Source organism: Papio anubis, chromosome 3 (assembly GCF_008728515.1).
Source record: "Papio anubis isolate 15944 chromosome 3, Panubis1.0, whole genome shotgun sequence".
Lineage (NCBI taxonomy): Eukaryota > Metazoa > Chordata > Mammalia > Primates > Cercopithecidae > Papio > Papio anubis.
This window is the reverse complement of record NC_044978.1, coordinates 15324322-15468500: the sequence shown is the minus strand read 5'-3', so window position 1 is coordinate 15468500 and position 144179 is coordinate 15324322. Positions and strand designations below refer to the sequence as shown.

The 144179-nt window shown below is 35.5% G+C and overlaps 2 protein-coding genes across 9 annotated transcripts; one reads left to right on the top strand and one right to left on the bottom strand.

Annotated features, from left to right (window-relative positions):
• Positions 1-40708: 40708 nt before the first annotated feature.
• On the bottom strand, positions 40709-95720 carry FBXO8 (F-box protein 8). 2 transcript variants are annotated; one of them, XM_009207887.3, is made up of 7 exons: positions 94868-95120; positions 79662-79775; positions 67165-67501; positions 64096-64222; positions 45442-45560; positions 43303-43499; positions 40709-41339 (listed from the first exon to the last, which is right to left on the bottom strand). In XM_009207887.3, the coding sequence occupies exons 3-7, from the start codon at positions 67491-67493 to the stop codon at positions 41152-41154; spliced, it is 960 nt and encodes a 319-aa protein (XP_009206151.1). In that variant the 5' UTR covers positions 67494-67501; positions 79662-79775; positions 94868-95120; the 3' UTR covers positions 40709-41151. The 2 variants fall into 2 exon arrangements, with proteins under 2 accessions (XP_009206151.1, XP_009206150.1); XM_009207886.3 differs by lacking the exon at positions 79662-79775 and having other exon boundaries at positions 94868-95720.
• Positions 95291-132424, top strand: CEP44 (centrosomal protein 44). 7 transcript variants are annotated; one of them, XM_003899372.5, is made up of 12 exons: positions 95487-95601; positions 107963-108056; positions 108732-108870; positions 111736-111883; positions 113391-113537; positions 113934-114056; positions 118399-118569; positions 124932-125138; positions 125874-125940; positions 131034-131158; positions 131398-131435; positions 132203-132424. In XM_003899372.5, the coding sequence occupies exons 3-12, from the start codon at positions 108782-108784 to the stop codon at positions 132249-132251; spliced, it is 1164 nt and encodes a 387-aa protein (XP_003899421.2). In that variant the 5' UTR covers positions 95487-95601; positions 107963-108056; positions 108732-108781; the 3' UTR covers positions 132252-132424. The 7 variants fall into 7 exon arrangements, 6 of the variants coding, with proteins under 6 accessions (XP_017814704.2, XP_003899421.2, XP_009206149.2 ...); XR_002522310.2 differs by having other exon boundaries at positions 131034-131435; XM_009207885.4 differs by lacking the exon at positions 131398-131435.
• The last annotated feature ends 11755 nt before the right edge of the window (positions 132425-144179 follow it).

Below are 144179 nucleotides of genomic sequence, written 5' to 3'. Positions count from 1 at the left end.
TCCATAAGTTAACTCCCTGAAGCACCCTCATACCATTTCTTTAAATTATCAGCCCTAATAACCATGTTTCCATTCTCATATTAAGGGGATTCACAGCCTGACCCATGCCACCACTGCAACCTCAAGTTGTGTTACTCTCACATGGGCCGTTTACACTCCAGAAAGATCAACTTTCTTATACTTTCCTAAGCATGTCATTTTCTTTCACACTTACACTTCTTCTCACATGATTTCTTTCTATGTGGAGTGTTCTTTCTCATTTTTTCTGATGGCTTAAATCTATTTATTCTTTTAACTAAGCTCAAATTTCATGTACTCAGTAAACTTTCACTAAATGATTTTTGAAATTCACTTAAAAACATTTTTAGTCGAGTCTGTGAAAAACAGGAAAATCTTGTGATTTAATCTAGAATCATTTCAAAGATCTTGTTAATAATTATTCAAATGTAATGAGCTTGTAAAAGCCTAGACTATAAAACAAACACACACACATACATACATAAGTAAATGTACTTTCCTAATTCCCCTCAGAAAGTAACATAAGGAATTCTATATACATCCATGTACGTAAATATATGCACATACTGTATATTTATGTTAAACAAAAATATAATGTTTTGCCACTACATTTGTTAATGTTTTCGAAACAAGTAGTAACTGGAGATGTATCCGGTATTATTTTGTCCTTAGAATATTTTCTCACTAAAATGACTGAAAATGTTAGCTTATGATGCAAAAACAAACTACATTATATGAAAAAGGATACAAATGAAAATCTCAACTTCCATCATGACAACAAAACATATTTATCTTTAAATTTAATTTCCATGAGAAACTATTCTAAATTAAAACCTTCCAGTGCAGTGTCTTTCATTTTTTGCATTTTTACTACCTAGAGATCAAACAGTTTGACACAGCAAAAATTCTGGTGAGTTAGGAAGAAATGCTGATTGGTTTGTTGGCTGGTGGCCGGGGGAATGTTATGACCGAGTAATTATGTGTTCTGGACAGATGCATTAACCAGGCTTGGGGCTGGAGCCACTGGATATTATTTTAGTCATAAGGCTAGAGGAACTGAATCATTTTCAAAGCATCGGCTGGCTGACATTGCCTTACTGATGCCTGTTCCAATGACTCTTTGGCAGTAACTTCCAACGCTGCACTTATGACATGGTAAACAAAAACTACATTAAAGGTTTGCTTTTTAATCATGAAGGAGTTCAACATTTCCACTAAGCTCTCTTGCTATTTATCAAGTCACATTGAAGGCTATTGCAGATTTTCACAGTCCTGTCTTCTGATAGAAGAACTGTAGCAATGTAGCAAGCAGAGAGCTTTAGGTTTTTCACAGCGGTAAAAAAGCACATGATCAAAATTCAAAAGGATAATACATTTTTGCAACTGTTCTCACTGTAAGAGACTGAAAATGGACAGTCTTCTACCTTTATCACTAATTTATTTCAATTCATAAAATGTCATTATTTATAAAGCATCTGTTTAATGATTAGAGAAATATATAATAAAATAGCACAGTCAACATGATAGCATTTGGCTTCTAGGAAAAGACAATACATTCCATAATAATCAATCAATTGGTTAGGTTCAGGTAACTTTTCCTTTTGTGCCATTTAAACCCGAAATTTTACTTTGACAGCAGGTACTAATTACAAACTTCACAAAAGCTTAATTTTAGCCATGCTTAGTTATCTCAAATATCTTTGTACTGATTACTAAAAAGCTTAAGTAACATAATTTTAATATGATTTAAAATAGTCATTTTTGCTTTTTTTGAGTGGTTTTTGAATTATGAAGGCATAGTGATGTTTCTCCCAACTATAGCACTACTAAAGTAAAATGCAAATAACAGCTTTTCAGGACATTTGGAAGTCTTAAATTTTTTTTCATATTAGCAAATGATTGTTGATATTCAATTGCTAATATGAAGGCAAGGTAGGTAATGGATGAATGGATAGACAGACATTGATAGATGAGAGACAAAGATAGATAAAGATGGGAGTGTTTCCTTGCTTCTTATTTCTTTTAAAATATAATAACTACAAGCTTTAAAGCTATGAAACAGAAGTATTGGAAGATATTCTTCAGAATCAAAGAGATTTTAAAACATTTTTGAAGAGGCATCATTTTGCTTCAGTTTTGTAATATTATTTTATAATTTTTTACTTTTGGTTATTCACAAAGTATCCATTAACATAAAATGAAAATCACTTTGCTAATGAAATTTTTTAAAGTTAATTAACTCTCAGAAATAGGTCTATCAGAGTTATTGTAGTATCAGTACATATGTCATAACTAAGTTATATGTCTCTTAAATAACTGCAACTGAAATTTCTTTAAAAATACCCCAACAGAAGATTATAAACTAATAATGAAATATATTAATGCGATCAATAAAATAACTGTAATCACCCTATTATTTTTATTTACAAAATTACTATTTAAAAGGAAGTGTTATTCTCTCGTACCGAAGAGTTTTATCAGAAAGCTGTAGGGGTAAGTTCATTGGAAGACACTTACTGAACTTGTGAGGGAAAATTTAGAAAAACTCCCTCCTAAACTGCGAAGCACCTCCAGAAACAGAATATAAATTGACACTTTATGTAATATCTGAAAAGGATTTACTGAGAGAACATTTTTTAATGTCTCTAAAAAGCAAATGCTTATAAATGAAGCCACAATGATAAAACAGATACAAAAATTTTTCCTAGAAAAAACGGAGAAAAGAAAAAGAAAGGAGGAAACTGGGTTGGCAAAGAAAAGGGCAGATCTAAAAACACCAGCTGAATTGTCTGAAATCAAATTGCATCATGTTTTAAGAAATGATCATTTGCTTATGATTCTGAAATATAGGTTATGTTAAATTTTACTATGTAAAGAATAATCTAGTTGGATTAAAATATTGAAATATAAATAACATAATTACACTATAATGAAATATTATAGTTCATATTAGAACTTCACACATAATCAATAAAACTAACAGAAAAGCTTTTCCAGGCAAAGACTATGCTGTCTGTCACAACAGTAAAATCACAGTATAGAAACCTCTCACTTTTTATTCCTGTCCCTTTCGTTGCTGTAGGAACTCAAACATTCTTACAAAATAAATTTTCTTAAACTATTTTAATCATTTTAATAAACTCATTTTGCTCTGAATTGCTACTAATCCCACTAATAGAGTTAACTGGTGCAAATTGTTACTAAGTGCCACTTAAATCAATCATTGGATAAATAAGTGGAATATTAATTAGCACAATTTTATTATATGGGGTATATTCAATTCTTTTCTCAAAAACAAGAAATCAAACTAGTCAATAGTGTTGTTTAGGTTGTACAATTAAATTATTTAGTGCAATGTTTGTCGCATAATAGATATTTAAGAAATATCAGGATTAATAAATTAATTATCTCAATAGATGGATTTTTTTGTTTACAAAGTATAATATTTAGCATATTTTTAGTACTTACTCCACACTTCTAGATTGTTTATATTCAATATATATGCTAGGTACTTAAATAAATTATAATTGCTTTATTTTAAAATATAAAAAATTCTGGAACTCATTTTTTTCAAGTTTTTATAAGATAATTTTTTTTTATTTTAAAACCTCTATTCAGTAAGATGTTCATCTTGCTAAAATACAAAAAAGTGGGCCAGGGGGTGGGTCCAGGCAAAGAGACTTTGGAAAAAAAAGGTCTTTGAAATAGCAAATATAAAATATGGTGAAAATGATGTTTAAAGGTATTTTATTACCATAAGCTGCAGTAAATGTGAACTTAGCATGGAGTGACCTAAATTAAATACAGAAACTTATATTTCCTCTGATAGACCTAATGAAAATACAGTATTTAGGCAACCTTAAAAAAAAAATACTACGAACAAAAGAATGTATATTAATGTGAAACAATCCTCCACTAATGATTTTCTTGAAAAAAAAAAAAAACTTTTCATAAAGTCTAAACAAGGCAGAAAAGACACACAGACACACATCTGTCATATGTTTGCTGCTTTATGGTCACTGCTTTAAGAAAGGACGTGAGTTATGAAGTGAGTCCTTTTGTAAACATTGTAATAAAGCCTGGGTAAGATATACAAGGCATCAGAACCCTTCAAGCTGCTGTTCTCTAAATAATACTAAGAATTATATGAGCGTCCAAGTTCCTTGTATAAATTGCTACACCAGCTCAAAACACTAGGCTGCTTTATCATTTTTGAATCCTTTTCAGAAAACCTGTGTTCTTCCTCCACTTCACAGAGAGGTGAGAATGCAGCAGTGAAGAATCTGTATTTTATCAGATGTCCATACTTTTGGAGACAGAGATCAGTACATTTAATTTATGAGCACTAATTATTTTTCTTCCCTTTCTAAAATCTCAAATCATTAACCCTATTGAGGATACCGAAGATGACATGAGCAAGAACACATTCTAAGCATTTTATCCTTCCAAAAGAGATTGGTAAAGGGGACACAGTAGATCTAATTAACCTCTGATTACTTTACTAGCTGTGGTCTTTAAGAGTCAAAAGAGAGAATAACTTTTGAAATCTATTTTGAAATGTAATTGAGTGTAGAACCAGCAGTAGAGTCTCTCCTCTTGGTCTCACCTATCTTTTCTACTATTTTTGAATTAAATGATTTAAATTCTTTGGGATTGATTTCTGCAGACTATTTAAAGAATTTAAATTCCTTCCTGTCTTCGGACTGTGTAGTATAGTTGTTCAACTCTATTTCTAATAACTCTAATAACTCTTTTTAATAGCTTATTTTTATCATTCAATTCTAAACTAAAACCAACTCCTGAAAAAGGAAACGTTATACATTATAAAATAATTCCACCCATTCCAATAATTGAAGGAAAAGATTTTCTTTGGTTTCTAAAAACACTTAAAGAGGAGGCAATGTTAACATAGTGAGAAAATCTCAAGCTGAAGAAAGAAAATAAACTGAACTCAAATTAACAAATTTTTATCAAAGTATTGATTGACCAGTTTTAATTATTTTATGACTATTTACAGTGCTATCAATTGAAAACAACAAAAAGTATATAATGACAGAAAAAAAATAAGTGAAAACACAAAACTAACCATACAGTTTAAGCATATGGCTTATATAGGATGTGGAACTATACTCAGCTTCCTAAGACATTCTAATTAGTGTCTCCTATTATCTCATAAGGATTTATGTCTTTTAAATTTATTGATAAATTTAGTCTATAAATCTAATATCATTAATTTCTTTTTATTTTCTACAACAGAAATTATGTATGGAAAAGAATGACTACTACAAAATTAGATGTTAAAAGAAGAACACTAAGTGAAGCAAAGTTTAAGATTACAGAAGTTTCAGGGATCTTTAAATTCTTATTTTTCTGTTAAAACACCCAGAAACTCTTGCACACTCACTCTCTTTGACTGATACTAGATAATATTTATGCATGCATGACAACAAAATATGTTTCAATAAAAATATATTTGAACTAGCGAAGCAAAATTGCTTTAAGCTTTTGATCTATCTCATAGCTCACATCTCTGAAAGTCTTTTCCTTTCAACAGTTGCATTCAAAAAGTCAAAGATATACAGCTGACGATTCAAGCCGAATGACTCCACGATAAACTATGGTTTCTCCTGCAGATAAAATACATCATAAATCGGTGCAACACTTACCTCATTTTAAATATTACTGTCTCCTTTTATCAGGTAACACTATATGACCTCCTTTTGCCTCCCTTCTTCCCATATTTTACATGAGATTTTAATTCTATACAATGATCACAACCAGAATTTCTTTAATTAAAATAGGATATATGGCTTTAAAAGGTTAGGTTATCTGACAAACAGATTTAATTTTAAAACATAATAATGAGGACAGTCTGACTTCTAATGTCCCGCAAAATGTGGCAATAACAGAATTATATTTATTTTTAAATTGCAATAACTCTTTATATTTAACTGCAATTTATCACATGATCTGAAATGATAGGCAATTCTGTTTAAGAAAATAGAAATGCATATCCAACTAAATGACAAAGATATATCTGCAGGGAGTGTATGACAACATAATATGTAGCTTTTCTCATTAAAATATCTATTCCTGAATTACAACTGCCCTATCAACATTGCGTCTCCAGCTAACGGCTTGATTTAATCCTGTTCAGTCTCCAGCCAGAAATTATTCTTTTTCTGAATACTTAACTTTGGATTACATTCCCCAAGCTATTAAATGCATTAAACGTACCAGGATAAATCCTGATTATCATCTACACAACTTTGGATTCTTATCCTTCATCCTCCCAGGCCTGCTGAGAGGCAGGCTTTCTCATTTGGCTGAAGTAAGGAGGAAGGAGGGCTCCCCCTGGTCAGGAGAGAGTAGCTGTGAATGAGGTCCCGCGGTCATCAGACACCCCATAGTCGGCAACTTGTTCGTCCTTTTCCCTCTGTGGCCGCCCCCGAGCAGACATTAGTGCTGGCCTTCCAGATGCATCAATCTTATCTGCCACCGAGGAAGATCAGTCACAAAAAGGCTTGTTCCCATTTCCAGTTGCTTTTCATCTGAAACCAACATTGGGAAAAGATACCTGCGGACTCAATCCCATCAGTTCTTATCCTTCCAAAACATCTCGGACCAAAGCCACGGAATAAACTCTCAACCGTATCTTTTCATCAGAAGGTCCGTGGCCACCCCAATCTGGTGATTATTTCACACAGTTTCAGAGAGATTCCCAAACTAGCTGAAAATCTCTACTGTTTCAATTGATCCTTCTTAAAATTATTATCTTTTACCACATAGGGGCTACTTACTCTGTGAGATCATTATATATGTAAGTAAAAAATATATCTTATTTTCATATAGTATGCAAAAATAATAAAATGCTTTTTACACAGTCCTACCGGTTTTAAAGATTTCTGTTTAGGTCTTGCATTATGAGAGTTTTCAAATTAGCAGTGATGGATTTTTGTTTATATGCAACAAGTTCTACTTCAGCACTTCAGGCTCTATGTAACCATACCCCACGCGTCTGCCACACCACTGCCTTGAGTTGACCTGGCACTAAAGGTGCAGTCTGTAACCCTGAAACAGAAAGAAGCCAATCAGTTTCAGCATACACCCCCACTGGCTATACCAAACCCATATTCCTCAAGCCCCAACTTTACACTCAGGGTAAAGCACTCTGACTTGAATATTCTCAGCTTTCCTTCTTTCAATCTCTAAACAGGATTACCTTTATGCTGTAGTTTTCTTTTCTTCCTTTCTGACTCAAAAAATCAGTGTCTTCTTTTCCATGTGTAAACCTCTGCACCTGTGCTTAATTTAATCTCCTCCCACCTCCCCAAGGAGTTTGCATCACTAATTATCTGTTCTTGTCCTTGCCATAAACTACTTCCAATATGCCTTCAAAGACTTGTCTCTAATTGGGAAAAAAAAAAATTATTTTGTGTGTCCCCATCGCATTCCTACAACTATTTTTCCATTTCTATCATTCTTTTCATTGCTATAAACTTCGTGAGCACCTATTTTTCTTCTTGTATGATGGAACATCATCCATTCATTATTAACTACTTGTTTAATGTCTGTCTTCTCATAACATCAACTCCATAAAAGCAAAGATTAAGTCTGTCTTGTTCCAGTTTATACAAGTGCCTAATACAGTTTGTAGCACATGTTAGACATTCAAAAAGTATTGATTCTGCTGGATTATTTAATCCTTTTTTTTTTTTTTTTTTTTTTTAGATGGAGTCTCGCTCTGTCGCCCAGGCTGGAGTGCAGTGGCACAAGATCTCGGCTCACTGCAACCTTTGCCTCCCGGGTTCAAGTCATTCTCCTGCCTCAGCCTCCCGAGTAGCTGGAATTACAGGCGCCCGCCACCACGCCCAGCTAATCTTTGTATTTTTTTCATAGAGATGGGGTTTCATCATGTTGGCCAGGCTGGTCTCGAACTCCTGACCTCAACTGATCCGCCCACCTCAGCCTCCTAAAGTGCTGGGATTACAGGCATGAGCCACTGCACCTGGCCTGGATTACATAATCTTGACAATGCTACTTTTTTTGTTGTTGTTTCTCATCACCTCCACTAAAACTCCTGAAAATCGTGTTTCTACCCCCTCCACTCTCAAGGAAATGTACATTCACCAAAAACATATACTATATTCTTTTTCTCAACACCGTTACTTACAAATCGATAAATAAAATAACATGTTCTCAGTTTCTACTCCTTTTCACGCTTAAAAATTTGATGCTGATGTTTGCCCTGTCTTTACGGACCCTCTGGCATACTGGTTCTGCTGATCCCTCCTATCACTTTGTCTCAGTTCATGCCTCCAACCTTTACAAACTAACCCCAGCACCTACGCCCAGCCTGCTTGCTTAGACGATTGTATTAGACTCCAATCTCTCCCACTCCAATTCACACTGAGTGAGACTGAGGAGACTAATTCCCTCCTATTCAAAAATCTCAAAAGTTTTTCACTGCCGGTATTATTTAAAGTCTAAGCTCCTTACCCTGATATTCAAGACCCCCTTGATAATCTGTACCCTAATCTCTCCAGCCATACTCCCCAAATTACTTACACCCAGTCCTTTCTACTTATTGAAACCACAAATGTCTTATTTTCCTACTTCATACTTTTGCTTAGTATCAGTTGCCCTGACTAGAATGCTTCAGGCTACTATCAGTGTATACAAATATTCTTTATCTTTTCTTTCTTTTATTGTTGTTGTTGTTGTTATTATTATTATTATTATTATTATTATTGGAGACAAGGTATCTCCCAGGCTGGAGTGCAGTGGCATGATCATAGCTGACTGCAGCCTCAAACTTCTGGGCTCAAGTGATCCTCCCACCTCAGCCTCCAGACTAGCTGGGACTACAGGCGTGCATGCACCACCACACTGGGCTAATTTTTTTTTTTTTTTTTTTTTTTGTAGACAGTGTCTCACTATGTTGCCCAGGCTGTTCTCAAACTCCTGGGCTTGAGGAATCTTCCTGCCTCAGCCTCCCAAAGTGCTGGAATTGCAGACGTGAGCCATCGCACCCAGCCTTATCCATCTTTTAATATTCAGTCCAGACCACTGTTTCTTCATTAAGATCAGCACAGAATTCCGAAGTATCTTGGTGTCTATTTGAACCATTATTTTGGAAGCCAACCATGTACTTAATTATTTTATTTTGTTAGTTTTAGAATAGTTGTATAATACATTCTCAGTGTTTAAATTTCAAGGTGTACAAAAGTGTTTAACTGTCTTCCCCACAACCTTGTCCTTCAGCCAGCAAGGTTCCCTCCTGGAAGCAACCAATATTATCAGCTTCTTGTGTATCTTTCCAGAGATAATTCATTAGAAAGAAATAAAAGTTACTGTCTTTTTACTATGTTTAGCACTTTGTACCAAACAAATATGTATCTATTTATTTTTTCTACAGATATTTAACATTTTATGTACATACAAGTTATCCTCCCATTTATGGAGTCTATGTGCCTTGGCTTCTTTATATTAATGTCCGTCAAACAAATATTCATTGACTGATTGTGCACTTCTTTTTTTCAAGTTTGGGAGAGACTATTTCATGGTAAACTCGACTCTCTACCCCTTTCCTCCTCAATTAAGCAGGATAATAAAGTAAGCAGTCGGTTTTTTCAAACACTTCCTCCCCATACACAGTCTTTAAGAGGAAACTGAAACATGACTAATCACATATGCAGATGTGCATTGTTTTACTGTGATAGTTTAATACGTTCCAGATACAAGCACACATTACCATGTTTCCTTTGGTTCTGATGCATATGCTGATACAAAGATTAGCCAAATTGCTGATTTGTAATGGATGATTTTGTTTCATTTTAGAACCTCCCATCCCTGCAGCATTCCAAGTTCACTAAAGGTGTGTTTGCACTGAAACTTTTTTCGTAATTACATCTATATCCATTTCACATTGCACCTATTAGAAATGACATTACGGCCCACCCACCTTGTTGCTGCTTCCTAAATACCCTACAGTTTCTTCTTGTTTTAACCATATATATCAATTTGTGCAGTGATAAACCCCAAAATGATGTTTTATATAAAGAAATAAAATAATGCCTAAGTCAAGCATTGGAAGCAAAGTCAGTTTCATTCATAGTTAAACACTGTACCTAGCATTACTAATTTAAACTATCATACCGAATATAATAAAGTAGATATTTGGAATCAAATGGTTTATTTAACCAAAAGAGCGTCAAACCAGATAAGCTAGAATGCCTCAAAACCCATTTGTTAAAAGAGCCTTTAACTATCAAATTGGCTGCTTTTAATGCATCAAACTAACTGGGCATGTGTCAGATATTCCCTTGATTTCACAAAATAGAACCTTAATGTATATCCCAGACATGTACCTTAAATTGGAATTATTTCTTTTTTATTAATCTTGTATTTAAATCAGTGCCCAAGACTTAAATATCATCTACAAAGACACAATTTTTCTTAGAAAAAATGTATCTTGAACCAATAAATACAATTTTAGTATGTATGTATGTATGCATGTATTTGCATACATAGTGAGATGGGACCTCACTATGTTGCCCATGCTGGTCTTGAATGTCTGGCCTCAATCATTACTCCTGCCTTGACCTCTCATAGTGCTGGGATTACAGGTATAAACAACGACACTTGGCGTAGTTTTTCAAAATTAATGTAGATTATTTTTATCTATACCAGCATTGATGCTTTTAAAAACTTGAAACTATTTTTTTTAATCAGAACTCCATGGAAAATGTCAGTGTTTTAGGCTTACAATTTTAGTAGCTCAATTTTTCTTAGTGACTATTTCCTTCCCCACTAAACACACACACATACATTTTCACAAACTCACTTACAAGCTCACTCACCTAGAAGTCTCATAAATATAAAAATTATGTTACAAAATATTCAGGTGTGAGTAAGATTAAGTAGGAATCAATAATTCTGATCTGTCATAACGAATGCATTTATTTTTGTCCTCAATTTTAATAAATTCTGTTCTGGGTTTTAGTTCAGATTATGAGTATATATGATCATAAATGGTTTGAATATTTACCGACACAGAATGTAGTAACATTTAATAGTTAAACATACTGCTCAAGTGAGATAAATGCTAAGACACTGTTAAGGTAGGTTGGAAGCACTTAGTTTTGATAGGCATGATATATAGCTAGGGGAGTAAGTGTATGCAAATAATTATGCTGTCTTTGAAAGAGTGGCTTATTTAGACGTAGCATAGCCAATGAGGCTGAGGTAGTACTTGTCAAACTTACAGGAAGTAATTAAAGAGGCAGAGATTCTCTTCTTTTACTGGCTGTTTCTGGATTACATAGAGATTATGAAGAGAGACAAGAAAAATGACAGAGAAGCCTGAACAGCTGTCACATTTTCAACTAAGAAAATTGTTTTTCTCCATAGGCAAACTTTCGGGTTAACAAACACTTATTGTTTTTATTTTATTCTCTATTACTTGAAAGTTTGGGAAACATTCTGATTTCTACATTTTAACAAAGATACAGACATGTTTATTCTCCAAAGGATTTGTTCTCTATTTCCCCAGCATTTTGCAATCCTCTTCATCCTCAGTTCCTCTGGTTGGTTGCCATCTGGCAGTTTGCCTTTGATTTCAGGAATAAGGTCCCCAATTGTTTTTGCAGCTGTTATCAGTGCAGGCTGATCTATTTTGAATGGGGATAACAGAAAATATATCTCCACAATGTTCTCCTCATTTTATTCCTGTGGCTCTCTTCCCAGACCTTGAATTGTGATTTTTCTAATGTACATTCCTCAGCGCAGATGGTGACAACCCATATGGTGACTAGACACTTGGTTTAAAGAAGATATAAAAGTGAACACTTTCCAGTAATCATTGTTTATAAACATATTTATGAATCTGTGACTATGGGATCTATTAATTGTATGCATATTTTATACCTATGTACTGTTATTCTCATCATGGCCACTGAAAATGCTTCTAATTATACAATTTCTTTCTACCTCCAATTAATTGTTTCTTATTTTTATAAATGATGTTTATATCTTCCATGCTGACCCCATGAAAAAATAATAATGTTAAAACTGTATTCCCGGGAGCGCTCCGGGGAAGAAGTGAAAAAGATGGGGGTGATTGACTACTATTAATGTTATCCTAGTTTTCAAGGTAATAGGTCCATCAGTCTCCTTTCAACCAAGGTAGTTATTTTGAACTGATTTCACGTGTTAGACTTCCAGGTAACCTTCCGTTTGAAGAAAAGATTTCACTACTAATTCAGAGGATAAGTGAATTCACTCACTGCTAGAGATGGTCTCTGGCCAGTTCACCATATAGATAAGTAAGATATTCCTTACAAGCAGCCTCCCCCTGAGTATCTCCCCTTGTAGCAATGCTGCCTACAATTTCGACTTCTAGTCCCATCTTTTTAAAGGCATTGAAAACATGAGTTTTAGGGCAGCTATAACAGGTTGGACCAGAGAACACATTAAACCATCCATTAGCACCTCCATATGAATAAGCTTATCTATTAGCTCTTGGGACCTCGAGAGGCCTGGAGAAAAATCTAGTAAGTTTTGGTGGGCCAGGGGATTTAAAAAAAAAAAAAAAATGTGCCCTAGGTCATCACTTTAGGGAACTGTAAAGTACTCTGAAGCTCAGGGCTGTAGAGGGGTGAAGAAGAGGAATGCAACCCTGAGCAGTAGGGGGCAGTGATAGGAAACCCAGGCTCTGACAGTTGAGGCTTGCCACCAAGAGAGTGGAGGGCTGACCCCTAGCAAAGGGGAAGACACTCCACCACCCCTCCCCTTGGTCAGCTAAGCTTCTACTTCCAGATCAACATAGATTTTTTTCTTTTCTGTTATAAGTATTTTATTTTTCTGATCCTTTCAACTATCCTTTCATTTTAACTGAATCTTACTCTAAAAGCCTTCTGTTGTCACCAACACCAATAATAATTTCTAACATAATCATCCTGAGTTGTCTGTTTTATAAAATATTGCCATCTGTCCCAAATCCAGGCAAGAAAGTTTTCAAAGGTCTGCACAAAATTTGTTATACACATTGATGTTTAATGTCTCTATTTTTGCTTAGGAAATTACTGATAAATGATCATCTAAGGTGCTAAAGTGAAATGTGCCATGATCTCTCAAATTATATTCTCCCTGCAGCAAGATATCGGCAGAGTATTTATTTAACTTTTGCAATTTTTCAAATGAGAGAAAAGCCTACTGTGGCTAGTTTTTACATTATATTAACGTGAGAAGTAAAATTGAGTCATAGCTGTGACTCACTGTGTTTGAATTATTATTCCACATTTCCAGGCCTACACTAGAGGAAGTTTCCTTTAAACATACCTCTGTACAAATGGTAATTTTGTGCCTCTGAATGGAGGGTGATCCCTGGTTAATTCTGAAGCCAAATTTATGAGCAGCTTAACTTTACAAAAGAAGAAGAAAGCAGAAACACTGGATTTTATAAGTAAAGTTTCAGTAAACGTCAACTTCAGATGACAGTGGGAGCTAAAGGACAGGGGACAGAGACAATGAAACGAAACCAGAACTCTACCTACTGTTTTCTTACCAATTGTCCCTGCCTTTATATACGAAATTTTCAGAGGCACATGGTAATCTTGCCATCTAATCCTCTACAGTTGACAAAGTGCTTTCATATGCATTTTCTCCCTTTTCTTTCTGCAGGCTGTGATCCCTGAGCACTCTCAGACTTGTCGGAGAGACTTCCAGGATGCTACTTGAGGCTGAAGAGTAGCGTTCTGGGTCCCCAACTCAGCAGGCACCACCTCTCAGGGAAGTGACCACCACTGCGCTCTCGGCTCCGCACGTCGCTGGACAGTCGATTGCGCTCACACGGTGTCTGCCGGATCTGGCACGGTCAAGACACAGGAACAGCCATACTTTCCTGCGGGTAAGAGGCTTTTCTTCTGTCCATCACGTTCAGAAGAAGCCACTCCGAAGTGCGAACACCTTTCTAAAGTTTTCAGTGCTTCCTGAGATGCAGACATCGACGCCTTGCAGAGTTATCCGATCCTTTGATGATCAAATAAAATGAAGACCAACTCCCCGCCGTGTGATCGTGGCTCAGTTTCTCTAATGGCTGCCGCGGCGTCAGCGAAGACTCACTCCAGGCTTCCCAGCTCCCTCGCGTCAGCGAATGTCCCGCTGGTCCAGGCAGCCTTTTCCTGCGCGTTCTTCAGTTCCTTGTTCTAAAGCTCTAAATAGAGTGTAAATACACAAGTTACTTCTTTCTTCCTTTCATTAAGCAATCAGGATTTATTTTCCTTTCTCTCTGTATCAGCCATGGACACATTCACTGATGAAGAACCAATCAACTTTTTGTGTTCTTATTTATTTTTATTTCTGATGAGGCAGGTTCCAATCAAACAGCAAAGTCAGAGAAAATAACCAAACAGCTTGCGGTGGCCGCGTTGTCTTTGTTTTCACTCGAGTTTTCTTTTGTGGGTCATTTTTAATTCTCTTCTTTGTTAAGGGATAGTTAAATCTGTATCTTCTGGCTCTGCAAGAGTGGCCAGGGTAGTAAGAAGGCCCAGAAAGCTTCCTTGCCCCGGTGTGCAATCGGCAGCTTCCATTCCCACTGAGGAGGAGACTTTCAGGGGAGAAAGAGAGATGGAAAAACTTTCCAGCAAAATCAGTCAATGCATGGAGAAGCCTGCCATTCAAGAGCTGCTAATTCTTTCCCAGGCAACTCCTTCTCCCCTAGAGAGGAGGAGGAGAATGAGATCTCAGGTAAGTAAAGGATCCAAGCTCAGCGCTGATGGAAGAAAAAAATCCCTCTCTCCGTGAGGGACAGAACCTGCTTTTTGTCTTGAAGTTGGCTTGGTGTTACTGAAGATGTGGGGGCCAAGATTCTTTTCAGGACACTAAAAATCTGAAATTGTTGACTTCATGGGTTGAACAATGACCAACACCAGTTGAGAGTGGCCTGGAGTACCTTTCACCTCACCCCCCACCCAGCAATGAAAATAGCCTCTGTGGGCACAAAGGGGTGGAGAGTGCTATCTGCTATTAAATATCAATTACGTTGTGGAAAGGCTATGACTTAAACTACACATAATGAAGACACCTCTTAGGTGACACAGAGAAAGGTTGTGACCAGATGGCTGGCGTTGTTCCTTACGCTTCTGTTAAAAATCACATCCTCTCAGCTCCCAGTCCAAAGTGAGTCCTAATGTTAACCTGACCCTCCTTCTAGAGTGGAAGCTCTAGGAGAGGGTGTGTGTGTGTGTGTGTGTGTGTGTGTGCGCGCGCGCGCACATGTGTGTCTTTAAACTGTTGTGTGCATGTGGTGTCTTTAAACTGTGTCCCCAATGCCTAAAACAGTAGGCACTAAGTAAATATTTGTGAATTGAATGACAGAACATTAGAAGCACCACTACCACCCCCACTGCACCCCACCCACCCACCCGGTGAAAAATGAAATTTCCCAGCCAAGATTAGTGAAAGAAGGAAAAGACAGGGATTGAAGTGCTCATTACCAGAGTTTTGGGAAGAACTGGCCACCTGGTAAAATAAATACCGACCCAACGACATCTTCGCCTACTCTTTATAATGAAGGGAAGCAAAATCACAGGTAAATGAGGTGGGGACGTTGCCGCGGAGAGGGCTTCTGAGGGTCCTTCCCTGGGATCTTGAAAGAAGATATCCTGGAACAGTGGGCTCAGTTGGAAGGTGGCATACATATTAGCTTTCTAAAATTAAATTTATAAACACAAAACTGCAGAACTTTCAAACTACTGTGTAAGGAAAGGAAGTTTCTCCATTGAAAGCTCAGCCGGCTGTTAAGTGAGTTTTAGAAACAGCTCTAGTAAGCGAACCTATCTGGAACTTTCGGGTTTCCATTCCTATTCAACTTCCCTCTTCTAGGTCCTTACCGAAAGGGAAGGTCCCAGAGGACCACCAGCGCGCTCTCTGAGGCTCCAGGACCAGACATTGGACTCCCACAGCGCAACACCATAGGGACTCCGGTGTTCGGTTCCCGTGGCCCTCTCCTTGGCTCCAGGTCACCGTCCTCACACCCCCTGGCCCCAGCTACTGACGGAGGCCATGTGCAGCTGCCATAATGTGTATAAAAGAATCTCTCCCTGGCGTTGGTTTCTTCTCTTCTTGGAATGCTTTTGGCAGATCCTCCTGCTTTTCCGGGTCTCTTGGGAGTCTGAACATGCATTTTTCTTTATTTCAGACGGGATTCCGAAGTGTTAACTAGATTGTGCCCTCCCCACCACCTATCCTGCCTATCTTCCTTCTCAGCCGTCGGGTGCGGGAACGAACGCCCTTGCCAACCTCAGCCTTTTTGATCTTCCGCGGGCAGAGGCTCATCAGAGCCAGGAGGATTGTAACTACCCCCGGGGCGTGTCAGCCTGAAGAGGCTGGTTGGGCCAAAAGAGCAGGCGCTGCAGACACCAGTTTCAGCCCGTCACCAGAGGGCCGGCTCCTGTGGGCGCCCCAGTCTCGCGGGCAGCACGCCCAAGCTCGCGGATCGCCCTCTCACGTTTTTAGAAGCTAAGAAAGGCACTTTTGAAATTCACTCCTTCGACCGTGGGCAGAGGAGCAGGTGGGCGCAGAGCCCTAGCTGAGGGTGGGGGGTCGCGGAGGAGAGGAACTGGAAAATGGGAAATAGGTGTCTGCTGACCTAGGGTTCTTTGGCTTTGATTTTAAGCGGCAGTGAGGCTGGGTGGTTTCTCCCCTCCTCACCCCCTCGGTCGCTGGCGCAGATTGATCCTGGAGCTAGTTACGGGTGTTAAACTGGTACGCGGGTGGAGCAATTCATTAGGCAAGAAATGGATTAGTTGTTTATTATCTATAAACATTCCAACCACAGCAACCAATCATAAAACCGCGGAAGGGCCTGTAAAGTAAAGCAGCAGCGAAGCCTCCATGTGGGCAGCTCAAGCTTAGCGATTGTTCCTGGGCGATAAAGGGTCGATTAGGGAAGTAGAGCTAGGAAGGCGGGGGCGGGGGAGGGCGTGATAATTAAGCGAGTCGTCAGGAAATTGTTTTCTAGATGGGGATCATGATGCCTCTAACTTGAACGGTGCAGGAGAAATATTGGGGTGATTTGGATGAGGGTGGTAAGAGAAAGCACAAAATAAGCATTGGAGGGCCGCAGTGAGGTCATTAGTGAGGTTGATGTCGGTGATAAAAGCTGTTGATTAAATAAGGGGAGCAATTTAGTCTTTGGTTTCTTGGTGAAATGCTTAGTCACTAACCATGAAAGCGGCCTAATAATATTTTATGGGGGTGGGGAGGAGTTTAAAACTGGCAGCTTTCTAGCAGCAGAAATTCACCTTTGAGTATGGCTTTTTAAAATTCCTCTTTAGAATAAAACGTTTTCTAATAAGAGTTAATCTCAAGAAAATTAATATTAGGTTGGTGCAAAAGTAATTGCGGTTTCTGCCATTACTTTCAAATGACACAAACGCATTTACTTTTGCCCCAACCTAATGCTTTTTCTTTTTTAAGTATAAAGCTTTTGTTTTTAACAAAATAGCTATTTGGTTTCTTTGCGGTTTCTTAAAACAAACTTTAAACTCATTGCGTATTTGACATTTTACTATATTAGAAACAGTGGTGAAATAATTGTGCTGGTTTTCGAATAACTAATCCAAGTATACTGTTTTCACTTTGATTCAGAACCTATTACTCAGAAAACAAGTTAATGGCAAAGTTCTTAATACAGTTTAATAAATATATTGGCTTGGAAATTTATTAGGACTAAGATGTAGAATATAGTAATATACACACATTAGAGGTTTCCTTTCTCAAATCTTTTAAAAAAATCTGTTAATTTAAGTGTAACCGTCCAAAAAGGGGCATAAGTCATAAATGAAAAGTTTGATAAATTATTTTTTAAAACCTTCTTATGGAATTTCTTAGATCAAGATAAAGAGCGTTACCTGCATCCCCGAAATCCCTCTCCTGCAAGATTTTTTAAAAAATCAATTTATTAGATTTTGTTTGGGGGATGTTTATGTTTAAATAATTGCTCATCAGTGCTTGGATTTCTTTCTAGGACCAGTGTTGTAGATTTTCCCCCCTTTAGGGACTACCTTCCTAAAAATAAAATGATTCGAGCATTTTGAAGAAGGAACAAAAACAGCCTCCACATCCATTTTTTGTTTTTTTCCTGCCTCTGGCAGCACACACTCCTTCCCTCAGCTTTCTTTATTCCATACTGAGAGACATAACAAACAAACGATTACATGTTGAAAAACACATCTGAAAACAGAAAGGTCACGTTACTACCGAGTCCTGGGGAACATTAATCTGATGTTTGGAACACAGTTGACAGTTGAAGGTTGGAGTTTCTCTTCAACTCTTGGACAGAGAGAGAGAGAGAGACAGAGGGAGAGTTGAATAAAAAAAAAGAAGAGAAGAGACCACTTTGTGGCCTTTTCATTTCACAAATAATTGAGGGACTACCAAATTTCTAACCCAGATTTTAAAATGCAAACACATTCACAAAGAGGATTAACAATTTGAAATGGCTCAAGTTGGCATTGACTTTAAGTGAGAAGGGGTGTGTGTGTGTGTGTGTGTGTGTGTGTGTTGTCTTCAAATAATTAATGTGAATACTGAAAAGTACTCACGATAACATCAAGCCCTGCATGCCTGAGGGGAGAGTTTGCTGGACAAAAAACAGCCCCTTTACTAATAGCTTGTGAGAAGGTGAAAGTTGATTGCCTGACCACTCGCCTCTCTCCAGCATTTCTCTAAGTCCGAGCCCCCATCTCTCCCATTCCTCCCGGCTCAGCGAGGAATTCCTTTCTTTGACTTGGTTAGGTGCTGGTAACCCAGGGCTCAGCGGCTGAAGCAGCTGGGTGTCTAAAACCCTGATATCTGGCTGCCACTGGGGTTCCTCCTATGTGAATTGTGAAGTAGAATGAGGAAGAAGATCTGAAGTACATTCCGGGGACTTTGGAAATGATCATATTGAAAATTATACTAGTAAATTGCAACAGCAACAAATAATGAGTCCTTCTTTACAGGCATTCTCAGATCCTGGTATCTCTACCACACAGTGGATATTTGAGGCAGGACAATGGATGGGGCCAGGTGTGAGAGCGAGAATCAAGAGACCTAGGATAAAGCAGTTTTACCAGATCTTTGTGTGACCTCGTGCATGGTCACTTTAACCTGGATAAGGTCAGGTTTCCCCACGCATAAAATAAGATCAAATGATGCCCTCTTGGATTCTTTGACTGCTGGACAATCATTAGGCCGTAGTGAACAGATGTGCTTGGTTGCCAGACCCAGAGCCCTTTGCGGGTCTATTAAAAGGGCCAGCGCATATTCTGGAGCTGTCTCGGAGACTTGGACGGAAAGATTCGAGGCAAATATTCTAGGCTGGGAAATTCCGTGCCGAGCCCCCTGTAGTTAGCCTGCCTAAAGGCTGGTGTGGCCAGAGCGAGCCAGAGAGCTCTGCACCTACTGTCTGGGCTGACAATGATTTATGCGCATATGACCCAATCATAAACCTGGTTTGCTAGACTTACAGGGAGCTGCGCTGCAGTTAATGCAGAGGATTTATCCTCTGACCCGCACGGTATCCCCACCTGGTGCTCTGCAGCTCCAGAGCGCAGGGATTCAGCTCTTCCTTTCTCGTTGGATCCAAGTTCAATCCCCTCGATTAACTGAAAGCGTGTTCATTTCCACCCGGCCCGCAGGACCCTAAGGGCTCCTGGAGGAGTCTGGTGTGGGTCCTGGCTGCAGCATGCCCAGCAGAGCTCCGGGTGCAGGAGGCTGCAAAGCCACCGCCGCGCCCAGGCCCCGTGAGCAGAGGTGGGAACGATCCACCCTAGAGCTCAACGTGAATTGCTGTGACAGTGGCGGGTGGGGGAGGGGAGTTTGAGCCGTTCGCCTAGGGGAAGAATTATCCCAGATCATTTATTTTTAGATCTGAATTCCTCCAGAACCCAGCAGAGGCTGTGGCCAGAGCTCCAGCGCCAGGCAAGCGGCCAAGCTGCGCTCTCGATAAAGGAGCCAGAATGGTTCCATCTGGTTACAAATATATCTTTTTATAAAAAAGCAATTAGATCCTGAAGCGCTTCCCTTGCGGTTCACCGCTCTCCCGCAGGCTGCTTCTCTGAAGCCAGCTGTGGTAGCGCCCACTCGGTGGAGCCCACTCCTCCCCCAGGCAGACCTCCTGTGGGGCATGTTGCGGCGGGGGGGCGGGGTTCCTGCCCAGGGAACTCTAATAGGGTCGGGGGAAGCTGATTTGAATCTTCCCAATTCCTTCCCTGTTTATTTCTCAACCCAGTAGTTCAAAAATTCACTTTATTACTGTCCCCTAACAAAAACACGAGTAAGAAAGATCGCAAAGAGTTAAACTGGACAGGCACTCATGTTGCGAAAAAGGTTTTGCTTGGAGACTGGAGGAGGGGGCTATCCCTCTTTACAATTCACGACGTTACTACCAACTTTGTCATCGAGTGTTCCTCTCCCTGCCCGAATTCCTGGTCAACTTCGGTCCAGAGAGCGATGCGATCATGGCCCTTGAAACTGAACGGGGCGTAACGTGCCATTCCTCTCCAGCCCCTGAGCCCCACTCCCACCTTTGCCGCTGAAACTGTGAAAAAGCCACCGAAGTCTGGGCACCCAGCCTGGCAGTCGGAAGACAGTGAGATAAAGAACGCGATAGTAAGTTCTTAAGTGCTTCCTAGAGATAAGGTCCCGGAATCCTGGAAAAATGCAGCCCGGCCTCCCTACTTCAGCAAGTGGCCTCCTGCTTCTGTCAGCCCCCTCCTCACACACACCTGGAGGGAGAGGTGGCCATAGGGGTAGCTGGGGCAGACCCTCCGCTCCTCCACTCCCGGTGGCCAGGGGTCCTGAGGCCGCGCGACTGGCATCCTTCTCTGGGAATCAGAAGATGAGAATGAGAAAATTCCTCAACCATTGGCGCGACCAAGCTCAAAAATCGACAGTCCTCCATTATTCATAAATATTACTTCAAATATGTTAAAGACGTTAAGTAATTTTTACTCTCTTTAGAATTTCCAACTCTATACTTTATTATGACAGATAAGGTATGATTTGTGCCAGTCGCGTGCCAGGACACTGAAGGTGAAAAGAAGGAAAACAAGGAAAAGAGTTTCTAAAAGGATTCACATAACATTTAAGATAACTACATACAAAGCGCTCCCTTAATTTCTCTTAAAACAGATACGATGAAGAAATTACATTTCCAACTTAATAAAATTTAATTCTCTTAGTCGTTTGTACAATTGACGGCCTTTGGTTGTAAAATTTTACTTTTTGGAAAAACTTTGCTCCTCTGTCAAATTATAGCACATGACAAATAATATAGCAAATAATATGTTTGACTTTTAAACATACACAGTTATTTGAAACAAAATGTTTTTAACTTCCTGGCAGCATACACAAAACAGTAAAAACACAGTTATATTTTAGGAATGATCTTAATACATTCCCCTCTATGATATCAAAACTCACGTCCGATTGAACCAAGGAAGAACAGCTAACTCTTCGGATAAAATAACTTTTTCTCCTTCACTCCCAGGCATGGTTTGGAAAGCAATAAATGCCTATTTGCAAGAAGTCATGAAAAATCAAGATTAAAAATGCTGTATAATCTTCCTGGTAAAACATAACTTATATACATTTTATATCTGACCATATGAAACTGTCATCTATTACATTTTAATGAAACATAATTCTTTATGATATATGTATTTCATAACAAATGGCAAAGGTAATATTATTTACCTTGATGTATTTTTTCTTTTGAAAGCTCCTTCCACCAAATGAGACCTCTATTTAAACAGCAACTTATATTGAAATATATAATCTGAAGGAATTAGCTATTTGAAAGTCTTTTGACAACTTTACAGATTATATCTGTTGAGTTTTTTCTCTCTCTCTCTTATTTCCACAATTTACATGTGTGAATATTTGGGTAACTCTCATTATCTTTTCCACATCAGTCATGCACATTAGGTAGAAATTATTTTTGAAACTCTTCTTTGTTTTTAAATTGATATATGTCATTACTGTTAGGTGAGTAAGCTAAGTGTGTTTTTTTTGGAGGGAGAAAGGAGGTTAATCACAATGATAGAGCAAATATAAATAGTATTATGTTGTTGGTGTTAAAAGGCAAAAACCTCTTAGTCTGTGAAAATCACCTACTTACCTTCTCTCGATTGAAAAAAAGACTTGAACTTTTTGGCTCCCTATATAACATGTGTTCTCCATAGATTTTATACTAAATATTAATATTAAGATTATAGAGCTAACCTTTTTCCAATGTCAAAGAGCTTTTGAACAATACAGGCATAGGAGTGAAAAGACACCTACCTCACACATTCACACCCCAAATTTCCTATCTCCAATGCAACAGGAATAATCTTTTTATTCCATTAAAATTGTCACTAACCTTATAATAATAAAGGCATGTTTTAATCTCTTACCTGAAGGAGTCTTATCAATGTAACAAGAACTGAAATTGTGACTGGTCCATGTTGTCGATTGCAGTACAGAGATCTGTACTGTATTGCCTTTGAGGAGGACTGAAGTAACAACATATGACTACTGCCTCCTGAGACCCTTATGAAAATGAGATATATAGCTGGTTCCAATAAATGCTTTAGACCTTGACCCAGGAATATAATTGACACAAATTATTTCACATACACTAAAACATAATTAAAATGTTATTCTAAGCTTTGCTTTTGTGTGTTATGTTGTATGTGCATACTAATGTTATCCTCAACCATAAAGCTATGGAAGAAATGATTGTACTTTTAAAAATGTTACATAAACATCTTTTTTCCTAAAAGTGTCAAAAATTACCTTAGAAGGCAGTTACACTGCAACTTTAACTTTTAAAGCCTTTCAAGATTCAATATTTTAATGCATAACATATTTCTCATTGTTAAAATTTTTTGACTTCCTCAAATCTGGCATTTTATATTTTTCAGTTGTTTTGTAGACTATGTATAGAAGGTTGCATTTTTCACTGACTGTCAAAATAAAATCATTGTTTGCTTTGGATTTAATATGCATTTGGATATGTACGCATACTTGTTTAAAACTATGAACTCTGGGGAGGGTTTTAATTCTATGCAACGTAAGCCAGTTTTATATAATGAATATATACAACTTCAGCTAATAAAAAGTAAGATTTTAATCTTGACAATATATTCCTAAAAATGCGTTAAGATATTGTCAATCTAAAATGAACTTGATTTGAAAACAAAAAGAGTAAGTTATTTTAATGAACTAGTGGCATATTGTTATATGTATATATGTTTTGCTGATTTTAGCAATAAAATGGAAAATAATCCATTTTGCAAAAGAAACTTGAAGTAGATTACCTAATAAATTGTTTTCAGCCTGAATTTTAAGGTACTAAGACATAGTCATACGTTTGTTTTTTAAAATATCATTTTCAAAAATCAAAGACATTAGTGGTATTCCCTATTTCAAAACCATGATCATTATTCTGCTTTTTACCACCAATATTTATGCTAGGAGAAACATGTTTAAGAGTCATCAACACACTGGGCTCATTGGCCGTATGAATGAGTCATATGGTCAAAATAAATATTATTTTGAAAAAGGAAAATATATATATATTTATACATATGCATATGTATTCTTTTTAAATGAATAAAAGGGCTTCATAATTTGGGACAGCAGAAAAAGGGAGTAGCTAGCATCACAGCCCAAAGCAAGAATGAAACTAACAATGGTCTCTAGACAAAGGAGCAAGGATATTTGCTTTTAGAGTTAGTTTTATTTGGGACAACTTGGAAGAAAGAAGGGTAGGCTCTCAATAGCTAAATTAAGTTATCTGGATGATTTGTCTTCACAGAGCAATAATGACATCTCTTTTTGTTGTTTCATTTTGTTTTGTTTTTTTGTTTGTTTGTTTGTTTGAAGACAGAGTCTCACTCTGTCGACCAGACTGGAGTTCCCCAGGCTGGAGTGCAGTGGCGTGATCTCAGCTCACTGCAGCCTCCGCCTCTTGGGTTCAAAAGATTCTCCTGCCTCAGCCTTCCGAGTAGCTGGGATTAAAGCTGCCTCATCACCATGCCAGCTAATTTTTGTGTTTTTAGTAGAGATGGAGGTTTCACCATTTTGGCCAGGCTGGTCTTGAACTCCTGACTTCAAGTGATCCCCTTGCCTCGGCCTCCCAAAATGCTGGGATTAGAGGCCTGAGCAACTGCACCTGGCTCCTCTTCCTAATGTGCTACGTAGATACATCTCTAACAGGAAACTAAAGATCCCTCAGCATTTGCTTTTGAAATAATTCAAAACTTCCATTTCAGTTAGGAAACACATTTTGCCAACATCATATTGTCTATTATTTCCATTACATTCCCCATAACAATAGTTTTTAAATGAAGCATGCCTCAACTTAATGTTTATTAGTAATTTAACAACTATTTGTTGACTGTTTGCTACAATTCTTGGAGCACCAATGACTAAAACAAACAAAATAACCTACCCTTGATAAAGTTGGGGAACTTTTCTGCAGAGTATAGAAATTAAGGGCAAAAATCTTGTAGGTTTCAGGTTATCCACTAGGTGGTAAGGTGTGCAAAACTGACTGCTTATTGTAGAGCAAAATTTGGTGCAAAGAATAGTGGCTTTCTATGAAAATTTCCACCATATTTTGTTTGTAATGATATTTGTAAAATCTCTTTTCACGCTCTACTGTTAATATCTAACGGTCAGGATACAATTTGTGTTCAGTTTTACAAAGCATTCTTTGCTAGGGGCTCATCTCTTCAAGAAGAGAGCCAGCTGTGTTCCCCAGAGGCCCATCTACAAGATCCCCAAGCTTACCTTAAGAAATTTTTCTCTTTTCCTTCTTGTATTTCTCTCTGCCCCCAGATGTGTGGATTATGAAATCTGCCTAAGGGTCTGAACATCTGGCTTTGCAGAAGGACCACAAAGTGTTGATTCAATTTTATTCAAATTTAACTAGATCAATTTAGGCATCACATTTTGATTTGGTGATTTGGGGGGTTAGTGTCCAAAACACTAACGTCTTACAATAACATCCATGCTGATAAGTAGTCAAACACATATGCTTATACGTACATACATGCAATCATGAATGTATTTTGTTTTCAGAGACCACTTAAGTGAGATCCCACATTTATAGCAAATAAATGAAATTATTTCATTTAATCAGGCCTCTTCTTTGGAAAAGAAGTGTGATATTTTTCTCAGTGAAATCGGGCCTTTATGCATATCTTTTGTTTTCAGAGACCATTTAAGTGAGATCTCACATTTATAGCAAAGAAATAAAATTACTTCATTTAATCAGACCTCTTCTTTGGTAAAGGATTGTGATATTTTTATCAATGAAATTGAATCTTTATGCATCTTTAGATCTCCCAAAGAGATTAAAGAAAAAAAATCTTTCCTTCTTTGAAAAATGGTTTATACAGGATGTAGAACACTTGTAGAGTTGTTTAAATATAGAGTTTGAGATTTTTCTATGCTTATCTACCATGTGAAATCTGTATCTTTGTTTTCAGATGAGTAGCCTCTAAATCCAAAAGTGAGATGTTAGCTAGGCATGGTAGCACTCAACCAGTAGTCCCAGCTACTCGAGAGGCCAAGGTAGGAGGATTGCTTGAGCCCTGGAGGTCAAGAGCAGCCTGGGAAGCAAGCAAAGCAAGACCCCAATCTCTAAAAATACATAAATAAAGTGAGATTTTAGAGATAAATATTTTTCTATGTGAAAATGTTCTCCCCAACAAGACTGTGTGCCTAAGAACATAATTATTAGTAAAACATTAACATTTTAATGTATATAGATGAAATTTTTCTCCTTACATATTCACTTTGGCTGTGATAATTCTCAACACATTCAAAATGTGTGCCTCATAGCAGAATTTATAAATTTGGCCATGAGTTTTGATAACAGTTGTGAATAAGCAAAGGAAAGATTATTTTATACATAAATTGGAAATGTGGGTTGCTTCTGATAGATGTGGTTGTTTTCCATTTATCGGAGTTGTAGGGAAGCTATTTTTTGAAGTTAGGGAAAAACGTTTATGTCAGGCTCAATTCCTCTCAATACGCAATCAAGCACCAATTTATATCTGTTCTGCTTAGCTCAGGGGCCTCTACACAGTTCAATTAACAAATTTACTGATCGATAACTGTGATTTGTTTCATGGAGAAGTTATTTGTATAAAATGTATTTATAGATCATAATGTAATCAAGCCAAGGTATTACTAGTAAAAGAAAATATCCATTCTTAATACAATTTTAAATGTAAAGGGATTTTACCTTCAGTTAGTCTAAACAAAATAATAAATCTCATCCTTCCTCCCCTCAATCCTCACTGCATTAATTCTGCTTTGGGTTTTAGGACCTGGAAATAGAGCTTTTAGTGTTTTTATTTTTAATTCTCATTACAAAATATGTCAACTTTTTAAAGACTTTACTATGATGAAATTCTATTCTGGATTACAAACATTTTAGGCTTTTCTCATAGACTTACTGTCTTTTACAAGAATTTTACTTTTTAGTTCACAATAGTATAAAAAGCAGAGAACTCAATAAAATTTTTTAAAACCATAAATTTCTCAATAACTCCTCAATACATCAAAGTTTTCAAGTAACCATATTTTCTACTCAAAAATTTTAATATACATTTTCTTCACTAATTATAATTATTATATACATTTTATTTAGGGTTTTTACTACATATGTTGTTATAAACAGTTCTCTTATCCTTAACTAGTTTTTATATTTATCTAGATTAATGGCTAAACTTCCTTGCATTTCTTTCTAAACATTCTCCTCCCAATGTTCCTCATTTCAGTAAAGGACACTAGCAGCTGTCTGGTTTTTAAAGCCAAAAGTCCAGGAGCTCTCAGTCCCTCCCCTCTCCTCTCCTTTCCCTTTTTTCTCTCTCTGTTTCTTTTTTTTTGAGACGGGATCTCCCTTCGTCGCCCAGGCTGGAGTGCAGTGGCGAGATCTCAGCTCACTGCACCCTTAATGTCCCGGGCTCAAGCGATCCTCCCGCCTCAACCTCCCAAGTAGCTGGGACTGTGGGTGTGCACTACCACAACCAGCTCATTTTTATATTTTTATTTTTTGTAGAGATGGGGATCTCACTATGTTGCCCAGGCTGGTCTTGAACTCCTGGGCTCAAGCAATTCTCCCACCTCAGCCTCCCAAAGGCTTGGGATTACAGGCATGAGCCAAGGCACCATCTCAGTTCTCTGTATCTCCACTGCCACCACCCAGTTCTAAGCCTCCGTGACCTTCCATCTGAACAGCCTCAGATGCCTACTAACTGGACTCCGGGCTTTCCCTCTTGCTCCAGCCTATTACCCTCTCTTCACACAGCAGTCAGGAGTGATTATTTTAAAAAACATACATCACATCGCATGACTCCTCTTTTAAAATCTTTCTGTACTGTTTTATTGCCCTTGAAACAGAATTCAGATTCTTTGCTACTACCTACCAGGCCCTGTCAGATACGGCTTCTGTCTTTTTTTTTTTTCCCCCAAACCCATCTCCTCTATGAGTTCCTTCCTTCCTCACATATTTCCTGACCTTTATCATGTTTTAACGTGGCTTTTTTAGGTGCTGGGAATGGAGAAGTGTATGTAACAGTGTCTTCTTTCACGGCGCTTACATTTTATGGTGCATGGACCAATGTTGTTTCTGCCTCCCGGCCTTGGCCTTTACTACTCTTCTGCTTTGGAAAGCCCTTATCCTCCCAGGGTTGCAAAGAGAGAGTGCGATTAATCAGTAGATCCAGGACTCGCTAGCCTGTGACCTCTATAAATGGTCATGTTTATCTCCTCAGAGCATACTTGTGAAGGCTAAATGAATTAAATAATACAAAGCCCTTAGCACAATAAATGTAAGATAAATGTGATCTATAATTTGGATGTTTATTATCATTTTTGTCAAGAAATATTTCTACAACTTTTTCAGAGATTTCTAAGACATGCTTCCTTATGGCATTGACCAAACTGCAAAATGAGCTCCCATGCAGGAATTTTGAGCTACAAAATACATTCCCAAGTATTTCCTCCCAGAGCCAGGGCTCTGCTGTGCAGCATGACACAAATATCTCAAGCTTAGCACCATGGTTTTTATCATGGATGCTGATTAGAACATAATTTAGTGATGTTTTTGATTGGAAACAAATTTGGACCCCGTGCTGCATTACATTCAAAATGTCTCCATTGCAAAGTGTTTAAACTTTTATTATTGCATTTATCACATTGTATTATAGTCATGGGTAAGGTAACCACACATCCTAAGTTTATGCCTTTTGTCCTGAAGTACCATCTGGTTTAGCATTTTAGCACTCTCAAAAGTGTCCTGGTTTAGACAATAAATTCTATAGTCCCCCAATTATGAGGCAGGTGCCTGGCTGCAGAGGCTGAGGAGCACTGGGGTGGTCCTAAGCTAAGTGTGGGCCTGTTTGAGAAACTGGTGATGCTGGTGACCCAGAGATGTCTGGCTGCTCTGCATACAGAGAAGGGCTTTGAGGAGAAACTTAGGCACAAAGGGCCAAAGGCAGAATCAGTGGAGGAGAGTAAGGAGGGACTCCAAGGCTACATTGAAACTCTGTAAGGAGAGAGCTCCTCTTCTCATTTCTGCTAAGAACACAACACATTCTAAGGAAGTGAGGATGGAAGAGAACAGCTTTGCTCTGGTTCTTTTGAGGCTTGTAGTTGTATTACAAGATAGCAAGGAATCAAGGGCAATGAGACAAAACTCAGAAGATGCCTTGCAATCCTAAACCTCAGTGAAGTGTGAAAACAACTAAACCTGGGTTTCTGAGGACTCGAAGAAACATTTGGGGCTGGGTGAGGATTGGGTTTGCATGCATCTTAATCACCGGTGTAAGATTTAATTTGGTTTGGTTTCATGCTAAAGTTTTAGTTTTCAGTACTTCCAATTAAAGGGTCAAATACAGTCTATCAACTAAAAAAGAATATTTAAGTGGAATACTTCATATCCTGGCAGGAGGAAACCTTTCTGAACAGAGTGCACCTTGGTTATTTAGTTTAAAATTTTTTTCTGGAAGATTGTTTAAATTGAGACGGGATGGTGACTTTTTATATACAAGGAATGTTATTAAGGTACTTTGAGATTTTTGGATGCTTGATTTGAGAGCACTTGTCAAAATCAATTTGTTCATACAACACTTATTTAGATCCCACAGCTTGCCATGCACTATGCCAAGTGCTCACAACAATGTCACAATGCATATCAACTCCTCTAGTTTCTTCTGCTATGTCTATGCTGAGAACTCTCCCAAAATATTATCTTAGCCTTTATCTCCTGTCTTAACACTATACAACTAACAGCTGAATACTTTCACATAATTGTCTTATACATACTTCAAATTGACCACAATGAACTCATTCTTGACTGCTTACATCCTTCCCGTCATTACCACTTTCCTCCTAATCCAAGAAGACGTGTCCTTCACTTACATTCCCTCCATCTAGAATAGTAACTCCTTCTTCAGAGTATTTGGAGTAGTTTTTAACTTCTTCATCTTCATGTCCAACAGCCAGTAGTTCACCAAGATGATTTACTTCAAAAGTTTCTCTCAAATCTTGCTCCTATTACTTCCACTCCCAATGACAGTGCTAAAGTTCAGATTTCCATCATATTTAACTTGCATAATAATTATAGTAGCCTCTTCAATAATTTCCTTACACTACAGTCTGTTGCATTTTTACTTCATATTTTAGATTGGCATTAGAGAGATCTTTCTAAAACGCAGATCAGAAATGATACCTTTCTTCTTGAAACATATCCAATTGCCTACAAAATAAAGTACTGACTCTCTATTTTAGTTTACTGTCTGTTCAAACTGTAATTTCCAGGCTTTTCTTCCACATCGTTCCCACTTTGCCCTCCAACTCCAGCAGATTATTCACTATTTCATGACCCTTATATGCTTTTGGTTCCATGTCTTTGATCATGTTATTAACTCAGCCGGTAATACACCTACTGAAATAGCATTCATTCTTTCACAGAGTATTAATTGCTTACTCTTCTCTTTCTAAAACACTATTCGGTTTTTCTTAAAAAATCTTTTGGCCGGGTGCGGTGGCTCACGCCTGTAATCCCAGCACTTTGGGAGGCCGAGGCGGGCGGATCACAAGGTCAGGAGATCGAGACCACGGTGAAACCCCGTCTCTACTAAAAATACAAAAAATTAGCCGGGCGCGGTTGCGGGCGCCTGTAGTCCCAGATACTCGGGAGGCTGAGGCAGGAGAATGGCGTGAACCCAGGAGGCGGAGCTTGCGGTGAGCCGAGATCCAGCCACTGCCCTCCAGCGAGGGGGACAGAGCGAGACACCGTCTCAAAAAAAAAAAAAAAAAAAAAAAATTAACATTGCTTCTTCTGCTTTTCATTAAGGTTAGTAATAAACAAAAGGTACTTGGGAGTCAGTTTGTCTTGGTCCCTATAAATGGTCATGTGATCCTCCAAAAGTCACATAACTCCTCCAGACCTCTGAAAAATTGTGGTGATATATATGAAGTATTATAGAACTGTATGTGATTCATTATGGTTGCCTTCCTCACACTGAAGTCCTTAATAATGAGGGGTAGTTTTCTTCATTTTTGTCTCTTTCACAGCACCTATTAAGTTCCTTTCTTGCACAAAATGAGCCATATTTAAATGCTTATTTAAATAATAAAAATTAAAATGTCATTGTAATGTAAAATAATGCTCTTAATTTATCGTTGTATCGTAGGTACTTAGGGGTTATGGTAAATTTGAACTTGAATATGTGAGAAATGATAGTTCCCTTAAACAGTGAGAAAAGCACAAAGTACATCAGAATGATGTTGGAACAGCAGGCCTTGCCTGTAATGTGATTGGCTACATTAAGGCTTTAATAAATTGATGTAATAATAAGTGGAAGTATTAGAAACATTCTGAGTCAAAGAAATGGGAAACTGATGAAAGAAAGGTCAAAACACCATGCTACTTAGTATAAAATTAAAAGCAATACGGGAGCAATTGTTGGCAGTTTCTAGTAGAAAGTGATTTCAGCTATCAAATTTTAAATGTGCAAAATGATCTCTATTGAGGAGTGCATTTGGCTATTTAAGTCTGATGCAAAACATAAAGCATTTGATTCAGGTAACTCCCCTTGACTGGACTCCATGACCGTCAATCAACTTACAGTAGGCTGGTAAACAGAGAGAGAGAAGGTGCTGATCACGTTTAGTAGGTTATCACTGTAACATTTCCTTTAGTTCTGGATTTAAAATCATGTCATGAAAAACACACATGCTTGAGGGGTGCTGACAAAACCAGATTTCTGAGGCTAAGAACCAGACCCAGAACCAATACAAATCCATCATGGTAATAAATGCCACTCTGGAAGAGCTGTTACAAGGCATTGAATTTCACCTAATCCAATACACGCTTGGTCTCAATCAAGTTTTTCACTTCTCTGGCTTATTATTGACAATAGTCATAATCTTTTTTGGATGGCATCCAGGAAAATACCATATATTATAATACCAAGATTAATTAAAGGAAGGAAAGAAATACATATTTTTAAAATTTACGCTGTAAGAACAAAAATCTCCAAAGGGAAAGAAAATGAATAACTATCAACTCCTTTGCAAACACAGTTGCCTGAATTAGACTTCGCAATCCTTTTTTAGGGAAAAATATGTATTTCTCTCCTTCCCTTAATTTCACAAACATTGAGAAAATAAAATATATAATTGTTGAGAATTATAGAGATACAATAAACTATTCAATGGCATGGGCTTTGGAAGAAACTCACTGGAGGGCAATGTGATGGGTGTAATTATGCTGGTATACACACAGAACCACTTTACTTAGCTCCTTTCTTTGTCCTCTCTAAAAGGGCAGCAGCTTTGATAAACTTTTCTGGGCCGCCCCACTTTTCTCAGACTGCCTACTACAGAAGCGCAGGCAGATATTCACTGGAACTCTGTCCCTGGCAAAAGGTAATTTCCCTTTGGGAACATACATTCATGCAGCTCAGAGGAGACAACTACCCTGAAATTGTTCAAGATGAGGGCGCTCTTTGTTCATTTTTTGTTTAGATAAAAATTGGCAAACATACATTAAGTTTCTGTAAAAGGAGCCCTTGGATGTCTGTTATATCCAGACCTTTTCTATGAGGATTTTTTTGGAAGAATTTTCTCTAGCTTGAATTCTTTTGGACAAGTTTTGAAATAAAATGATAAACACTGGTATTGGTAATTGCTACAAACACCAATAACAATTTGTACAATTGTTATTGTAATTTGGTATTGGTATTGTTTTTGGAATTAGTAATTGGCATTTGGTGTTTAATTGGTATTAACATTTACTTAACTTTCAGTTAAACACAAATGTCAAATACAATAATTTGTACAATACTAAATACAATATCAGTATTGAACCAAAAATTGCCACCTAGTAACTAGCTATATTCAGCAATTTGAGTTTAGCTAATGTCATCATTTTTAAACCATACATACATAAATAAGGGTGTATTAAGTCATATTGCAACCTTATACCTTAATTTAAAAACTTGATTATAAAATTAGTCATGCTGTTTTTTAAAAGTGTTTTCAAAAATGAAAAATGATTTTACTTTTAAAAAAATGCTTCACTTTAATTCTTTAAGTTAAAAAAACAGAATGTAACCTGAGATCCTAAAATTCCTTGTTTGTTTATTTTAATTTTTAAAACAAATTAAGGAGAGGGGACATTAGTACAGATTTTGTCTTCAAAGTTTCCTTTAGAAAATGCCAACAACTTAAATATTTAAAAAGTGATTAACTACTTGCAAAGAGACTAAAAACAATATCTTAAGTATGTGGGTCCCCAAACATACATATTTCTGATTTAGACTTTTAAACTGTCAATACCAGAGAGACAACGCCATTGATGGGGACCTGGCACTAGTCTTTCCAGTTAATTTTTTCCTTGGAGAATGGTTTTGGGCGACAGAGTGGCGTCCGGCTTCCCAGGTTGTTGCACTGACAAACTGCAGTGGTGGCAAAGTCAAGGAGTCTGACAAAATCTCATTAATCATTTTAAATTAAATCCAACCTTCCTGTCCAACCATGCCAGGAAGAAAGCCTTTAAATTTTTTTTTAACAAATAAAAATTTCCTAAGTAAAGATTTGGTATCTTTCTCTTGTTGGTCTTTAATTCGATAAGACAAAAATAAAATAAAACAATGTATTTTTTTTAAGCTTGAAAACAAAACATTTGTCCAGATAATGATTTAACAGGTCAACTAAGTGTCTTTTTAAAATAAATTTTGAATAAAAATACATGGAAACATTCTGAAGGGAAACCCTACAAGGTAAATTAGGAACATTGTTTACGTTCTGAATAGTTTGATGAATTTATTTTCTTCTATCTAAAATATATGACCCTTAATAAGATTTTAAAGAGGAAATAGACAAAAAATCCACTATCTATAATATTTTGGTATATTTTATGCCAGTCTCTTCTTTCTATTCACAGATTTTTGCTTTTATATAGTAATTGTAATTTGTGTGTATATATATGTACAATATACACACATGTACAATTTTATATACTTTATAATATCTATAAGTATTTCCCCATATTATTCATAAATATCATTGCATCATAGTAATACATCATGAGGATGTATTTTGGTCTTCTCAACCAGTGCTTAGCGCAGTGTCTGGTACATAGAATGTACTCAAATATTTGTTGGGTATTTGTTAGAATTTCAGTGTTTTCATCTCTTTTATCTTTTAAAAACAATGATGTAATTAAAGTTGTGCATATTGCCTTTTCCCAATTTGGAATTATTTCCTTAAGATGACTTCCTAGAAGAAGACACATTCATTCATGAATACTTGACAAGAAACTGTAGGCAATAGTGTTATTAATAGCAATATTTAGGAAAAAGTTCACTTTTGACACAGGAAAGCAGGTTTTAATTTGAATAAACAAGTTGTTATTTTAAATATTCAAGCCTATGAATAAGCTTACTCTAATTGAGCACAATACTCATGATATTGTCAAAAACTTAGACCAATTAAAAGAAATAACAAGATCAATGACAAACTCAATGTTTTTCTTTTTTTTCTTTTTTTAAAGGTCACCAACACAAAATCTGCATGAAAAAAAGGAGGCAGGCAATCTTAAAGTAGCAGTAATTCATTCAGATAGTTCAAATTACTTCTGGAGAGGTGAATTTATGTCTAGAATACTACACAGTTGAATCTTAGTATTTTTAAAAAGTTAGCTAATATACTTTGATTCGTAAATTGTGAAAGGCCTGGATGTGTTTTTTAAAAATGGAAATAGTAAAGCCATCCTTCTATGTGATTATATAGAAACTAAACCAGAGCAAAAATGATTCAACTGGATTTATCGAGAAACTACTCTGGGCTAACATCCGTGTCAGGTACTGAGTGAGATACAAGAACAAAATTTCCACCTGCAAGAATGAAGAAAGTTGTCCTGAATGGAAAAAAATCTAACAGTACTTGGAAGGACAAATAACATTCAACAAGTAAATATGAAGAAAGGTTAATAGCTTTCTAGAAGAGAAACACAGTGCAAATGAATGGAAGTACGAAAATACAGATTTTTATGAAAATACAAATTCATCAAGATTAGAGAGTTCTAATTTTAAAAGAATGTATTCAGTAAAAACTCTATTGATGACAAATTTGGAGGGAATTCTAAAAGTTAAGCGTTTTTGTTCTTTCCTCTCTTCTTCCTTTACATTTTCTTTTTCCTTCCTTCTCTCTTCCTCCTTCCTTCCTCTTTCTTTCTCCTTCAAATTACAACCTGCATCTTAGAAAACATAATGAGTGACTGTGTATAGGAAGGATTCACCAGCAGCACCCAGTTGCTATGGTATGTTATGGGTTTGAAACAACAGTGCTTACTGGGGAAGAAAAGTATAGAAAGGCCTAAGTTGCAATGGACCATAGCACTTTTGTGAGTTTCAGCAGAGCTCAAATTACCATTGGGTAAAGGAGTATTTGTCTACTGAGAGTGTAAAGGCTATTAGCAATACTGTGATTTTCTAGCCTCACAGAACTCAGCCCCAGGTGGAAAAGGCGGACTCAAGAAGGTGAGTGTATATGGAAAAAAAAACACTTCCTTGGTCTGCAGCAATGTAAAGCTCAGCATCCTTCTTGAAACTCTTCTTCCTTAGCTCTTGGAATACCATTAGTCTCTGGTCCTTGTACAGTTTTGATGAATCTTGTTTTTCTGACTCTTCTCTACCCAAAGCTAAAATGCTGTGTTTCCCAATTGTTTTTCACTCGATACTGCCTTGAGAATTTATCTTTTCCTATGCCTCACTTTTATAACATATGTTAGATACTAATATAAGCCAGCCCCAATTTACATATCCAGCTCTCATTTTAAAAAAATTCTATTTCCTAGCTGTAGTCAATTAATGTTCTTTTAACACTTACAAGTTACAAAAATTGGGATCATTACCTTTTCCATTTTACTCCACTGGGTGCTTCTCCTAGTAGCTACCTTTGATAATAGGAAAACCAGACCCTTGTATTAGAAACCTTTCTCAAAAATCACCAAATCCTATCAATTTCTAGGGTTTAAAAAACCCATTCCTCCTTTCTAAGCCATCTGCCATTTCCCTAGTTCAGTTCTCACAGTAAGAACATAACAGGCTGGGAGCAATTGTTGACCCTAAGAAGATCACATTTGATGAAGAAGCTGGATATGTAGAAGATTACAGTATAATTATTATAATAAAGATATGCACAAAGTGCTATGCTTTGCAGAGAAAGAAACAATTAACATGACTGGTATGTCTGATAGGCAGTCTTTGAATGCTTTGATAAATTACATTTGACGTGGATCTTGGATGATTAGCAGGGGAACTTTAGCTACAGATGAGAAAAAAAGGGTATCAGAGAAAGAAAGCAAGCCTATAAAAGGCAAAGAAAGACCAGACCACAGTTGAGGAATGTGGTTGAACATGAAGCTTTAAAGGTGAGGTGAGGCAAGATTGTGAAAGGTTTTATATTCCATGCCAAGGAGGCTACACTTATTTTGCAGGATAGAAGGAGACACTGAAAGACTTTAAATAGATAAGTGTCACCAGGAGATTTGTGTTTAAGAACAATAACACTGACACATCTGAAAGAAAATGCAATCATTCTCAACTTCAGGTGATTTGTCTCCCCAGTAGGCACTTGGAAAAGTGGGAATATTATTTGCATGTCATAATGACTAGGGTATGCTACTGGCATTTAGTAGGCAAAATCTAGGCACGTTTATGTCATATACTGCATGGAACAGTCTCTCATGAAAGAATATCCTTCCCTCAAAGGCAGTAGGACACCGACTAGGAAACACTGAATTGCTAATTTGGTAAACATTTACTAACTGTTTCCATAGATGGAACATGTTAAAAATTTCTACTCACCTAGTTTTAAAAATAACCAGGAACAAATCCCTACTCAGTAATCATAGGAAGCAGTAAAAAGACTACTATCCAATTGGAGAGGGTTCCACTTCAAGTGATGGTCAAGAAGTTCTTTCAGACCACCTGCCAACATATGAAATTACAAACCTTGGACAAAATTTTTAAAAATGAACTAGTCGAAAGTAATAGAAAACAACCAAAAGCAGGCTGATCCTACAGAGGAGTGAATACTTAGAAGAAATAGCATTGGGTGAGTTTCCTATTTTTATAGCTCTTAGCCTGAGGGTACTCCTCACTCTGCATCATGTGGAGACTATAGTTGTACCGACTTGAAGAACCCTAGGACAGAGCTTGGGGTAATGGCAGCTGCTGGAAAATGCAGAGAGAAGTCCTGATAAGAAAAGGACCACAGAGAGAGCCCTAAATTCTGTGTATGACTGCCAAAACTGGCTGGTTTCCCAAGCATGCAAGTACAGAAGAGATTTCAACTACAATAGCCAGGTTAAAAAGCTGAACTAAAATTTGAGCTGCCACAAACTCTAGGGGAACCAGAGTTTGTGGCTGGGAGTTTGGCCAAGCTAACTAGCTGCTTTTTTTTTTTTTTTTTTTTTTTTTTAAAAAGAAGGTTTTGGAGAAACAAATAAAAATCCAGGGTTTCTGCAACATTTTACTTACCATGTCCCAGCCACAATCTAAATTATTCAACATATGAAGAAACAGGAAAATGTAACCCATTCTTGAAAGAAAAGAAAATTAGAGAAGACTGACAATGAAATGATCCAGAATATTGAAATGAATATTGGATATATTAATTCAATATATTAAAATAAGAATTTTGAAAATTGAACATAGAAATATTCAATACTGAAATATTTAATATTAAAATATTAAATGTTAAAATAGACAAGTATTTAATATTGAAATAGAATACTGAAATGAGCCATCAGGTATCTTAAAGTAGCTACTATAACTATGCTAAAGGGTGTAAGGAAAAATACACTTGCAATGAATGAAAAGATAATCTCAGCACAGAAATATAAATTATAAAAACTAAGTAGAATTTCTAGAACTAAAACACACAATAATTACAATAAAAGTTCATTGAATGGGTTTCAAAGAAAATGAATACAGAAGAATCAGTAAGTTGGACTATATAGATCAAGTGAAAAAATCCAATTGAAGAAAAAAGAGAAAAAAGGGAAGAAAAAACAAGAGCTTCAAAACCTGTGAGACAATATCAAAAGGTCTAGCATATTCGTAAATGCAGTCCCAGGAGGAGAAGAGAAAATGAGGTTGAAAAAAAATATTTGATGAAATAAAGCACTCAGAGGAAAATTACATTTCTTCACAGGGGAAAAACTATTTGAACATTCCTCTTCTCATTGGAAACAATGGAGGTCAGGAAACTGGAGCAACATCCTTAAAATGGCAAACGTGGGGTCGGGGGAAGTTAATCTAGAATTATGTATTCAGCAAAAATATTCCTCAGGAAGGAAAACAAAATAAAGACATTTTCAGATTTTAAAATTTGTCATACTTAATTTCCAGCAGATATGAACTATAGATGTTAAAGTTTTTCAGTTTGAAAGGAACGATGCTACAAGGAAACTTGGATTTTTCAGGAAGAAATAAGAGCATCAGAAATGATAATTTGGGTAAATATAAAAGAGCATTTTTTAAAAATTTAAAATATATATGTCTGTTCAAAGAAAATTATAACATATTGTGGAGTTTATAACATGTACTATATGTAATACATTTAATAAGATAATGGATGGGGTGATAGGGTAAAGAGGCTTACATGGTTGTAAGTTTTCTACATTTCATGTCATATAGTACAATATTATCTGTAAATAGGCTGTAAAGTTGTGTATTTTGAACAGGGTTGGGTATGCCCAGGTATACATGCATTTGTGGAGACTCATTGACTAGTATACATAAATTTTACCTCAAACAAAAAAGCTGACCCGGCACAGTGGCTCACGCCTGTAACCCCAGCCCTTTGGGAGGTTGAGGTGGGTGGAACACGAGGTCAGGAGATCAAGACCGTCCTGGCTAAGCAAGAAATGTGGTCTTGCTATGTTGCCCAGGGTGGTCTGAAACTCCCGGGCTCAAGCAATCTTCCCACCTTGGCCTCCCAAAGTGCTGGGATTACAGGCATGCGTCACTGTGCCTGGCCTGGTTAACAGTGAAACCCCATCTCTACTAATAATACAAAAAATTAGCTGGGTGTGATGTAGTCCTGTAGTCCTGCGCGTGCCTGTAGTCCCAGCTACTTGGGAGACTGAGGCAGAAGAATCACTTGAACCTGGGAGGCGGAGGTTGCAGTGAGCTAAGATCGCGCCACTGGACTCCAGCCTGGGCGGCAGAGGGAGACTGTTTCAAAAAAAAAAAAGAAAGAAAAGCTAAAAAAATGATCTCTAGCTAATGATATGCAAGTTTAAGTCTTTAGGAAGGAAGTTATATCTGAAACTTATTTTTAGCTGTATCAAAATGATTGATGGATAGAGGAATGAGAGGAATGGATAAACATGATTGAGTGAATACAGTAAAATTTTAATTGTAGAATCTAGGTGGTGAATATATAGGCATTCTTTGTAAAATATTTCCACTTTTCTATTTAAAAATTTTAAAACTTATTTTATTTTTAAGTTTCATTGACACAGAGTCTCACTCTGTTGCCTAGGCTGGAGTGCAGTGGCAATCACAGCTCACTGCAACCTCAAACTCTTGGGTTCAGGCCATCCTCCTGCCTCAGCCTTCTGAGTAGCTAGGACTACAGACAGGTGTGTATAACCACGCCCGGCTAATTTTTTAATTTGTGGTAGAAATGTGGTCTTGCTATGTCACCCAGGCTGGTCTGAAACTCCTGGGCTCAAGCAATCCTCCCACCTTGGCTTCCCAAAGTGCTGGGATTACAGGCATGAGCCACTGTGCCTGGCCCCACTTTTCTATGTATTTGGAATTTTCCTAAGAAAATGTTGGAAAAGCAAATATTGCCAATCCACATTTATAATCAGGTCAGGGTAGAAAAATAAAGTGGTTAAAAGAAAAAAAAGTTAGGAAAGGGAGGATACAAAAAAAGGAAAAGATAAAAGCTAAACCAGAAGCAGAGAGAACTGGATGGTAAGAGACAGGTATGAAGAAAAACAAAGAAGGAAAAATAAAAGGAGGTAGACAAAGGGAGAGGGCAAAGTGTTAATCAGCGGAAACTAGGCACGATATTAAATAATAGTTATCACCACCCTTTGTCTTTTGAAATGTAATAAAGCAGTTTTGAAGTTAAAAATTAGAATTGTCATGGAATTCAAAATTATGCACATGTAAAATGATTTGGATATTTGCTTCAGAATCTTAGAAATCATTTACTATCAGTCTAAAAGTCCCTTAGACATTCAAAATTTGATTATCGTATGCCTTGTCCTTGAAAAATCTGTTGTACAACATTCCAGTCGTAATACTGACAACCACTTTTGACTAAGGGTCAGATTTGGAAGGAAGCCAGGATTCAGTATCTCTAGTAAGGAGTTTCTAACTCTCTCAACTCCCTCCTCTAAACTAGTAGCTCAACCCATCACATACTATTTCATTCCTAAGGTTATGCGTTTTACTTGGAGGTCACTTTTAACTCACCATATAAATACACTGTTCTCTATCATTCTAATGCTGCATATTTTAACTATTTACTTCATATAGTTGCTCTCCACTAAGCAGATTTTTTTCTTCTCAGTACCCAGTTATGTATTATCTGTGAGAGCAGGGCCCATGTCTAGTACCTCACACAGTGTTAACACATGTAAAGCCCTGGATAGATACTCACTGAACCAATGAGTAAAGAGTGTTTACTGTTCTTCACAATATCTCTTCAATGGACTCTGAACAGGGATCATCAAGATTAGAAAAATAGTAAAGTTTGCATAATCACACCACATATAAACAAGCAAACATTTACCAGAATTCTAATAATATTTTACTTTATTCCTATGAATATAAATCATAAATTTTGATCTTTTAAAAAATCCTAAATGGTTTAAAGGACTGACTGAGACTTGATTAACCCAGTTTTTAAAATAAAAAATCAAATTATAAATTTATATTATAAAAATAACTGCCAGTTTTGCATAGTAATATAGTAACAAACCAACACTCTTCAAAGTTTAAAGGAAAAGGAAGCTGGTATTGGTTTCTATCTGAAGTCAGATCTAACTTTTAAGAAGACAATAGTCTCAGATCAGAATCAAATAAATTTCAGAACTCAGTTTGAGAGAAAAGGAAAAACTTTAGTTAAAATCTTTACAATAAAATAATTATGACTATAAATCTCTTTAGTTAAATATGTACACATTACATGGTATTTGTATAAAGAATGGAAATGGATAAAGTTTTTCAGGCAAATCTAATGCACAAATACACCATATTTTAGAGTATAATGTCAGTTTATCATTCTTTAACAGCTGTGTTAGACAATGGCTCTGCTTTGTGCAAAACATGATAAACAAAATTAGGAAAAATTCTGTAAAATTATTTAGTTCCCCAAGGAAATTACTAAAATAGAAAATGGCAAAAGAAAAAAAGGTTGCACACTGAAGCTTGATTGTATACTCAGGCTACAATGACCAGCACTGATGTAACCCCCATATCTGCTAAGTCCTTGGGTAGCTTTAGTCTGAAGTAAAAACTTGAAGTCCTAGCAACTGTGCTTTTACGCAGCCACATGGCCAATAAGGTAGATATTGTCATAAAGATGCCCTACAAAATCTTCACTAATATTTTGAGCAGCGCGACGGGTATTTCGAATAAATTCTCTTTTTGACATTTTATTCTTCACATGAGGGCTAGTGAGGTCAATGGAAAGTAGAATCAAAGAGTAGCACAGTACATAGACAGCATCTGGAAGGAAAAAGAAACAGTTCAAATTATTAGTTGGTTTACAAAATATGATTCCAAGGACATAATGTAAGGCAAAAATGTTGATAATTTCAAGAGATTAAGATTAGCTCATAAATACAGAGTGACCAGTCCATCCCAGTTTGTCTAGGCTCTTCCCAGTTTTGCATTGGAAGTCGTGTCATCCTGGGAAACTCAGTCCTGAGCAAACCAGGATGGTTATCATCCTATCTTAATACTAATTAAGCATGTATTTCCTTCATTTCAAAATAACTTTAGAACAGTTTAGGAGTGTACAGTAAAAATTCATTCTAGATTTAAAAAATTTAGAATTGCCTTTATTTTGTCTTTGCTTTCAAATGTGATATTTCTATTCAAACATTCATAAAATACATTTGTACTGTCAGTATTTAGCTCCTCTTTCTAAAAAAAATTTATATAGAATGCTTTTACAAAAACCCAATTTAATTGGAAAGCATCTTTAATGACAAGAAAACGTATTAATCTGGTACTAGAAAATAAAATGTAAATAACTCAAAAGATTATTAATATTCTCATTTAAGATACATGTTATAAAGGCCTGTGGAATTTACATGTTAATTTTTAAAGTAAATCTTTAGGGAAAAGACTGCTATACCTGAGCACCATGCAACAAGATTTTATATATGCTTAGGGTAATATTTGATGTTTAATATTAAAATAGTAACAAATGTCATGATAGTTCTACTACTATGGAGCTGATATTTTGGAATCCTGCAGTCTTAAGAAAGCCAAGTTGAACATTATGTCATGTAAAGCATGCTCAACAAATTTCACATGACAGGAACAGTTTTGTAATATCTGTTTAATAAGATAAGCACAATAAAATTTTTGATATGAAAAGATAAGCTATACCAATTGAAAAAATATGTAGGAGATTCAGGCTATATCATATGCACACAAACATACACATATAGAGAGAAGTACACACAAACAATGAAAACCAGTTGTATTAAAAACAAATTTTAGTGAAAAATGGTGCTACCTATATGATATGTAGATTATTAAAAGCTTTAAAAATAATTTCTCAAGTTTTCAATTAGACTAGTAGAAATACCTAACACCCAAACAAGAATAGTTTCTTAAAGAACTTATGTAGCTAAGTATAACTTTCTTCTTAAAACAGTATGTGTGTGTGAATATATATGTACATGTATGTATATATGTGTATAGTTGTGTGCATATATACACACACACATATATACACACACATATATTGTTTTAATGGAAAGTAGAATCAAAGAGTATCACAGTAGATAGCATCTGGAAGGAAAAAGACTGCTTATATTGCATACATATTTTATGTATATGCATTCTATGTAATATGTGTATTATATGTATTCTAATAAATTATATGTATATATACATATATACACATACACATAATGCATGATAGCTATGTCTATGCATATATGTATAAACATATATACAAATGTATATATATGTATTTACAAATTTAAGTATGTACAAATGTCTATATACATATGTACAAATATATATTACAAATTTATATATACAAATATCTATATATACATACATAGACATACAGACATATGTAACAAATGTATATATACAAATGCCTATATGTCTATATATATATGTCTATACGCATGTCCAATAGACATTTGAATATATATAAATTTGTAATATATAAATTTTTATGTAATATATAAAAAATATAAATGACTATGTATACATAGTTATGTGTATTTATATACACACAAACACACGCACACCATAGCTATGACAAACTGTTTTTTCTAAGCTCACATAAATGATGAAGTAGTCACTGCTACAAACAGTAAAACAAGTATTTGTAATTACTGAGAATATTTTTCCCCACAGTGAGACAAATGTCTCGTATGTCTCTGTTTTTACCTAAAAGTGGGCATGGGGTGATGTACTATTAATATATATATATTCTTACCAGGACTAAGGCCAAGTTCTCGCATTAAATCAGGGTTACAAGCACAGAATCTATGTGAGAACTTTGTTATAAGAGTTTCAAGATACTCTCCACGCTCTTCAGGGGCATGGATATGACGAAAAAATTCTCTCAGTGCATTTGGCAAGAACTGATTTCTAAAATTATGCAATGTTACAAGGTCATCCAAGACATCTCTCCTATAGAAAGAAAAAAAGGCACAGCTTTAACTTTTCTTCATTAAAAAAAGGGTAAGAAAAAAATAACAAATTTCCATTTTTTGGATAAAAATACCTTATTATTGATTACTAGATCAGTTAGTCCTACAGAAGTATGCATAATTCCCAATATTAAAAAAATCTAAGTATGATTATTTAAGAAGTTAACTTTGAAATCTCTCATGAGTAGTTTATAACAAAATCAAACAAGGTAAAACCTAATTTTACCTCTATAATGAAAAAAAAGGAATTCTCTAGTATTAAAACGAACAACTTATTTTTAAGTGTCTTCTTGGCTAAATCCAAATAGCAATAGAATTGTTTATTTTTCAAATTATGAAAGTAATGAAAGTCTCCACCTACACCAATTCACATCTTCAGAGGTAAAAACTATTTACACAGACTTTTAAGAATGCCTACATACGCTATATATTGTTTTAGAATTTTTTTTTGCTTTTTTCACATAGTATATTGTGGACAGCTTTGTATATCTTTATACCTAGATCCACCTAAGTTATTTTTAGTGGCTTCACAGTATCCTATCTAATGGACGCAACAATCCCATTGATATACATTTAGCTTATTTGCTCTAATATAAATATTTGTGTGTGTTATGTAATTTAAAAAAAAAAATCACTAGCATTCCAATATAGAGTGAAACTTTGTTACAATGGCCTTCAATTCTTATTGAACTCAGTCATGATTATATGATCATTATCTTCAACTTCTACCAATTGCATATAACAGGAATAGGCGAACTACAGCAACTAGGCCAAATCTGGCCTGCTGCCTGCTTTTGTAAATACAGCTTATTAGAACACATTCACACTAGTTTATGTATTGTCTATATCTGCTTTCACCACAGAATGGCAGAGTTTTAAGTAGCTGTGACAAAGATCATACGACCCACAAAACCTAAAATATTTACAAAAAGATCTGGTTCTTCACAAAAAAAAAAAAAAAAAAAAAAAAAGAAGAAGAAGAAGAAACAAGAAAGAAAGAAAGGGAAAAGAAAGAAAAAAACCCCTGCCTATCCTTAGGTACTTGGTACTTAAAGATTTAAAAAAAACTTAATGATGTCATCTTTACATGTTTCAATGACCAGTATGCTGGACTGTGAACTTCTTGATGACAGGGATTATATCTTAATCATCCATGTACTACTACTCTAGCAAAGTTTCTGGAATATTATGAACATTTACAGATTGTTCTTTAAAAATACTGAGATATACAAAAGTTTGAGAATTACAATGAAGGTAAACATATTTTGAAGCCATACATTAGATTCGCATGAGAGCTATAATTTTAAAAATGGTGGTTCAGTTATGTGGCATCAAAACGTTGTCCCAAAATTTAAGTTCATTAATAACCAAAAGTAAAGTGTACAAATGAATAACTATCAAATCAGAACAGCATACTAACCATCATCTCTGTGTAAAACACTGCTAAATGTTACATTTTCATAATTTTCTCACTTGAACATGACATTTCTGTATAGCGTCTACATGCAAATATATATACCTTATATCCCTAGGATTTGGGGTTTATGACTATAATCTGTCTTTGTACTAGCTTTTTTATATGGATAATTTCGTAATTCAGAATTTTTACCAATATAAACACTTAGATTATGGCTACTTTTAAAAAATCAGGGTTGCAGATTCCTGAAAAATATTTTGTTTTGGTTTGCTACTACAAAGACGTTGGGCTTCCATTTTGTGTCGACTTTTACTTTTAAAATGGTAACTTCCTCATCAACAAGTTAAAGCTCACAAAAGAAATGATGTATGAGATATAGGAATCTTTTCCCTGTCTTTACTCAATTTTGCAACCAGACGATTATTATGCAGTATTAAAGTAAAACTTAACTCATCAAAAACATTACTCAACTCATTTTGGATGAAAAGTTAATTTTTGTCTTTACCTTTCATCAAGATAGATTCTCAGTTTTTTCCAATTTAGTGTTCTTGTACAGAAGATAAACTTTGCTATTTCCTTTGGCGAATCATCTAGGATACCCTTGGACATAAAGTAGTTCACTCCCTAAAGCAGAAAGACAAGTCCACATAAATAAAATTGCTCTTTATTTATATATTTTAACAATTAAGCAATAGCAGAACAGTAGCTATAAATTGTTTCCAGTATTAATAGACTTTTTGTAGCTTTATCATGCAAAATACAAGCTAGAACTTGGACTGAAATTATTGTTTGTGGTTGATAGTTTACATGCAATGAAAAGCAGGAAATTCAAAGTTAAGACTGTTAAAGAAATCTTATTTAATTTTCTGGCTCATGTCAGGTAAAACTAACTATACAGAAATATGGCCTAACTTGGGGAAGGGGGCTGCAGATGAAACCACAATACAGACGTAAAACAAGCTTTGTAACAAACACTTCTGATGTCTAATAGAACACATGATTTCTTAAAGTTCACATATATATTGTAGTATGCCTTTCAAGGAAATAGTTTTTTGATTAAAAAAATACTCAAAATGAAAGACTAGTGATTTTATTCTGGAAGAAAAATATTAAATTATTTAACTTAAAGGAGGCCCAACTCCAGGCCAATTTATAGGTTGTACTACTTTGGCTTTAAACATTGCTACATTCTACAAGAACCTAGCTACAATACACACTGACGGAAAACATATTAAGACAAAACAATTCAGTGTTTTTCATAGAATTTATCTTTGAATTTCCTTTTCTCTGCATGCAAAGTTTTCCAGAGAAGCATTACCCATAAGTTTTTACCTACTTTAGATTTAAACCACCAACAACAAAACACCACCAACAACAAAAAAAATCAAATGCTGAAAACAGTATTCTCTCACATATACAGAGGTCACATTCAAATAAATGTCTTAGCTGGATTTGAATGTGCAGTTATTGAAATAAAAGGCAGGTGGGTTTATTTCAACTTGCAGTTATCCAGATACATGCATTCCCATGAATACTTATGTCTGGATACTAGCACACTATGTGCCGCTAATTGGTAGAGAAAATGACGTATTATATACACACAACATAATGTTTTCACACATAAATTCCTTTGGCATTTCTTCACTTTACAAACACTTACATAGTACTCAGAAATATTACACACATTAAGAATTTTAAAAGTTGGAAGAATATCTATAAAAACCTTTTCAAGATAAAAACGTTCTCATAAAACTTTTACGGCAAACTTTTTTTTAAGTAGTTAGGTACCACGAGGTAATGCTTTTGAAAGGTTATAATTATCTGTAAGTTGTAATTCAAAGATAAGGCTTTTTATATAAAACTAACTTTATGAGCCATCAACATAATAGCCTACTAGCAATTTGATCAAATTTTCATGTGAATTTTAATAATACAAAAGCAATGCTAAGGCACTGATTTTAAAAATGTACATGAAGAAAAGCACAATGTGGTAACGTGAAACTTTCTTGTCAACTCTGTTGTAACCTGTATTTCAGACTAAATCCTGAATACAAGGACTAGAAAATGTAATATGATAAGATGGAAAGCCAAAATACTTCTTTGGAATGAGGCTTTCATCAACTGTCCGAGGGGGCAGCAACTAGAAAATCATTAATGCTTGTTCTATCCTTTCCTTCATTAGTTTGAATAATCGAGAGTTGACTGTATACTCAATCTGCTTAGCAAAAGTCAGGTTTAATTGCTTCCAAAATTCCTCAGTGTAGAAGGGTAACAATATTTTAGAATTATTTCCGGTATTTAACTTTAATTGAAATGATTAAAAACAATGTCAATTAAGTATTATTTAATAGATTCTTTATTCATACCTAAATCAGTATCTGAGATGTAGAACTAATGCTAAGCTACTTTTTAAAAATTGTGCAAAATAAACAAACCTACTAATACTATACATTAATGATATCTAATTCTCTAGTTATGTAATCTATGCCACTTTAATATCATTTGGTGATACTTAGTTATAAATGAACATTGGTATTTGCCTCACGTAAACATCATAAAAATACACTGTTAGCCATATTCTGTTTTATAAAAAACACATTTTGAGAATTTTACATCTAATCTAACCTGAGTTCTCCCAAATCAATCAAATACATAGGAGCAGGCATGAGCACAAAGAATTGTTAAATTCAATCCTGGAAACTGGGAACACAGTTTGAAATAAGCCAACTCTATTGGTTTTATGAGGAAAAGAGGCATCAGCTTCAAGCTTGGGATTCCTTTGCAGAGGAAGGTTACTTTAGAAGGGCTACCAAAGTGAATGGTAAAGGAATAACAAATACAAAAAGACAAGAGACCAGATTATAACTGTCTCTAATAAGCAAGTTGGAAGTCATCCAAATTCTCATCTTCTTATATTTTAGGTTGGTGTGAAAGTGATTGCGGGTTTTTGCCATTAAAAGTAATGTCAAAAAACCGCAATCACTTTCACACCAACCTACAATTAAATACAAAAAAATACCACAGCATGAGGTCTGTTGAATAACTATACATTTGTTTAGTAAGTGGTATAAGCATTTTTAAAAGTAAAATTTTAGAAGAATGGTAGGGAAACTCCTAGACCACATAGCATATCAGTGATTAGTCAGGACTAGAACTCAGAGCAGTGTGTATGTGCATGGGCATCTGTGCAGTGTCTCACATGCAAAGGAAATCATGAGTCTAGATTAATATATATATATAGTATTCTAAAGAAGGAAGGTTGTAGCTCAGTATAGTCTACATAATTGACTATAAAAGTTTCCAATTTTGTGTGTCACCTTTTATGAGGCATACTGACAAATTAGGACTTATCTGGATAAAGGAAATCAAGACCCAGTGAGATTGTTGAAGGGTGTAGAATTCATGTTATGTAAGAAAGAGCTGAGGGACGCAGGAGTATTAGGTCAGAGAAGAAGACATACTTAGGAAAGAAGAAAAGATTAAGACTTTAGGATATCTAAAAGGCTGTGTCACAAGGACAAGGGAAAAGATGTGTGTAGTGGTAGTGAAGATATTAAGCTCTTTTGGGGGGGTTATGGACCCTTTTGAGTACTAGGAAAGTCACAGAACTTCTTCCCAGAATAATGCAAGTACACATTTTTTAAAACAGAAATTGAATTCCATCTAAGGAGCGCAGGTTACAAATCCCTATCCTAGATGAGTATAGAAGTAAAGTCAGGAAATGTCACTTATAGGCAGACAGGTTAGTACCACATAAGGAAGGGAATCCTTGTAATTTCAGTTGAGCTGTTCAAAGACCAATCATTTGTCTTTGCTTGATTCAATTTTTGTTGCTGTTGTTTTTACATTTTCAAAATAAGATTAAGCTTCAAACTAAGAACTACTTAAATTTGACTGTTTAATCTATACACATTTTAACTCCCATTTGCAACTCTGTTCAACTTTTAGAATTATCTAAATTGTTGCAGTCATAATGTAGTTCCTTTTTTTGCATGTGGGGAGAATTCTGAGACAGTTTTGTCAGATAACTCTGAGATGAATCATGATGGTGTCAGTACTATAATGGGCTGAAACTATCATGATTGATCTCAGTTATCTCCAAGCACAGAGATCAGCTCTTGTCAGGTGAAAGGAAACTATTAGCCAAAATATATTAAAAAAAAAAAAAAAGTTTTAAAGGATAGTTACAGTGGGGTAAATAAAATTCCTCTTATTAAAATAGATATTAGGCCTCATATTTCTTGGGAAAATAAACTGGTAAATAATGTTCATGCTACTAATTATAAATTTCATAGTCATTTGATTTTTTTAAAAAAAAGTATCCAGTTCACTTTACATTTAGATAGAAACATGAATGCCTAAAGACTAGCTTGTAAAATAGATATATGTATATCTGTGCATATTTACATATATACATCTGCTTTAAAATGTTTTTTAAAACATGAACTAATACATTAACATTGTCTACATTTTATTTTTGAAATATATTAAACACAAGGTGTGATAGGCAAGGTATTCAGTGATAGACACTGAGTAGTGTAACACAGTTTTGCCCTAAGAAAATTTAAGTTTATATGTGGCAATAAGACACGTACATAAACATCTAGAATACACACTTGTGCCAAGGTACATCAATAGTACATGGCAGTAGAAGAAAATCTAAATGAATGCTTATGAAAAGTGTTTCAGTAGTTCACTGAAAGGAAAAAAAGTCACTATGGGATAGGACATTTGGATAAGGTTTTCTGCTAGAGATTAGACTGAAGTAATGTAAGGGGTTTAGACAAGGAACGTAAGGGGTTTAGACAGCTCTGAATGACGAGAACACTGGAGAAGAATGCTCCAGTTAATACTATATTATATGAGCAAAAGTAATATAAAATTTTTAAAGACTATTTTTAGGAAGGAGGGGAAATATTTTGGGTTGGAGAGTAAGTCTACAACCAGACTATGACAGTGACAGAAATAGCGCTGTATTTTAGGGTAAGAAGTTTATTCTCTATCCTAAATCTAACTGGAAGCCTCTGAAGGCTTTTAAACCTGATGAAGCAATGGGCTACAATGTGAATTTGGCAGCAATATAAAGAGAAATAACGAAAGAAAAATTAGACAGTGGGCCATTCAGCAGAGCACTCAATAAATAGATAGTAGGCTGTACCACTGTCCAGGTTTGAACATATGAAAAAGCACTAGAAATATGCTACATATATGAAAATAACTTGATAAATATGCTGGCTATCAAGCCATGTGACAGTGAAAAGTGAAAGACAGCTGATGGCTCTGGCTTAGATGAAGAGGGAAATGACTGACAGAAAATAATAGGTAAAAAAAAGTCATAGAGCGCATTGATTTGAAGAAAACAGTGATGAGTTAGCTTTTAGAAATGTTGAATTTTAGGTGATGACAGATATAACTAGAAAGGCATAGTAGGTAGTTGGTAATGTAATAGGATATATTTTAAAAGTGAGGGTTGAAGATACAGATTCAGGATCCTGGATAAGAAATATCAGTAAGGGAGTAATGAAGAAAAGGATAGAATAATGTTCCAGAGGCCAAGAGCCTTTGAGTTAAAGAACAGGGTGTCTAGTGCAATTATGCAGTATGACGGAAAGAGCATCATTTTTAGGACAGGGACCAAGCCATGGTTCTGCAACTTAACGATGATATGAATATAAACAATCTACTCAATCTTCCTGAGCCTTAGTTTCCTAATCAGTAAAAATCTTAGTGGGCTAAGTGCATAGCAAAAGGAACACAGCTAGTTTTCTTTTTCTTTCAAATAGCTCAAGGATACTAGAATAGGAAGAGGGCACTGAGTTTGGTGACTGGGAGGAAAGAAGTGACTTTCAAGAGGTCTCTTTCCACACTGTAGCAGAGGCTGAAATCCAAGAAGAAAACGAAAGAACGAGCTCAAGGTAAGGAAACTGAGTACTGTCCACTCACTTGAAAAATATATTAGTACAAAGGAAGAAAAAATGGCAAAATTAAAGGGAAAAAAGAGAAAGTATTTTTTTTTTCAAGATAATTTCGACCTAATCATGTCAGAAGACAAAAAGAGAGGTCAATGGAGACGGGAAAAGACTGATGTGCAGGAGATTGTGCTGCAGGGGCAGCAAAGCTGATCAAGAGAGCAGGGGAGGGTTTGAAAATACTGCTGGAGTTAATAATGATGAGCCTGGGGGACAGCACAGTAACACTGGTTCGGAGACAGCTACAGTAAGAAAATGAAAAGCAGAAAACAAAGGACATGTTGGTTTCCTTCTTAGAGAGCACTCACTATCTGGGGAGCACTGGAAAGAGAGGGCGGATTTGGATTCCTGGGCAAAGTGTTGAAGATTTCAATCAACAACGATGCAGGATATGACTGGGAATTCACTAGGAATAAACTAAAGGAGAGCCAAGTAGCAGTGAGAATCTAGGTGAAGTTAATGTGAATTCAACCCATCTCTTGTTAAGGTTAAGCAAAATCTACCATACATATGTTCAGAATCCGTAAATATATATTTGGGAACACAGTGAATTCTGTCTAGAAAATTAGACGTGCAAAGCCAAATGAAAAAGTACTGACTATTGGTACTGAAAGTACTGTCTACTGGCACAGACACCTGGCACATATATTGTGTAACAGTTGGTGTCAATAAAAGTTATACGATGTTTTGTTTTGTTTTATTGGTGTCACTAATAAAACAAAACTGTCACATACTAGGGAGTACCCTTAATTTTTTTCCTAAAGAACAACTTAGTAAAGAAATGTAGAAAAAAATTTGATTTGCTAAGTTGCATTTAATTTTGTCCTAGTATACAATGTAAAATCTAGTACAATGGCTACTACTTTTCAGGTAATCAAACTGTCCTTAGACCATTATATAATAGAAAGCCAGATGCACACTGCATTTAATTTTCTTTAAAAAAAAAAACATTTTGAAGACTTAAAAAAAATAAAAATCCTGAAACAATATAGCTCAATCTAGATTTCTAACTTTTCTTTCAACATGATAACCAATATATTATTTTTCAAGTATACATTTTAACCAGTGAAATTAAATGAATATATTATTTGTCAAGTATACAGTTGACCACAATGAAATTTAAACTGAAATGTAACATTTTCAAGCTGAAGATAATGTAAAAATTAAGTGATATATGTTATTAACAGTAAAAATTAATTGGCACTTCTGTAGGTCAAATGGGAACATCCCCATTGTTTTGTTTGAAAATAACAGCAGCAATGGTTAAGATCACTGCTCTGATACTATTTCTTCTTTTCTACAGTGTTTTAAGAATTGCTAAGGTAAATGTAAAATCTGTTAATTTGTATCAGTACAGAAGTTCTCCCTCTCCCTATTTAATCAGAGAACATGTGCTCTACAGTCAAGGGAGGGCGGACCCCAGAGAATGTGGATAATTGAGAATAATTTATCTGAGGATATTTATTATGCAAATAAAAAATCAACACCTTGCTTTTTGGCTGCAGTAAAATAAGTGCAGATTTCTTAACTAGTATGTTTAAGACTAGATGTCTATGTTTTTATCCTGTCATTTCATTTCATTCTAGCCACTAAATTTTGTAATGTTTTCTACTTTCTGTAATTTTCCATGACCTTCAATGTTTAACGGCAACCTTGAGCACATACATAACAGAAATGTCATGCATTGCTTTTATCAAGCTGCCTATAAATATTACAACAGTTATTCCTAATACAATCACTAGATTCAAAGACTAAAGTAAAAACTATGCCCAGATTTTAAAAGTTGTCCTAGATAGAAAGATTATAAGAGTACTAAGTTTTCCTCTCACTGAGAAACCCGTAACTAGGCTATTCACCGGAAGGCTCTGCGTTACATAGAACTAAGAGGAAAGGGGGCAATGGAAATTGGGAAAGAAATGTAAAGATAGTTTTGATGTCAGTTTTAAGTCTGAATAGCAGATTTCAGTCTTCTTTCTTCCAGAGCAGGAACAGAGAGCACACACTGTCCACACTGAAGTGGGAGAATTAACAGTTGGGAAGAGAGAGTGCCAGTATCCTATAGCCAGTTCTCTCAGTTAGTTATGAAACATAATACCATATTTTGTCTGGAGGATAATGAAGAGTCATATTATTCAGTTTTGATTTTATAATTTCATATAATATGAAACCAGTTTATGTATAAACATTGTTTGAATTGGCAAGGATTTCAGCTAGAATGATTTATGGAAGACTTTTCAACATATTAAAGAGCAGAATGCTGAGGAACTGCTAAGGACAGAGATATATACACCTGAAATTGTTTGCAGTTAAAAGATGTCAACAGAAAATCTCACATAAAAGAATGATGGTTTAAGGAAAATCTAAATAAAAATAAATATTCCCTCCAATGGAGTCCAGAGAAAACACAAAGGACATATAGGACAGGCCTTTCTGCTTATTTTTCAAGAAAGAAAAAGCAATGGCAAACAAAATAACATGAACCTAATTTTCTGAAGTTTTAAATAATTAAAAGCCCCTTTTAATTAGTTCTAATAGCTTCAAACAGAAAAAGAACCACATCTGTGAATTCTAGTATTGCCGAAAAGAACCACATTAGTGACTGGGATGCATCAATATGATAGATAAGAAAGTACTTCTTAAATAGTAAATTACTACTATCAATTAAATGTAACAATCATTACTGTAATTATTATCAAAAAAGCTGCTGCTAGCTGAGTCAAGCTTCTTGGAAAAGCCCCCTTTATCTCTAACCTGTTTCTATATTAGAAAAATAAAGCATTCTAATCAAAATATGGAGATAAATCTCTATTAGGTTATGATTAATAACGGAAAGTGATGAGAAAGTGACACATTTAACAATGATGCTAGTTTAGAATTCTTGTTTTATAAGAATCACATACAAATACTGGATTTGCAATGTGCATATATACAACTGTTTAAATGACTAACCCACAAATACTAGTTTTATCATATTACCTAGATCTTAATATGTACATTTATAAATATATTTTAACAGCTCTGAAACAGTTTTAAAGTAAACAACATTTTTTAAAAAAAAGTCTTACTAGCAGACAAGCAGAGAAGCAAGTTGGGATATACATGGTACTTTCACTGCCAGCACAAGTATATACTTAATCATGTAATGTAAGTATCTATTCATCCTGCCAACATTATAGCCAAGACACATATTTCAATTTTAATGTAACTCTGGACCCCTAATTATTGCTTAAATGTCAATATTAAACTCAGCAGCACTACCCAAACAAAATGTTACTGTATATGCAAACGATTGCATATACATGTCAGAAAATACAATTAAAGACAAAGGGTATCATTTAAAGCTAGGAGATACTGATGTGACCAAAACATACTTCATGAAGGACCATTAGTCAGGTGTCACATAGTTGTCTACTAGAATCCAAAAGTTCCAGAAAAGGAAGAACCTCAAGGCCTAGAACAGTGCCTGGTTCTTGGTATTTTAAGTTGTTGTAGTTGTACCTTTAGTATAAACATATAGTTACAGTTTGGTGAACACTTAGAGGCATGTTTATCATATCTTATTTCATTTAATCTTCACAAGAACACTGTTATAAGTATTATTACTGTCCCCATTTTACAGATGCGGAAACTGAAGCACAGAGGTTAAATAACCTGCTCAGAGTCAACATTATATCAATTGTAAGTGGTAGAGATACTTAATAAATATTTGTCGAATCAATGTTTGAATCTACATGTACAAAGCTTCCAGCTGTCTTTCAAGAGATGCTGTAAACTTCTGAGGATTACATAATTCAATCTGGGGAAAAATACAAAAACAACTCCCTTCCAAAAAAAATGTATAAGTTGGATCAAACATTAAGGGCAGACAAAACCCCAGCACACTTTGAAATACCTCAAGTTATAAATTCTCAAAGGTCAGAGTCACCAATCCAAATAATCAAAAGTAGCATATCACTTTGATGCTATATTTAACTGCTAATGACCTAAAGAGATTTATAGAAATCTTAGGAATTTTGTTATAAAGAAGGCATCTCTCTAAAAACTTTATGATATAAAAGAAGAAAATGTTACATAGTTTTATGGATAAATGTACACTACAGTTACGTGGTTTAAAAAATGCACTTAAGGTAGTGTTTCCTTCATACTTCCATATTTGAAAAGCTGTAAGTAAGTTGACGGATGTCTTACAATTGATGACACCCAAGAATTGAGGAAATATATTCCTTTGGATTTCTGTTACAATACTCATATTTTGAAGTGACATCTACTGTGACACTGGTAACAACAATTGCTAAATTCATGAAAGACATGTAGAAGAGGCAAACACCTTGGACATTAAAGCTGAGAACTTAAATCTAGAAAGTAATACCAAGTTGCACTGAAACTGTGATCACAATGGATAAGGAAAAATATTTGGGAGGTATCAAGGGAGTCAGGTAGTGTATGGTAAGAAAATAAAAAGCAAGCAGATTTTTCATTAAAATGTACTTAAAATACTCAATGTACCACTGCAACGTCTCTAGTTACAATTATTTAAATTGCTAACAAAAGTAAAATTCAAATAAAAAATTGTTCATTATAGCAATTCATATTTTAATATTAAAAATTTAAAAATGTGTCCTAGGATGAAGACATTTTCCACTAATTTCAGCTTTTACCCTAGACAATTCACACTCAATGATACAGCAAATCAGTAGCTCCCATAGAACACTGAATAAAACAAGAGTAAAATACATCAGGTGATTTGACTGATGAATAAACTATGGAATATTCTAGGGCCTGAATCTGTTTTTCAACTAGACAATGATTAGAAGAGGGCCTGGGAAATTCGTCTTTCTTTCAAGTTTCTAAAAGGTTTATTCTGAATCCACAAACCTCCTCTGGGAACTGATTCTACACTGTGTGTTGGAGTGACTCTGGGAGAAAAGGGAAAAGGAGGGTGGCTGGGATAGAGTATGGTTAGGGTAAGGTGTAAACTAAAGTTGTCCTGAAAGGCAAAGGGTAAAGCTGCCTTCTTAACCGCAAAATCATCACGGATCAGATTCAAAAGAGATAGACACATATATACACACATGCATATCCATACATACGTCACATTACTCTCATAAAAAGAAAATGACCTCCAGTTTAGCACCATTTGACTAATTGTAGCTGGTCGCTTGAAGGTATTAACTTGTCTAGGCAGAGGAAGAGGGTATTTAGTGTCTGAGAGGCATAATTTTTCACTTTGACTCTAATGTTGATCAAGGGGAAGGGGCCTGACATAAATCCCAGCATTTTAGCTCCTATGGGTAAACAATTCTTATAGAGGAGGAAGCTAGTTAAGCCATATTTGGTGAGGGACTCCTCTCACTGTCACCTAGTTTCTTCTGCCCTGATTAAATTTCCCCCAGCAAATTTGGAGATAAATTGATCTGCTACTGAGAATTAGCAATGTTTGTTTGTTTATGAAACAGAGTCTTGCTTTGTCACCCAGGCTGGAGTGCAGTGGCATGATCATGGCTCAGTGAAGCCTCAACTTCCTTGACTCAAGTGATCCTCCCACCTCAGCCTCCTAAGTAGCTGCGACTCCAGACACATGCTATCATACCCGGTTAATTTCTGTATTTTTTGTAGAGACAGGGTTTTACCATGTTGCCCGGGCTGGTCTCAAACTCCTGAGCTCAAGTGATCCACCTGCCTTGGTCTCCCAAATTGCTAGGATTACAGGTATGAGCCACTGTACTCAGTTAGCAATGTTTATTTTTAAAAATTTGCATTGAGGATTACATCTCAAACTCCTAAGAGTTTGGATAATAATAACAGCAATAATACATCAAGATGATTTTGGTTATAAACAACAGGAGACCCAGTTCAAAATAAAGGGATACATTTACTTCAAAAATAAAATTACCTTGCATAACAAGAAGTTCCAAACTAATACGGCTCCAGGTTGTTAGGCTCACAGATAGCATCACAGACCCAATTTTTCTTTCCAGTCTGCTACTCTTGGTAGGGTTACTAATATCCCTCATGGCTACCAGATGCCTGCACATGGTCATATCATTATACTCTCACATACTAATGCCTAGAGTTGTACATGACACATGTATTCGTGCGTGTGAGCACGTGCGTGTGAGCACATGCATGCACACGCACGTGCACACATACAGACACACACACACACACACACAGAGACAATACTACTTCTTTGTGTCTCTTTTTAAAACCTAAAAAATAGGCTAGGTATGATGACTCATTCCTGTAGTTCCAGCACTTTGGGAGGCCGATGCAGGTGGGTCACTTGAGGCAAACCTGTCTCTACTAAAGAAAATATTAGCCAGGTGTGTCAGCATGCACCTGTAATCCCAGCTACTCCGGAGGCTGAGGCAAAGAATCACCTGAGCCCGGGAAGTGCAGACTGCAGTGAGCCAAGATTATACCACTGCACTCTAGCCTGGGCAACAAAGTGAGAACCTGTCTCAAGAAAACTAAAAAATCTAAAAAATCTTTCTCTACATACACCTTTTCCAACCTCATGAGTCAAAGGTAGATTACATAGATGCCATAAAAGCATCCTCCAAAGGGAATGGAGCTTGGAATAAAGAATCCATATTCAACTCTGGACCCTAGGAATGAGCCAGCCACACAACTGGTTGAGGTGCTTTCCCTAGTGAGGAGTCTAAATGGTGAGTTATAAGCCTTGGCCATGTAGGCCCAGTGTGATTTTTTAAAAAATTACTTTTATCATAGGATATAGTACCACTAGAAGGAACCCCAAGACATCTCTTGAGTTCCACCTATATCCTTTTCTTTTGCCACATCGTGTAGTACTATTTCCCTCTGGTTATCAGGCTTAACCACTTCAATCACAGCATAGCTACCTCCCCTCCTATCCCCTCCTCCTCCCTTTTAAAATTTTGATAAGTTTGCTTAGTAGCAGGAAGACCTACATTGCCAAGAAGGTAGGGTCAGCTACCAATTCAAATTGTTGTGCCACAGGTGCCAATGTTCCTCCTTTGGATACTACGGCCTCTAACCCAGCAGAGACCAGAAATAAAAGAAAGGCTGAATTACACGTTTTAAGTGCGTCACTAGTTAAAATGGCATTACAGATGCTTGGATGTCTTAACAAAGGTCATTTCCCTGTTTTTCATTTCTTCTAGCATCCTAGCTGCAGTTGTAGAATCATAAGTCTAAGCCAATCATGTAATCTTTCTATTCTATTCTCTAGTGCTCTAGGGGTGCTCACGTGATTTAATTATGTTCTATAAGAAATGAGTAGAAGTACACCAAAGGCTTCTGAAAAAGATTTTTCTCCCTAATAAGTATAAGGAATATGAGGAGAAAGCTTCTTTTTCTGCCTCTCTTTCTTTGCACTGGGACACTATTATGGGGGAAGTGATATTTTGAGTTGTGGTAGCCACCTTGCTATCAAGAGGGTGAAAGTCAACACACTCAGGTCCATCAGGAGATCATTATCTCACTAAAATAACTGGGATACCTGCATCCAGGACTCTTTTGAAGTAAACAAATGTAAAGGGTTTAAGTCACAGTTTAGGTTCTCAGTTCCTTGCAGCCAAAAGCATCTTAGCTGATACATACAGGGAGAAGTAGGTACTGCAAGAAGCCAATCATAAAATGTGGAACATGCTGAGTCGAGCAGCACAACAAAGGGTGTTGCGAATTCAGTTCTTTCTAGCTAGATCTTAGTTTATACTATAGCCAAGAATTAGAATTTTGAGTTTATTTTTCTCTTTCTTTATGCTATCTGGCATTGTTTGAAGTATGTATGTCTTACTGTCAACTTGGTTCACATTCTACTACCTATAAGTTTATTCCTGAGAGATTCACTTTCAGTAGAAAGATAAAGCCAAATTTCTAGACATATAGAACTAAGGATAAAACCTCAACAGGTAGTACATTTTCCAAAGTAAAAAGTATCTTAGTGGCCTGCCAGCCTTCATTAGGAATACTTCTGTGCTGTAAGAAGCACTAAGATTTAAAAGAGTTAGTACAGAGAATGAGATACCAAAGAAATAATGATGAATGGTCTATTAGTTACAAATTATTTGACAGACACATTTATCAATGTGTACAGGCAGTTATTTGAATTCAATATTGCTTTCAGGTTTATTGCCTTACCCTTATTGTCCAAAGTAAAACTTTCCTTTCCAAACCAGATGGTAATCAAAATAAAAAAATGGAAAAAAATCTCTCAGTCTGTCAAGACTCAATTCAACTCTCAGGGTTTGTTTGTTTGTTTGTTTTGTAGTACGTACTATCAGACCAAAGGAAAGAAAACAATTAGAGACCCACAGACTTTGATAAGAGAGAAGATTACATCTGATAACTGCAAGTGAACAACAGGATATTTCAATCATTCTAAAACATTTATTTACACACAGTAAGATTACAGATAATCTGTACTAGGTTATCTCAAAGTGTATTCCCTGGAATGTTTTTACCTTCCTCTCCCCAAAAAAGAAAGAACCCCACGTCAAACAAAATTAGATACATATCACATATAACATCTCCCTTGTTAGACAGTCACAATGTGCATCAAGGTATTAAAGGCTTTGAAAAGTTAGGCTGTAAATAAGCCAACTAATCATAATCTATCATGTTCAAATTAGACTTAAGAATTCATTTTTAACTGTGTATTCCCAAGGAATGCATTTGGGAAATGTTTATCAGTACATTCTAATAATGCCCATGACGGTTTTCATTCCCTAGGAATAAAAGTTAAAAGTTATTTTTCACCACTGTTGCTATGCTATGAAGTAATGGTATTGACGATTTAGTTGTTGAATATTGGAGCAAAAAGTCATTAACATATATCTGAGATACTATTCATAAGAACTGAACATAAATTCCTGAAATGCTTTCCATAATGGAGAACTACAAATTTCCTGTTTATACTTTAGCTGGTCCAGCAACAAAAAGAACACGTTATCTTGAAAGTAAGTTGCATATTCATTTCTACCTAAAACGTGTGGATACGTCAAATTTAAAGTATGTTTTATAATAGATTATATCCAAGATCAATTTAGTAAAATGCATAAAATTATATGCATGTGGATATTTCTGTATAAATACCAGAAAAATGTGCTTATATAGTCATTAAAAAAAAAAAAACAAAAAACTTTTGTTATCTGACCCCAATGAGGACATTTAAAACAAAAAACTGTTTAGAAACACAATTACACAAACAAAAATAAACCTATATTAAAGTTAAACCATGTTCACTACCAATTTTTCAAATCCTAAATTTAAAAATAACTATGTCAAGAAAGTGTTTTAATATACATTGGAGCACAAGTAATATAGTTTACTGGTTGTTAAATAAAATTACTTCATTATACTACTGCTAGTGGAATAAAATTGACACACACAACTTGTACATGCAGGGAAAATACAACTTAATGTAAATAGATGGTTTTCAGCACATTCCTTTACTAGAATGTGGCCACCTGCCACAAAGTACACAAGCTCATGCACAAGATCAAGACGTTACATACAGCTGAGATCACAATGTCATGCATAGTACAACAGCGTGCCAGATTATCGTACCACAAACTGTGCGGATGTTCTCCCCCACCCCATGAGCCACTGCCAGCAGCTGCTGTGGAGCTTGGTTACCCATATCCGTGACATGAACGGTGTCCTTTGGAGAATCTTGTTCCCTGTGGCTGTAAGTATTCTTATTTTTATAATATTTTAATGATGCTTGCTATCAAAATGTTAAGTACAATACTGGAAATTATGAAAAAGTAGATTTTTTACAATACTAAGCAATTATATACATCTTATCTCAGGTACCTGCAATAAGCATCACATATATAAACATATCATCAAAACTAATTTAGTGCTCAGAGTTAAATGAACCCAAAATAATTTATCTGATGACAGTGCTCCAGTGAGTGGGGAAAAAGAAAACAAAATACAATCTCCAAAAAGTACTGCCTAATTTTGAGCACTCAAAAAACTTGGCAAGAGTCATTCTAAAGTCTGGCTAAAGTATGACTCATACAGATATGTGCTATATAAGAACATTTATTAGGATAGATCTTTCACTTACATGATTTCAATTTTGAATACTTGACTTGGTAAACAATTAGCCAAGTTAACATTATTTATGTTAGTCAATGAAAGAAAGTATAGAATATAGTCACTGAACTACTTCCCCTCCTTTCTCTGAACTTATTAAGTGTATTGCAATGTCCTTGTTTTTCTATATATTTCCTAAGTGCATTCTGGTAAAGACAGCATTTTCTTTTGCTATTAGGTAACACTTGCTAAATTACATGTTCATAAAAGCATAGAATCAGAATTTTGGAACCTTGAGACACATTGAGTGGCTCAGCTCTATTCCTCTTGGGAGTACTACATGGCCCTTTTAGAATGATAAATTCAGTGCTTCTGGAATATTCCAGAGTACCTTTAAATCAGGCCAGGGAGTGAAAAAAAAAGAAAATACAGCCAACTCTCAATAACAATGGAAGGTAGGATAGATAAGTAAAATCTGAAGATCTAAAAATTTTATTTTAATTAATAACTTGAATCTCCTCTCAACATTTGACTTATAATTTTAAAAAATTATGTCAGATATAAAAAGAACTTGAATTTGAGCTCTTTTCTCTGCCCCCTCTCCAAACACCCTAGAGGAGGTACTAATAAGAACTGTATAGTCTGATATTGGTAGCTGCAAAGATGAAAACCTATTTATATGTCTAGCTTTTCCAAATTAGATATTTAAACCTATACATATAATATTTTAGTATATGAGGACCCATGCGTATTTTCATCTTTGTGTAAAAATGATTGATTTATAATTTGCTTAAAAATTGGCATTCCTTTAGCAAAGAATGACTACTTACCATAATCAATATCAGCAGTTACATCCAACTTTTCTGACTTTGTAACAATCTACAACTTAGTACTTACCAGGTTACATTTCCCTTAGAATGTAACATTTGAAAGTGATATGAATTGAAGATGACAGTTTTACTCAACATCAGAATAATTCATGAGAGGAGCCAGCATGCCTTGATTAAATGGATATAAGACTGGGGCTTAAAACAGCTGCCTCTCCTGATTCTTATGTACTGTACAGTACAACATTGTAGCATTCTGCCTCAGTTTTCCTCCAGCAATCATCATTCAATTACCTCAACAGACTGATGCAAAATACATATCTTTATTATGACTATTATTATGATCATTGAGACAGGGTCTCACTCTCACAGCTTATTGCACTCTTGACCTCTGGGGCTACATATCTTTATTAGGATTATGATTATTATCATTGAGACAGGGTATCACTCTCACAGCTTACTGCACCCTTGACCTCTGGGGCTCAAGTGATGCTCCTACCTCAGCCTCCCAAGTAGCTGGGACCACAGGCATGTACCACAATGCCTAGCTAATTTTTTAAAAATTTTTTGTGGAGACAGGATCTCCCTATGTTGTCCAGGCTGGTCTCAAACTCTTGGGCTCAAGTGATCCGCCTGCCTCAGACTCCTGGAGTGCTGGGATTACAGGCGTGAGCCACTATGCCTGGCCTGTAAAATACATATTTTATTATAAAGTTCATCATATGAACTGTTTTAATTAGCAACAAATAAACTTTAAGTTAAGAATAACAAAGTGTCTATAACTGTGCCATTATTTGAATATGTAAGTGCAGGAGAATCTCTTATAAGAGCAGGTATGCCACAGTGCAGGATAAAAAAAGGGACATTCTTATGTTGCCATATGTTTACATGGAAGATAACTGGGATTTGACCAAAAACAAGGTGAAAACAAGTATATTTTATAATAAAAGGCATTAGAAAAAAATGTGCAATAAAAGGACAATAATATTTAAGTTTATGATAAATAGTTTATCCATTTATTTGCCTTTCTGAAGAATGATCATTCGATTCTAAAAAGCAGTGTTGTATTGGTAAATGTGTAATTTGAACTTCTTATAAATCATTCTAATTTCATTAAGGTATCAGTTTGTTATTCATTGACAGTAATACCTCTTTAAATAGTGATGAAAGAAAAGAAACATCTGAATTTAAGTATTATACCTGGCTTTACAATATATATACTTTGTTATATTTCTGGAGATAAGACTTAACTGATAAGAAGTATATCAGTAATCCTTTGCAATGGCATTTTATTTTAAATTTATGTACCATAAAAATTTAACAAAAAATAAACCATATGTAAGTAAAAATCAATTGGTTAAAAAATATATTATTGGTATTACTATATGCATACATATAAAATTGGTATTTTTGTTTAAGACTCAAATATTTTACATAGGAGAAACATTTCCCTAATTATAACAAAAGTTAAGATAACTTTAGAAAATACTTGGCTGCATGATTTGAACTGTCGTTAATACCCCAACAACAAATAAAAAAAAGTTGGTTTCAAAAATTAGGTAAATTAAAATAATGCTGCAGATTAAATTTTTCCACAAAAAATAATGCATCCAAAAGTAGTAGTTCTGAGTGCTGTATAATTTTCACTTGGATTTCTAAGAATAAATCTGTAAGTATTTAAACATTTCTGAAAATGTGAACTTTTCCAGGACACAGTAAAATAAGAATAAGGAAAAAAAAATCAGTGAAAAAGTTGTTTTCACATTTTGATCATGCTTACATGTTATGTTAAGAAAGAATTAAATAATTAATACAAAATTCTTCAATTTTATAACAATCTACAAATAGTTCCTATGTCAACATGGAATTACATTGTTAAAGGCATTATTTGAAGACAACGTTTTGATTTGTCAGAAAATAGAACAAAGTCCTCAATGATTATCTTTGATAAAAGTAACCACTACTAAGGAAAAACAATAAACAGAAAAAAACTGCTACAGATAAAATCTGATGAACACACTCTGCGTTCTTATTATCAAATTTTGTGCTCTCTACTTATAATGTACTAATATTGTAATCAGGTCAGTAGAGGACTGAATATACATCATGGATGCTGCTACACAAAGTAAGCAGGTAGAAAGATTAGAATGTGACATGGTAAGGCGAAGAAAAATGACTATGTCACATAGCAATAGTTTAAAATACTGGTTTTCTCAGTGATTAAAAAAGCATGTTCAATGACTTTTTATTTTCCCTGCAGTTCATCATATTGGAAAGCTACAGCAAGACAGTAATACAGCTCACTGGATACAAATATTCAAGTTCTTCACTAACCTCATCTGGGTTGGCATTAAAGGTGAGGCTGCCTTCATCCAGCTGCATATACAATTTTCTAAAAGAAAATCCTAAAGGTGGGTTCTTATTGTATATGGAACAGTGACCCCAAGTGGATTTGCACAACCTGTAAAATCAGAGAAAATAAGACAAGAAAACATTACTACATTTAATTTCCTAAGTTAAATATGCATATACATGAAAAAATAGTAACATGAAATAAGATTGAATTTTATAGGTATAAAGTTTAAAATTTTTAAGTTTGTCCTTGTTTTCTATTTGTTTACTAGAGTATGACAGATGCTTTAAATTTAGCAATTTTGACAGCATCTAATAAATATGAGTTATAAAGATCAATAATATTCATGAGTACTATCTGAAGTTAAACATAAACTATCATAATAGTAGTAATAATAGCTAACATTTACTGAGTACTTACTAGATGTCAGACCCTATTTTAAGTATTTTTATTGGATTAGCTTGCCTAATCTTCACAACAATCCTATGACGTTGGTGATACAGATAAGAAACACAGAGACAAAACAGTTACCCAAGATCATATGGCTAACATGCATAGATGCAGGATTTCAAACAATGAGTAATCCACAGCATGCAATTATTAACCAAGAATCTAAATAGGGTTTATTAACTAATTCTATGTGCTCTATTGTGAAATAAAACTAAATGGGAGGAAAAGATTGCTGGGCAGGGAAACAACTTTTGTTTTTCAAATAATAAATGTTACAACAGACAAATTAAACATAGAAATTGTTTGTAATGCCACAACTTGAATACATTCATCAAGCTGTGATGTTAAACATAGCTGTTTTTAAGATACTGCTTCAAAAATACTGGTTCTTTACTATCAGAGCGATACATGATTGTTTAGAAATTCTATAAAACCTAAAATACTAACAGTTCATATCTCAAAACACACTGCAGATTGGGATAGTTGTTTCTAACTCGTTACAGAGGCAATAGCTACTGGTTATTTGAAAGCTAAAGTTTTATCTTATTATAATGCCTGGAAATTCTGGATATCTACCACAGAGCCTTAAATATAAATGCATTATTCTAGAGACACAGAGAATACTTAAATTATATTCTGATACAATTGTAATGAGTCTTTGTCTCAAAATTATCTCATCTGTTGTGTATTCAAAAGCACCTGCTACTTGTTGAGACAAATGAAACTGTTTACTTTCTTATATTCATTATTAGTTTCTGCCTCAAATTTCCTTCTTTTAATAAACACACAAAGTGCAGGGCAACAAGAAAAAGTTACTGTCTGAGCACATAACATCAACAATTGTGAGGACAAGGGGGTAAAATATCTAATTTAGCATGAGACTATCCTCTTAGTAGTTGATTTATACTGCTGTATTATTTTTACCCACCAAATGAAATCACTGACTGAAAACTGTAAGTATAAAAAATTGTTTAGAATATTATCAATATTTTTTCAGTCTTATTAATCTAGTCCCAATAAAACTCAAAACTAGAGTTTTATTACTAAGCTATGTGAAAACCAGAGAACTTCCCAACATCAATGAGTATTCAATACATCCAAAGTTGAAATTAAAACTAAGCCAGTCTTTAATTTCAAACAGAAGCAATTTATTATTAAGGAGAAAATCCAAGTATTATTAAAATAGGCATAATTATGGCAAACATTTCTTTCACAAATGAAAAATTCAGATTTAAACCTCAAATGAAGAATATATTCTGATTGACTTTGGGAAGACTAGAAATTAAACTTTTTAAAGAAGTTCAAATAAAGAAACAGAAATTAAGTTAGTGAGGAATACTAAAATATAGAAAAGAGATTATAAAGAATGATCCAGTTTAAAAGTACTTTCATTTCCTCTTCTATTCACATGATTAAAAAAATTAATAACTTATTTATTTTAAAGACTCCTCTTTAATAGAATTTCCTCACATAGTACTTTCACTATGTCAAACAAATGAATAAAAGAATAACAAGATATGATATTGACGATTTTTATCTATTTAGAGGTTGAGAAAGGACCTATATAACTTGTACTATAACTATGTGACATCAGAAAACCTAACAGGAATGTCATTACTGAAAATATATTTTGACTAAAGTTTGCAATTTATTAAGTCTCAATTAGATTTCTAGTTTGAAATTACATGAAGTCTTAAAAAGATGTTTGTTTCTAGTTACATTCTATATTTTTATAAAGATCCACTTCAAGATAGTAAGACAAACTTTGGTAAGGGATGCTAAAAGGTCTGAGATCCAATTATTCCATGTTTGGTAATATTCTTAGGCCAAAAAGTCATGTACCTATACTTTTTGTTAAAGTATATGATGCTATTGAAGGAGTAACTTAGGTTCAATAAAACAGATTCTATTCCAGCAAATGTTCTTAGATTTGTGGTTTTAATTCAAACTAGTACAACGTGAAAATTTATATAATCTACTTTAAGTTCAGCAAGTAAATAAAAACAACGGTTTGTCCCCTTGCTTTCTAATATTTGCCTACTTCATTAAAATGCTGGTTAGGAAAAAAAAGTAGATACAATTTTCACCAGTTAAATTTTATTCTAACAAGCACCTTTGAAGAAATATAGAATTGAGTAAAAATGTAAGGCTCTATATGAAGAAAATTAAAAACAGTAACATTTGAGGACTATTCATTGATTTTGAAGTCTGCCTATTCTTCAGATGGGATACCTATGGGAAGCACAAACTACACAGCATGTGAACACTCCAACTTTTAAATTAGAAATTCTCACTCCACAACTTTGCGGTATTTTTAGAATAAAGTGAGAGTTTCTGATTTATAATGAACTGACAGAGCCTGATTGGTAACCTCTCTTCTAATTGTAAAGTTGTTATTCTATTTTCTATTGTCCTCCTTTTCACAAGATCAAATTTGACTGTGATGCTAACTGTATATTTTTCCAGGTTTTAATAAAGAGTATCTCAAAGTACAAGACCAAGTTTAAAGAAAATATTTTGTAATATATATTATTAAAAGAACATTTAAACATGGTTATGTTTAGAGATACTTGAATTCAACATTGGTGGGTTTAACTTACCCTTGCCAGAGAAGTTCATCATTTGCGAGGTCCTGCCAAACACACGAAGCCAAGCAAAGGTCAGTTGCATTCAGGTAGGACAAGATGGTGAAGCTTAGCTCAGGAGGCAGCATTTCCAAATTAATGAATCCTTCCTGTTCTTTTGATTTCCTTGCCTTCAAAAGATGATATATGTCAATGCCCCCTTGGACTTGTTTACGATGATTGCTGTTAGAAATGTTGTTCGCAGCCATTCTCCTGCTCTGCTCTCTAGTGAGGTAGCCTTGCTCACTGTAGCCTTCTTGTTGTAGCTGCTGGTTTCTGACAACTCTCCACAACCCCTGACCCATCTGCAAGCCTGGGAAAAAGCCAGAATGTAATAAGGGTGACATTTAAAAAGTAACCCATTTTCCCCAGTGGTATAACAAATCTGACATGAAGCATTCATTTACCAGAATTAAAACTTCTCATTAAAACCTATTAAAACCAGAAGTATATTATTAAGAATAGCTGAAACATTGTAAGTGTAAATTTTGATAGACAAAGTTTCGGAATTACTTGGTTTGATCATCACCTTTATCCCGGTTTGCTAACTACTTTTAAAGTCCATAGGTGACATAATCATTTTTCACGTGGTAAGATTTAAAAGTTATTGATGTCCTTAATACTCTTACAAATTATAATTATGTGGACTTATGGGCCAGTATCAAATACAGCTCTGATCAGAGCAAAGACTCTAGTTAAAAGGCCTCCAGACCCTGCTTTTCATCACAATTCAGTCTAAGCTAAGCTAGCTCCTTTTAACCAAACTCCCAGATGTGTTAACAGCTGGGAAACAGGCTTTTAGTTTAATTCTTGCCAGTCTACACTTATGTTGTAGACTGTAATAAAATGTAACATAGGCCCTGAAGTCTAATTCAGAAACCTTATAAATTAGACACCTAGAACTCCAAGATAAATGCTCAGTAACAGTCTACTATTTAGTTTTGTTGTTGCCTTAAATTAAAAACTGTAATTTAGATAAATTTTCTAATTCTTCTCCACAAATCCCTATGGATTCTTCAGAAGTACCTGGGAAAAGTCACCAGAAGAAGGCGTGCTCCAGTCTCCCCACTACCATCTGACCTCCCACCAAGGCATTCTACATTTGTCTGTCACATATATTGACTTCCTCATGTACAAATGTATTACAAAATTCCTAGATCTAGATTTGGCATTGCCTTTTAATAGCTTTTCTAGGGCAAATAAAGTCATTCAGAACAACTAAATCAGAGTTCTTAATGAATATGAATAATTACTTTCATGATCTCTTTTTCAAACAAAATACTTTTGTTTTATCAACTCAAGTTGACAGCTAATACCTGTGTGTTTCAAAAACTTGGAAAAAATACTGACTTTCCCATAAAATCATTAAAATAGTCAAATAATTTTTATAGCATGACCTGAACTTAAAATATAACGTTGTTTTAATTAATTGTTTACAATAAGGACTAACAAAAACAAAAGCAAAAATCCCAAACGACAAAAAAACAAACCAACAGTGACTAGGTATCTTTTAATTAGAAATAATTTGAAAATTGAGCAGAACTTCAAAGAATGTCAAAGATACTATTATTGTAGTATTTAAAAAGGTATGATCCATGCATTTATTTACTAAACCTTTGGCTACTGTTTCGATAATGGCCACTAAATTCAGTCATTTGCTGATTAAAGCAGAAAAAATAGTCCAAGATAATTTTTAACTCTTCCCCCACCTTATATTGTCCTGCTTGGAATCCCAGCAGCTTAAGCTATAAAGGTATGGCTGGGAGGTATAAAGAGAAGAAACTAATAATTTTAAAATGTAGGCATATTTGTTTTTGAAAAGAAGGCACAAAAGATAACCCTTCTCTCCCTACTACACACACAACACCATGGTATTTCTTCCTAAATAAGTGGTGAAGCTATACAAATAAAATGTTTTAGAAAATACAGAATATCAAGAAAATAAAAAGCCACAGACCAGTAGAAAATCTTTGCAAAACACATATGTGATAAAAAGACTGTGTATCCAAAAAAGGTAAAGAACTCTTTATTTTTTTTAAGTTCATTTTTTAAAAAATTATACTTCAACTTCTAGGGTAAATGTGCACAACGTGCAGGTTACATATGTATACATGTGCCATGTTGGTGTGCTGCACCCATTAACTCGTCATTTACATTAGGTATATCTCCTACTGCTATCCCTCCTCCCCCTCCCCCACAATAGGACCCAGTGAGTGATGATCCCCTCCCTGTGTCCAAGTGATCTCAGTGTTCAATTCCCACATACCTATGGTGAGGAACATGCGGTGTTGGTTTTAGTTCTTGCGACAGTTTGCTGAGAATGATGGTTTCCAGCTGCATCCATGTCTCTACAAAGGACACAAACTCATCCTTTTATGGCTGCATAGTATTCCATGGTGTATATGTGCCATGTTTTCTTAATCAGTCTGTCACTGATGGACATTTGGGTTGATTCCAAGTCTTTGCTGTGTGTGAATAGTGCGCAATAAACATACGTGCATGTCTTTATAGCAGCATGACTTATAATCCTTTGGGTATATCCCAGTAATGGGATGGCTTGGTCAAATGGTATTTCTAGTTCTAGATCCTTGAGGAATTGCCATACTGTTTCCCACAATAGTTGAACAGTTTACAGTCCACTAACTTAGTGCAAAAGTGTTCCTATTTCTCCACAGCCTCCCCAGCACCTGTTGCTTCCTGATTTTTAATGATTGCCAGTACAACTGGTGTGAGATGGTAACTCATTGTGGTTTTGATTTTGCATTTCTCTGATGGCGAGTGATGATGAGCAGTTTTTTCATGTGTTTGTTGGCTGTATGAATGTCTTCTTTTGAAGTGTCTGTTTCACCTCCTTTGCCCACTTTTGATGGGGTTATTTTTTCTAAGTAGAATTGAGTTCTTTATAGGTTCTGGATATTAGCCCTTTGTCAGATGAGCAGATTGCAAATTTTCTCCCCATTCTGTAGGTTGCCTGTTCACTCTGATGGGAGTTTTCTTTTTTGCTATGCAGAAGCTCTTTTAGTTTAATTGGATCCCATTTGTCAATTTTGGCTTTTGTTGTTGTTGCTTTTGGTGTTTTAGACATGAAGTGCTGCCCATGCCTATGTCCTGAATGGTATTACTAGGTTTTTCTTCTAGGGTTTTATGGTTGTGGAGTCCTAACATTTGGAGTCTCTAATCCATCTTGAATTAATTTTCATATGAGGTAAGGAAGGATCAGTTTCAGCTTTCTACTTATTGTAATTTTCCAGCACCATTTTATTAAACAGGGAACCTTTTCCATTTCTTGTTTTGTCAGGTTTGTCAAAGATCAGATGGCTGTAGATGTGTGTAATTATTATTTCTGAGGACTCTGTTCTGTTCGTGGTCTATATCTCTGTTTGTTACCAGTACCATGCTGTTTTGGTTACTATAGCCTTGTAGTATAGTTTAAAGTCAGGTAGCATGATGCCTCCAGCTTTATTCTTTGACTTAGGATTGTCTTGGCAATGGGATACTTACGGTTCCATATGAACTTTAAAGCAGTTTTCCAATTCTGTGAAGAAAGTCATTGGTAACTAATGGGGATGGCATTGAATCTATAAATTACCTTGGGCGAGTATGGCCATTTCCACGATATTGATTCTTCTATCACGAGCATGGTATGTTCTTCCATTTGTTTGTAATATACTGATTTCACTGAGCAGTGGTTTGTAGTTCTCCTTGAAGAGGTCCTTTAAATCCCTTGTAAGTTGGATTCCTAGGTATTTTATTCTCTTTGAAGCAATTGTGAATGGGAGTTCATTCATGATTTGGCTCTCTGTTTGTCTGTTACTGGTGTATAAGAATGCTTGTGATTTTTGCACATTGATTTTGTATCCTGAGACTTTGCTGAAGTTGCTTATCAGCTTAAGGAGATTTTGGGCTGAGACAATGCGGTTTTCTAAATATACAATCATGTCATCTGCAAAGAGGGACAATTTGACTTCTTCTTTTCCTAACTGAATACTCTTGATTTCTTTCTCCTGCCTGATTGCCCTAGCCAAAACTTCCAACACTATGTTGAATAGGAGTGGTGAGAGAGGGCATCCCTGTCTTGTGACAGTTTTCAAAGGGAATGCTTCCAGTTTTTGCCCATACAGTATGATATTGGCTGTGGGTTTGTCATAAATAGCTCTTATTATTTTGTGATACGTTCCATCAATACCTAGTTTATTGAGAGTTTTTAGCATGAAGGGCTGTTGAATTTTGTCAAAGGCCTTTTCTGCATCTATTGAGATAATCACGTGGTTGTTGTCTTTGGTTCTGTTTATATGCTGGATTATGTTTATTGATTTGTGTATGTTGAACCAGCCTTGCATCCCAGGGATGAAGCCCACTTGACCATGGTGGATAAGCTTTTTGATGTGCTGCTGGATTCCGTTTGCCAGTATTTTATCAAGGATTTTTGCATCGATGTTCATCAGGGATAATGGTCTAAAATTCTCTAGTTTTGTTGTATCACTGTCAGGCTTTGGTATCAGGATGAGGTTGGCCTCATAAAATGAGTTTGGGAGGATTCCCTCTTTTTCTATTGATTGGAATAGTTTCAGAAGGAGTAGTACCAACTCCTCCTTGTACCTCTGGTAGAATACGGTTGTGAATCCATCTGATCCTGGACTTTTTTTGGTTAGTAGGCTATTAATTATTGCCTCAATTTCAGCGCCTGCTATTGGTCTATTCAGGGATTCAACTTCTTCCTGGTTTAGTCTTGGGAGAGTGTAAGTGTCCAGGAAATTATCCATTTCTTCTACGTTTTCTAGTTTATTTGTGTAGAGGTGTTTATAGTATTCTCTGATGGTAGTTTGTATTTCTGTGGGGTCGGTGGTGATATCCCCTTTATCATTTTTTATTCCATCTATTTGATTCTTCTCTCTTTTCCTCTTTATTAGTCTTGCTAGTGGGCTATTAATTTTGTTGATCTTTTCAAAAAACCAGCTCCTGGATTCATTGATTTTTTGGAGGGTTTTTTGTGTCTCTATCTCCTTCAGTTCTGCTCTGATCTTAGTTATTTCTAGCCTTCTGTTAGCTTTTGAATGTATTTGCTCTTGCTTCTCTAGCTCTTTAAATTTTGATGTTAGGGTGTCAAGTTTAGATCTTTCCTATTTTCTCTTGTGGGCATTTAGTGCTATAAATTTCCCTCTACACACTGCTTTAAATGTGTCCCAGAGATTCTAGTATGTTGTATCTTTGTTCTCATTGGTTTCAAAGAACATCTTAATTTCTGCCTTCATTTCGTTATATACCCAGTAGTCATTCAGGAGCAGGTTGTTCAGTTTCCATGTAGTTGAGTGGTTTTGAGTGAGTTTCTTAATCCTGAGTTCTAGTTTGATTGCACTGTGGTCTGAGAGACAGTTTGTTATAATTTCTGTTCTTTTACGTTTGCTGAGGAGTGCTTTACTTCCAACTATGTGGTCAATTTTGAAATAAGTGCAATGTGGTGCTGAGAAGAATGTATATTCTGTTGATTTGGGGTGGAGAGTTCTGTAGATGTCTATTAGGTCCGCTTGGTGCAGAGTTGATTTCAATTCCTGGATATCCTTTTTAACTTTCTGTCTCGTTGATCTGTCTAAGGTAGACAGTGGGGTGTTAAAGTCTCCCATTATTGTTGTATGGGAGTCTAAGTCTCTTTGTAAGTCTCTAAAGACTTGCTTTATGAATCTGGGTGCTCCTGTATTGGATGCATATATATTTAGGATAATTAGCTCTTCCTGATGAATTGATCCCTTTACCATTATGTAATGGCCTTCTTTGTCTCTTTTGATTTTTAATGGTTTAAAGTCTGTTTTATCAGAGACTAGTATTGCAACTCCTGCTTTTTTTTGTTTTCCATTTGCTTGGTAGATCTTCCTGCATCCCTTTATTTTGAGCCTATGTGTGTCTCTGCATGTGAGATGGGTCTCCTGAATACAGCAAACTGATGGGTCTTGGTTCTTTATCCAATTTGCCAGTCTGTGTCTTTTAATTGAACCGTTTAGTCCATTTACATTTAAGGTTAATATTGTTATGTGTGAATTTGATCCTGTCATTATGATATTAGCTGGTTATTTTGCTTGCTAGTTGATGCAGTTTATTCCTAGCATTGATGGACTTTACATTTTGACATGTTTTTGCAATGGCTGGTACCTGCTGTTCCTTTCCATGTTTAGTGCTTCCTTCAGGATCCCCTGTAGGGCAGGCCTGGTGGTGACAAAATCTCTAACATTTACTTGTCTGTAAAGGATTTTATTTCTCCTTCACTTATGAAATTTAGTTTGGCTGGATATGAAATTCTGGGTTGAAAATTCTTTTCTTTAAGAATGTTGAATATTGGCCCCCTCTCTCTTCTGACTTGGAGAGTTTCTGCCAAGAGATCTGCTGTTAGTCTGATGGGCTTCCCTTTGTGGGTAACCCGACCTTTCTCTCTGGCTGCCCTTAACATTTTTTCCTTCAACTTTGGTGAATCTGACAATTATGTGTCTTGGAGTTGCGCTTCTCGAGGAGTATCTTTGTGGCTTTCTCTGTATTTCCTGAATTTGAATGTTGGCCTGCCTTACTAGGTTGGGGAAGTTCTCCTGGATGATATCCTGCAGAGTGTTTTCCAACTTGGTTCCATTTTCCCCGTCACTTTCAGGCACACCAATCAGACGTAGATTTGGTCTTTTCACATAATTCCATATTTCTTGGAGGCTTTGTTAATTTCTTTTTACTCTTTTTTCTCTACACTTCTCTTCTCACTTCATTTCATTCATTTGATCTTCAATCGCTGATAATCCTTCTTCCAGTTGGTCCAGTCGGTTACTGAAGCTTGTGCATTTGTCATGTAGTTCTCGTGTTATGGTTTTCATCTCTGTCAGTTCTTTTAAGGTCTTCTCTGCATTGATTATTCTAGTTATTCATTCATCCATTCTTTTTTCAAGGTTTTTAGTTTCTTTGTGCTGGTTACGTAGTTCCTCCTTTAGCTCTGAGAAGTTTGATTGACTGAAGCCTTCTCTCAACTTGTCAAAGTCATTCTCCATCCAGCTTTGTTCTGTTGCTGGCGATGAGCTGTGTTCATTTGGAGGGGGAGATGTGCTCTGATTTTTTGAATTTCCAGCTTTTCTGCACTCCTTTTTCCCTATCTTTGTGGTTTTATCTGCCTTTGATCTTTGATGATGGTGACATACTGATGGGGCTTTGGTGTGAGTGTCCTTTCTGTTTGTTAGTTTTCCTTCTAACAGTCAGGACCCTCAGCTGTAGGTCTGTTGGAGTTTGCTTGAGGTCCACTCCAGACCCTGTTTACCTGGTATCAGCAGCGGAGGCTGCAGAAGATAGAATATTGCTGAACAGCGAGTGTTGCTGTCTGATTCTTGCTCTGGAAGCTTCGTCTCAGGGGTGTACCCTGCCGTGTGAGGTGTGAGGTGTTGGTCTGCACCTAGTGGGTGATGTCTCCCAGTTAGGCTACTCAGGGGTGAGGGACCCACTTGAGCAGGCAGTCTGTCCGTTCTCAGATCTCAACCTCTGTGCTGGGAGATCCACTTCTCTCTTCAAAGCTGTCAGACAGGGGCATTTACCTCTGCCGAGGTTTCTGCTGCTTTTTGTTTAGCTATGCCCTGTCCCCAGAGGAGGAGTCTACAGAGGCAGGCCAGCCTCCTTGAGCTGTGGTGGGCTCCACCCAGTTTGAGCTTCCCAGTGGCTTTGTTCATCTACTTAAGCCCCAGCAATGGTGGGCGCCCCTCCCCCAGCCTCACTGCCACCTTGCAGTTAGATCTCAGACTGCTGTGCTAGCAATGAGGGAGGCTCCGTGGGCGTGGGACACTCTGGATCAGGTGTAGGATATAATCTCCTGGTGTGCTGTGTGCTAAGACCCTTGGTAAAGCGCAGCATTAGGGTGGGAGTTACCCGATTTTCCAGGTGTTGTGTGTCTCAATTTCCTCTGGCTAGGAAAAGAAATTCCCTACCCCCTTGCACTTCCCAGGTGAGGTGATGCCTCACCCTGCTTCAGCTCTCGCTGGTCTGGTCGGGCTGCACCCATGGACCAGTGCCAACTGTCCGACATGCCCCAGTGAGATGAACCAGGTACCTCAGTTGAAAATGCAGAAATCACCCGTCTTCTGTGTTGCTCACGCGGAGAGCTGGAGGCTGGAGCTGTTCCTATTTGGTAAAGAACTCTTTTTTTTTTTTTTTTTTTTTGAGACGGAGTCTTGCTCTGTCGCCCAGGCTGGGGTGCAGTGGCCGGATCTCAGCTCACTGCAAGCTCCACCTCCCGGGTTTACGCCATTCTCCTGCCTCAGCCTCCCGAGTAGCTGGGACTACAGGCGCCCGCCACCTCGCCTGGCTAGTTTTTTTTATTTTTTAGTAGAGATGGGGTTTCACCGTGTTAGTCAGGATGGTCTCGATCTCCTGACCTCGTGATCCACCCGTCTCGGCCTCCCAAAGTGCTGGGATTACAGGCTTGAGCCACCGCGCCCGCTTAAACCTCAGCGATAAGGAAATAATCCAATTTAAAAAATGAGTGAAAGATCTGAATAGACACCTCATCAAAGAAAATATACAATGGCAAATAAGCATATGAAAAGATGCTCAACATCGTATGTCATGAGGGAATTGAAAATAAAGTAACAATGAGATACTACTACAACTACTACACACCCATTAAAAGAGTATACCCAAAAGAGTGACAATACCAAATGCTGGCAAGGATGTAGGAATGCAAAATGATACAATCACTTTGGAAGACAGGTAGTTTCTTTAAAAATTAAACATACTTTGTATGATTCAGTATTAGCATTCCTTGGTATTTATCTAAATAAAAGTTTATGTCCACACAAAAACCTACACGTGAATGTTTAAAGCAGTTTTGGTAATTAATTTTCAAAATCTGTAAGCAACTATGATGTACTTCATTATAAGAATGTATAAATAAGCTGTGGTACAATATATCTATACAACTGAAAATTATTTAGCAGTAAAAAGAAAAGAGTTATCAAGCAATGAAAAGACATGGAGGAACCTTAAGTGCCTAATACTAATGTTAACTAAAAAAAGCAAATCTAAAAAAGTTCTTTACTGTATGATTCTAATTACAAGATATTCTGGAAAACACAAAACCATGGAGACAGTAGGAAAGATTAACGTACAAAAAATAGAGAATGTCAACAAACAATTACAAGTTTTATATTTGTTTAATGTTTAAATGTGCCATGTCACATTACAACATAAGTACAACTTAATTTTGACACAAGTTGAACATTTTAAGTCTACTAATCATAAAGAAAAGTATTTTATTTTCACCATGGTTATTCCTCTGTTTAACTCAGCAAGAAAATATCTAGAACTTACGTTAATTGCTGAGCTCACCTCGCAGAGCTATTATTTTAAATAATTAAATTTATTCTTCTCTTTTGTTTTTGTACCACTAAAGGTAAATTATCAAACATGGTAACTGCAGTATCTGAAGTCTCAATATTTAAAGCATTTATTAACAATTTCAGTCTATTTTCCTACAGAATCTTTCTAGTGGCATATGGTGAAGCAGCTGTTGCTACTCTTAGGCCTGTTGCTAGGGAACGAAGAATCAGGGTGATTTCCCTAGGCTCTGGACTTTAATGGAAATCACTTAAATTAATCACACTGGATAATTTGATTCAGAAAACATCCAGCAGGTAGAAAGAGGTAAAGCCAGCAGCTGGTTCTTTAAAAAACTAATAATTAATAATGGGGAGGTTGGAGGGTTGAGGCTCATGTATACATAGTTCAGACAAAGAAAACTGCAAGATTATACCTTATTTTCTGTATTCCTACTGCTAAACAATACTGAAAATTGTCCCCTTGGGACTTTCATTTCCCTTTAAAGCAGTTCTTGATCCTAGGTAAAAACACAGTAATGATAAAGCACTCTGAGAAAAAGTAATATCATGAGTTTAGCATTTGGAGAAAGAAAAGGGAGTCTATAGTGTTCTGCCCCCATTCCCTATCTTCCTTAGCGTAATAGGGATGCGAAACATGGCTGTAACTGTCAGAAAAGCTTTAAAACTCTCAAAATGACATGACATCCATTGTGTAAGTTGTAAAGCAAGTCATGGAGGGAGCACAGTGGTATGGATTTTGAAGTCAGACAGAACTGAGTTTAAATCCTGACTTTATTAGTTATTACTTACAGGACCTTGGGAAAGTTACTTGACTACTCTGAGCTTTGGTTTCTTCATGTACAATGCAAAAAAATAATAATGATAAAAATATCTATAGCTCAAAAAGCTATTGTGTTAAATAAGATAATGTACATAAAGTTCATTTCATGGCTAACAGTCAACTAACAGTCAATATGTTAGATATTACTTTGACAAGCATATTTTCATCAAGTGAAAGTAAGCACTTTCATAAAGCTTACTTAATGATACTTCAACTGTTCTGATGTCCTGCCTGTTTAATAAGCTTATTTGTTCATGTTGCTACTTGTACAGCTTTGTAGGGCCTCTACATGCAATTCGCCTCTTTTAGTTATTTCATATTTTGACCATGTTTTTATTTTTATCTTCTTGTAAATGTAATTCTTTTATATCAATGACCCAGCAACAACAACAAAAAACTCTAGAAAACAAAAAAGGCTGTGTTGTCTTTCACAAAAAATTTTAAAACTCAGCATGCCTGAGGATGGGGTCAATAGCAGTGTCATGAAATAGGTCTTTGTGTTATTGTTAATAATCGGTCAAGATGTGGCTAGGTGTGGTGACTCATGCCTGCAATCCCAGCACTTTGAGAAGCTGAGGCAGGAGGACTGCTTGAGACCAAGAGTTCAAGACCAGACAGGGCAACATAGACCCCGTTTCCACAAAATACAAAAAAAGTTAGCTAGGTGCGATGGTGTATACCTGTAGTCCTATCCACTCAGGAGTCTGAGGCAGGAAGATCACTTGAGCTCAGGAGTTTGAGGTTATAGTGAGCTATGATCACACCACTGCACTACAACCTGAGTGACAGAGTGAGAAATTGTCTCTAAAAAAAAATTAAAATTAAAAATTAAAAGAAAATAAGCTGTCAACACTAGCTCTAAAAGAGATGTAGAATATGACGCAGTTTCATGTTGGGTTCTTCTATGATTTCAAACTCTTGAAAATAGTGTTTAGACTGAACCAATTGAAACTTAATTTCAAAGTATAAAGTCTTCAGATTTGTCTTAAAAGTTTTAATAATATCTTGTTATAACAATTTTAAAACTGAAACATAATATTATAAAAGATATAGTACTGTCCTGTCGCTTGCAGAAATTGTTAGGTAAAAAAGACAGCTGCAATGTGGAATCACTGAATACGCAAAAAGTTTCAAATTGAAAAAAAATTCAATACAAAAGAAGTTTTTGTATTTGAAATCACTAGTTTTGGTGTAAATATGGATTCTGTGATGAAACTACAGCTTTATTTGTTCACTCAAAATAGGTGGAGAAAATAGATATTTATTTCTTAGAAAAAATATTTACTCTTCTAAGAACATAATTAATCTATGTTAGTCTATCTCATATAGAAATAAAAGAAATACAGTGCTTCTTGTTATTCATGGCAATTACGTTCTTTAAAGTTTCTGCAAACACTGAATTAGCAATACTGAACCATTGTTTCTAGGGAATTATAGGGTTAGGTTACTGTAAGCCTCTTTTCACAATATCTTCATTAACTGATCAATACACAGCCTTATTTTATGTGTGTTTCTGCTGAAAGACATTTAATATATATTGCTAATTCATTAACTGTGAACTCATGGCCAATGGCACTATAACTCAGGCTTGAATGAGGCTTATCTAACATGTATTTTCTCCATAAGGCACAACACTTAGGAAAACTAGACAACACTTCTGCACTAGGCTTGGGGGCCGTTTTTTTTTTGTTGTTTTTTGGTTTTTGGTTTTGGAGATGGAGTCTCACTCTGTGGCCCAGGCTGGAGTGCAGTGGCGTACTGCAAGCTCCGCCTCCCAGGTTCACGCCATTCTCCTGCCTCAGCCTCCGGAGTAGCTGGGACTACAGGCGCCAGCTACCATGCCCGGCTAATTTTTTCTTTGTATTTTTAGTAGAGACGATGTTTCACCATGTTAGCCAGGATAGTCTCGATCTCCTGACCTCATGATACGCCCGCCCTGGCCTCCCAAAGTGCTGGGATTACAGGTGTGAGCCACCTCGCCCGGCCAGGGGCCATTTTAAACACTAAAACCACTAAGAAAAAGCATGTGGGAAATGTGGCATTAAATAAGCCACAAAAAGGACACTTGTTTATAATGAGAGCTAAGATAAGGCGGCAGAGCCTTGCCTTCAACCTCAGCTGCGAAAGTGCACCTTGAACAACACATTTTTTTCAGCTATTGTGCATGTTTGCTAAAGGCTGCAGAAGCAACAGGAGTACTCCTTTGAGAGATACAAATAAATTTTAGTGAGTAGGTAAATTCACCAATACAAAATTATAAATAATGAAGATCAACTGTAATTAATACAATTCAAGGTGTCCCATACCTTTTCTTCCAAATTTGAATTTATTTTGTTCAAAGCTTCTTTATCATGTTGAGAGGATCTATAAAAATCTTTCTAAGGAGCTTCAAAATAAAACCAAACATATTTTTTCTTGGTCTACAAACAAAGAAACATGACTTCATTATTTATCATCTGACAGAAGTAACCAAAAATTTCATAATTACTTAGATCACAGAAGAGAAATCATGCAACAAAAAAAATTCTCCATAAGATTTCACAGTTGAAACTCTTCCTTTCCGAGGAGACAAAAACAAACAAAAAAAAAATGGGGGAAAAACCCCAACGCAATCCCAACTCTACATTTTCTCATTATTTTTCAGAATGCTAATAAAACGCGGCCAGGAGTGGTGGCTCACGTCTGTAATCTCAGCACTTCGGGAGGCCGAGACGGGCAGATCACTTGAGGTCAGGAGTTCCAGACTGGCCTGTCCAACATGGCAAACCCCATCTCCACTAAAAATACACAAATTAGCCTGGCATTGTGGTGCATGCCTGTAATCCCAGCTACTGGGAAGACTGAGGCAGGAGAATCACTTGAACCCGGGAGGCAGAGGTTGCAGTGAGCTGAGAATGTGGCACTGGTCCAGCCTGGGCAACAGAGTGAGACTCTTGTCTCAGAAAAAAAAAGAACAGTAATAAAATGAATACTTACTACTGAAGATTTAGATATTATTTAGTAAACGTAAATTGATAATTTCCAGCGAATGATTAGCACAAAATAAAATAAATCAGAACTCCTTTATAAATTGGATGAAGCATCAAATGAAGCAACGGCCAAATAGGCAAACGAACATGATCCCAGAATTTCTACTCCCTGAAATTATGCAAATATGACTATCAATTAATTATAGTCATTTTAATACAGCAGTCAATTAACGCTCCTTGTGTCTCAGAGCTATTATATACTGTTTCGGTTTAAGGATAAAATATTCATGTTCAATTCTGTACTGCCTGCAAATACACTCAGGGAACATGGTAGTGAACAGGAAACTTAGAAGCCTGACACAAATGGGTACTGAATGGCTACTGAATGTAGACTGGCAACCAAACTGTGCGACCTTGAACACTCAGTGGTACTGTGTATAAACGTGTCACATTAGCGAAGACAGAGCTATTTTATTAAATTAATCTCGTGTATAAGAATTTCATACTTTGGTTTATTATCATAGCTTACATTTCAAACTTAATCTTCTGTTCCTAAAGTCCTATGCTGCTGTGGCACAGTAGCTGGGAAGACATAAATGGAAAGTAACATGATTTTAGGAAGAGTCCAGCATTATTAAAAAATAATGCCTTTGAGAGGTATTTATCTAGAAGACTGCATAAAGTTTCCTACTTTTATAGAGCAAGCAGCCACTGTCACCCCTATATGATCCGTTGTACTCCCACCTGATAACATTTCAGTAAAGTTATATCTAGGATTACTAAACACATATGGTGTTTTTCTTTCTACGAAAGCTCTTTTGGTATTACATAGCTTACATTTAATATGCTAAACTTCAAAATCATTTTTATTCATGCTCATGTCTTAGGAATAGTGGTTTTTTTTTTTTTTTTGAGACGAAGTCTCGCTCTTGTCCCCCAGGCTGGAGTGCAATGGTGCAATCTCGGCTCACTGCAACCTCTGCCTCCTGGGTTCAAGCAATTATCCTGTCTCAGCCTCCTGAGTAGCTGGGATTACAGGTGCCTGCCACCACGTCCGGCTAATTTTTGTATTTTTAGTAGAGATGGGGTTTCACCATGTTGGCCAGGCTGGTCTACGAACTCCTGACCTCAGGGGATCCGCCCGCCTTGGCCTCCGAGGAATAGGTTTTAAACTAATATTGGGATAAGTATAAATGGTAGGGTATCATCTCATTAACATGCTTTGCAATTTGTAAGATACCATTTGGATAGGAGACAGAAGAAACAATTTTTGGACTCACTTTTGAAATACTCTATTAAGGAACTTTTTCGGAAAAAACCTCAACCTTGGTTGGATTCTTGTAAGATGGAGCACATATATTTATCACCTCTCTCTCCCATAAAATGACAGAGGGAAAAAAAAATGGTAGAAACTACAACTAAAAGAAAATGAAAACAGACAGTCATGAACATGAGATTTCAACATATTTCTGCAACATGAAAAGTAGGAGGAGTGGCTACTAATGAAGCCATGTAGACAGAGACGGAGGACAGTCTGGAATCATATGGAGAGGGAAGCAGAAGTTTATGTACCTTGCAGAAACCTTGAGAGGCTTGGCACTCCAAAACATAGGATAAGGAAGAGAGAAACTCAGAGTGAAATGAGCAAAAGAATCAGGATATTAACATCTCTGGGTCATTGTTTCCTTCCCTACACAATACCAATAAAAATATCCCCCTTGTATGATTTTTATGAGAATTAAATAAAATAATGTGCATATATATATGTAAAAATGGACCACAACCTCTCCCCTCAACACACATATATCACACAGCTAGAAAGATTGGGTTTGTATCCCAACCCCTTTCCCTCACCCAGGCAAAATGAAGAAGCATTTTTGCTACAGAAATTGAATGACATTAGAGAAAAACTCCCTGCCGCCACCCTCCTTACATTTACAATTGGCCCAGCATAATGGCTGTCAAACCAATCACCTCAAAGCAAGGAACATGGTGCAGAAATCTCTAAGTCACTATTCATTGCCTCAAAGATCCAATGTTTAAGCATTAAAATGTGGCTGAAGCACTTGCATAGCAATTACTTGATTTATTTTTCCTGATTTCATCTGGTAACTCGTCAATAAAAGTTAATTTTAACCTTAATTTAAGTAGATATAATTATAAAATATTATACTCTATATATTACATATTTGGGGGATTTACCTATAGGAGGGACTCATCAAAGTTCTGCTATACATGAATATGGTGAAAAGGTGCATCTTCTTCTCAACTTGTACCTTTCCAGTTTACTTGGGACCCCCTTAGGGGCTACTAAGAAACTCCTAAGGCAGTGTTTCTTAAACTTGGATTACGAGTGTTCAGTGAACTAATAGCAAATAAAAAAGAAAAAAAGAAAAACAAAAACAATGGGATAATGTCAAAAGGACATTAGGAGCTAATTTGAAGGCGGCTCCTATTGGCCAAACCTGGAACATCAAAATAAAAATGACAGCAATGAATTAATTGTCCCTTAACATTTGCAGTAGACTGGTTCCAGGATCACCCCCTCATGTCACCTCCCCCCAGATACCAAAATCCACGGATGCTCAAGTCCCTTGTATAAAATGGCATAGTATACATCCTCCTGTACACTTTAAATCATCTCTAGGTCACTTATAACATCTAGTAAGATGTAAATGCTACGTAAATAGTTGTTATACTGTATTCTACAATTTGTATTATTATTTATTGTTGTATTGTTACTTTCTATTTTTTCCAAATATTTTCAATTGTGGTCGAATGACACTGTGGATGCAGATCCACAAATACTGAGGAAAAACTGTATAATCCATTACATAAAAAAAGAATCTGTGAGTCTACACTGATGATGATCAATAGAAACATAAAGGAGAAGGAAAGCTCTTTTTTAGAGTAGAATTCTAATTAAAGAAGATAGAATAATGTAGTTAGAAAAATTATCATTTTACCATCAGAGAAAAAATAATTTAGTCAAGAATTGTCAATGGATGCTGCTGAATCTGGAGTTTGACAAAGAATGGAATACTTACAGAATCCCAAAGTATCTTCCCACATATCAGTCATTAATTACAAGAAAAAATTAAGAAATAAGACAAAACCTTAACCAAATGATGAAAATTAACATTTACAAATAAGAGGCAAATGCACATCATGTGCCTCTAGATGTGATGCCCTGAGGACACAACATCATTATATAGCATTCCAGCCAAAAATCCATAATCTGAATTTAATAGGGAATATACTCAAAAAGTAGTCTGTAAAATAACAGAATCTTTTCCTTCAAAAATGCCAATGCCGGGCTGGGAATGGTGGTTCATGCCTCTGATCTCAGTGCTTTGGGAGAGCAAGGCCGAGAGAATTGCTTGAGGCCAGCCCAGGCAACATAGCAAGACCATCTCTATAAAAAATTAAAAGATGAGATGAGTGTGGTGGCACATGCCTGTAGTCCTACCTACTTAGGCGGCTGAGGCAAGAGGATCATTTGAGGCCAGGAATTGGAGGTTCCAGTGAACTAAGATTACACTACTGCACTCCAGCCTGAGTGATGGAGTAAAACTCTGTTCCTAAAAAATAAATCAATAATGCCAATGTCATAAAAGTTAAAAAAAAAAAAAAAGAAAAAAGGTGGAAGAACAGATTTGGATTAAAAGAGGCTACAAAAAATACCACCGAAATGCAGTATGTCAACAGGATTGGAAAAAAATTGCTATGTAGCACATTATTGAGATAAATAAGAAATTAGATATATGGGCTGAAGATTGGATAAAAATATGGTATCATAGCATCAATGTTAAATTTTCTAAACTTGATAACTGTGAAATGGCTATACAGAAGTATATTCTCGTTCTTTGTAACACACACTGAAGTGTGACGGTGTGACATATGCAACCTACTCCAAAATGGTTCAGCAAAACAGTAACGTCTATGTCTATACAGATGGAACAATAAGGTAATGTGGCAAAATGTTAAACATTTGTAAACCTGGCTAAAAAGTATTCAAGGGTTATTTTTATTCCTCTAACAACCTTTTTTGTAACTACAAATCTCCTAGTTGTGGAATCCAGGTATGTAAATTTGAAAAAGATGTGTGTTTGAGTTTATGTACTCAGTTTAAGAATTATTACGTTAGGGCTCAGTGTAATGCAGACTGAATACCATTACTAAAGAGATAAATACTCAGCATCACAGTATAAGAGTAGTAGGAAACCTACTATCAAAGAAAACATCAAAATATTTAGTAGGAATTATTTTTGCCATTTTTCATAAGAATTTTCTATTTTAAAGGGCAGAGACATTCTTTTTTTATTTTTATTCTAACAAAGTAGAATAAAAAATCCCTTTAATTATTTCTTGTGTGTGGAGATTTAAGCCTTAGAATGAATTCTTGGCTCTGTCCCCTCCTTTTGTACATAATATTATGCATATACATTTATTTATATAATGTTTAATAATATAAACATTAAACAATACTATTTTGCGCTATAACCCATTAATATGTACTCTGTGCAAAGCACTCTGTTAAGTCTGTTATATATTATCTCATTTTAGTCCTCACAACAACGAATAGGTAGGTATTATCATCCTAATTTTACAGCTAAGGAAACAGTGCTCCAGAGAGGTTAAGTAAATTTGCCTGAGAAGTCAAAGCCGGAAAAATGGAAGATTTAGGATTCAAACTCAGGTCTATCTGAGTCTAAAGCTTTTATTCTTAACCCACAAAGCATATTCCCAGAACTGCTGGAGCCCATGGATGACAAAGGCAATTTACCATCTGTTTCTTCATCACTGGTTCTCATCTCTTTTTACCCCTGTCACTGTTTATTACCTCCATCGCTGCTCCCAGCTGCAGCTGCTCTTTCAGGCTGCTGCTGTTCTTGTGGAAAGCACACAGGCTTTGATGTGAAAAAAGATCAGGATCAAATCACAACACGGAATCTGATTAGCCTATAATCTCTGATCCTCATTTTTCTCATTAGTAAAATAATGGATACTAATTCTTATTTCATGGGAGGTGGGGATAACATTTACGCAACTTAACCCATAGTTGGTAGTTCACAATAAAAGGTAGTTTTGTATTCATCCCTCTCACCCTCTTTAAATGATAACTATTATTTTGGTTCCTTCATTTCAAAGTACGTCTCATAATTGTGGATTTAATTACCTGAGTAGTCATAATCCTGGTACTGAATTTCATTAATTTAGTATCTGTGAAATTTAGAGAGATGCCATTTACATAGCAAGGCCACAGTTCCAGCATGCACTAGTTTCAGTTAACATGGTACCACGCAAAATGATGACTGTAAGTACTAAAATAAGGAACTGACTCCACACAATAGGTTACATGAATAAACCCAGTATCAAACACAGTGGCTTGGCATATAAAGTGCTCAGAAAATATTTGTTGAATAAACAATTGGTAAACACTGATTTTTTAAAAAAGTGAATTAGATGAACCTTGACCTAAACCTTACACCTTTTACAAAAGTTAACTCAAAATGGACCATAGACATAAACATAAAACATAAAACTATAAAAATTCTAGAATACATAGAAGGGGTCAGGCATGGTGGCTCACGCCTGTAATCCCAGCACTTTGGGAGGCCAAGATGGGTGGATCACGAGGTCAGGAGATCGAGATCATCCTGGCTAACATGGTGAAACCCCATCTCTACGAAAAATACAAAAAATTAGGGTGTGGTGGCGCGTGCCTGTAGTCCCAGCTACTCGGGAGGCTGAGGCAGGAGAATGGCGTGAATCTGGGAGGCGGAGCTTGCAGTGAGCCGAGATTGCACCACTGCACTCCAGCCTAGGTGACAGAGCGAGACTGTCTCAAAAAAAAAAAAAAAAAAAAAGAAAGAAAAATACATGAAGGAAATCTTTGGGGTCTAAGGCTAGGCAAAGAATTATCAGACTTATATCAAAAGCATGATTATGAAAGTAAAAATTATCAAATGGAACTCATCAAAATAAAAAATTTTTGCTCTTTGAAAGTCTATATTTGGAAGATGAAAGCCTATAGACAGAGAGAAAATATTTGTAAACCACATATCTGATGGACTGGTATCTAGAATATATAAACAAGTCTCAAAACAACAGTAAACAAAAACCAAACAATCCAATACAAAAATGGGCAAAAGATATGAACACACATTTCAATGAAGAGGATAAACAAATGGCAAACAAGCACATGATAAGATGGTCAACATCAGAGAGGTGGGTGTGGTTATAAAAGCACAGTGTGAGAGATCCCTGTGGTGTTACAACTATGTACTATCTTGACTATGATGCTGGATATGTGAACTTGCACAGAACTTCATACACATATACATATGTATACTGAGTAAAAATAAAACTAGGGGAATATGAATAAGAAGGATTGTATCAATGGCAAAACCTGGTTTTGATAGTGTATTATTATAGTCCAAAACTATTACCAATCAGAGAAACTAGGTAAAGTGTACAAGGGATCACTATATTTCTTGAGATTTCATGTGCATCTACAATTATCTTTAAAAAATCATAGAAGGATGGAAAAAACAAAGTTTAAAAAAGGACAGGAAACTGTACATTTAAAATAAATGAATTTTATGGTATGTATATGATGCCTTAATAAAGATGTTTTTTAAAAAGGAATTAGAAACTCTAATGAATGCTTTAAAGAGGGTGGCCAAGGACATGGGAAGTCTAGCATCATTTCACAAATAATAACTATTTTATATTTTAAGAATCCAACTAATTGTGAAAAATTTACAACCTGTGAATCATCTCTCACTTCAGGTAAATTCAAATACATATAGATCAAAAGAAGATGGAATTAAGGGATACAAATCCTTAATGACACAAATCCTAAATGATGTTTTGACCACTTACATAGGATATATCAAAAACAGAGCAAGGTACAATGCAAAAAGGATCGATATTTGTGTAACTCTTAGTCTGATAAAAAAGACAATGTAAATATAAAATATATTAGTTAGAAAATTGGTATAATTGCTTATTTGAAAACAAAGTAATAAGCTATATGAATTAATTTGGATTGCTACAAATATTATATTTCTAGTATCTGTAGAAAAATGCTTCTACTTATTAAAATACATTAAAATCAGTAAATTTTATTTAGAATCTCCTAAATTCGTGTATGCCCTTGTTTCCATTAAAATAACAACATCAATATTAACAGTAATACTTTTATTACGCATTGACCAAATACTTATTTGACAGCCATTTTTTTTTTGAACTGGAGTCTTGTTCTGTTGCCCAGGCTGGAATGCAGTGGCACAATCTCAGGTCACTGCAACCTCCGCCTCCGGGGTTCAAGCGATTCTCCTGCCTCAGCCTCTCGAGTAGCTGGGACTACAGGCACGCACCACCATGCCTAGCTAATTTTTGTATTTTTAGTAGAGACGGAGTTTCACTATGTTGGCCAGGCTGGTCTTGAACTCCTGACCATGTGATCCGTCCAGCTCGGCCTCCCAAAGTGCTGGGATTACAGGCATGAGCCACCGTGCCTGGCTGACAAAGCCAATTTTTAAAAAATCTAAATGTATTTAGATCTTTCGGATTTTTGTTTTGTTTTTTTTTTTGAGACGGAGTCTCCCTCTGTCAACAGGCTGGAGTGTAGTGGCGTGTAAATCTTTTGGTTTTTTAAAAATTAATTTGTCTACTTTCAGTTTTATTATGCTAATTTCAGCATAAATAAATAAAACTGAAATCTCTAAAGTGGGCTATATACTATAATGTCTGCTTTACAGTAATGTAGAACTTTTTTGATACCACTACTGGGGAGGATGAATTTAAAGGTGGAGCTCCAATTACGCTGTAACTTGCTGTATGACCTTAGGTATTTCAAACAAGATTCCGACCTTTTGTTTTCTGTGAAATGGGAGAAATCATTCTTATCTATTTTACAGGGCGACTGTGAGCCTTAACTAAGAAAATGTATATAAAAGCATCTTTTAATTGGTAAAGCAGTACGTAGTTTCTGAAACAGCTATATTGTTCTGACATAATTTTGGATTTTTTTTTAAGAAGTAGTTTTAGTCTAAACGAGTCTTACAACAGCAAAAAAGAGCTTCCACTTAAAAGCAGTACAAACTCTGGATTAACTACAAATAATTATACAGATTACACATTTATTAAAATTTATAAGAATAATAGTTTTCTATACTTTTTAACTTCTAGAAGATCGCAACCTTTCTAAAAGACATGGTATTTTTGACTATCATGTTTTGTTTCCTTTTTAAAATAGTAGCCTATTTCTAAAAAGACTAAAATACAAATTTTATTAATAGCTGTTGTACCTAATATAAAGTCTATCTGTAATATATTAAGTAGCTTTAATCAAACTATCTCTATATAACAAGTTAAACACCAAATAAGGTAGTATTTATTAAGAAAAAGGTAACTACTGCTTTTAATAATTTCATGGCACTAAGCACTCAAATGGCACATGCTGTGTAGACGATAAATAATGAAGAATGGTTTATATACTATTTGAGCATATAAAATCTACACAGGAAAAGATGGCAAGAATAGAAAGGAGTCCGGAGGTCTCAAAAAAGCATTCTGCTTTAAGATCTTTTGTTTGAAGCAAACCAATTCCATAAAGCTTTTACTGAGGAAACGGTGTTAAATCATTGGTATGTAACGACTGACATATGAATAGCCTCATTTAAATACACATTATAAATGGTCATTTTTCTTCAGTATTTCTTAGTTATCTAAATACTGGAATTTATAAATAAATGTCCTGTCTCAGATGAAGGTTTAAAGTGTGTACTAAAATAGTTATCTCTAAAACACAAATTCTAAAGATAAGGAAATCCACCTATATGTTTTTAAAAATGTTCAATGCTTTTCAAGTAAAAAGTAGCAACTCTATTTTTGGTTACTTTAGGTTTTAAAAACCTTTAACCGATATCATGTAATATTATTCAATGGCATAGGAACATGGGAGAGTCTATGAGAAAATATTTTCTGAGACATTTTGAATCAAATCAGGAGACTAGCATTTATTTCTTCACTTCCAAAAGAATAGACCACCAAAGAAGTTTAGAACAGAGTGGGTAGAGAAATTTTTTAAAAAAGAAAAAAAACCTGATAACCAATCACATCCCTAAAATTTAAAGGCAACAAATGTAGAGAAATGAAGGCAGGGTAAGTCCACAAGGAGGTCTTTCTAAGGAGAAAAGGGAAATAGCTAAGTACTAAGAGGTCACAAGGTACATTAAACACATAAAAAGCCCCCACTCATTAAATTTAAAGATCTGGTCCTGCAAGAGCAGTTTTTGTTACTAAAAGGCATACCATTTGCAGGTTTTTTTTAATTCAAAAAGATTTACAATATTACTTTGTTTCCTGAAGGTTTTTTTCCTGTTCTTTAATTTTATTCTATAATAAGTGTTACGAAAATGGCAACTAAACAAATGTAAATATTAAGATGTGTTATTTAAATGCAACCAAAAATCTAAGAATTTTAGGCTTATTCAATTTCTTTGGTTTGTTTTTCAAGAAATGTTCCATTGTCCAATTATTTGAAATTTTAAATAAAATAAATGTATCATACTTCTCACTAGCATTATTTTTAATTATATGGTTCTTACTTAATTGCATTACTATTTACTCCACGTGCCTATAATCAGCTGTAGTCATGGTAGCATAGCATATCCTAACCCACCTTCTCAGTATACACACACTCGCCTGCCCACTAACCACAAAGGCCATTGCTATGAGTGCTATGGAATTAAAAAACAAAACAAAAGTCATAATTCTCACTGAGTTGCTTTTATACAAATAAAACAAGGTATTAAATTAAATGAATATTGAAGGCAGCCAGAAATAGGGGGAAGGTGATAAATGAGATGAGAAAACATTTAATAGTGAAAAGAGACATATGGAAAGAAAACATGAATTTGACTCAGTCTCCTTCCTTAGCTAGTAGTGAGCATCAGGCAAGTCACTAAAATTTTGAAGTCTCAGTTTCCTCCCCTGTAAAATAAGGGTTTTGAAACTGGTGTTCCCTAAGATCTTTTTCAGCTATAAAATTCCATGGTTCTGAGAGTAATTAGACAAGAAAAAATGTAAAAGACATCCAAATTGGAAAGAAAGCAGTAAAATCTTTTATAGTTACCCTAAGGATTCTACCAAAAACTTAGAACTAATAAATATGTTCAGCAAAGTAGAAAGATACAAAGTCAAAATGCAGAAATAAGTTGTATTTCTTTACACTTACAATGAACAATCTGAAAAGCAAATTAAGAAAATAATACCAATTACAATAGCATCAAAAAGAATAAAATACTTAGGAATTAACCAAGTAGGTAAAAGTCTTCTGGAATGAAAGCTACAAAACACTAGTGAAAGAAGTGAAAGAAGACAAATAAACGGAAGCACATCCTGTGATTACAGATTGGAAGATTTATTATTATTAAGATGGTAATACCACCCAAAGTTATCTATAGATTCAATGTAGTTCCTGCCAAAATTCTAATGATTTTTTTTTACATTAATAGAAAAATAAATTTAAAATCCACATGGAATCTCAAGGGACTTCTAATAGTCAAACCAAACTTGAAAAAGAAAAACAAAGCTGGAAGACACACTTTCCGATTTCAAAACTTATTACAAAGCTACAGTAACCAAAACAGTATGGTATTGGCATAAAAGCAGACATACAGACCAATGAAATAGAACACAGAATCCAGAAATAAACCATCACATATACGGTCAAAAGATTTTTGACTAGGGTGTCAAGATGATTTAATGGGGGAAAGGACAATCTTTTCAACAAATGGTGCTGAGAAACATATCCACATTTGAAAGAATGAGGTTGGAACCTTACCCAACACTATCTATGAAAATAAACTCAAAATGGATCAAAGACTTAAATGTAAGACATAAAACTATAACACTCTTGGAAGAAAAAACAGGGCAAAAGGCTTACAGCACTGAATTTGGCAATGATTTAGAAATGCACAAGTTGGAAATAGACCAACTGAACATCATGAAAACTAAAAATTGTGCATCAAAAGACAGTATTAATAGAGTAAAAAGGCAACTCACCGAATGAGAGAAAATATTTTAAAATCATGTATCTGATAAAATCTAATATCTATAATTTACAGATAACTCATAACTCAACAATAACAAAAACATGATTCAAAAATGGATAAAGGACTTGAAAAGACATTTTTCCAAAGAAAATATACAAACGTCCAATAAGCACAGGAAAATACACTCAACATCACTAATCATTAGCGAAATACAAATCAAAAGTACAATAAGATACCACCTTATATCCATTAAGATAGTTACTATAAAAAAAAAATAAGTGTTGGCAAGGATGTGGAGAAATGGGAACCCTTATGTATTGTTAACGTGAATGTAATACGTATGCTACAGCCTCTGCGGAAACAATATGGAGCTTCCTAAAAAAATAAAAAATTAAAAACAGAATTACCATGTGATCTAGCAATTCCACTTTCAGGTATATATCCAAAAGAATCGAAAGCAGGGTCTGGAAAAGATATTTGTACACCCATATTCATAGCAGCATTATTCACAACAGCTAAAACATGGAAGCAACCCAGATGTCCATTAATAGATGAATGGATAAGCAAAATGTGGCCGACACATAAAAGGGAATGTTATGTAACCTTAAAAAGAAAAGAAATTCTGGCATACCCTACAACAGAGATGAACCTTGAGGACATTATGCCAAGTTAAATAAGCCAGTCAAAAAAAGTCAAATACTGGATATGCCCATATATATAAGGTTTTGGTTCTTTACCACTTTCCAGTAATATGAATACAAACATTTCCGTTTTCCAAAACCAGAAATAAAAGGTAGAATGATGATTGCTAGGGCCTGGGAATGGGGGAGGGGAATTATTGTTTAATAGCTATAGAGTTTCAGTTTTACAAAAAGAGTATGGTGGCACAACATTATCAACGTAATTAATACCATTGAACTGTATACTTCTGCTGGTTAAGATGGTAAATTTTACGTTATGTATATATTACTATAATTTAAAAATTGGAAAAAACAATTATGTGATCCTGTGAAAATAAAATGATGGTGGCACAACATTATCAACGTAATTAACACCATTAAACTGCACACTTAGACTGGTTAAGATGGTAAATTTCATGTTACGTATATTTTACTACCATTTAAAAATTGGAAAAAACAATTCTGTGACCCTGTAAAATAAAGTGAGGGGAAAAAACTCTGAAAATAAATAAATAAAAGAAGAGATGATTGTGTGCATGTGTGTGTATTTAACATCTGTCCTTTCCATCTCTTTTTTCCCTATATTCATGACTTCCACAAATGGCTACTCCACATAGGGTCTCTCCATGCATGGCTTACTTGCTAAAATCTGGTTCCTTAATTCAAATAGCTTACGAATCTTATGCAATCTATTCTTGAAAAATACACTAACTGCTGACTACAGAGTTAAACTCCCTAAAGCTATTGCCTAAACTCCAAACCACAGATATTTTTATCTCTATATTGCTGTAAAGTACTTGCCCCAGACTCAGCACAGTGGCTCACACCTGATTCCAGAACCTTGGGAGGCTGTGAAAGGAGGATCGCTTGAGATCAGGACTTCAAGACCAGCCTGGGCAGCACAGTCAGACAAAAATTTTAAAAAATTAACCACACATGATGGCGTGTGCCTGTGGTCCCAGGTACTCTGAAGGCTGATGTGGGAGGGAGAATTGCTTGAACCTGGAAGGTCAAGGCTGCAGTGAGTCTTGTTCACACCACTGCACTCCATCCTAGGCAACAGAATAAAAATCTGTCTCAAAAAAAGTACTTGCCCCAAATACGATATAAATTTATTCAAGTCAGCCAAAAATGTTTCAGTTTATTAGAGAGCTATGTCAAGAAATTTGTCAGAAAAACAAAACAATGAGAGCAAAACGAAAAAGAAATAGTGAACATAAATGTCCAGAAATAGATGTATTTCATTTAAATTGCTTAAAAAATTATTTAAGTAAAATAATTCAAGAAAAAGAAACACAAGTTAAATGCATAATTCTTAGACTTTAGTATTAATGATTTTGATGCATTATCATGGGTCAGTCAATGGAATAGTGTCAGTTTCCAAATTTGAATCAAAATGAGGAAAAAATTAGTGGCACAAGTGCAGTTGGTTAAACAATAAACCACAAAGTTACAAATTTGAATGACTAATTTCAACACTCTGTGATTAAAGATTTGGTAATTCAATGTTTTTATATTGTAAAATGAGGAAAATATCTTTTAACCCAGCAACAGTAAACACACATTCCCCATTAAAGTGGTCATATGTAATAAATTATGATCATTTTGTATTATCTAGAAGTTATAATATTTTGTGGATGGAAGTATTTCAATTGATCCAAGGGCCCCAAGTAATATTAGTTAATTTGCTCTAACTTATTATTAAATGAAGTTACAAATGCACCCTGATTCCTGACGTACAGAAACGGATAATATTTTGTTGTTTTAAGCTGGGGTAAATTTGAGGGTAATTTGTTATCCAGCAAGACAACTAATGAAGTACCTCATCAGACATATTGTCAGGTTAACTGGCTAAAGATAAATTTTTGACAAAATATGAAAAAAAAAAATAAAACTTATCTATTCTTTATTCTGAAATCTACTCTATTTCGTATATCATTTTCGTGAAGGGTAGAGTTGAGGAGTGTGTAGAGCTCCTACCTCAGAAATATATTACTTCAAACATTAAAAGAAGGAAAAGGAAAGCTGAAATAGAAAACATAAATTGTCTTCACTTTGCAGTAATAAAAATCATGATATATTCATTTGGGGATATACACCTAGGACCCTTGAAAATGAATATTTTACTTGTAAAACAAGTAGAATCAATTATTTTATTTGTAAATTCATACAGAACCTAAAAATAAAAGTAAAAAAATTAAATGACCGAGGAATGGGATCAATTTATGTAATTTTGCCAAATAAATATTATTCGTTGAGAACCTACTAAGAGATTAGAACACAATTGCTGAGACTCAAACAAAAGCTTGCCAAGTTTTATATAATCAAAGTTTGACTACTGCAGCAGCTAGCAATCCATCGTGATCCTAACTATACTTGTATTTGCATTCATTATTACTGGAAAGTACTAAAGAACCAAAAACTGTGTCTAGGAGCCAAAATAACACTCGACCCGAAAACCAACACTTTGACCTGGAGAAAGTAACCCTTGTCATTTCTCAGGTTTATTTCACAACGACACTGGGTTACTACTTGGAGTCCTAAACCGAACTACACCCCAATGGCCTAGAAACAGAAGGAACACACCCAGTCCCGCCTCTTGACACTGATCCCTCACTTTAATGAGCCACCACCGCTGTCACTCAAGATGCTTTGCACTGTCATTGGTCCCAAACTCTTGCTGGTCGGCCAGTTTCGGCCAACTGGCAAGCACTGGTTGTCTTCATTTTCGAGAAAAGTGAAGGTGAACAGGGAAAGGGCAAGAGAGCTTAAATATCTAGGTTGACTCCTGTACCTGAGCGACCTGCGATCTCCACCGCCGCCGCGACGAATCGGCCTCTGGGCGGGGGCTTTTAGCCAAAAAGAAAATGGCTCAGCCGGGAACTGGTGCCCAGGCCATGGAGAAGCCGGTTCAAACTTTACTTGTCCACACCGGTGGAGGTGACCGCAATGAGAATACCAGAAACAGCACTACGACCCTCAGAACTCAGGGCACCTCCAGCTGCAGGAGCCAGAACTGCCGACTGCCCTAGTTTTGACGTTTCCTATTGTTGCCGGAAGTGACGTTAGGCCCCAACTCTTAACGGAGACGCATTTTTATTTCCGTTGTTTACAATTCGCTATAGATTCCTTGTTCCTCACTTCGCAGCACGAGCCCCTCTGACCATCAAGATCAGAAAAACTTCTCAGCTGCAAGTTAGAATTGGACTGGCCGTTGAGAAGGCTCTCAGCAGAGTCGCTTTTCACAGGAGTCTTGACGAACGCGGTGTGGAATCTGCAGCGAGGAATCCTGGAGCGCAGAGAAGCCCGCAGCTTTGAAGGTCTTGCCGCGGTGCGTGGCGGGCAGGAACCCACAATTCCAGATACAAACGGTCGGCGCGAGAAGCGTGGCTGGGCGCAGGCGCTTGGCTGTAGCAACTCGTTGCGGGAGGCTGGACTCTGGTGACTGTCAATGGTTGCATACGCTCCCTCCTCCTGTCCCTGTCGTGCTGGGCCTTTGAAACCGGCTTCTTTGCTGGTGGCTGCTAGGTGAGCCCCGAGGAGACAGCAAGGCTGCGCCCTGTATTGGGCAGAGGTCGCCTCTCTCCGCCGCCCTTATAGAGACCCTGGGCGGGGACGAATGACTGGGTCCGCCTTTTCATTCTTTTAAATCAAGCGGCGGGAGGGGAGCCTTGCTTATATACCCAACTACTGTGAGCTTTTAGTCACAACGAAGTGGGAAGTATGCTGGCAGCTCATCCTATCAGAATTAGGTTGTGACTTAGAGTTGGAAAGTTACGGGGTTACTGATTCCTATTGGATCCTCTGGGGTGAGGATACATCCGGCTCCTGACTGTAAGGAGGACAAGACAGCAGTTCGTGTTTTCCTTGTTTGCATTTTCCCAGCTTTTCAAATATTTCTCTACCTTTATTGAAGGCTACAGATTTTTCCCTCACTATAATAAGTTAGTCTTGAAATTGTTACTCTCTTTTACTCTGGAATTATGGCGCTTTTTTCCCCCCCAAATTATCTGCAGACCTTTTAATTTTGTATGTGAACACGGCAGTCCCATTGAACTCTTTACTTGTCTCTTACTCCTCCCCACTCCCACCCAGCGTTCTCAGTGCTTTGTCTGAGACCTCTCTCCTATCTCTTAGAGAATTATTTCCCTAGTATCTTTTGCAGTTTCATAAACTTTTTTTTTCTCATCTTTTCTGTTTTTGATACGTGTTTTTAGATAATAATTGAGCGTTATGTGCTATGTCACAAACTCTTAGCCATTGACTATTAACAAAGTCAGTGTAGTTGCTACATTCTAAACAAAAATCACTCTGGTCCAGTGACATTCTATTAGGAGGCACTGTTTTAATGACCTCTAACAGCATTGAGTTGAGAGATGTTGAAAATCTTAAACTGCTAGAGTACACCATTTTCACAACCTCTCCCACAAGTTCAGTTGCGCAAATCTGACTCGTAGAAAGAAAAGAGCTTTATTATTGAATCTATGCTGCAAGCTGAGTGGTATCTCCTTTTTTCCTTCCTTTGATCAGTGCTGTAAGTTGAAAATGTTAAATTTTTAAAAGTATTTTTCATTAATGAAAGTAAGGTGTTAAAATGTACATAAGTAATAGATTGTCTTCTTTTAATGTCTTGTTTTTAGGGCGTTTGAATTTTATAATAGACTTAGTAAAATCCTTTAAGAGAATGTAGAAGCAGTAGCTGTAATTTTATTCTGTAATAATCCCAATTTTAAATCCCTTTATTTTTCTGTCTCCTATCACTTACCTCCTTCACAAGCTCTACTTGTATTACTCTTCAAAATATTTATTCTGCTGGTACTGAAGAGAGACATACTTTGTTGTCAGAAATTTCATTACCAGAGGTAAAAATCATGTAAGAGACACTGAAATGTTTTCCAAGATGTCAGAAAAAGGAAAGGTGAGAAAATATCATAAGGTGTTGCATAAAACAAAATTACTTGCACTGGGAAAATGGAATATTCATCTGGAAGGACTAAAGGAAGTCTGGAAAGACATAGAATTTGCGTTAAAGTTACACGATGTCGTAATGAGAAGAAGGTATCCCTAGAAGAATTGTGTTAAAATAGATGGGTGTGGAACCTGAAAGAAGCTCAGACTTACTATATTGGCCAGTGGCAAAATCCAAGAATACATTTTTTGTAGTTAAGGCCAGAGTAGTCCTCACTTCGTGTTTTTCAGGAAGGTCAAGGCTGATCTTGGGAAATCTCTTTTAGACTTCCATGTGTCCATCCACCCTCAGTCATCCTAAAGGATACTAAAGAGGATTTACCTTCTTGGCCAGTGTTTTGTATAATGTGATTTCAGGATGACTCTCTTTTTCTAGTTATCTCCCATTTGACAGTACCTAAAATTATCTCTGACTAAAAATGTAAATGTTTAGTTGAAGTAATTGATTGGTTGAAAAAAGGTGACTAAAATGTGCATGCACAAGTCTATAAAAGTATATTCAATAAGCTCTTCCCTATCATGTTGATAAAGGAGAACTGACTAGAAACAGAAAAGTTCATAAAGAGAGGGAGCAGTTGCTCTACCCTGGGGAAATAGCTATGGAAATGAGTGGCTAGGGGCTTAAAGTAGGAAGCTTACTAAATTTAGGATTTTGTAAATTGCTAGCCTTTTTACCTGTCCTTATTTAAAGATAGAGAAAAGGTGTGTAAAGGGATGATTTGTATCCTGGACAGCTGGGGAATACGAATTGAAGGAAAACAGCCAGCTTCACTTGATTTATGAATTGTTCTGTTTTCATTTTATGTAATGACTTCATTTTAAAGGAGCTTCATTTTCAAAGGGTTCATTACTCAAGGTATTGTTACGTATTACTTTTCTTCTATGAAGTGTCCATGGACAGTTGTGGTAGATGTTTTTATGTAACTTATTGAGTTTCACCTTACTGGCTGACTAGACTTTTATAGTTCAGAAGCCTATCTCCTTCTAGCAAAGCTTCTTAATCCTTTATATACCTACTTATGACTCTTCTTTGGGAAAAATCTCCTTTGAAAATCTAATGAAAGCCCCACTCCATGCAAGAAATTTAGTCATTTAGAAATAAATTCCATGCTATTACTTTTGGGGTAGTTTTTTAAAAAAATGAATCATTTTGTTTAAAGTCTCAGTTCGTTCAAATCTTTTGGTTCACGTATATGTTTTTCTGTTGTGTACATTCTTCAGAGTCATGTTCCTGTTTCATAGGCCCTATGTATGTCAGCTTTTACTAGGTATCGTCAATAAGTTTTCCAAAATAATTGTACCAATGTACTGTTTCTGTGGAAGGCGTAGATATTTTGAATTTCTTGCCTTTTTTTCCCCTGTTCACCTTTTCTACTTGGCCAGCCAGCAGGAGTTTGGGACCGATGACTGCAAAACATCTTGAGTGACAATGGTGGTTGCTTATTAAAGTGAAGAATCAGCATCAAGAGTGGGAATGAGTGTATTCCTTCTGTTTCTAGGCCATTGGGATATAGGTCGTTTTGGGACCCCAGGTAGTAACCCAGCTCATTCTGAAATAAAGCTGAGAAATGACAAGGGTGAGTGTTGCTTTTCAGGTAGAGTGCTATTTTGGTCCCTAGGCACAGATTTTGGTTCTTTATTATGATAAGTACGAAGAAGGAAAAGAACTGGGTCTATTAGAGAAAATTAATGGGGGGGATTAATTAGTTTGGGATCTAAGACTTATTTGAGGTTGTGACATTTAAGCAGGATGCCGAGGGGTATTAGCCAGATGGAGAATGGGAGAGGGAAGGAGTTGCTCTGTATCTCTTCAAGCTTGAAGAAATGGCATGTGCAAAGGTTTTGAAGAGCCTGAGATATCACCAAACATCCTTGTCTAGGTCCAGGAAATTTATCCCAGATACCATTTCTGTTATTTGTTGCTTTCCATAATATTTTAAGTTAACTAAATCACACACATTCTATTTTTCATCATTACTTGGTAAATGGAATGTTTTGATTTTCCCTTCTGGTTATGATTTACATGTATTAACTTATTAATACACGAAGATCAAAAAGTGACGAAAATTGTTCGAAAGATGCAGTTTATTAAATGATAATTATTTCATGCTGACAATATGTTTTCATCAAGTGTTTTACAGTAATTTAACCTTTTTGTTTCTATAATTTCATGGTAAGAAAGAAGATGAAATGAATTAGGTAGAGCTGGTAACACCAGGTATAGATAAGAATGTAGTATTTAAAGGTAATTTCTGAAATTCTCTTCTTAAATCTGCTAACTGAAGGACAAAATTCTGTGTGAGAAGGGAAAACTTTGGGTGAAAAGTGAAAACTTGAATTTTGTAGTCCAGGCCCTTAAGTAGATAACACACTCAGAAGGGGAAAATTTGGGGTGCTTTGTATACAAAGGGACTATTATTAGAGGTGTGTGTGCAGGGATCTGGCGCTGCTTCATTTTTTAACCTGTTTATTGAGATCTGATTGACATACAGAAAGCTATAGACATTTATTGTATACAGTTTCTGTTTGGAGATAAGTAGATATGGTGAAACCATCCAACCATTATTAGTACAAGAAATCAATGCCAACACCTTGAAAAGTTTCCTTCTACACATCTTTTTTTCACCTTTTGTGATAAGAGCACTTAACATTAGATCTAACTTCTTGGCAAAATTTTAAGAATGCAATATTGCTAATCGCAGACACTGGGTTGTACCTCCAGATCTTATTTATTTTGCGTAACTGAAGCTTTGTACCCTTTGAACAACAGCTCACCATTTTGTTCTCCCCATTTTGTTCTCCCCAAATTCCCTTACAAACACCATTCTATTCTCTGCTTGTATTTGACTATTTTAGATTTCACATATATTGAGATAATACAATATTTGTCTTTTTGTGTTTAGCTTATTTCACTTAGCACAATGTCCTTCACGTTCATCCATGTTGTTGCAAATGGAAGGATTTCCTTCTTTTTTAAAGCCAAATTTGTTTATTCTCACATTGTTGTTGGGGTCCCTAAGGTTTTCTACATACAAGATCATGTCATCTGCAAACATGTAAATCATTTTACTTCTTCTCTTTTGATTTGGATGTTTTTAATTTCTTTTTCTTACCTAGTTATTCTGGCTAGGACTTAAAATACTACACTGAATAGGAGAGGCTAAAGTAGCCTCTCCTTGCCTTGTTCCTGATCTTATGGGGAAAGCTTTCAGTTTTTTACCTTTAAGTATGTTAGCTGTGGGCCTCTCATAAATGGACTTTATTTTGTTCTTTCTTTACCTAATTTGCTATAAGGTTCTTCCATACCGAATTTATTGAACTTTTTATCATGAGAGAGTATCTAATTTTGTCAAGTGCTTTTTCTGCATCTGTGGAGATGCCCATGTGAGTTTTATCCTTCATTCTATTAATGCAGTATATCACATTAGTTGGTTGTCATGTGTTGAACCATCCTTGTATCACAAAGAAAAATCCTACTTGGTCATGGTCTATGATTCTTTTAGTGTGCTGTTGTGTTTGGTTTGCTAACATTTTGTTGAAGATTTTTGCATCTATATTCATCAAATATATTAGACTGTAGTTTTCTTGTAGTTTCTTTATCTGGCTTTGGTGTCAGGGTGATGCAAGCCTCAGAAAGTCTTTGGAAGTGTTCCCTCTTCTTTTTTTTTAAAGATATATTTAAGAAGGTTTTGTATTAATTTTTCTTTAAATGTTTGCTAGAATGTGTCTGGCTCTTGACTTTTCTTTGTGGGAATTTTTGATTATTCCTTCAATCTCCTTTTTTGTTATTGTCTATTCAGGCATTCTATTTCTTCTTGATTCAGTCTTGGTAAGTTATAGTTTTCTAGGAATTTATCCTTTTTTTTTTTTTTTTTTTTTTTTAGATTGTCCAGTTTGATGGTATGTAATTGTTCATAATAGTCCCTTATGATAATTTTTATATCTGTGGGATTAGTTGTCTCCTCTTTGATTTCTGATTTTATTTGAGTCTTCTATTTTTAAAGTCTAGCCAAAGATTTGCTGATTTAGTTTGTCTTTTCAAAAGAGGAACTTTTAGTTTTGTCAATTTTTAAAATTGTTTTTCAATTTTCTATTTCATTTATTTCTGATCTAATGTTTATTATTTTCTTCCTTCTGCCAATTTTGAATTTAGTTTGTTCTTTTTCTAGTTTCTTGAGGTGTAAAGTTAGGTTGTTTATTGAAATCTTTCTCTTTTTTTTTTGACAGAGTCTGGCTCTGTCACCAGGCTGGAGTGCAGTGGCCCAATGATCTTGGCTCACTGCAACCTCTGCCTTCTAGGTTCAAGTGATTCTCATGCCTTAGCCTCTCGAGTAGATGGAACTACAGGTGTGCACCACCATGCTCAGCTAAGTTTTGTATGTTTAGTAGAGACGGGGTTTCACCATGTTGGCCAGGATGGTCCCTATCTCTTGACCTCATGATCCGCCCGCCTCAGCCCCCCAGAGTGCTAGGATTATAGGCGTGAGCCGCCATGTCCTCCCTCTTTCTTCTTCTTAATCCATTTATTGCTATAAACACTTCTCTTACTCTACTTTCACTGCATCCTATATATTTGGGTATACTGTGTTTTTATTATTGTTTGTCTTGAGATATTTTATAATTTCTGTTTTGACTTCTTCTTTGACCCAGTATTATTTAATAGTATGTTATTTAATTTCCCTGTATTTGTGAATTTTCCCATTTTCTTTCTATTATTGATTTCTAGTTTCATTCCATCGTGATCAAAGTCCTTAGAATGTTTTTAGTCTTCTTAAATTTGTTAGGACTTGTTTTGTGACTAGGCTGTGATCAGTTATAGAAAATATTTCATATGCTCTTGAGAAGAATGATTATTTTGCTTTCGTTGGGTCTCATATTCTGTATATGCATGTTAGGTCTGTTTGGTCTAAAATGCTGTATAGTTTGCGATTTACTTGTTGGTATTCTGTCCGGATGACCAGTACGTTATAGACAGTGACGTATCAAAGTCTCCTTCTATATTGTATTGATATCTATTTCTTCCTTCACCTCTATCAATGTTTGCTGTTGGCGTTCTGTCTGGATGACCTGTACATTACAGAGAGTGATGTATCCAATTCTCCTTCTATACTGTATTGGTATCTATTTCTTCCTTCAAATTTATCAGTGTTCGCTGTATATTTTAAGGTGCTTTGATGTTGTGTGCATATGTATTTTTAGTTGTTATATCTTTCTTTTGAATTGACCCTTTTATTATTATATAATGCCTTCTTTGTCTCTTTTGACAGTTGTCGACTTAAAGTCTATTTTGTCTGATATAGATATAGATAGCAACCCTGCTCTCTTTCGGTTTTAGTTTGCATGGAGTATCTTTCTCAATCCCTTCACTTTTAGCCTATGTGTGTCCTTAAATGTTAGAGTCTCTTGTAGATAGCGTATAGTTGGGTGTTGTTTTTATTATCCATTTCAGCCATTCCATGTCTTTTGAGAGCCCTTAATTACTAAAAATTTAAAGTAATAATTTTTAATAATTAAGTACTTAGTTGTTTCCATTTTATTCAGTTTTCTATTTGCTTTCTGTTTCTCTTGTCTTCTCTTGTTGGTTGTCTTTGTGATTTGATGATTGTAGTAAAATGCTTTGATTTCTTTTTTCTCTTTTTTGTTGATTTACTACTTTTTATTTTGGTTACCATGGGGTTTGCATGAAATATTATGTAGTTATAGCAGGCTTTTTAAAAAACTAGTAACAACTTAACTTCATTCACATTCAGAATCTCTACATTCCTCTCCACTCTTCCTCACCAATATATGTAATTGATTTCAGATTTTACTTCTTTCTTTTTTTTTTTTTTGAGACGGAGTCTTGCTCTGTCGCCCAGGCTGGAGTGCAGTGGCCGGATCTCAGCTCACTGCAAGCTCCGCCTCCCGGGTTCACGCCATTCTCCTGCCTCAGCCTCCCGAGTAGCTGGGACTACAGGCGTCCGCCACATCGCCTGGCTAGTTTTTTGTTATTTTTTAGTAGAGACGGGGTTTCACCATGTTAGCCAGGATGGTCTCGATCTCCTGACCTCGTGATCCACCCGTCTCGGCCTCCCAAAGTGCTAGGATTACAGGCTTGAGCCACCGTGCCCGGCCAGATTTTACTTCTTTCTGTATTGTTTCAATTAACAAATTTCTGTGGTTGTTATAGTTATTCATACTATTTGTGTCTTTTAATTTATATACTAGTGTTCAATGAGATTTATGTGCCACACATTTCAGTACTACTGCAATGTTCTGTGTTTGTTTTCATGTTTACTTTTAGCAGTGAGATGTATACTTTCATCTGCTTTCATACTGTTGGTTTAGTATCTTCGGTTTACTTGAAGAACTCCTGTTAGCATTTCTTCTTAGAGCATGTCTGAAAGTGACAAACTCCCTGAGTTTTTTAATCTGAGAAAGTTTTTATGTTTTCTTTATTCTTTTTTCTTTTTCTTTCCTTTTCTTTCTTTCTTTCTTTTTTTTTTTTTTTTTTTCAGGTCTGGCTCTGTTGCACAGGCTGGAGTGCAGTAACATAATCTCAACTCATTGCAACCTCAACCTCCTGGGCTCAAGCCAACCTCCCACCACAGCCTCCCAAGTAGCTGGGACTAGAGGCATACACCACCATGACTGGCTAATTTTTGTATTTTTTGTAGAGAAAGGATTTCACCATGTTTCCCAGGGTGGTCTCGAACTCCTGAGCTCAAGCAATCTGCCTGCCTCAGCCTCCTCAAGTGCTGCAATTACAGGTGTGAGCCACCACTCATGGCTATTTCCTTCATTCTTGAAGGACAGTTTTTTCAGGTATTTATTTTTGGTTGTCAGGTTTCTTTTTTCACTTTCAGTATGTTGAATATGTCATTCCACTCTCTCCTGGCCTGCAAGTGTTCTGCTGAGAAATTCACCAATACCTGTATGGGGGCTCCATTATATGAAATAAGTTACTTTTCTGTCGTTGCTGTCAAAATTTTTTTTCTGTCTTTGAATTTTGACAAATTCATTATAGTGTGTATTGGTGCAGACCTCTTTGGCTTCAACCTATTTGGGAACTTTTGGGATTCGTGAGTCTGGATGTTCATTTTCATCCCTAGATTTGGGAAGTTTTCAGTCATAATCTAAATGTGCTTTCTGCCCCTTTCTCTCTCTCTCTCTTTGCCTTCTGGAACTTTTATAATGTCTTTATTAAGTTACTTAGTGGTGTACCATAAGTCCTGTAGTATTACTTCATTTCACTTTTTATTCTTTTTTAATTTCTTCCTCTAATTGCATAATTTCATATGACTGGTGTTCCAGTTTGCTGATTCTTTCTTTTGGTTGATTGAGTCTGTTGTTGAAGCCTTCTATTGAATTTTTTAGTTCAGTCATTGTATCATTCAGCTCTAGGATTTCTGTTTGGTTCTTTTTTATGCTTCTCCTTTATTGAACAAAATTTTGTTCATGTATTGTTTTCCTGATTTTATTTCATTTTCTATCTGGGTTTGTTTGTTTGTTTGTTTGTTTTTGTAGCTCACTGAGCTTTAAGATGATTATTTTGAATTCTTCGTCAAGCGGTTCATGGATCTTCATCTTGCTGTAGTCAGTTTCTGTAACCTTATTGGTTTCCTTTGGCATGTTATATTTACTCATAATCCTTTGAGTCTTTCACTGGTGTCTGTATATTTGAAGGAGCAGTTACCACTTCTGTACTTCACAGAGTGATTTCAGTAGATAAAGATCTTCTCCTGCTGGCTCCCTTGATGAGACTGACTTCTAAACCACAGTCACTTAGGTGGAGCCAGGTTGTGGGTCTGCTTACACGTTCAAAATCAGGTCTGCAGATTGTGGGCCTATTACTGGGGCTTGGGTGGGTGTGGTTCCTTCTGGGTTCCCAGACAAACAAGTCTTCCTTTGAGACCTTGGACAGGTGGGTTGAAGCCCACATGCTGGTAAGGCTGCTGCTGGGTTTGGAGCCAGATCTGTAGTCACATGCCAGCTACCGGGGCACGATTCTGCCTTCTCAAAATGACTTCTATCAGTCTTGGGCTCCAGAAGGATGTCACACCTTCCTACTTGGACCCTTCAGGGCACTTTTATATACAGATGGTTGCTAAATTGGTGCTTCTGTGAAGGACAGGGGCTGGGGAGGTCCTGTTCCACTATCCTCTGCTAGCTAAAACCTGCTTTGATTTCTTTCATAGTATTGTAGTTTGTGACATACAGATCATGTACATATTTTTTTAGACTTAAAAGTGTTTTTTGTGCTATGATAATGGTGTTTTTAGTTTTGTATTTCATTCTAATCATTTATTGCCAATATGTAGGGAAACATTTGACTTTTGTGTATTAACCTTATATGACTTTGCTATACTCACTTTTTAGTTCTAGGGGATTTTGTTGATTCTGTAGCGTTTCCTACATAAACAATCATGTCTTTTGCAAATGAAGACCACTTTATTCCTTTCTTCCTAAGGTATTTGATTTCCTTTGCTTGCCTCATTTCACTAGCTAGGACTTCTGGAACACTGTTGAATAGGAGTGGTGAGATAGGTCATCCTTGTGTTATTCGCAGTCTTTGGGCGAAGTATACAGTTTCTCAGCCTTAAGTGTGGTGTTAGCTGTTGGTTTTTTTGTAGACTTTATGGCCATTCTAATAGGCGTGTAGTGGTATTTTGGTTTAATTTGCAAATCTCTAATGATAAATGATTTTGAGCCACTTTTCATATTATTTACAATCCATATGTCCTCTTTACTGAAATATCTGTTAACATATTTTGCCTATTTTTAAATTGTATTGTTTGTTTCAGAATTCTAGGTATTTTCCCAATTTAAGTTGAGAAAGTTTCCCTCTATTCCTAGTTTGCTGAGAGTTTTTATTATGGGTGGGTGTTAGATTTTTTTCAAGTACTTTTTCTACATCATTGATAATACATGATTTGCCTTCTTTGACCTGCTCGTATGGCTTACATTGATTTTTAGAATGTTGTCCTAAGGCCCTGCATACCTAGAGTACATTGCTGGGTGTGATATTTGATACCTTGATTGAGTGTAGAATTCAAGATTATAAGTAATTCCTCTCAGGATTTTGAAGATAATGTTGCTTTATCCTTTAGCTTCTAACATTGCTATTGAAAATTTGATGCTATTTTGATATTCTTCATATGTGATCTTTTCTTGCCTTGTTGGATGTTTTACAAAGCTTTTCTTTTACGTTATGAAATGTCACAGTGACATATCTTGCTGTGAGTTTTGTTTCACTTCTTGTGTTGATCACTCATTGTCTTCTTTCAACCTAGAAAATCATGACATTCTGTCTTGAGAGGTGTTTTTGTATTATTTCACAATTTCCTCCCTCATTTTCTCTTGTTCATGAGATGTTGAACCTTTTGGTTTGGTCCTCTACTTTTCTTATAATTTCTATTCCACTTTTGTATCTTTTCGTCCAATGTGTAACTATGATTATCTCCTCAAACTTGTCTTATTTAAATTTTTATTTTTGCCATCATTTTAAATTCTATTGTTGATTTCTATTTAAATTCGTTGTGATCTAAAAGCAGACATTGTATGACTTCTACTTTTTAAAAATGTGATAAGATATGCCTTATGACCACAAAGGTAGTCTATCTTGGATGTTCCATGTGAAATTGAGAAGGATATGTATTCTATTGTTGTTTGATGAAGTAGTCTATAAATATTCGTTATATCCAGTTGATAGATGATATTGTTTGTCCTTACTGACTTTATTATTATTATTATTATTATTATTATTTTATTTTTTGCCTGCTGGATCTATCTCTGATAGGGGAGTGTTGAAGTCTCCAACTAAAATAGGGGTTTGTATATTTCTCCTTGTGGTTCTGTCAGTTTTTGTTTCATATATCTTGACATTGTGTTGTCAGGTCCATATATATTAAAGATTGTTATATTTTTGGGAGAATTAAGTCGTTTATCTTTATGTAATGCCCCTTTATCCCTAATAACTTTCCTTATTATAAAGTCTGCTGTCTGAGATTAATATAACTGTTCCTGCTTTCTTTTAATTAATATTAACATGATATATTTTTCCCTATCCATTTACTTTTAATCTTATATATGAAATGGATTTCTTACAGACAACATGTAGTTAGATCTTATTTTTGGTCCACTTTAACAATCTCTGGCTCATTTTGCATTCTCACAAGCTTAATATTTTTAAAATATTTTTTATATCCTTCTATTCTTGTTTTAGGTTTTAATTTTTTTTTTCTAATCTCATCATTGAGAATGGAAAGCTTAATTTTGAATTTTTTTCTCTGTATTATCTCTATTTCCACCAATTTTTCTTCTCTGCTTATTTTGTTAAAGGTATTTATATATACTTTTCATACTGAAAGCTTCCCTCTAATAGTTATTGACCTTTGGGCATATATTCAGTTTTAAACGTGAGAATAAGAAAAAAAGGTGCCTAGCTAGGACTTATCAATGAGTGAGTTTGCTACAGGTTTATTGGGCAAGACCCTGCCCTTTTCAATGGAGGTTTTCTTCAAATGTCAGAAATGTGATGATACTTTTTCTCTAGGTCCATCCACCTTCTCTAGCATAGAACTTGATAGTCTGTTGTCACGGAGGATATAAGTCTCACAGCTTCTTCTGGCCGAGATATAGGAAGAAACTTTATTACTCTGTGTGTGTGTGTGTGTTCATTAATAATTCTTTCTCCCTTCGAACATTTCATTCCATATTGTTTGCCTTGCCTGATGTTTCCAAATTTGGTGCCTCTTCGATTCAATTTCTTTAGAATGTAAAGCTCTTTTCTCTTTCCAGGGAAGGTGAGAGATAGTTGCCTTGCTGAGCAAGTTATGTGTGTAGGAATAGGAGACAGGAGGGAAAATAAATTCTAGGGTAGGCTGCTTCTTATGTAGACTTTCAAATAATCATTCTTATTTCAGCCCCCTTTGTCTTTCAGAAGCATCAAGTGCACCTGATTTGTGAACCTATCTTGCTTCAGTTGGTTTCCTCCTAAATAGGCAGATGGGATTGGCCTGTCTCTGCTCTGCTAGGTTGGTTGTCTCTTATTCATTTGCTTTTCATTTTCCAAAATTTTGTTGATACCTGTTTTGTCATGTGAAATCTCCTGAAGTTCTTTTTGTCCTGGTGGGTATATGTGATTTTAAATTATTTACTTTCATTTTAGTGGTCTTTAGAAAATGGAAAGGAAGGTAACATGCATTTAATCTGTCATATTTATCCAAGTGAACCCTGCATTTTTAAAATGTATTTTTAGTTTTTAGGAAAGGTATCTTTTTGGCAACTGTTTGAGATCAGAGCTCTGTGACTCTGATTAAATCTGTGCTGAATGTATTTGTCTCCATTTTTTATTGATTGTGTTATGTAGCCTCTATAAGCATCCAAAAGAGTCACTGATGGATGTTATTCCAAGTTGATGTGTCTTAAACGGTGCTTTATGCTTTAAAAAAAAAAGCTATTTGGGCAAGTGTCTTATAAGATACTTATAATAAGAGGAATATAAGGCACTTACTTTTTGGAAGAAAAACTTGTAGGAGGGTAGGGGAGACACCCTATTTTCAGGAACTTACAGTAGTTACAAAGTAGACCTTGAATAGTAGAGAAGAAGATGGGGGAAAAAGAGGTAGGGTAAGATATGAACAAAATAGAATCAAGAAGCTTCAGAAATACAGAGACTTAACCAATATTTCATGGATTTCTGGTTTTAGGTGAAAAATTAGACTATTTCAAGAGTTAGAGCTGAATCCGATGTTACATAATGGCAACAGGTGACTTAAAAAGAAGCTTACGGAACCTAGAACAAGTGCTCCGCTTGCTAAATTATCCTGAAGAGGTGGACTGTGTAGGGTAAGCTATAATATCAAACTTAATTGTATTTTTCTTGCTAGTGATTTGAGATAATATTTAACATGGGGGACTACCTAAGAAAAATCAGATTTTACCTGGATCCTATTTAAATCTACCTTGAAATGATTAAAATATTTGATAAAACAGGGAATTATAGGAGTTTATTTCTGAGTATGAACAAATGAAGAATTCCAACTTAAAAGATTTAACACTGTTTAGAAGCACAGTGTTTATCTGTGTAAGGTATAATCTCTGTACAACTTTTAAACTCATAGAAGTATAATAGGTTTCATTAATTGTATTATCTACCACTCTCTCACATTCAGTTGGATGATATTTCTTACAGTTAAATATATCCAGAGTAAGAAGAGATTGTTGCCATTTCTTGTCAGTCTTTTCTTGTCATTTATTTGTTTATTCTTTTATGGAGGAAAAATTTTATACATTTAAGGCAAGTGTTCCTTTCATACGGAATATTGTAGTTAGTAGATTTTTTTGTGTATGGCAACCTGAAGATTGCTCTTAAGCTCTCCTATTTAACAGACCCCACTTTGAACCTTTCACTTTAGCTCCCATTTTGCAACTATGACTTAACGTTTTTAGAATATGGCAACATACATTTTCCTATATTCATGCCTATCTAATATGGTACTGCAGTCATTCTGTATCCCTTCACACTTTTGTTTCTTCATAACACTTACCCTTAACCTTTTATCATTGATTAATTGATGGATTGGTTAAATGTTTCCCTTCAGCTTACTAGAATGTAAGCTGAAGTCTTGGACTTTGGTTTTTGTTTTCACTGTTGAATCCTCCCATCTAGAATTATGCATGGCACATATTAGGAGTTGATTAGACATTTATTGAATGAATGAGTGTCCAGGGACAAGTCCAAGTTAGATGTTCAAGAGTAGAGTGAAACATGGTTAAACCAACTACTAAGTAGAATCCTTCAGTAATGGGCTTTACATATAAGAATGGATATCCATATAAGAATGGATATTCTAATAACTCTTGAGGTTACGCTAGGGAGAGGTAGGGGCTGTCAAGAGAAGACTGAAAGTGAAAGGATAGAGAGGAGAGTAAGGAGAAAGTTAGATCTAATTGCTGTTACTATAGGCATTATATGTGAGTGGCAGAAGATATGAAACAGATGTAATCCATGTATGTAAGAATCATCTTCGTTCCTCAAAACATAAAAATCCTGACCATCCAGAACTGGCAGGGGTTTAACCAGTTTGAGTAGCCAAGTTTTCCCCTTGCCACTTTAAGTGTCAACATTTTAAAAGACATTTTAAACAGGAATAATTCTAAAATACACCAATATTATCTTGTTTTCTAAATACAGTTTTAAACATTTAATTTTCTTATTACCCAAAAGCATCCTTAAGAGCAATAATTTTTAGATTATTGTATAACATACTGAAATCTGCAGGGTCTATTGAGATTTGGAATGCTACTTGCTTCTTCCACGGAGACACTCAGATTGCTAGTCTCCCTGCCACACACATGTAAGTACACACACAACACGCCCCTCATTTTTATTCTTTTTTCTACTTTTTCACATTTGTGATGTTTTCTGGCCACTTGCTGTTTTTTGTGTTGGTATGCCAGTTTCTAATATCTGTTTTTCTTGCTGTTTCTAATATGCTAAGTCCTTAGGAACTAGACAACCAAGGTTTTTGAAATTGTTTAACATAAGAAGTGTTAAATATGGGCCTGGCTGTCATCTATGTATAGTTTGCATAAAATGGACAGATTTTGCTGTTCAAAGGTATTTTTTTTTCACTTCCTGTTTTTGGACTGTGTTTCAGATAGACAAGGTTGCCAGAGCAGTTTTCTGATTAGGTGAAATATTATAGTATTTTAAAGAAACATAAAAGAAACAACTCATATTTGTCCAGAAAAACAAAATGCAGTGTTATCATCATGTATTTGTTCTCTGTGTTACTAAAAATTTGGGTGGAGATGGGGATATTTATGTGAACATCTTGAATTATTTGGAAAACATTTATGTTTTATATAAGTACAAAATACTACAATTGAAGAAATGTAACTGGCAAATTGAACAAATATCTCCTGTGCTTTGTTGTGGGAAAATCGGTGAAGGTACTTCACATTGAGAAAATAAGAAGACAGGAAACACTACCAGACAGATAGTGACACAGCAAATACTGAGTAGCCTGGGAGTCTTTCTCGGAGAGATCAGTGTAGATCAGAAAGTTGAAAGCTTCATGGGAAGCTTGAGATTTGATGAATGATGCATAAAAAATAAATAACAATTGGATAAGCAAAGAAGAGTGGGATACCTTTCTAGACTGGAGGAATTAGCATAGGTAATAATGTAAGATTTAGAACGAGCAGTAAGTGAAAAGTAATAGACTGCTCAGCCAAGCCACAGTTCATGCTTTTCCCACCCCATCTTCCTCATCTGTAACTTAGAATTCGTAATCTTTACCTTTGGAAGTTTGTGGTAGAGAGCAAAGGAGGTAATAGAACAAGTGTTTGCAAAACCATAAAGTGTACTTCAATATTGTAAGATGGTACATTGCTTTTATTAGTAGTAGAAAATGGAGTAGATCACATAAGACTAAGCTATGGAAAATCAATGGTAAATAGTTGGTACTAGAGACCTAGAGTAAGTTTTTTGAGCAGATGAACAGTGGTATTTCATAGTAGTCTGGTTACACTGGTTTAGAATGGGGAATGGAATCTAGAAGGTCTCATGTATCACCTAATTATTATAGCTGTAGTGTTAAGTTTTAAATTATTATAAACATTTCTAGTATTTTCTTGATTATCCAACTTTATGAAATTATGCTTATTAAATGCTTATTAAGAATATTTTTCTTTTTTTCCTAACAGTTTGATAAAGGGAGACCCGGCAGCATCTTTACCCATCATCAGCTATTCTTTTACCTCATACTCACCTTATGTAACAGAACTTATAATGGAATCCAATGTAGAGCTCATAGCAAAAAATGACTTGCGCTTTATAGATGCTGTCTATAAGGTATTTTGAGTTTATGAAACAATAATTATTGAATGATTTTTAAAAATTAATGTTTTAGTCATAACTTCTTAAATATATGCAGCATATACAGTTGACAGGATATTTTCATTTGTATTTATCTCATTTAAATGTAGTCCCTATTGAAATCAAAATGCAATTCATGTTTGCTTTTTGAATGTTATCTATTCTAATAAATACAGCAACTGGTAGTTATTTGTTGTTGGCTATTGTTTGCCCTTTTTAATCAAATTTTAGTAAAATTTGGTATACTGGCAGAAATTAGGGAATAATGTAATTATATTCAATAAAGTGTATAGTTTTTTATAATTATATGTTAATTTAGTTGTTTGTAAGAGGGAACTATTACTGACATATTCTTTTTTTTTTTTAACCAATATATTCTTTGAGGTCTGAGAGCATGTCTTATATTGTATCTACCCTAGTATTTATACCTGTACTATGTGTATATTGAATTTCATCTTGTATTTGATTTTTTTTAAAACCCTGCTTTTATCATTAATTTTTGCTTAAGTACTGTGGTTTGTATTAAAGTTAGTTTTTAATGATAAAACCCGCTAATCAAATGTAGTCTTTTTTTCTTTTTGAGATGGAATCTTGCTCTGTTGCCAAGCTGGAGTACAGTGTCACGATCTAGGCTCACTGCAAGCTCCGCCTCCTGGGTTCAAGCAATTCCCCTGCCTCAGCCTCCTGAGTAGCTGGGACTACAGGTGTGCACTGCCACACCTGGCTAATTTTTTGTACTTTAGTAAAGACTGGGTTTCACCATGTTGGCCAGGATGGTCTCAATCTCCTGACCTTGTGCTCTGCCCACCGTGGCCTCCCAAAGTGCTGGGATTACAGGCGCGAGCCACTGCACCCAACCTCAAATAGTCTTTTAAAAAAAGCAGAGTTGCAGTCAGTAAAATGGGAGTTTTTATATGTAGTCTCTGTTTAATCTTTCTCTTTCTTGCTTTTCATCCCAGAAAACATCCATGGAAGCTAAGAGGCACTTTTAAGAAATTCTAGAGCTCCACAGAGTAGATTTAGGAAACTACTGATCTAGTGGTTTTTTTTTTTTCATTTTACAAATGAAACCTTGAGACCAAAAGGCCCACTGACTTATCCAGAAATCACATAGTGGAAGAGTTATAAACAAATAGAACTATAGTTTCTGATTCTGGTGTGGTCTTCTGGTGAACTAAGGAGTTTTTCTAATGTCTATGAAGATATTTAAACTTTTTGATGATTGACTATATTTTTCCATCTCTCTGGACAGCCATCTGTTCTCCAGCATATCCTTTGCTACCTGTTTTCCACCTGATACCTGTCTTACTGGATCGTGACTTACACCAGCCCTATAAATTACTTTAGTACTCTTTAGTTAATGGCTTGGTTTTCCTTGTCCTCTCAAAGGTGGCCATTATTCCCCTGACCAGGTGGGCATTATCATTTGGAATTTTAGAAATAAATTGCTCCCAATTATTACAAGAGTCTGTTTCCTCTGCAGCTCCTTCGTGATCAATTTAATTATAAACCAATTTTGACAAAAAAGCAGTTTATCCAATGTGGGTTTGCAGAATGGAAAATCCAGATTGTTTGTGATATTTTGAATTGTGTGATGAAAAAGCACAAGGAATTAAGTAGTCTTCAGAAGGTAATTTTTGAATAGATTTTAATGCTGATGTATGATATTAATAGATGGCTCAGTATTTTAACACATAAAATCAGTACCCTAGACAGCAGATTATTTTATAGTGTAATTACCGTATTATTCAAATATTTGAGTAACCTTATAAAGCTTGATGTTTATTTTAAATAGTACTCTCTTGTTTTATACACCTGTGACTGGGAACTCCTAGTGTTAAACTAATAGTTCAAACATAATGCATTTTCATTATTTCTTAGTTTTTAAAAGTCATGTAGTCTCATTATAGTCTCATTATTTGTCAGTTATATTTCATATATGAAAATTTAAATGTTAATGGAATTTTAATATATAATTATGCTTTCACACAAAATTTGTTATTTTGACTGATACCTTTTTTTTTAGATTCCATCACAACAAAGAAAGAAAATCAGTTCTGGCAAGTCAGAACCTTCTTTGAGCAATGAGAAAATATCTGCAGAGGCTGTTGGCGTTGATACCAGTGGCAGATTTGTGACTTCAGGAAAGGTATGCAACCACAAAGAAAATATCATATTGTTTAAGAGTTATCTAATTAATCCAATATACAGTTTTCACTTTTCTGATTGGCACCTGATGAAACATTCTAGTTAGATATTGGAGTGTAGGGATTTTTAACAGTGGATGCCAAATGTTTTTGGGCAGTATTCCTGAAGTTATAACAGTAGGATAGAAATATAAAATTAAATAGGTGTTCTCTTTGTATTTCTAATTTCTAATTCTGCCTGATTTCCTAAACAGAAGAGTAGTGATTTAGGAAGATATCTTATGCAGTTGTCTACATTTGCTCTTAATTTTGTTCTGGTCTTCCTAAAACATGGGAACATATGAAGAGCCTACATTAGCAGTAGTGATAGCTTATAATGATTCATTTATGTACATTGTATTTCTGTAACCAAGTATGCATTATCCAATGATTGGTAGTCCCTACACGTATTAACTGGTTTTCAGTTAATATTTTGAATATGTTCTTTTTCTTGAAAGATAATTTTTCTGCCGTTATCTGCTTTGAGCAGCTGTGGCAAATTGAATCTAACGCATTTAGAGCTCCAGTGTATCTATCACAAAGGGAGATTTAAGCTAAAATATTGTTTTATATTATATTTTCAGCTGTTTTCCATCTGGAGAAAACTCTTTCTGATTGAATGATAGAATATCAGATGAATTATCAATGGTGTAATTAAGTAAAGGATGTGAATACTTTCTGACTGAAGTATAATCTAGAGTATTATTTCTGCCCTAATCCAAAACAGATGAGTTATGTAAACAGAATCTATTTTAAAAATTTATACATGGGCCTGGTGCAGTAGCTCACTCCTGTAATCCCAGCACTTTGGGAGGCCAAGGCGGGTGGATCACCTAAGGTCAGGAGTTCGAGACCAGCCTGGCCAACATGGCAAAACCCCGTTTCTACTAAAATTACAAAAATTAGCTGGGCGTGGTGACAGGTGCCTGTAACCCCAGCTACGCAAGAGGCTGAGGCAGGAGAATCACTTGAACCCTGGAGGCGGAGGTTCCAGTGAGCCAAGATCATACTACAGCAGTCCAGCCTGGGTGACAGAGCGAGACTCCATCTCAAAAAATATATATATTTATTCCTTTGTACCTTAAAAAACTGAAATTTTATTATAAGAAAAGGTTCTTATGCCACTTCTTTTTAATGTGCCTGTTTTGCTCTAGGTAATGAGGACAATATAAAGAATGATACAGAGCTGAGATTTTTGAATAAATGCATGTAGTTTTTGTACACTTGCATCTCCAACTCGTCTAACTCTTGTTAGTTTTATTTATTATTTTCTAACTGTTAAATGACATATCTTGTATTCTTCCCCAACTAGAAGGAACATATATAAACAGGGATTTTTTTAATACTGATTTTTTGTGCCTTCATTTTGCTTAGCACAGTATTAGGTACACTGTGAGCACTTATTAACTATTAGTTGATATAATGTACTTTTCAATCTTCTATTTCAGTATGAGAGTTGAGGGGACAGTCTAAATTGTCCTAGCCAAGAAAAATGTAAACTTCAAAACATTAGACTTATTTTTAATTTTCTTAAAGCACAGTTTTCTTTATTCAAATTTGTATCAGATCTTTATCAGAAATTCGAATAAGTATTAAAAGTTCTCAGATTTAGAAAAGAGTCTACAAGTACATTTCTTTGTTTACAAGCAAAAGTTGAGTCAATATTAAAGCAAATTGTCTCCTCTCCCGGTGCCTTATATAGTATGCTGTTTGTGCTTCTGAATCACATATGTTTTTGTAGTGTGTATGCAAACTGTAGAATAGGAAGCAGGTAGAGGATTTCTAGGTAAATGCATAGTGTGACCTAATGCTTTTTTTGTCAGGACTTTTTCGTTGTCATTATTAGGTTTGAATTGTTAGCTGAAGGTCTAATAAATTGCAGTTTGTTTAATAGAAAAATTGTAATGAGCCCTACTCATAGAGCCAGGCTCTATTTTGATTATTTGAAGTGAATTATTTGGCAATCTTTTTTAAAAATAACTTTGTATTATGGAACATTTCAAACATTTACAAACGTACCCATCATCCAGTTTCAACAGTTTATCAACTCTTTGCTCATCTTGTTTTGTCTTTATTTTAAAACAAATCTCAGACATAATTTAATAAATATTTCAGTGCTTGTCCTAAAATGGAAGAATTGTTTTAAAAGACATAACCCCAATTTTATCATCACACATAAATTATTGGTAATACTAGTAATGGTAATATTTTGATATATACATTATATGTGATAATTTAAACTTTTTTTTATTCTTTAACTGTTGGTGTTCCTTTTGGAAAATTACTGTGTGTATGTTTAAAATAATTGTAGGAGGATCTTCTCAGCCCAAAAGCTTCTTAAGCTGATAAGCAACTTCAGCAAAGTCTCGAGATACAAAATCAATGTGCAAAAATTGCTAGCATTCTTATACACCAACAACAGTCAAGCTGAGAACCAAATCACAAGCAAACTCCCATTCAAAATTGCCACAAAAAGAATAAAATACCTGGGAATCTAGCTAACAAGGGAGGCGAAAGATCACTACAAGAAAAACTACAAACTATTGCTCAGAGAAATCAGAGATTTCAGAGACACAAACAAATGGAAATCAGAGAAAACTATTGCTCAGAGAAATCAGAGACACAAACAAATGGAAAAACATTCCATGCTCACGGATGGGAAGAATCAATATTGTTAAAATGACCATACTGCCCAAAGCAATTTATAGATTCAATGCTGCTCCCCTTAAACTACCGTTGACATTCTTCAGAGAACTACAGGAAACTACTTTAAAATTTATATGAAACCAAAAAAGACCCAAATAGCAAAGGCAATCCTAAGGAGAAAGAACAAAGGTGGAGGGATCATGCTACCCAACTTCAAACTGTATTACAGGGCTACAGTAACCAAAACCTCATGGTACTAGTACCAGAACAGATACATAGACAAATGGAAGAGAATAGAGAACCCAGAAATAAGACCACACATCTGCAACTATCTGATCTTCAACAAACCTGATGAAGCAATGGTGAAAGGATTCCCTAGTCAGTAAATGGTGCTGTGATAACTGGGTGGCCATATGCAGAAGATTGAAACTAGACCCTTTCCTTACACCATATACAAAAATCAACTCAAGATGAATTAAAGACTTAAATGTAAAACCCAAAACTATAAACCCTGGAAGACAACCCAGGCAGTACCATTCAGAACATAGGCGTGGGCAATGATTTCATGACAAAGACGCCAAAGGCAATTCCAACAAAAGCAAAAATTGCCAAATGGGATCTAATTGAACTAAAGAGCTTCTACACTGCAAAAGAAACTATCAGCAAAGTAAACAGACACCCTCCAGAGTGGGAGAAAATTTTTGCAAACTTATATCTGACAAAGGCCTAATATCTGGCATATATAAAGAACTTAAATTTACAAGAAAAAAACAGTCTAATTAAAAAGTGGACAAAGGATATGAACATCTACTTTTCAAAAGAAGGCATACATGCAGCCAATAATCATATGAAAAAAACACAACATCATTGATTATTAGAAAAATGCAAATCATAACCACAATGAGATACCATCTCATGCTTCTCAGAATGACTATTATTAAAAAGTCAAAAAATAACAGATGCTGATGAGGTTGTGGAAAAAAAGGGAATGCTTATACACGGTTGGTGGGAGTGTAAGTTAGTTCAACCACTGTGGAAGACAATGTGGCAATTCCTCAAAGACCTAAAGACAGAAATACCATTTGACCCAACAGTCCCATTACTTGGTATATACTTAAGGGAATATGTATTGTTCTGTTGTAAAGACACATGCGTACATATGTTCATTGCAGCACTATTCACAATAGGAAAGACATGGAATCAACCTAAATGCCCACCAATCATAGAGCAGATAAAGAAGATGTGATACATATACACTATGGAATACTCTGTAGCCATAAAAAATAATGGGATCATGTCCTTTGCAGGGACATAGATGGAGCTGGAGGCCCTTATCCTTAGCATACTAATGCAGAAACAGAAAACCAAATACCACTTGCTCTCACTTGTAAGTGGGAGCTAAATGATGAGAACCCATGGACACATAGAGGGAAACAACACACATTGGAGCCTTTCAGAGGGTGGAGGGTAGGAGGAGGTTCAGGAAAAATAACCAGTGGGTACTACGCTTAATACCTGGGTGATGAAATAATCTGCACATCAAACCCCCATGACACATTTACTTGTGTAACAAACCTGCACATGTACCCCTGAACTTAAAAACGAATAATTGTGGGAGGAAAACATTGAAGTGTTTCTTACATATTTTTCTCTATGCAGAAGAAAGCTGTAGTGATTCGTCACTTGTATAATGAAGATAATGTTGAAATTTCTGAGGATACATTAAGTCCAATAACAGATGTTAATGAAGCAGTTGATGTATCTGACTTAAATGCTACTGAAATAAAGATGCCTGAAGTAAAGGTTCCTGAAATCAAGGCTGAGCAACAGGTAACAATTTTGGACTTTTTAAATAGATGCCAGTATTTTTTACTTAAATATATGTAATTATTTCAGCCTCTAAACTTTGGAATATTTCTAGCCTTTTGAATTATTAATCATGACATTTCACCTATGTTACGATTACTTAAGTATCAATAAGTCTTACTAAAATAGTTCAACAAATATTTGCTGCGTATGTGTAGGGTGCTGGGCTAAGTATTAGGATAATGCAAAGTAGAATGAGATATGGTACTTGGCTTTAAGAACCTACAGTTTAGTGAGACATAGAGATACACTACTTTGCATTGTGGAGGTTCTCTACCACCTATTTTCTTTATTGTTGAATGAAAAAGATTGGCACTTTATTATGTATTCATTTTCCTTTCTGGCTCCTTGCTGTTATTTTCTGTCTCTCTTAAAAAACCATATCTAGATTTAGTCTTGGGAGGGTGTATGTGTCCAGGAATTTATCCATTTCTTCTAGATTTTCTAGTTTATTTGCATAGAGGTGTTTATAGTATTCTCTGATGGTAGTTTGTATTTCTGTGGGATCCGTGGTGGTACTCCCTTTATCATTTTTTATTGCATCTATTTGATTCTTCTCTCTTTTCTTCTTTATTAGTCTTGCTCACTAGCAAGACTAGTATCAATTTTGTTGATCTTTTCAAAAAACCAGCTCCTGGATTCATTGATTTTTTTGAAGGCTTTTTTGTGTCTCTATCTCGTTCAGTTCTGCTCTGATCTTAATTATTTCTTGCCTTCTGCTAGCTTTGAATGTGTTTGCTCTTGCTTCTCTAGTTGTTTTAATTATTATGTTAAGGTGTCAATTTTAGATCTTTCCCGCTTTCTCTTGTGGGCATTTAGTGCTATAAATTTCCCTCTACACACTGCTTTAAATGTGTCCCAGAGATTCTGGTATGGTGTGTCTTTGTTCTCATTGGTTTCAAAGAACATCTTTATTTCTGCCTTCATTTCGTTATGTACCCAGTAGTCATTCAGGAGCAGGTTGTTCAATTTCCATGTAGTTGAGTGGTTTTGAGTGAGTTTCTTAATCCTGAGTTGTAGTTTGATTGCACTGTGGTCTGAGAGACAGTTTATTATAATTTCTGTTCTTTTACGTTTGCTGAGGAGTGCTTTACTTCCAACTGTGTGGTCAATGTTGGAATAAGTGCGATGTGGTGCTGAGAAGAATGTATATTCTGTTGATTTGGTGTGGAGAGTTCTGTAGGTTTCTATCAGTTCCGCTTGGTGCAGAGTTGAGTTCAATTCCTGGATATCCTTGTTAACTTTCCGTCTCATTGATCTGTCTAATGTTGACAGTGGGTTGTTAAAGTCTCCCATTATTATTGTGTAGGATTCTGAGTCTCTTTGTAGGTCTCTAAGGACTTGCTTTATGAATCTGGGTGCTCCTGTATTAGGTGCATATATATTTAGGATAGTTAGCTCTTCTTGTTGAATTGATTCCTTTACCATTATGTAATGGCCTTCTTTGTCTCTTTTAATCTTTGTTGGTTTAAGGTCTGTTTTATCAGAGACTAGGATTGCAACCCCTGCTTTTTGTTTTCCAGTTGCTTGGTAGATCTTCCTCTATCCTTTATTTTGAGCCTATGTGTGTCTCTGCATGTGAGATGGGTCTCCTGAATACAGCAGACTGATGGGTCTTGACTCTTTATCCAGTTTGCCAGTCTGTGTCTTTTAATTGGAGCATTTAGCCTGTTTACATTTAAGGTTAATATTGTTATGTGTGAATTTGATCCTGTCATTATGATGTTAGCTGGTTATTTTGCTCATTAGTTGATGCAGTTTCTTCCTAGCATCGAGGGTCTTTACAATTTCGCATGTTTTTGCAGTGGCTGCTACCAGTTGTTCCTTTCCATGTTTAGTGCTTCCTTCAGGAGCTCTTTTAAGGCAGGCCGGGTGGTGACAAAATCTCTCAGCATTTGCTTATCTGTAAAGGATTTTATTTCTTCTTCACTTATGAAGCTTAGTTTAGCTGGATATGAAATTCTGGGTTGAAAATTCTTTTCTTTAAGAATGTTGAATATTAGCCTCCACTCTCTTCTGGCTTGTAGAGTTTCTGCCGAGATATCCGCTGTTAGTCTGATGGGTTTCCCTTTGTGGGTTAAGTGACCTTTCTCTCTGGCTGCCCTTAACATTTTTTCCTTCATTTCAACTTTGGTGAATCTGGCAATTACGTGTCTTGGAGTTGCTCTTCTCAAGGAGTATCTTTGTGGCTTTCTCTGTATTTCCTGAATTTGAATATTGGCCTGCCTTGCTAGATTGGGCAAGTTCTCCTGGATGATATCCTGAAGAGTGTTTTCCAACTTGATTCCATTCTCCCCGTCACTTTTCAGGTACACCAATCAGACCTAGATTTCGTCTTTTCACATAGTCCCATATTTCTTGGAGGCTTTGTTCATTTCTTTTTACTCTTTTTTCTCTGAATTTCTCTTCTCACTTCATTTCATTCATTTGCTCTTCAACCACTGATACCCTTTCTTCCAGTTGATCGAATCAGCTACTGAATCTTGTGCATGCATCACGTAGTTCTCGTGCCGTGGTTTTCAGCTCCGTCAGGTCATTTAAGGACTTCTCTACAGTGGTTATTCTAGTTAGCCATTTGTCAAATCTTTTTTGAAGGTTTTTAGCTTCTTTGCGATGGGTTTGAACATCTGCCTTTAGCTCTGATAAGTCTGATTGTCTGAAGCCTTCTTCTCTCAACTTGTCAAAGTCATTCTCCATCCAGCTTTGTTCCATTGCTGGCGAGGAGCTGCGTTCCTTTGGAGGAGAACAGGTGCTCTGATTTTTAGAATTTTCAGCTTTTCTCCTCTGATTTCTCCCTGTCTTTGTGGTTTTATCTACCTTTGGTCTTTGATGATGGTGACATACAGATGGGGTTTTGGTCTGGATGTCCTTTCTATTAGTTAGTTTTCCTTCTAACAGTCAGGACCTTCAGCTGCAGGTCTGTTGGAGTTTGCTGGGAGTCCACTCTAGACCCTGTTTGCCTGGGTATCAGCAGCGGAGGCTGCAGAACAACGAATATTGCAGAACAGCAAATGTTGCTGCCTGATGGTTCCTCTGGAAGCTTCGTCTCAGATCCCTGAATTGACCAATAACAGGCTCTGAAATTGAGGCAATAATTAATAGCCTACCAACTAAAAAAAGTCCAGGACCAGACGGATTCACAGCCGAATTCTACCAGAGGTACCAAGAGGAGCTGGTACCATTCCTTCTGAAACTATTCCAATCAATAGAAAAAGAGGGAATCCTCCCGAACTCATTTTATGAGGCCAGCATCATCCTAATACCAAAGCCTGGCAGAGACACAACAAAAAAAGAGAATTTTAGACCAATGTCCCTGATGAACATTGATGCAAAAATCCTCGATAAAATACTGGGAAACCGAATACAGCAGCCCATCAAAAAGCTTATATCCACCATGATCAAGTGGGCTTCATCCCTGGGCTGCAAGGCTGGTTCCACATATGCAAATCAATAAGCATAATCCATCCTATAAACAGAACCAAAGACAAAAACCACATGATTATCTCAATAGATACAGAAAAAGCCTTCAACAAAATTCAACAACCCTTCATGCTAAAAACTCTCAATAAATTCAGTATTGATGGGACATATCTCAAAATAATAAGAGCTATTTATGACAAACCCACAGCCAATATACTGAATGAGCAAAAACTGGAACCATTCCCTTTGAAAACTGGCACAAGACAGGGATGCCCTCTCTCACCACTCCTAGTCAACATACTGTTGGAAGTTCTGGCCAGGGCAGTCATACAGGAGAAAGAAAGAAAGGGTATTCAGTTAGGAAAAGAGGAATTCAAATTGTCCCTGTTTGCAGATGACATGATTGTATATTTAGAAAACCCCATTGTCTCAGCCCAAAATCTCCTTAAGCTGATAAGAAACTTCAGCAAAGTCTCCGGATAGAAAAGCAATGTACAAAAATCACAAGCATTCCTATACACCAATAACAGACAAACAGAGAGCCAAATCATGAGTGAACTCCCATTCACAGTTGCTTCAAAGAGAATGAAATACCTAGGAATCCAACTTACAAGGGATGTGAAGGACCTCTTCAAGGAGAACTGCAAACCACTGCTCAACGAAATGAAAGAGGACACAAACAAATGGAAGAACATTCCATGCTCAAGGATAGGAAGAATCAATATTGTGAAAATGGCCACACTGCCCAAGGTAATTTATAGATTCAATGCCATCCCCATTAAGCTACCAATGACTTTCTTTACCGAATTGGAAAAAACTAAAGTTCATATGGAACCAAAAAAGACCCCGCATTGCCAAGACAATCCTAAGCCAAAAGAAAGCTGGAGGCATCATGCTAGCTAACTTCAAACTATACTACAAGGCTACAGTAACCAAAACAGCATGGTACTGGTACCAAAACAGTGATATAGACCAATGGAACAGAACAGAGCTCTCAGAAATAATACTACACATCCACAACCATCTGATCTTTGAGAAACGTGACAAAAATAAGAAATGGGGAAAGGATTCCCTATTTAATAAATGGTGCTGGGAAAACTGGCTAGCCATATGTAGAAAGCTGAAACTGAATCCCTTCCTTATACTTTATAAAAAATTAATTCAAGATGGATTAAAGACTTACATGTTAGATCTAAAACTATAAAAACCCTAGAAGAAAACCTAGGCAATACCATTTAGGACATAGGCATGGGCAAGGACTTCATGTCTAAAACACCAAAAGCAATGGCAACAAAAGCCAGAATTGACAAATGGGATCTAATTAAACTAAAGAGCTTCTGCATAGCAAAAGAAACTACCATCAGAGTGAACAGGCAACCTACAGAATGGGAGAAAAGTTTTACAATCTACCTATCTGACAAAGGGCTAATATCCATAATCTACAAAGAACTTAAATTTACAAGAAAAAATCAAACAACCCCATCAGAAAGTGGGCAAAGGATATGGACAGACACTTCTCAAAAGAACACATTTTTGCAGCTAACAGACACATGAAAAAATGCTCATCATCACTCGCCATCAGAGAAATGCAAATCAAAACCACAATGAGATACCATCTCACACCAGTTAGAATGGCAGTCATTAAAAAGTCAGGAAACAACAGGTGCTGGAGAGGATATGGAGAAAGGAACTCTTTTACATGGTTGGTGGGACTGTAAACTAGTTCAACCATTGTGAAAGACAGTGTGGCGATTCCTCAAGGATCTAGTACTAGAAATACCATTTGACCCAGCCATGCCGTTACTGGGTAAATACCCAAAGGATTATAAATCATGCTACTATAAAGACGCATGCTCACATATGTTTATTTTGGCACTATTCACAATAGCAAAGACTTGGAACCAACCCAAATGTCCATCAATGATAGCCTGGATTAAGAAAATGTGGCACATATACACCATGAAATACTATACAGCCATAAAAAAGATGAGCTCATGTTCTTCGTAGGGACATGGATGAAGCTGGAAATCATCATTTTCAGCAAACTATCAGCAGGACAAAAACCGAACACTGCATGTTCTCACTCATAGGTGGGAATTGAACAATGAGAACACTTGGACACAGGAAGGGGAACATCACACACCGGGGCCTGTCATGAGGTGGGGGTAGCGGGGAGGGATAGCATTAGGAGATATACTTAATGTAAATGAGGAGTTAATGAGTGCAGCACACCCACATGGCACATGGATACATATGTAACAAACCTTCACATTGTGCACAGGTCCCCTAGAACTTAAAGTGTAATAATAATAATAATAATAATAAACATTTCTATTACTCTTAATTGCCACAGACACCAATATGTGTGATGTCTATTGTTTCTGCTAAAACTTCTTTTTCTATGTTTCTATGTTTTGTGACTTCTATATATCTCAGTATATCAATATACAGTTGGCACTTAACAAAAACTACCAGATGGCCATTGGACGTACTTCCTGTTACATTGCAAACCGAATAATCTCAGTGCACTAAGTGTTGTTTTTAGTCATTTCCTCTTAGCTTTGTGCTAGGTGTTGTTTCAATAAGCTAGTTAATAATAGTTTTATTTTACTAGCTGGTATCAAAAGAATCATGCAAATTAACTCATTATCAGAAGAATCATATGAAGTAGATACTTCTTTTATCTCTCTCTCTTTTTTTTTAATGAGGAAATGGAGGCATCAAGATCATAAGTCTCAGAACTAGTTTAAGTGGCCAAGTAGTCTCCCTCCAGAGATAAACCTTTTAACTCTCAAGCAGGACCGTCTCTCCTAACTATTGAGATAACACTGTGGAAGTGGGAAACATCAATTTTAAAGAAATTTTAGTTTGTTTAATTTTATTTTTAATCTCTCTAATCTTTTTAGGATATAAATGTTAATCCTGAGATTACTGCACTACAGACTATCCTTGCTGAATGCCAAGAAAAGCTTAAGGAGCTGACTTTGATAGAGAAAAGGTTAGACTGTTTAGAACAAAAAATGAAAGGAAATGTGATGGTAGATGAAAACACCTGGACTAATCTGCTCAGTCGTGTCACTCTTCTTGAAACAGAAATGCTTTTGTCTAAAAAGGTATTTTCTTCTTTTAACATTTATAAAATATCTCAGATATAACAAAGTAATTTTTTGATTGTTGTGTGTGTATTTTTTTGGAAATGCTAAATATGAGAATATTTGAATAATGAGAAAATGTCTAGTTAGAATGAAGTCCTGTTTAAATATAGCCTGAATGGTGTTGTGGCTGTTGTTTCTCTCTTCATTGAATAAGACGATCTGAAAAACTTGTAAGTTGAGCTTTTACAGATGTTAATGATGCTTGAAGAACTTAAAATGAGATAAGAATATGATAGATATTATGAAAAGCTTAGAATTATTTTGTATCTTTTAATAGTACAAATGATCTATTTTCGTAGGGTGGAAAAGATACAGAAGATATTGATAACTCTTCCTGTCTTTTTTTCACTCATTTACTTCAATCATTGTGAATTTCATAGAATAGTTACCAAATTTATCATTGCCTTATCAAATCTGAGAAATTTGTTTCTTTTACTCAGGATTTCGATTTCTGGTCTGTCTTTCCTTCCTAAAAAGTGAAGTTGATAGATTCAAGAAGCTTGCTATCTGCTTCCATATTTAAAACATTTCTTATATGTAGGAATATATAGTATATGCATTGCTTTAATAAAAAATTAAAAATATTTAAACATTTATCATGCTACCTTTATATTTTATGCTCAGTAGTAAGAATATAAAATGAGAGGGTTTTCCTTTTTATTTCATTCTAAATATTTAACTGTGTTATTCCAGAATGATGAATATAATGAAATTAATGAAGACTGCGCTTCTTGTAGCAACATGGACCTTCTGAATCCTCGTAAGTTTGTAAACATTATGAGAATTGGTATGATGAGTTTTCAGAAAAATGATTGTTATAGGTATTTGGTAATTTTAATATTCTTAAGCTTCATTGTTTAGAAATTGCAAAGCTCCTAGAACAAAGAAAATAATGAACCTATAGACTACTAAAGCCAAGAATTGCTTATGAAGCCAGCCTACTTATTTTACATAACACAGTGGGTAAATAAATTTCAGTGTACAAAATTGAAAATGTTTAGAGATATTTTACTGTTTTAATCATTCTAGAATAATCAAGTGTTCTAGAATTTTAAAATTGACCTCCAAGTTTTTAAATTTAAGCTTAGGTAGGTAGTAGCTTTCTCATATGTAAATAATAATATGTAAGAGAAGAAAACACATTTGTCAGTAACCTATAAAGTATTGCAAACCTCTTCCATGTGAATGGTTCACTGATAATGATAAAATGGGAAAGATCTGATATTAGAACAGGTCTTTTCCTGGTCACATAACTTTACTAGGCTAATGATATTTTGCTCAGTGTGACTGAGCAGCAAGGGTAAGATTTCTGTTTTGCAGTGACAGCTTTGTTTTTTTTGATTCTTATATTTTTTTAAAAGACAGATCTCAATTTTGTGCCGTGTCTATGATTAAATCATATCCATAGAAGAGATGTTTTGTCCAATTGAGAATTCATCAAGTTAAATTTTTAATATCTGGATCGTTAACATTATAAAATCTTTCAGCTTTACTATATGTGTAACAACAAAATAACAATATATATTCTAGCACTAACAGTGTGCCTGGCACTATTCTAACTACTATATTAACTCATTTAATTCCTGAAGTAACCGTGCAAGATAAGTACTATTTTTATATTTTACAGTTGCGGAAACTGAAGTACAGCAAAATTAAGTAACTATGACAAAGGTCACACAGTTATTGAATGGTAGATCAAATTTGAATCCAGGCAACTGATCTGAAGTTTTTTCTTAACCACTGCATATTTGGAACACATATCAATATCATTGCACAAAGAACAATTTCAGTGATTAGGTTATTAAATATAATTATTTGAGATGCTATTTAAGGCAACTAAATTTATTATAGACTGCAGATTTCAGATTTGGTAAAATGTTGCCTGTTTTATTTATCCATTCATATATCTATTCAACAAATGTTAACACTTGAGTATAAGATCCTTGAGAGCAAAAACTTTATCTTATGGTCTGCCTGTCTAGCACGCAGAAAGTGTATCTGTGCTTTTATCACCAGTATTTGCATATAGTAGAGTTTAAATATTTATTCACTGAAAAAATATTGAATGCTTGTGATTTGCAAAACATTGCCTTTTGCAAGTTTGATTTTGCATGCTCAGGCTTATTTTTTTTTTTAATGACATGATTATAGAATATACCTTTAACCTATTTAGAAAACACATGGTTAGGTTTTTTTGAGATAAGGGTGGTCTTACTCTGTTGCTCAGGCTGGAGTGCAGTGGTGCAATCATAGCTCACTGCAGTCTCCTAGACGTTAACTCTTTGGCCTAAAGTGATCCTCCTGCCTCAGCCTCCTGAGTGGCTGGGACTACAGGCACGTGCCTCTACACCTGGATAATTTTTATTTATTTATTTATTGTTTTTAGTAAAACGAGGTCTTGCTATGTTGCTCAGGCTGGTCTTGAACTCCTGGGCTCAAGCAATCCTCCTGTCTCTGCTTCTCAAAGTACTGGGATTACAGGTGTGAGTTACCATGTCCAGGCTCACATAGCTAAATTTCAGCGATTGTGCCAGGACTGAAAGTAATTAACAGGCCACTATCTGCAATGGATTACAGATTATGATTAGGGTAAATACCTGGTCTCATAGAGTTTATGATCTGATCTACATTAATTAAAAGACCCAAGTTTATAAAGACTTACACATTATACCTTATACATGCTACTTGGGAATAGGATTTGATTTCATTTGGATGCAGACAGCAATAATTTATCACTCTGGGTTTAGAATCGTATTAAATCAGGAATAGTTTTTGTGAGGTTCCAGATTTGTTTTGACTTTATCAGGAATACAGTGTTCCATGGGGAATTGTAAGGCACCTTAATGTCTTGGTAAGAGTAAATTAGCAGAGGCTTTTAAGGATTGGACTTGTGTTGGATAATTTTGGAGAGGGTTTGAGGTAGCAAAGCCTACGGGTGCTGTCGGAGCAGGAGCAATTTGATGATTGATGGTAAGAATGAAATTTTTAGCATAAAATAAGTACTCTTATGAGGCAAGGGGGTGCTATATCCGGTCATTTATGTTGTTACATGGTGCCCTTGTTTTGTCTATGTTTGGACATGAATAATGGTTTTGGGCGTGTTGTTTGTTTATGCCAATGAAGTGACCTCCTGTGGTGTTATTTTTTGTGAAATTATTTATGTTCACTAGATGGTACAGTAGCTTAGGTGTTAATTTCCAGACAGGACACCAACTGTTAGTGCTCCTTTTTTGTTTGCTTGTTTGTTTTGCTTTGTTTTGTGCCTTTTTCTCCTCAGAGGAAAAAAATATTAAGAAAGGTGTGGCACCACAGAAGAGTGTGGTTTGTTCCTGTGTGACTAGAAGGAAGGGTACATGTGAGCACCTGAAGGAAGCTGAAGCAGAAGAGTAGAAAGATCAAGTCATGGGGTTTATCCCAGAGTCGTAGAAAGATTTTCAGCAAGGCTAATATTCTGAGGTTTGCGTTTCACAAAGGTTATCATCAAAGCAGAACAGTGATTTGTTAGGAAAGTAAGATAGGCAAGGATAATTTGAAGAGTATTTTAGTAGTCATTATTTCAGAATAATAGTGAGGGTCTCTACTAAGGCAATGATAGTGAGGATAAAGAGCAGGTAATTTATTTGGGAGAAATTTAGATGTTAAAATTGATATGCCTTGATTCCTGATAGATACAAAAAGTGAAGGAGAGTAAGGAAGTTAAGACTGACTACTTGTGTTTAGCTCATGTGATTGGGTAGATGATTGTTACTCTTTAATAAAATAAAAAGTTCAGGAGGAGGAGAAGGTTTGGGAGAAATAATGAGTTCACTTTTGAATATAATAAATTATGTATGAAACCCTTAAGACAAAATATCTACAAATAAGTTGGATACATACATTGGTCCTTGATTTAGAAATATTGGCTTACAAATTATTAAATGGTAAAGAACCCTACTATTTCCTTAGTGAACAGGTGATGAGCCTCCAAAGATGGCAATGAAAGATTAATTATTACGTGGTAAGAGTTGGCTAGAAGATCTCATGTCCCATACCCTTAGAAGTAGAAGAATCCCTTTCTTTACACAGACTTCTTAGCAGTCACTACTGAAGTGCATAACAACTGGTGTCAGGGTCCTTGTGTCAGTGGCCATTGCCTTTCCCCATTCCTTTCCAACCTGAACTCAGTTACCAATTCTTTTCTCAATCCCCTATAGCATAGCTAAGAAACTATTAATGTTTAAACAAGTAAGGCTTTACTAAAGGTTCAAGAAAGCAATAATAAAAATTACAGAAATTAATATGCACTTAACTGATCTGGCTATTAAATAGAGCTGGTGTTCTGTAATGGTCCACTCTGTAACCTCTGGAATCCTCTATAGGAATAACTGTGAATAGCTTGCCAGCCTGCCAAATACCAGCTTTCTCCCACCGTGAGGCACACTCTTGAATAAGCTTAGACACCTCAAAGTCTGCACCCCAAAGTAGAAGACAAAGGGAGCCCTTCCTTCACCCTTTATTTGTCTTCCCGGACCTGTTTCCTTTTCCTAGCCCTCACCGCTTTTTGGAAAGACATAAGAAATGTTCAGGACAACTATCTGTACCCACAGAAAGTAATCCAAGATTTAGTGCGTAGTAGATATAGTTCCTGCCTAATTTCAAATTATTTCTTAAAATAACCTCTTGTCCACAGATCCTGCTAAAAGATCTGAGTTTATGTAGTCTTCAGAGTTGTACCCTGTAATCTTGACCTCCAGGCTTAGCTAACTGGATTAAGAGTAGACACTTAACCCAGAGAATAGGAATTCAAAGTGTGATGAGTCAAATTTCATTCTCTCTCTTAGAATTTGGAATTAGGACGCCACGAGTCAGTTAGTCAAATGATATTGAGCCTGGGCTGGGCTGGCCATGTGGTGGAAGTTTATGCTGATGAGTCAGCAGAGAAAGCCATTCTACAGAGAAGAGCAGAGGAATGGAGGAAATGGCAGAAGTAGGCAAAAGAGACTATGATTCTATGAGAGATGAAAATTAGTCTTCTAGTTGTTTCAGTTCTCACATGGTAATAGTTTGTTCCCCAATTAAGGTTGTCTGTGTAGACTTACAATAAAGCTGTCTTTATGTGAACCAGTTTAAATGGGTGTCCTTTTTTTTTTTTTTTTTTTTTTTTTTTTGCATTGCTTTTGCAGCCAAATGTATTCTGCTTAAAACACAGAGTTTGTAGGATTTATTACATTATCCATAATCTTCTCTAATTGATATTTTTGAAGGGGAGATGCCATCATTTTGTCAAATTAATATTATCAGGATATTTGAAATGTGAGGTTTTTCAGTTTTTTAGAAGAAGAAATCTGTGGATCTTAAATTTTTGCATTACTTATTTTCATATGTGTTAAATCAAGTTAGAATGTTTCTTGATTTTTAAAAGATATATATGGTCAGTTATAGGAATAGTTGTCACTTGCCACAGAACAGTAGTAAAAAAATGTGTGAAATGCTTGAATGTTGCTGAATAAAAGCATCATGACAAATTCATGGATACGAATTATTTAATGTAGATGTCACCATTTTAAGAAAAGAATATACATGATTGATTCAATAGGTTATATTTTAAAATAAATAATTAACTTGCCTGTTTTCCAAACTGACTGCTACCATGATAATAATACTGCCTTTTGTAATTTTTATTGGGCAATTTTTAACATCTAGATCTCCATATGAAAGCTTTTACCTTAAAATAGTACTAAAAACTCTTTGAGCTATACCGATAGCCATGTTTAATTAAAATAGTATGTTTTTCTTCCATCTATAAATAACATTTTTAGATATTTGACTCTACTGTGAAAGGAAAAGGTAATCTAAAACTTAATTTCTTCACAGACAGAAAAAACAAAATAGGGAGGCCAGCAAGTATTCCTCTGTCCTCTGGCTATAGTACGGCATCATCAGATTCAACTCCCAGAGCCTCTACCATTAATTACTGTGGTTTGAATGAGATTTCAGAGGTAAGAAAACGCTTAGATTATTTCCTTTCTAAATTAGGAAAACGAGCAAGCATTAGTTTTAGTTGTAAATATTGCTGGCAAGAAAAATAGCAAAACTGAATCTTAGTCTCTCAAAATTCTTTCATAAGTAAACAGTACTTAATGCAATGTTTCAAACTGTATTTTGTACATTCTCGGTCCATCTTTGATGATGGTTTACTTTGAGAAGTCATCTAAATTTGTTGCTTTTTAAATTAAAGGAAACAACAATCCAGAAAATGGAAAGGATGAAAAAAATGTAAGTAACAGAAAGGGGCAACAGAAATTCATATCTCCATAGGGAATTGTATTGGATTACAGTATATATAGAATGTGCATGTGTGTTTCAAACCTTAAAGGTCTCTCAGTCAGGTGTGGAATTTCCTTCAGGACTCCATTGGATAATAAATCCACCTACAGTTATGTGTTTGTGAGATGAGTCACTGTTTTAGTTTCCAACAAGTGATGTAAAACTTGTTGGAATTGTTAATGGAATTAACTGCAGATAGAGTACAAAGATATTTTTGGTTGGTAACTAATCAAGAGTATTATCTATTTTTGATAACTGATTTATCAAAATATTAAATAATATATGTAGATGGATGGTTTGGAGACATTTTCAGTATTGTGAAAATATCACTGGTGTTTTTCAGCGAGTTATTGATAAGATATAAAAATGATGTTTTTGTCTAGTACAAATGATGTGATTTTTCTAAAGAGCAGTTCAAAGGAAATATAAAATGAAATTGCATATAAGATGATTATGCAACCTACTACTATAGAAAATTATAATATTATTTTGAAATGCAAAAAGTACTTAACTTACACTCCAAGAATACAAGACTCATAATTGACTCTTTTTTTCCTCCCTCTGAGCATACTTAAGTTTATTCATAGTAACTGTACTTATAGATAAGAAAAATATTCAAATTTATTTTAGGCTAAAAAGCATAATTTCAACACCTAAAATGCTATGCTTTATTATGAATTATTGATTTACTTAATATATTATTTATTATATTTCAGGTTTGAAGAAACTGCAGAGTTATTGAAATGTCCAAATCACTACTTGTAGGATTTTCTACATGAACTTTTCTAGGACTTCGGTTACTATACATATTGTATATTTTAAGAATTCTTTATACAATTTTAATATACTGCAATTTTTGACAATTTGGATTCCATTTGGTATATGAATTTTTGCATTCATTATTGAATAAATCTTTTAATATTTTTGAGCAATGATTATACTGCTTTACCTTGTGTCACTTTTTTTTTTGTTAAGGAAAAACTCATGTTCCAGTCTATTTCTCTTACAGAGTGAAGTCATTACAGCTCTGTATTTCTGTGTTGACATTTGTTGGCAGTGTGCTAAGTAATGTTTTTTAAAGCACAGGCTTGAGGACTATGGTTTACATCCTGTTGGAAACATTCCAAATGGGCCTTGTGTATTATACCCAGGAGGCTTTCATATATGCCATCTTCGCATCTGTACTGATGAATAAATTATAATAAACAGTTAAAAATACTCATTGAAAATTAAATATAAAGACAGCTATTTCATGCTTGGTCAAAAACAGCAATACCTTTCCAGTTAACATTGAGAAATTAAGGTTAAGATTCCCCTTTTGTACTGGGAAATGGGCTTGAGGACTGTGGTCCTCAAGTTTAGACTAAGAGGACAGTGGTCTCAAGGCTCACCGTGAGAAATGTGTTGAACATTTTAGTGTGCTCTATTGTATGAATTTTTTTTTTTTTTTCTTTTGAGATGCAGTTTCGCTCTTGTTGCCCAGGCTGTAGTGCAATGGCGTGATCTCGGCTCACTGCAACCTCCGCCTCCCAGGTTCAAGCGATTCTTGTGCCTCAGTCTCCCGAGTAGCTGGGATTACAGGCATGCACCACCATGCCCAGCTAGTTTTATATTTTATATTTTTAGTAGAGACGGAGTTCCTCCATGTTGGTCAGGCAGGTCTCGAACTCCTGACCTCAGGTGATCCACCCGCCTTGACCTCCCAAAATGCTGGGATTACAGGCGTGAGCCACCACTCCTGGCGGTGTAGCACTTTTTAAGACCAGTATAACAGACAGAGAATATAGCCATTCTAGCCAACATTAAAAGATACACTGAGGTGTCGTGTTTTGTTTTTTTAATGATGAAAAGTTACACATTTTTTGGAGAGAGAAATCTTTGCTGAAGTTAAATCAATGGAAAAATGAAATTTATTTTTAATATTACTATATGAATTATCTTTTTTAAAACTTATAGATAAAAGTGTAGCAGTAATCCCGGAAATTCCTCAAGAAAATTGACTTCATTATTTGGAAGGAAAAAGTGTATTTTTTTATTATTATATGGACCATCTGATTATATTTTATTTATTCATCTATTTATGGTATATATGTATAATTCGGTATTACACTGTCAAATATAAAATATTGTTATATGAGTAGAAATCACTTAAATTTTTTTTGTGTGTGTGAATTTGAAACAGCGTAAGAAATCACTTTTAAGAAAACATTTTTAGTGTTCCTTTTTTTTTTTTTTTTTTCCTTTTTGAAACAGGGTCTCACTCTGTTGCCCAGGCTGGAGTGCAGTGGCGTGATCTCGGCTCATTGCACCCACTGCCTCCCGAGTTCAAGCGGATTCTCGTGCCTCAGCCTCCTGAGTAGCTGGGACCATAGGCCTGTACCATCATGCCCGGCTAATGTTTGTATTTTTGTAGAGACAGGGTTTCTCCATGTTGCCCAGTCTGTTCTCGAACTCGTGAGCTAAAGCTACCTGCCCACCTGGAACTCCCAAAGTGCTAAGATTACATAGGTGAGTCACCATGCTTGGCCGCATTTTTAATATTCTAATAAATATTTGGTTGTCAGAACTTTAAAATGATAGCCTACAGAAACATACAATTTTGAATTTAACAGAGTTTCAGTAAATGTTTCCAGAATTAATGAAGCATGTTAGCTTTAATTTTTTTTGATTGTGAGAGAAGTACATTTATAAAAATTAAGAGGTTATAGTTATAATGGAAAAAACTACTGTATCGATTAACTCCTAAAATATCAGTGCCAGCATGGAACTATAGCACCACCTTGTGGTTGACATGGCAGTGTTTTACCTTTTATTAAAACAAGTGATTTCCCATCAAAGAGGATATTTTTTCCCTTTTGAAAAATTCAATTTTAAAAAGAAACATTTTTGAAGTTTTCTTATGGAAGACAGAAGGAAAATGTCTTTCTGCCTTTCTTTTTTTCTTTATATAGTGCAGATATACACACAGTGAAATGACTTAAAACATTTCTAATCTAGTTTATATACAGTGTGCAAAATATAAGTATATATTGAAAATATAAAATATTTCATATATGTTATCAGGTGGAAATTTAGAATTCAAATTTTCTTAAACTTTAATAACTTGTCTAACAACTCTAACAGGAACTAAAAATCAATTCATAATACATCATACATTTACACTTACAAAGAGTCTCTATCTTGACAACATAATTTTTGGAAAAATAAAGCAAATTCGACTTTATTGAAGTTGTTGGACAGATCTGCAAATTGTTATTTTAAAAAGTTTTCTTGTTTAGGCAATTTGGTAAGTGGTTTCCAGTCATAAACCAGCCATTATTGATTAACTTGAGATGGTGAAGCAGGGGACTTCTGAAGAGATTACCTGGAGCTACAGTAATTAACTCTAAGTAAAATTTTCACTTTCATTCTTTTCATTCTCTCATAAACTGGATGAAAAAACATTGTGCTGCCAACAAAGGTGTCAGTTGCTTGTGCTGCCCTGTCTGTGCTATGCTCTGAATAGGTCTAGGTAAAAATTATATGGAAATACTATAAAGAATACATAAGGTAAAATACTAGTCAGAAAGCGTTCAGAAGAAGTTAACATCAACTATACGAAAATTCTAGGTAAAGCTAAGTACTGTTGAGTTGGAAAAAAGTAGTTCTATCCTGGTTGCTTGTTTTCTTCTACTGTTTTTAATGTGATGTTGTAATATATTTTAAAAACAAAATTTGAAAACGTTGGGACCTTGTTTCATGCCATTCATTACTCATAACTATATAATTGATACACACTTTGGGAAGCATAAAAATTAATTTTTAAAAAAAACCTCAATTTTATAAACTACAGCACTTTTTGAGCTCAAATAACATTGTAGCTTTGATTTTTACTTTTTAACAGTCCCCAGGTTTGCCTTCTTTCTTTGAAATGGAATGACAAAGAAAGTGAAGTAGAGGTAGTGTGAAACATTAAACTACAAAATTAAAGCTTTAATTGTTGTGTCTCTTGAGTTTTAATGTTCCTAGTGAAAATGGCAGGTTTCTTATCCCACTCAGAGAAGAAAGCTGGAAGGTCAGTACAGCACTGACAGCAGTAGCACACTCAGAACATGCAAATGTATTTTTGAAGAGGAAATTTCTAAAAATTCATATTAATTTTATTATGACATATTTATTCCTAATACTTGTGGGAATTAGGACTGTATATATATGGTTTGTTTTTTTTTCCTCAGTGAAGTTCACTAAATCACTAGTAAAAATTTAATTTGATTTTGCTTTTTAATTATTTAAATGTAAAATATTAAACTCAGCATTTAAAAATTAAAAACGTGGGACTTAGTAACTATCCCAAATGTATAAATTATTTTAATTTTATGTTGGGGCGATGGGTGGTAAGAAAAGTAGAGAATCACGGGAAAGTTGAACAGTCAGGAAATTTGAGTGATGAGAAGGCTGAATATTTTGGAGTAGTTCTACTTCGTTTTAGAACTTCAGTTCACTTAAGGTGTTATGTGCTTGGAGTGCAAATCAACTTATGAAATCATGAGATGTAGCTCTTCATTTCTTGAAACCCTGAGAGGCACTTGTGACAATGCAACAGAATTCTGTACATGTTTCGTATGTCTCTTGGCCATCCCTATAGATTTACTTTTGCAGTTTCCCAGTAATGTTTGCCCCAGGTAGATCTCCTTTCCAGGCTCCCCATCAACAGTGTTTCTGTGTTTGTTTTCTTGTCTCTGAAACTTTTGAGCTTTTCGAAGACTGTAGCTCTGTTAGGATATTTATGAAAAAATGTTTAAAAATAAGCTATGGAATAGTTATTTGTAATTACAATTGTAAAACTATTAAGTTGAACTATAGTAAAGATTGATCATTTTTAGACTCATGACTGGCTCGCTTTTTTTTTTTTTTTTTTTTTTTTCATTTTTCCCATTCCCCACTTTGATGGGAAAGCATTACCTTCTATAAGTCCTCGTAAGGTGGAGGACGTTTTGTCTGCGTGCCTTTTGCTATTGTATGGGAGGCAAAACTTTACCATCTTAACGTCTCTGGCTAGGCCTGAGAATTGAATTGACATAAGATAAATTAGCAGGAGACAAACGGATTTTCCCATGTACATGGGAGCCCCCATAGGAAAATGAAGATCCAAAGATGTGGCAAAACCTAAATGCTTGTATAGTAGGTTGAACGAAAAGTAGCAATTGTGGAAAAGTAAAATGTATGAAGAGAATAAAGGAAGGTAAGTTATTTTAACAGGGACCATTTGTACAGGTTTTTCTCCACCTCCACTCATCTCTGGTAGCAAGAATGTTTCTTCTCTGCCTGTACAGGGAGGGCATCTTTCACATGGAAGTCTTCTCCCTTCAGTGATACTACTTTTTTCCTGGTGCAGGCAGGCCAGTGTCTCTTTTGCATCTGCTGATTTTCAAGTGCCTTTAGCTCAAAATAATCTTATGCCAAAATGGCGTATTTTGTGGTGGCATATTTGCCACACTTCACTATCAAAAACAGTACATAGACTCTCACTCAAAGATTACTACTACTACTACTACTACTACTACTGCTATTACTACTACTACTGCTACTACTACTACTACTGCTACTACTACTACTAGTACATCCCCTGCCTAAGTGCTGTTATTTATACTGTACTTATAGTATTCCATACATCTATCTCCTTTCCCATTACCACTGTATTCAAGGTTTCTCATTCTTTGCTTGCACTATTCACTGATCTTGCCTCCTTGAGTGTATCCACACCACTATGAAAGTGTATTTTTTTAAATTGATTATGCCATGTTGCTGCTAAAAATGTATGTTTGTGTTTCTCCTGTTACTAATGAGTAGAGCCCAGCTTTTTATGCTGGACAGCAAAGGCTTTTTTCCTTGAAGTCTTTGTTTCCAGCACCATCTACAATTCTGTAGAGAATATAAATACACAGAACTCTCTTAAAGTATGTTTTCAAACACATTTCTTTTGTCTAGAATGACTTTTCCTTTCATCTGCAAGTTTCTGCTTATCCTCAAAGACCCAATACCTTTCTTGGAAAAGCTTTTTTCTACTATAGAGGCCAAATTATCTACTTCTGTCTCTTTGCTGCTTTAGTGCCTTTTTATACTTTTGATTTTTATACCCACTTTTTATAGCTGTTATTTATTCATATGACTTTAATTCTCATGAGTCTTCCAGCTTTCAGTCTTTTTTCTAATGTTTGTTTCACTATAATCAAGGTTTCCAGATAAGCAAGGTTTTATCAAGGTAAAGCCAGGGCCTGGTCAATCATACTGTATTCTTTCTATGGAAAAAATGTATTGACTGAAGAAAGATATAATCATGAATTCTAGAAAAGAGTCAGCCAAAGATGAATACCTCATTGATAGATTAATGAATACATTTAGAATGAAAGTTGATTGAAGTGTCTACTAGTGCCAGTTAGTGTGCCAGGCACTGGATACAGGCAGAGCTAACAACATAGACATGGTCCCTGTTCTTCCTGAGCTAACAGCTAAGCAGCAAAGACAGTTAAATATGCTATAGCAATGTGTAGTACTGTGATAAGGCTAGGCATCAAACTGATCAGCATGGAAGGAAGTGATGTTTATCTTAAGCCCTAAAGAGTGAACAGAATATAGCCAGGGAAGATGCTTTATGCAAAAGGACTAGCATAAACAAAGACTTGAAGAGCATTTGAAAGAAATTCACTAGGGCTAGCATACTGAGTGTGCAGTGTGTGTGTATGGGGGGGGCGGGGGGAGGTCAGGTGACACAGGCCCAAGGGGCAGCTTGTATCTTATTTACTGAACCATTTAAGCAGCAGAATATGATAACCAGATCTGAGTTTTTGAAGGATTTATTTTACTGCTTTAATATGGAGAATGGGTAATGGGGCAAAACTAGAGGCAGAGAAATCAGTGGGAGGCTATTACGGTAATTGAAGAAACATAGTAAGAGTGACCTGAATTATGATGACAGTGGAGATGGAGGGAAATAATGGGATTTGGAGCGAATGTAGTACTTCCAGTTTAAGGACTATCTTCAATCTAGTATTTGGACTGAGAGACAGCAGAAAGATACTACACTAGTGTTTAATCTGATATCTTGCCTAATTGGTTCTGTCTGGAATCTTGTTAGAAGTGCCAAATCTCAAGCCCTGCTCTTGACCTACTTACTACATTAGATTCTGCATTATACAAAGAACCCAAAGAAATCCATAGGTACCTTAAGTTGAAGAAATATTAGTTTACATTCACATACTTCTTGTTTTATTATCATAACATTTGAATCTAAGCCTTCAAATTCAGATTCTCTGGAATTGCTTTCATCTAAATATATACAGCTTTTTGTAATTCACATTTAGTATCTTGGACTCCTTAGCACCTTTGGTTAGCGTTTTAGGGTTTTGAGTGCATTTAGTTAAATGGTTTTTTCCCTCAGTCAAGTAATATATAAATAAGAATTAAAACATCCTCTCTTCAAAATTAGGTGTAAGCTTTGTACAAATGACTTTTTTAGTCCTCATGAATAATGATTCTTTACTAAGCATGCACAGTTCATACCATTAGCCTCCATCTTTGAAATATCTGTGTTTATGCTGAAAATTTTCCTAGTTTTTTACTTTTAATTATGTTACCAAAGTACAACAGGCGATATTCTACATACATATTTGTTTTTCTGTATTATGTCATAGGGTGACTTTCCTGAATATATGGAAAGCAATTATTAGGGATCCGTATTTCACATTTAATTTAAAATTCAGTAATATATGGTCTTACAAACTTTTTCTGAAAATCATTTGTCAAGGAAACCCCATTTGAGTAGTGTTAAAATAAAGGAGTAAAAAATGCATCTTAAGTTTAAGAAAATACAGTATTTAGAAAGCAGTTTCCATAGATGAATTAGGTGAAAGAGAGTGAGAGGAGAGGAAAACAGAAACCGCTAGGAGTTCATAAACTTTACCCAATCAATAGGTGTCTTCCTTCAGATTTGCCAGCTTCTGTTTAAGCTTTGATTTACTGGGTAAGAATCTGATGAGTGTTTTTAAATTCTGATCATTGTTTGTCTGTTGATATTCAAACTAGGACATTTAGAACAGCACTACAGCTGAGGACTTTTAAATGAACATCGGTAACAAACATCAAAATGTTTAAAATGTATTTATTTTTTCACACTGCCATGAGAAAGTAGAAAAATCTGAAGTTTAAAAGCATTTCAGTATTCCAATTATCCTCTCAATTTTGCACCATTTTTAAAACTCACTGTTCTCTTCCACCTTCACTTTTTATATACTGTGCTTTTTCACTTTCTGAATGTGCTGGGCTTTCCATGACGTTATAAATGCTGTTCCATCACTTAAAATGTTCATTGTTCTCCACTCTTCATTTCCTATCCTCTGCACCACATTGACTGGTAGAATTCTACTCATCATAGGGGTTTCAGGTTAAACATAACTCCCTCCAAATAATGTCCCCTAGGTCCTTGGAATAGATTAGATTCCCTGTTTATGCTATGAAAAGCACCCTGTAATTTTTCTTCATTTCAGTTTGTGCATTATTAAACCTTCTATATGCAATTGTTGCTTAAGGTTGTCCTCCCTGCTAAACTATGAGTGTTATGTGAAAAGAGATACTGAATTTTGTTTACTGATGTATCCTCCATGCTTAGCACAATGCTTGGTACATAGGACATTCTCATTTTATTTGATGTCTTGACAAACAAGACGTCCTCTCATCCCCCATATTACATAGAATTCAAATTTTGCAAACAACTGTTAACTGATTTCTAAATTCAATATCTGAAATTAATTTCATTTTAATTTAATGTCAACTATTTATTGTTATACTACATTTCTGTATTTGGTAATATATTTAAATGTAGAATATAGTACGTAGCATTAATGCCCAAGTTGGTAACTTTTAAAATAGTTTCTCCATACTTTAAGCAGTGATATTTTTGAGCCTAAATGTGAGATTTTTCTAATAAAAAGGTGAGGAAATTTTATGATATTTTTGAAAATTTACTCAAAAAAGTACACAGGTCTCATTTAAAGCACTAAAAGGCAGCAAGTTTTTAGAGAAAATGAGATTTCTGTTTGCAGCAATATGGCATACAAGGTATTAAAAAATGTAAAAAACTCCTGCAACAAATCAAAAAAATATATAATAAATATTTATCACTGATATCACAGGAAATTAAAAGAAATCCCTAAAGGCCAAAAGAAGAGGAAGCAGAAACTCAGAGTATTATGCTTGCCTGAAGCAGCAGCTGCCCTGAGAGATTGTTGATATTAGAAACTAAGGCCTTGAGAGGTTTCCCCCCTCATGTTTTTTCATCAGGCTTTATTGTGTTATAATTTACATACAATAAAATTCACCAGTTTCAGTCATACATTCATGTAACCACTGCCATATTTAAGATACAGAACATACCTCTTTGCAGTCATTCCTCTGATACCAAACCAGGCACGTTCTGCCCATCCTGCAGTAAGCCAATCACTGAGACAATGAGTTTTGCGGTGGAGAAAACATTTTATTCATGAGGCAGCCTTGTGAGGAGGTGGGAGAACACCCCTTAAATTCTCCTCCTTGAAGTCGGGGTATTAGGGTTATTTGTGGAATAAAGAACAAGGCAGTCCAAGGCATGGAAAAAGGTGATTGGTGGTAAGGAAAAGTGAGGTAATTGCTGATCTGTGCGAGTGCAGTTAAGCTTCTTGGCTTTTCATAGGATGCATGTTCGCAAAATGGTGTCATTGGCACAATCTGAGGGTGGAATTTTTGGCCTTTTGATGTCAAAAGGGCACTCATTGGACATTGATACAGGTCAATTGGAAGGTCAGCGGAGTCAGTCAGCTTGAACTGGACAAGAGCTGATCCTAATTTCCTGAAAAACAAGCAACCATTACTCTGGTGACCTGTACATCAGAGATGTTATCTATAAGGAAACTAGTGGAAGTTTAGTTACATATTCCTTAGTTGCATGACTTTTAGCTATGCAGATTTTAAAATCAACTACAAGCAAGTGACTACAAACAAGGCAAATTAAGTTTGACAGGCCGAATTAGGTTAGCCCTGGGTTTCACCTCGTTCTTCAGCAACCACTGATTTGCATTCCATCATTTTAATGTTGCTGTTGCTAGAGTTTTATATTAATATCATCATACCATATTTAGTCTTTTGTGTCTGGCTTCATCCATGTAGCATAATGCTTCTGAGATTCATCCGTGTTGTTGTATGTAGTAGTTCTTTCCTTTATATGGCCCATGAATATTTCAGTATGCTAACATACTACAATTTCATCAGCTGATGGACATTGTAATATGTCCAGTTTGGAGAGGGCTGCTATGAACACTGGAACATGTGTCCAGAGACATGTGTCTCTGGACACATGTTTTTACTTCTCTTGGGTAAAAACCTAGGAGTGGGATGGCTGGGTCAAATAGTAAAGTTACGTTTAAGTTTATAAAAAACTGCCAAACTCTTTTCCAAAGTGACTGGTCCATTTGTTTTTCTTGCGAGTACTGGATGAGAGTTTCAGTTGCTGTGCATCCTTACCAACACTTGATTTTGTCAGTCTTCTGGTGGATGTGTGTGGTGTAAGGCCAAAAGTTAAAGCACAATGTTATGTACTGTCTTGACATCTGGTAAAACTGAGAGGGTCTCAAATGGCCTAACCAGAGGATCCCCTCGTCACTCTTCTTCCATGGATAAGGTACCCTAGCCAAACCACCACTCCTTAACAGAGGGACCACTTACCCCTGAGTAGCAGGGTTTCAGTTCCATGCCAGCTGTGAAATTATTCCAGGAAACCAATCACATATTCCTGTGGGAACCAGGGGACGTCTCACCCTCTTCATGTTACAAAGTCTGCCTCCCACATCTCTCAGCTGTTCTCTGTTCCCAATTTCAACCCCCATTGAGCATGCAGTGTCCTCTCCTACAAGCTGTGAGTACATGTGACTAATAAGCTGTTCTCAGTTTCATCTGCCTGGTGCTGGGTTTTGTGTTGGGCCTTCCCATAACCCTAGGTGGGAATTCCTCCCTCACCAATATGGTGAATAGGGGGTGATTAACACAGTGTGTAATGGTCTCTCATGGTAGTTTTAGCTTACATTCCTCTAAAAGATTGAGCATAATGTATTTATTTGCCATTAGTATATCTTCTTTGGTGAAGAGTCTATTCAAAGTTATTCCCTATTGTATTTAGGTTGTTTGTCTTCCTATTGGGTTGTAAAGGGCCTCTGTTGAACAGTTTTGCGAAGATTTTCCCTCACTCTCTGGTTTCCCATTCATTTCCTTAACTGTGTTTTTTAAGGAGCAGAAGTTTTAAATTTTTATAACATCCTTTTATAAATTTATTCATTACTGAGAGAGGGGTATAGCCATGTACAGTCAGTCATGCCTGTAGTTCCAGCACTTTGGGAGGCTGAGGTAGGAGAATCATTTGAGACCAGAAGTTCAAGACCAGCCTGGTCAATATAGCAAGACCCTGTCTCTATAATTTTTTTTTTTTTTTTTTTTTTTTTTTTGTAATTAGCCAAGCGTGGTGGTATGCACCTGTGGTCTTAGCTACTCAAGAAGCTGAGGTGGGAAGATAACTTGAGCCCAGGAGGCTGTGGCTTCAGTGAGCTATGAATATATCACTGCACTCCGGTCTGAGTGACAGAGCAAGATCCTGTCTCTAAAAAGAAAAAAGAAAAAGAGAGGTGTTGAAGTCTCCAACTAGAATTGTAGATGAAGACTAAAAAACAAAATTTTATTTTTTCTTTCAGTTCTGTCATGTATTTTTAAACCTGTTATTAAATGCATAAACATTTAGGACTGCTATTTCTTCATTATAAAGAGACTTATTTCTTACTATGAGTTGGCCCTCTTTATCTCTGGTAATATTCTCTCCTGATATCTATGTTGTCTGACATAGCCATTCCAGCTTTCTTTGAGGAAGTGTTACTACAGTATTTATTTCCCGTCTTTTTACTTTTAATGTATCTGAGTCTGTGTATTTAAAGTGGGTTTCCTGAACATAACATAATTTTGTCCTGCCCTTGTATCCAATCTAAAAATCTCTTGAATGTTTAGATTATTTACATTTAACTTGATTATTGATATGGTTGGGTTCAGATCTACCACCTTCTTATATTTGTTTTCTGTTTTTATCATTTGTTCTTAGCTGCTTTTTTGCCTGTTTTCCTGAATTATTTTTCACTGGGTATTTTAAAATATTTCTTTATTTTTTTTCTTGGCTTATGAAGTATACTCTGTGTGTGTGTGTGTGTGTGTGTGTGTGTCTGTGTGTCTGTGTGTGTCTGTGTGTTTGCTCCAAGATTTGCAGTATATATATTTAACTTACTATAAGCTACTGTCAAATATTATACTACTCATTTTTTAGTATATATATTTAACTTAGTATAGGCTACCTCCAAATATTATATTACTTATTTTAAGTATAAGAGCCTTACAATAAAATACTTTTCTTTCTCTCTGCGCCCGCCAAGCCTTTTTTGTCAAACATTGACTTCTACATATGTTATAAACTGCAAAACATTATTACTACTTTTGCTGTGAGCAATCCCATCATCTTTTTAAAAGGTTTAAATAATTTTTAAAAAGTCTTTTATATGTGCCAACCCATTTACCATTTCCAGTGCTATTTATTCTTTCATGTAGATCCACATTTCTTCTTGATGTAACTTTCCTTCTCCCTGAAGGGTTTCCTTT

Excerpts from the sequence above, each read along its gene's own strand:
- FBXO8 (XM_009207886.3), bottom strand. The coding sequence starts at position 67,493 with ATGGGTCAGGGGTTGTGGAGAGTTGTCAGAAACCAGCAGCTACAACAA. Across the intron at positions 64,223-67,164 it reads GATGAACTTCTCTGGCAAGG|GTTGTGCAAATCCACTTGGG; the intron begins GTAAGTTAAACC and ends CTGATTTTACAG. Across the intron at positions 45,561-64,095 it reads TTAATGCCAACCCAGATGAG|GGAGTGAACTACTTTATGTC; the intron begins GTTAGTGAAGAA and ends TTTCTGCTTTAG.
- CEP44 (XM_017959216.3), top strand. The coding sequence starts at position 108,782 with ATGGCAACAGGTGACTTAAAAAGAAGCTTACGGAACCTAGAACAAGTG. Across the intron at positions 118,570-124,931 it reads AAATCAAGGCTGAGCAACAG|GATATAAATGTTAATCCTGA; the intron begins GTAACAATTTTG and ends TAATCTTTTTAG. Across the intron at positions 125,941-131,033 it reads CATGGACCTTCTGAATCCTC|ACAGAAAAAACAAAATAGGG; the intron begins GTAAGTTTGTAA and ends ATTTCTTCACAG.